Genomic DNA, 112,365 nt, shown 5'->3' with positions numbered 1-112,365 from the left:
CAAGACTATTTGAAATCCAAGGGCCTTTTTAAGAAAGCCGACAATCCTTGGCATGCGTCAGTGGACCCCACTCAGAAAACGTCCGAGCCGTTCATTTCAGGCAGAGCGTGATCCACTCCCCAGAAATTGAGAATCCACCCATGTCTGCTTCAAAACGGCAAATGTTCCACGTGTCGCTTTTCTATTTCGCCAAATCTTCATACGCGAAATCATCTCCCCTCAATAACTTCCTCGTACGAAAGATATTTGTGGTCCCCGATATTCTCTCGCTCTACAAATCCGAATAATGATTATGGATCCCACAGGCCACAGCCTCGTCCAGCTGGGATCGGACCGACATTCCGATATACTGGCTCATGCCGTACCGCTGTGGAGAAAAATCGGAATATCGGTCCGGTAAAACGGCACGCGCGTGAGGAGTAGGGTTTTCATTTTCAGATTTGACCAGTGACCGGATTATATTTTAGCGGATTCTCATGGATTTAAAGTGAGGATAAGCATGAAAAAAACAATCACATTTAGTTTCCTTGCCATGTTTGGCAACCATGGAGCATTATACCATGGCATATTCGTGCTCCCATGAATGAGAAGGACCGAGAAGGAGGTAGAGGTGGAGAAATCGAGACTGCATAAAAAAAAATCCCTCGTAAAAACAAAATTCGTGTTTAAAATTAATTTTTTGTTTTCTGTGTTTCAGGGGTGTTCATTATTCGGTTATGACCGAAGTAACAATTGAACCGAATTTATTTGGTCATTTCGGTTCTGTTATGAGGTGATTCGGTTAGGTTTTGATTATGTATTCTTCCATTTTTCGGTCTTCGTAGAAAAAAAAGTTGGTAAAACCGAAGGGGTTTGTTTTGAACTTTTTTTAAAGGGAAATGATATATTCACCCCTTTTTTACTTGGGACGGCCCCAGTAGAGTAAAAGAGTAGTGATAAATACTAGAGGGCGCTGTCCCGAGTCAAAAAGAAAAGGTGAATTTATCACTTCCCTTTTTAAAATATATTAAACAATAGTGGTGTTCATTATTCGGTTTTAACCGAAATCATTATTCGATTTTGGTTATTTCGGTTTTTAGAAATTTCCGTTTTGGTTTCGGTTGCTTAATATAGCTAGGTAACATAATCGGGCCGTTTAGTTCGGTTCAGTTAGTTCAATTCGGTTATAACCAAATGAACACCCCCACCTTGTTTTACAAGCTTTTGATGCTCCCCTCTCATTTCCACTCTCTCAATTATTATTTTTCTGTTAGGTAAGCCTTGACCACCCTCTCAAGTCTCTCAAAAAGGCCATATCTTTCAACTGGCCCCACAGATATTTCATAGAATATTTTTTCACGATGGCCAAACATGAGTATAGGTCAGCAAATCCCTAAATATACTTTCAATTTCATTTTCTAAATAATGTCATTATCATCTTTGATATCTATCATTTAATTTTTGAGTCCAATAATAAATTTTGGACTCAAAATCAATTTTCAAAATCCAAAATGAAGTGGGCCCAAGTGATATATCTAAACAATCGGTTTAAAGGTGTGGGTCCCACTCTCTCTCCTTTTATAGGTTAAGAGCTGATGAGAGTAAGTATATAAAGAACAAAGTGACTGATCCCTAGGGTTATCCTTCATAAGAAACAATCAATCTGTTATTAAGAAGAGTAAAAACCCTAAAAGGAAGTCCCTTTCTTCCATTCTCAGAGAATTTAGAGTTCACCAATACCCCGAAAAAAAATGTTTGAGCAAATGATAACAAGGAACATTTCATATTCTTTAGCAGTTGGCAGCTTGATGTGCACGTACGCATTTAAATATCAATTTTGCCACAAGCATTTTGGATCTTTTGAACATAATCCTAGATAGGATCATTACGTGAACAAATAAGGTAATGCATTATTTACAGAGAACTAAAGATTTCATGCTTATGGCTGTAAGGATACCATGCGCGCGCGATTTCCCTTAACATATGTATTAACAGTCCCATTCACAATGCAAGCATAATACATGGCAAGTTATAAATGACGATCCAAGAAATGAGGGTGAAGGATCTTTTTGTAGGGCTCACTTGATAACATGAATAGGCAGCTAGATCGAATATAATGTTATAATTCGCGTGATAATCTTAGGCCCTGTTTGCTTTGAATTTTGAGAACTGATTGTGAGTCTAAAACGGATTACTAGATTCAAATCTATGTTTAAGTTTTAATCCACCAATCAGTTTTGGACTTAAAATCATATCGTAGCAAACACATTCCCTTCCAAACACATTCCCTTCCAGGGATTTGCTAGGGACCATCGCAGAAGCGCATTTCATGGAGTGTCTGTTGCTTGAGAGACAGCCACATAGGCTCAGATTTTGTCTCAATCATTTAATTCATCTGAGGTGGCTGCTCTCATGCAACAGCTGCTCTGCGAAATGCCTTCTGTGGTGGTCCGAAGCAAATCCCTTCTCATAAGGTAGTACTATGTGGGAGAGAAAGTTCAAGAGCAAGAGTTATCAATCGTCCACCTTGGCACAAGCTTGATGATAGTCGATTCTCTGACCAAAGGGTATAAATCCAAAATTTTAATAGCATATGTTGCGCGAATAATGGGTATTGTAGATAGTTTTGATGAAATAATTTTTTAGTAGTCATATTTTGTTCTTTCATTAACTTTTTCTCTTAATTGATACAATCTTATTGTTTGATTCACGATATGCATATAATCAATAGTAGAAAATATTGTTAAATCTACATAGAGATATGAATCCAATAGTTGTAATGAAGCATCTTAATTGATGGCTACTGATATTTGCACTGCCATGCTTTGATAATTTCACTAACTCATCTTGCCTTTTACTATTTAACCAAACATGTAGCGCCAATATCAGTAGCTTAATTTATTTAGGGAAGTGATATTTACGCCCCTTTTGATCACTAGGAACACCGATCGCCTGTGTAAACGGAAATCAAACCCATTGGATTTTTCTGACGTCAAGTACATTAGCACCCCTTTAGTCATTGATACACTGGCGCCGGTGGGTGTCCCTAGTAATCAAAGGCCGGGGCGTAAATATCACTTCCCTTTATTTATCTTGCGAATTCCACGAACACGAATTTGGCATGGGTAAAAGGGCGGCCTAGAGCACGTGGCTTCCGCCATTGCGAGGTCTGGGGAGGGCTAGATGTACGCAGCCTTATCCTTGTTTGCAGAGAGGCTGTTTCCGTGACTCGAACCCGGGACCATCAGGTCACAAAGGAGCATCTTTACCGTTGCGCAAAGGTTCGCCCTCTACATAAGAAATTAAATAGCTACACTAATGGAAAATTATGTAATTTGTTTGGGGAAAATGTTATTTCCATCTTGTTTCCAAGCATTTCCACCACTTTCATTTGTCTTTTCCTTACAGTGAAGAAAACGACAAACAATAGACATCCATTTTTAGTAATAAAATAGAAAGAGGAGTTGGAAATCATAGGAAAGGGGGTGGAAATTTCATTTTCCTATGTTGGGCCACTAAAAGGTCACATTTTTCACGTGTTTAAAAGCAAAATTTCCATGGTGGCTAGACCCGATTTTGCTCCGAAAAATCCCTGATAATACAAGCTCCCGTTATATCAGGAGAAATATTGGGCGATAGTTCCGGTTTTTCGTATCGGTCATATATAGACGATACGGAGAGAGAGAGAGAGAGAGAGAGAGAGAGAGAGAGAGAGAGACGTCTGGCAACATAGGAAGCTGTACGTTAAGAGCTGCCAGGTGTTGACGCGTGTGAAGGCTGCGCATGGGCCCCACCATAATACAGTTATATCTGGCGAATATTTGATGCTGATTACACTTTAGATAGCTTCCCCCCGCATGTATAAACGAACCCCGAACATGTATATTTTGCATTTTCAGAGAGAGAGAGAGAGAGAGAGAGAGACGCGATTGTTGCTGGTTCTCTGAAAATCTCTTTCCGTACAAACCCCAAAAGCGTGCCTTTAGACCAGAATACCAGATGCAATCTTCTTCCATAGAAACAAAACCCTAATCTCTGCTCTCTTCTTTATAAAATCCCTCACAAGCAACTACTCCTTCCTCCACCACTCTCTCTCTCTCTCTCTCTCTCTCTCTCTCTCTCTCTCTCTCTCTCTCTCATTTGTTTGAGATTTTTCATGGCGACTGCTCTCATGCTTTGGTCTTCCACTAAGGAAATCGGAGTCGAAGATAAAGAGAAGAAACCTGAGAATGAACTGAGTCCGCCTGAAATGAATCGGGAAATAGTGAGAACGAAAGGGAAAAGGAACGGGAAATCGAATGCTACGGCTCAAAAGAGACAACCGCAGAGAGGATTAGGAGTAGCTCAGCTGGAGAGGTTAAGGTTACAGGAAAGATGGAGGAAAATCACAGAGATCCAGCCACCTCAACCTCAAAATCTCCATTTACAGTACGCTTTCCCGTTCGTCGATCCGAGAATCGACAACTCTTACACCAGATTCGCCATTGGAGCTCTCAACGAATCTCAGTCCAGTACCTCACAAAATAGCATTCTTCCACGGTACTGGATTGGAAATGGCGGTGGAGATTCCAGCCTCCGATGCATTTATTCCGATCAGATCTCGTTGGATCGGTTCCAGATCGGTCCTCACGAGGCTAGGTTTCAGAGAAGAAATCAGATCGCTGTGGCGGAGATGGCGAGAGAGCTCTCTTCAACAGAAAATACAAACTGCATATCTGATCAGTGCGAGTTTTGTATTAAGGTGAGAACTATAAGCTTTTTAAGGTTTCAGATCTATCTATGATGTTTTCCTGCGAGATCTTTTTGGATTTTTATTTTTGTGCCTTGTTTGTTTACAGAAGAAGCGCCTCCACGGCCAGAATTCAAGGTTTAAGAGCGGCAGATTTGGCGAAATAGCGACAGAGGGATGCGATTTCCTGGACTTAAATCTCGGTCCGAGGAGCATTGATGGAAAGAGCAATGATTCTAGTGGGAGAGGAGAACGGCGTGCAGATTCTTCTAGATTGCATGCTGCTCAGGCAAATACTAATAGAAACTTTCTCTTTCATTGCCTTTCTCATTCCTGTCAAAAACTAGTAAAAAAATGAAAGTGGAAAGAAACAAATAAAATTTTCCATCCTCTCATGATTTCTTAAATTTCGAGCATTCTAATTTTCATATTTTAGAAAATTAGTACTCTGTTTTATCACCCTTTTCTTTTTTGAATAATTAATACGAATTTATCTCCCTTATTTGGAGCATATAAGCTAATTTCTTCAAACAAGTGGTGAAATATGAAAATTAATTTTCCGCCATGGCGTTTTAAAAATGTTTTAATGAGAAAATAATTATATGTTTTTGGGCTGACAGGCAGTTGAAGCTGTTGCAGTTCAGAGAAAAGGAAAGTTGCAGGCGGAATGCGAGAGGGGAATCATGGAGTACGAATTTTTCCCACCAAAAAGCAATAGCAGCAGCTCCATCAGTGGATTCCCAGTATCTGCACATCCGAAAGTTGGTGAAGCTTCTTCTTCTTCTTCCTCTAATTTTCTTGACTTATCTCTCAAGCTTTCTGGCTAGAAACAAAAGGGCACACGCAACTTGCTTTTCCCACCCTTCTGTTTTTATTTCTTGTTGCATGCAAATGAAGCCCAAGCCAAGACAGTTGTTGCATTTTCCCTTCTTTTGAAACCATAGTTACTAATTCTACTAAAGGCAGGGCTCATACACTTAGCTCTGGTGCATAGCTTATTCCTGGTTGAGTGGATGGGATGACATGGTAGAAACTCTAGTCATATATGATGGCGGTGATCATTTTTTTTTTCTTTTTTTTTTCACTGATTGGAAGAGTTAAATGAATCAATGCCATATTCACCAATTCAATTCCAGAGAAGTCCAGCTAGCACTCCTGGCCCGTGCTGTGCATGTGTAAAATGGTGGGCCCCACTTAATCAAAGCTTGAGATGTAAAATGCTGGCCCCATCTATGTATATATGGTTTTTGAGTGGATATGGTGGGCCCAGCCCATGGGTTTAAAATAGTGAGCCCCACCTTTCAAAACTCAAAACATTAGGTGTAGAATGGGGGGCCCCACCCTATGCATGGTTTGGGTGGATAAGGTGGGTCCCACACCCATATAAAACTACCTTATATTGGACATAATTTGTTTGAGTGTCCAAAGTGGCCCTCAGTATTTCTGTATTGCTGATATTTATAAGATAACTAAACAATTTTATGAGATGTGATGGTTAAAAGAAAAGAATGTGCAAATTTCTCCTACACAGAGAAGTGCATATTGAATTTTGAATCCCATCTGCCCAACCAAAGACACAAACTGCAGAAAACAAAGAAAATAGAAAGAGGTTGATTAGTTATAGAAAAGCCACAAGGACAGAGAAGCTTTATTTAATAAAATAACTCTGAAAGTCCAGTCGCTTTCTTAGTTTTTCAGGCTTTTGGGCAAAATCTTGGGTATTACATTATTTCCCTTTGCTCTACTATTTGCATCTTTATTGTCCTGAAAGCCAAGTGATACAATCTGCATTTCCTTGCTGAAGAAAGTCCCAGTTCTTTAAGGTGGAGAGAGAGAGAGAGAGAGGGTGGCATTGTACCAAAAGCAAATGGATCTTCTGCTTGGATAGAAGTGGAATCAGGCTCTGGAAACAGTATCTGATTTCAAATCTGCCCTCTTCTTCTGTTTGGCTCAAAAAAAGATCGGAACCAAGGGAGCAGAATTGACACCAGAGCATAATTACTAATTAGAGGGATCAAATCCTGTAATCTGTTTCCCTCCCTAAGAGATGGTATTCGGACTCCACTCCGTTGGAATGGAATTTTTATTATATTTTTTTTCAAGTAAAACTTTAAAAAAAAAATTAAAAAAATCTCATTCTGTTTAAGGGAGAATTGGTATAGAATCAAAATGTGTGTATTCCGATTCATGATTCCGGCAACCCAAAAGCAACATTTTTTTTCATTTCTATCTTACACCGGATAGAGAGTCAGTCGTTACAGTTGCATAGAGCAGGCAATGCTTTTCCCATAAATGCAGCATTTCCTCAAATTTTTTTATGAAAAGATCCCCGATCGAATAAGACAAGGAAGACGGTGTATTCTATTAAATATGGGATTTGCTAGTGTCGCAAAAGGCATTTCGCAAATGGTCGAGCAGCCACCTCATGAATGAATACAAAAGCTGCTGAAAAGTGAGCCAAGTGGCTGCCCTGCCCTGCAACAATTCCTCCAATTCACCTTTAGGTTATACATGATTTCTCATGCTAGTTATCTTCTCTCTATGCTTCATATTTGTCCTCACCTTATTCATACTCAAATTCAAATTAACTCCTAATTACAATCACTTTACCATTCAACAATTCTTAGGTCCTGTTCGTTTGAGATTATACCAACTGATTGTTAGTCCAAAATCAATTATTGAACTCAAAATTAATGTAAATTGAGTCCGATAATTGGTTTTGGACTAACAATTGGATGTCATAATCTTAAACAAACAGGGCCTTACTCATTATTCGAATTAACTAATAGAGAAATTTTCTCCTGTACTACCTCTCAATTAGAAGTCATTATTCATATTCAAATTAACTAATATAGAGATTTTCTCTTAATCTCTCCTAATCTTATCAGCCTACTATTCTTAGCTACTATTCAAATTCAAAAGATTTACGGTTCGATTGTGGCTGTATGGATGGCTAAGATTAATCATGCCTATGTTTGTATCATTTTATAAATCTCCTTCTCAAGTAATCAATAAATACAAACTTATTTGTACCAGCGCCCATTATACCTGGCTAAAATAGTGAATTAAGTATCTGCTCAAATGATAGCTCGTCTGATACCTAATTTTGTTATTTCAGCATCTATTTTTTAAACTCCATTTGTACACTTTTCTCCTTCTACTTGAACTATTTATTCCTCACCTCTCTAGAATTTAGGCAGACATGAATATGGGCAGAGAAGTCCTAATATTTTATAAGTGTTGGATGTGAAATAATAATAAATAGAGTAATGCTAGGGAGACCGAGAGTAAAACCAAGCAGGGGACCAACAAATCGGCCCTTAAGTTTAGGAAAATCAACAAAAAGTAGACTTTTTGGACGCATGGGACATTCTCATTGTCGCTCCTCCCATTTACTCTCGGTCTATATATGTATCATTTTCTTAGAAAATAATGTTAAAACATTGATCATTTATCAATGGTTTAATCACAATCTTAACCATTAAAATTCAAAAAAGAATCATATCAAGCTTACCTTGTGCCATGGATTCAGGTGAACGATATCTTGCTCTGGTGTATCGTTTCTTTCTGTTTTCCAGCTTTGATGTCGAAGAAATACTTCCCAACGTTGCTCCTCTCTCCCCTTACTCTCGCTGTAGATGGTAGTGACGATGTTCAAGAACGAGAATGAGAGTGGGGGGCTTTTGAGGGTGATCAATAAGAGAGCTTGGATACGTCCATCGTGTCTCTAGGATCATTTCCAAGCAATTTCCTTTGCAGTTGCAAATTCTTTTTTTTCTTTCTTTTGATCGGTAAGCTGGGGTTAGGTGGACCCCTACCAGCATATTGATTTAAGAAAGATGATACAATAAAAGGGAGAAGACGATGCCCCAAACCTTAGAACAATGGCTAAAGAAGGGGGCCGAACAAACAAGGACATGATACCCTTGAAATCAAAACTTAAAACAAACACAACAAGAGATAATACACGTGAACTCTAGAGCCAGATCCTACTTTAGCCCCTAGTGATCAAAGACTTCTTTCATCTTTTGGCTAAATTTTCTTGCTCTCATGCTCTTCCTCAACTTCTCAACCATTGGGGTTTAGAAGTCCTATGATGGGGGGTTTCAATTTTCTTCTGTTGAGGGTGTTCTTCTTCACCATCTTCGCAGTTGCAAATTCTTGCCTTAGTGGGAACTGCGGTTATAGCAAGAAAACACAATTTTGAGTCCAATAGTCAGTTTCAGACTCAAAATCCAAAAAAAACTGAATGCCTTACAAAGACGTGTTAACGCCCATTTTAAAAATAAGATTAGATTCAAATAATTTTATCTGCAAGGGATTTGCTAGACAATTTTGCAGAATTTTGTCTTATTCATTTAATTCATCTGAGGTGGCTGTTCTCACATGCAAAAGTTAGCTGTGAAATGGCTTTCCGTGAAATTGTCTAGTAAATCCTGTTTGCAATTTAAGAACCCATAATCCAAAATCCACCCTAAACTCGGCAGTGCCATTATTGGTGGCTCGCACTATCTGCCATGCAAGTTTTAGTGGTCCTCTTCATCCATCTGACTTCAGAGTGCAATTATTCGTGGCCCACCTCATCCATCTTGATTTAGGCTGCAATTACTGGTGGCCCTCACCACTACCAAAGAACCTCAAGCATGTGCATACTAACATGGGGAATGTCTATAACCCACATGCAGTATAAGGAAACATAGGCACAGCCTTCGCTGTTTAGTCAATACATTTCATATAGTTCTGCCCAAAAGCTTAACTATACAATTGTTTGCACTGAAATTGATTTGCCATATATTTTTCTGAACGCACTAACAATCTGAAAAAAGGTAACAGGTTATGCGAAATCAATGGCTAATTGTTCTTTTAAGAGAAAAAATGTCGGCATCCCTTACAAATAAATGAAGAGATGAATCTTTGAAACTTAAGCCATGAAATAATCATTAAAAGAGCCGAATGGGCAGGATAAAATCAGGCCCACAACTAATATATTTTCTGAAACTCATAAGAGGCAATTGTTTCACTCACTAATATCAGAAAATACCACTTAATGGATTACAGATATGACCCAGTTGAAGCCCTTAGTATAATTACACTTCTTACTCCCCGATGTACCACCGGATCATCTTATTGATGACGACTGTTGAGCCAGGTTATGCCATAGTCCAAGTTTCAAGTTTTCTCAGTCTATGGATTTGGGGGCTTGGAGGAATTGAAACGCGGTTAACTCAAAAGTCAAAACCAAGGTTTCAGATTTCATTTGGGGACGCTGGGAATTCGAAAACAAGCGCCTTCATCTGCCCAACATCATAGGTTCTGATTTCCTTTATCTACAAGGCTGGCGGGGTTAGGTCCAGTTCCCACAGTGAATGAATGAAAACACTTAACTTTGAACAAATGCCACCCCTACGGCGCTACTGGAGGAACCAAGGGCTCTGAATGACTCACATCTACACTCCATGAGTGATTACTACTGTTTGCAGCTCTTTCCATGTTAAAGAGCTCAGGAGATTTGGTAGGAATCAAGGGTGGCTGGCGGAGCTCAACAAAAGCTTTGCTTCCTTCACCATAACTTCCTATACATATTGTGTCACTGCGGCCACGCCAGACACCATCTTGCACATTGTTAATCTCCAAAGTTCTGGATTCCTGCTCCCCAAAAGTAATCTCAGTTAACTAGTATAAATCCAGGGCAATGAAGGGGTTACAAGAATAAGGAAGCCCAATGTTCGAGGTAAGTCAAATTGGGAAACTGCTCAATCGAACAGTGAACATTTTATTCCAATACTCTGAAGTCTGAAACAATGGATGAATATGTCTTGTTCCAGAAATGAAGTTTAATTAAAAACTAATTGGAGGTTTCAGCAATGAACCTGGCATAGCGTGCACCATGGGCAGACAAGATGATTCACACAATCATCCAATGAACTGTCACTAACCTGCAAACAAATATTTTAATAGATGTCATCAGAAATATAAAGAAGATTGTTTGGTGGGCAAATCCTTCACTCTTAACCAGCCATTTTTCTTGATTGATACAATTCAAAAGCTATCACAAAGAAAACCAGTGATGCACTGGCCAGTAGGCAAGAAACTAGACTCAACCAAATATTTTTCTGAGGGGAACCTGAGGCCATAGAAGAAGAGTCAAACCCTGAGAAACAGTATCAACTAGCATGAAATATTCTCCGGATAAAGAAAAAAAAACTTCTTTAACTGAAGCCTAAGTTATTATTCAATAGTCGGAAATGTTTTTCTTTGGAAATTTTTTTCTTTCCACAATTATGCGAGAAATGATATGATTATGGTTAATTTATAGGGACATCCTCTTTAACTTTTCTATAGTCTTTAGTCTTCCGGCTATAAGAACTTAGGCTTAAATAACACTCTCCGGCGAATTTCTGATCTTGGCCGGCGGGGCTAGTCCGTAGAAGAGTCCAAGAAGAAAAGTGGACTAGGGCTTCGGGAAGATGGATTTCTGCTGTTGTGCGGTGGCGAGGGTAGATAGGCAGACCGGAAAGCTTCCGAGTTGGTAGCTTCAGGTGAAGGTTGCCTTTGTCGGTGTCCGTCTGGGGAGGTGTTGGTATCGCTACCTGTGATTGGCCTTCTCTCTCTGTTTCCTTCCCATCTCTCATCTTCTTCATCTTCCTCTGTTTCTGTTTCTGTACTCGCTGAATCTGATACCTCAGCTTCGTAGACATAAGGTTCATCATCCTCCTCGATTGTTTCTGATTCAGTTTCTGATTCTTCTTCTGAGTCGGAGTCGGAGTCGGAGTCGGAGTCTGGTGCTTTTATCCAAAAATCTGCTCTGCACATGATGGCTGATTTGGGGATTATGTCTGATGGCGTCTGGGAAGAAGGATGTTGTTCTAGGAGGGGTGATGGGGCTAAAATGGCTATTCTGGGGAAGGGGTCGAGTATTGTTGGGGCGGTTAGATCGGAGGCGACGGGAGCAAACTTAGTTCCGTTGGGAGAAGGCCTGCGAAACGCTGGCGTGGTTAGTTCTGTGGCGACGGAAGCAAACCTGGTTCTGTTGGGTTCTTTTGGTGGTGCTGGTGTGGGTTTCCTCGGTGGGTGGGAGCCAGTTGATGCAGGAACCTGGACCTCTGTGAAAAGTAGGGATATGAGGAGATTTGAGAGTGTATCCCGGAGAAGAAGGATAGGGTCTTTGGGAGATTGGAGATGTTGTAGATGTGGGTTTCGGAACTTTCGTAAAAGGGTGAGATGCTGGGAATGTAATAAGTTCTGGTCCACCTTGGATTTTAACTTCCCCTCTCAATTTGCTGGGAAATCAGTGGGTGCTGGAAGGCAGGAAAATAAGGGGAAACAATCAGTGGTAGTTAGGAAGGAGAAGGTTATCCCTCTAACTTCTGAAGGAGTGGCTTTTAACATTGAGGCGGTTCCTAAGTCTATAAGCAATGCTGATATGGGTATTTGGGGGAAGATAGGAGAAGGGTGGTCGGGTGATCTGGAGGCATTGGAGAAGTGGCTGAATCGTAAGAACAGAGTCCTTGCTGAAGTGGTGGTGTATAAAATTTCTGAGTCGGAGGTGTTGATCACCCCTCTTTCGGGGATTAATAGATCTGAGCTTATAACGGATTGGAAAAATGCCGTTAATTCTCCGTTTGTTGAAATTCTATTGTGGGGGGGTTAAATTTTCAAAAGTGAGTAGCCCTATATGGTGGCGTATTTCAGGGGTTCCACCTGAAGCTTCGTGTGAAGATAACTTTTGGAGAATTGGGGAGAAAGTTGGTAAGGTTGTCAAGTGAGATCCTTCATGTTTTGCTGGTAACGGTTATGGGGTGGCTCGAGTCTTGGTAAAATCTGAAGGCGAAGTAGGAAACGAGCTATCAATCCAAGTCTCTCTTGATGGTGCTACTAGGTGGGTTCTAGTTCAAAAGGAGTTTAGGGAGGAGGAGGTCAGTGCTGTTGGAGTGTCTGCGGAATCTAAAAATCATAGATTGAGGAGGGTTTTAACGATGGGTGAAGGGAAAGAAGTTGGGTCGTCTGGTTCCTCTCTGGAGGGATCTTTTGTAGAAGAGCAAGATCCTTCTAGGTTGGGTCTGGTTGAGACGCTGGTTTTAGCTGTCTTTTCCGGGATGGGTGAGGAATTGGCTGAGCCGGCGGTGCCAGTGTATGATAGTCCTCCTTCTTAACATACGCTACTTGGGGCGCATGTTATCTTGAATCCAGGTGGCGGATTTTTTGAAATTCAAAATTTGGGTTCCCCAGAAGAGTACAGGTGGCGGAGTGTGTGTGAAGTGGTCAGGTCTGACGAGAAGGGGGTAGATCCGTCAGAATATTTGAATAGTCCTGTGAATATCTGCTCAACGCCTTTTTCGAGGTCCAGTAGACAGCTGGAGGGCCCGAGTTTTTTAAGAGACGAATCTGTGGAGTTGGGCCCGCTTCATTCCCTTTCCCGAGAGTTTGATGGGTGCGAATGGGCTGGGGACTATGAGTCTTGCGAGGCTTTTTTTGGGCTTGGGCCTTTGGTGGATCTGGAGTTTAGTGATGGGCCTGAAATTTTTTGTGACAATTTCTTAGGGCTAGAAGCTAAGCAATCTTCTTCTTCGTCTATATCGAGAGTCAGTTCAGACCAAGGCTCTAGGTCTGTAGTGAGTAGAAGAAAGAGACTCCAAGAGTGGTTTATCTCGAGTGGTATTGCGTCTCGATTAGATTACAATGAAGTCTGGGCGGGTGAGGAAAGTGGGGAGGAAGGATCGCCGAGGTTTTATGGTATTTTGTCTTGGGGCTTCACTGTGAAGCTGTGGACGCGATTGATCCTGCAGTGTGAGTCGTTTCCAAGATTAGCTGATTTGGTACCTGTGTTATTATGTCTAGAGCAGCAAAGATGGTGATGATTGATCTTTGTGGAGCTTTAGGTAAGGTAGGGGCCAAGTTTGGGTCCCAGGGAGAGCCTTATTTCGTCAATTTAGTAAAAATTACTATGGGATGTTCATTTCCAGCCAAACAATCATGTTTTCGCGGGAAGTTGGGGACGATTCTTTCAGGAGAGGATCTGGCATCCGGATCTTTAAAAGTGATTAAGTTTACCAAAGAAGATTATCAGGGGGGCTCGGCAAGGCAAGGTTCTCAGGAAAATGTCCTAATAAATAACTGTATGGAGGATTAGGTCGACGGGGGTGCAATTGCTGAAGGATCTTCGGAGGAGATTCATGGTAAGAGTCAGTGGGAGGGATCCAGAGAGGAGATTGCTAAATTTATGGTGGACCACACTTTGAAAATTAGTAAGGAGTTGGGTCTATTTTATGCAGGGCCTGAGGATGAGTTTAGATTAGGGATTAAATCTGCTGAATTAAGAGACGCTGCATATGGGGCTTCATCTAATCCTTCAGAGGTTAACTTGAGGAGGAAAGAGAGGGAATTGTTAAGGTTAAAATCGAATATTAATTCCGATTCTGGTTTTTCTGGGAAGGGCTCTTCCGTTAAGGGGGAGGGGAGGCTTTCTAGTAGTAGGAAGTGGAAGAGTGACATCACCAAGGTGGTTTAATGAAGATAATTTCTTGGAATATAAACGGGCTAGGGTCTCTGGAAAAGAGAATTCAGGTGAAGGAATTGGTCAAATCATCGAATCCAGATCTCTTATGTATTCAAGAAACGAAGATGGAATCTATCAGCAGATTTGATGTGAGAAGTTTAGGTGTACAAGCGGATTGGGATTTCTCTTTTCTTCCATCCAGGGGGGCCTCAGGAGGTATTTTGAATGCCTGGGATAGTGTAAAATGGATAAAACAGGAGGTGTGGCAGGGAGAATTTTCCTTATCAATTTCTTTTCAAAAAGTGGATGCAATTCTTTTTGGCTTTTCTCAGGAGTTTAAGGTCATGTAATTCGAGTGGAGAAAGTTTTGTTGTGGGTGGAATTGGGCAAGGTGAGAGATCTTTGTTCTCATCCTTGGTGTATTGGGGGAGATTTCAATGAAATTAAGGAGGTGGGAGAAAGATTGGGCTGTCAGAGAGTAAGTAAGAATATGTTAGCTTTCTCTGATTTCATCTCTGATTATGAGCTAGTGAACTTACCACTGACTGGTGCAGCATTTTCGTGGTCGAGAGGTCAGAGCAGAAGCAGAATCGATCGTTTTCTAATTTCCAGAGAGTGGTTGGACTTTCATCAGGATGTGTTTCAGAAGGCTTTAGCTAAACGAAATCTGATTTCAAAAGGGGGAAGGCTGGTTCTAATCAAGGCAGTGCTTTCTAACATCCCAATTTATTTCCTTTCTATGTTTAAGTGTACGGCGAGTGTGGTTCGGCGGATTGAGCAGATTCAGAGGAGATTTCTGTGGGGAGGATCGGGTAGCAAGGGCGGGATTCCCCTGGTTAAATGGGAATCAGTCTGCATGCCAATAAAGAGTGGAGGTATGGGTATCAAGAGAGTCAAAGGTTTCAATCAAGCTCTTCTAGGAAAGTGGTTGTGGCGATTTGGGGTGGAGCAATCTTCTCTGTGGGTAAAGGTTATTGGTAGCAAGTACGGGGTTAGAGAAGGAAAATGGTGTTCGGCAGATAATTATGGTCCAAAAGGGTTGACTGTTTGGCGAGATATCTTGAAGGTGGATCATGACTTTAGTAAAGGAGTTAGATTTAAAGTGTATGTGGGTGATAGGATTCGATTATGGTCAGACGCTGTTAACAGGTCTTTAGGTCTTTATTGTAATGCCCAAGGGCATACTTGTCTTTGTACTTCACTCTTTATTATTTGTATTACATGAGTGAGGGGGAGAACCTTAACTCAATCTTTTCTCTCTTTTCTCTACCTCTCTCAACATGGTATCAGAGCTCTAGGGCATGGATGCCTAGGGCCATTTTATTTTCTTTTCTTTTCTTTTCTTTCCTTCTTTTTTCCCTAACCCTAACCTTAACATCCACCTCCATCTTCTCCATCCCTAACCCTAACCATAACCCCTCCATTCTTTGCTATAATACCCGCTACAGTAAATCACTACAGTACTGCTACAGTGAATAGCTACAATACCCTCTTTTCCCAACTCTTCCTTGCCCTAATCTGATCCATCATAATTTCTTCTTCTTCTTTTGGGTCATAGCTATGCCCTAGATTTTCTTGTTCGGCTTGATCACTATCTTCATGGTGTTATTCTGGATTTGTACTTACATCATTGCGATGCTTGTGGCTCGGAGTTGTCTCGACTTTGTCTTTATGTCGTAAGGCTATCCCATGCCTCCCTTATGCATATGTTGTCCTCACGAAGCCGCGGTCTATTAGCTTGCTTATAGTCTTCATCCTTGTCTCTACTTGCTCGTTGTTGGTCCTCTTCAGTCTTCTTTCCGGTCTCTTATGGAAGATACCCCTCCTATTGAAGACCCCTACTATTCGTACTCCAGCTATGGTTACTAGTTCCCAGCCGCATCAGGCTGCGTCGTCGTCTTTGTCTTCGGTGGATGCGTCATTCCCACCGATTACCACTTCCCGTCTTGATGGATCCAACTATTTGACTTGGAAGATTGCTGTGGAGACATATCTAAAAGCCCGACGAAAGATTTCTATTATTCGTCTTGATCCCCCTCCTGAGACTGACCCTACCTTTGATGATTGGGATGTAGATGATGCCCTTGTTCGTACACTTCTATGGCAGAGTATGACCCCTGCCATTGCTAGCACCATGATGGATCTCCCTACTGCCAAAAAGGTATGGGAGCACACTGCGGCATTATATTCTGGTGAGGAGAATGTCACCCGTCTCTGCGACACTTATTCGCGCTGGATGGGTCACATGCGCGGTGATTCTACAGTCCATGATTACTACAGACAGTTTATCTCCTATTGCCAGCAGTTGGATGCTCTTATGCCTCTCACCACTGATCTTACCACGGCAGCCAGACAACGGGATCAGCTCCGTGTTGTTCATTTCCTTGAGGGTCTTGGACCAGAGTTCACTCATCTTCGACAGCACATCCTTTGGTCTGGTACTGTACCCACTCTTCAGGAGGTATTTTTACGAGCTCGGCCCTATTGTACTCATTGTAAGCGTGAGGGTCACTATCATGAGACATGCTTTGATCTCCATCTTGAGCCGCGTCACACTCCATATCCTCGTCAGGGCCGTACTGCACACCTTGCCCTTCCAGATTCGCTTGCTCCTATTGACAGCCCCTCATAGACACCACTGGCTACTCCGACCGATCAGATGGTCATCTCTCGTGCCGACTATGATGAGCTACAGCGTTTCAGGTCTGCCAGCTGCCCTCCTACTGCTGGTCTTGTTCAGCCAGGTAGTTCTCCTGCTTCGTTCCTCTCTAGTTCTAGCTCCTGGATTATTGATTCGGGAGCATCTCATCACATGACAGGTACCCAGTCATCTTTACATGATTTTCATCATGCTGTTTCACGTTCTATTACTCTTGCTGATGGGAGTACCTCTCCTATCACTGGTGTTGGCAGTTGTTCCCCTTCACCAGGTATTACATTATCATATGTGCTCTGTATCCCCAAGTCACCTTTCAGTTTACTTTCTGTTAGTTAATTAACAAAGCATCTTCATTGTTCTATCTCATTTTTTCCTTCATATTGTCTTTTTCAGGATCTCTCGACTGGGAGGACGATTGGCTCGGGCCGTGAGGTGGATGGCCTTTATCGTCTCGACTACACTCTGTCCCATCCGATTCTACATGGCTCGGTCGATGCATACCAGTGGCACTGCCGTCTAGGTCACCCGTCTAAGGAGCGTTTACGCAGGATTCCCTTCGTTCCTTCTTCATCTGTTAGGTCTTTTCAGTGTGAGGCCTGTGAACTTGGGAAGCATCATCGTGTGCCATTTCCCTCTAGGACTGTTAGTCGGACTTCACACCCTTTTGCTCTTGTTCATTCTGATGTATGGGGTCCTGCGAGGACTACCTCTTTATTTGGATTTCGCTATTTTGTAGTCTTTATTGATGACTATTCATGTATGACATGGACTTATTTAATAAAAGATCGTTCTAAAGTTTTTTCTGTGTTTCGTGATTTCTATGCTGAAGTTAGTAATCAATTCTCATGTGTTATCCAATGTCTTCGCACTGACAATGCAAAGGAATATTTCTCTTACTCAAATGGTTTTCAGGAATTCCTCTCTTCGCGAGGCATTCTTCATCAGTCCTCATGTGCTCACACCTCTCAGCAGAATTGAGTGGCTGAGAGGAAGCTTCGCCCCTTGTTAGATGGGGCCCGGACACTACTCTTTCAGATGCAGGTCCTTAAGACCTATTGGGCTGATGCTGTACTCACAGCATGCTACCTGGCGAATAGGCTTCCCTCTTCGGTCCTTGGTGGCACCTCTCCGTTCTCGATTCTCCGTCCTACCACTGACCATTTCCCTCTTACACCTCGAGTTTTTGGCTGTCTCTGTTTTGTCCACGTTCTTGGGTCAGGATTAGATAAGTTGGATCCTCGGGCCGAATGGTGTATCTTTCTAAGTTACTCTCGGACCCAAAAGGGTTATCGTTGCTACAGCCCTCACCTGCGACGATCCTTTGTCTCGGCCGATGTTACATTCTTTGAGACTCAGTCATTTTTTAGTCCGTCTATCTCGTTGGATCCCTCCCCCTCTACACTTCAGGAGGATTCCTCGCATACTCCTGTTCTTCCTCTTCCGGTTCTTCCTGATCCCATCCCTGTTTCTATACCTTCGGTGTCCAGTTCCTCCCCTACAGTTGATTCTACTGTTATGCCGACGTCAGCGCCTTGTGCAACCCATCTACCTCCACCATTGAAGCAGTATCAGCGTCGGACCGAATCTGTTGCTCATTCAGCCCTGCCCGAGCCATCATCATCTCAGCCGGATATCCCCACTTCTGAGGTACATTCTGACTCTCCCATTGCCTTTCGCACTCGGTCTCGCAGTACTGCTCATCCCATTTCCTCTTTTGTGTCTTATGACTTTCTCACCCCTGTATTTCGTAGTTTTGTTTTGTCTTTGTCCTCTATTTCTCTACCTAAGACTCTACATGAGGCACTTGATCATCAAGGCTGGCGGGCGGCTATGGATCTTGAGATTCAGGCCAATCAGACATGGGATTTGGTCCCTCTTCCATCTGGTGCTCGCCCCGTTGGTTGTCGCTGAGTTTATGCAGTCAAGCACCTTCCTGATGGCACAGTTGAGCGTCTTAAGGCTCGACTTGTTGCCAAAGGGTACACGCAGACATATGGGATTGATTATGGCGAGACTTTTTCACCAGTTGCGAAAATTCCTTCTGTCTGTGTCCTGCTATCCCTTGCTGTGAATCATGGCTGGCATCTTCATCAGTTGGATGTAAAGAATGCCTTTCTTCATGGTGATTTGGAGGAGGAGGTCTATATGGAGCAACCTCCTGGATATGTTGCTCAGGGGGAGAGATCTTCTCTTGTTTGCAGTTTGAGAAAATCCATTTATGGTCTCAAACAATCTCCGAGAGCCTGGTTTGGGAAGTTCAGTGCTACACTTATTCGCTTTGGCATGAAGCAGTGCGCAGTTAATCACTCCGTCTTCAGTTTTCAGTCTCAGGCTGGTTGTGTTCTGTTGATAGTATATGTCGATAATATCATTATCACTGGTAGCGATACAGGTGGCATTCAGAGGCTCAAATCCTTCCTTCAGACAGAGTTCTCTACTAACGATTTGGGTCGTCTTCGGTATTTCCTGGGCATTGAGGTTGCCTATTCGACTAGGGGTATTTACCTCTCACAGAGGAAGTATGTTCTGGATCTTCTTGATGAGACAGGTTGTTTGGGAGTCAAGCCTGCCTCAACTCCTATGGACCAGAATATGAAATTACTCCCTGAGGAAGGAGTCCTGTTAGAAGATCCAGGGCGATACAGACAGTTAGTTGGTAAGCTCATTTATCTTACTGTTACACGTCCAGATATTACCTTTGCAGTTAGCGTGTAAGCCAGCATATGAGCTCACCTCGCACTTCACACTGGGCTGCTGTACTTCAGATATTGAGATATCTGAAGAGTTTGCCAGGTAAAGGGTTGTTATTTCAGAGGCATGGGCACTAGAAAATTGAAGGATACACTGATGCAGACTGGGCAAGATCTTCTGCTGATAGGTGGTCTACTACAGGATATTGCACCTTTATTGGAGGTAATCTTGTTTCATGGAGAAGTAAGAAACAAGATGTCGTGTCTAAAACCAGTGCCGAGGCAGAATATAGAGCTATGTCTCATACGAGCGGGGAACTCATGTGGCTACGTTCCTTACTTTCAGAGATTGGATTTCCTCCTTCTTCTTCTTCTCCAGTTCAGTTATACTGTGACAACAAATCGCCATTTACATTGCCACGAATCCAGTCTTCCATGAGATGACCAAACATATTGAAGTGGATTGTCATTTTATTAGAGATTTGTCTCCCGTGTTTACCAGATCTACAGATCAATTAGCAGACATGTTCACGAAGCCTCTAAGTAGAGCTAAGTTAGTTGATAATTGTAACAAGCTAGGAATGTTAGATATCTACATTCCAGCTTGAGGTGGAGTGTTAACAGGTCTTTAGGTCTTTATTGTAATGCCCAAGGGCATACTTATCTTTGTACTTCACTCTTTATTATTTATATTACATGAGTAAGGGGGAGAACCCTAACTCAATCTTTTCTCTCACTCTTTACTTTCTCTCTTTTCTCTACCTCTCTCAACAGACGCATGGTGCTCGGTTGCTCCTCTCAAGGAGGTTTTTTCGAATCTATTCTTAGTCTCATCCCAAAAGGAGGCGTATATGTCGGAATGCTTCAATAGGATAAACTTGCAAGTGGTATGGAGTTTAAAGTTCAGAAGAGGTTTCTTTGATAGGGAAATGGAATCTGTACAACAGCTATATGAGATGATTGAAGGATGCTATATCAAAAGAAGCGGCTCTGACAGAAGAGTGTGGGTGTGGTGCTCTTCCGGTTTCTTCTCAGTGAAATCTTTTTATTTTCACTTGGTGCCTAATGTTGAAGTTTCTGTTCCATCCATGCTATGCAAATCTCTGTGCCCTCCTAAGATGGCCTTCTTTGGTTGGTGTGTTTGGAGTGGCCGAATTCAAACCATTGAATTTCTAAGAAAGCGAGGAATGTGCTTGATGGATCACTACCCCTTGTGTCTCTCCGCGGGTGAGTCCATTGACCATTTGTTTATTCACTGTAAAGTTGCAAGAGAGGTTTGAGGCCTCATTTTATCGCGTTTCGGTGTGTGTTGGGTTTTTCCCAATTCCATCTCTGATTTGATTATCAGCTGGGAGTTGTGCCCATGGAAGAAGAAAGGGAAAGTGCTTTGGAAGATTTGTCTTCTAGCCATCTGGTGGGTTATTTGGAAAGAAAGAAACTCTAAGGTGTTTGAAGGGTCGTCTAAAACCCCCTATTGGTTGTATGTAAAGATTATAGCTGCTTGTATTCTTTGGGCTAGAAGTTTGCCCCTCTTTAGGTTCATTTCGGCCTTTGATCATTGGGAAGGGTGGCAGACTATTTGTAATGAAGGAGGGAGAAAAGTTCAAAAATTACAACAGTGGGAAGCACCTTCGGCTGATATGGTAAAACTGAATTTTGATAGATCGAGCTTGGGCAACCCCGGTCCAGCTGGTATTGGGGGCTTGTGCAGAGACTCAAAGAGTGCAGTTCTGTGGGCCTTTTCGGGGCCTATCGGTTTCTCGGATTCAAATGCGGCGGAAGTAAGAGCTGCATATTGCGGGATAAAGCATCTGGAAAGAGGGTCTTACGATAAGGTCATATAGTGGAGGGCCACTCTTCAAATGTTATATCATGGCTTTCGGGTTTTGCCGCTCCTCCCTAGAGGTTCCTTTCTTTAGTCGAGGAAATATCTGATTTAGTGTTAGGCTCCTCGATTATTTTTAAGCATGTAAGAAGGTCTGCTAATTCTGAAGCAGATTCTCTAGCGAGATCGGGTGTGAATAGGCTAGGTTTGGAGTTATTTGACTTCCTTCCCCCATGAATTTGCTGTAGTTCTTGTGCTCCTAATGTAATCTCTATGGACCATCTCGGTTCTGTTTATTAATATAGTTCATGTTGCCATTTCAAAAAAAAATAAAATTATAGGAACATTATCATAACTTGAAGGTCCCTCTGCATAAATGTTGAATAGGGTTGGTTCAAGTTATCTTTTTTGGTGGGTTAAAAAGTACTAACTTTTAGAAATATTTTTCCTCTCCAAAATTTTCCAAAAAATTCCTGCAATTCTAACAGGTCCTATGTGGGCAGATACTTATCTGTGAAAACATAGTATGAATGTTACATGTAGAAAGCCTCTTCTAAGTTCTAACCAATATTATAAGTATTGCTGGAAGGAAAAGGTCAACCATTGCGCGCGCGATCGCACATATATAAATAAAGTTATGGAAGACACGATTCAGGATTATATATTTAGAAAAAGAAACTATAATGACAGTATGAAGGGAATAGTGACAGTGTATATGGTGTGAATAAATGGCAGTGTTTTTTTTTTTTTTAATTTAGGTCCACCTATTCCAAAATATAATGTGAAGTTTTAATATGCCCCAAATCTTTTCTGTTCTAGAGCAATCTGCTTGCAGGCAAGTATTAATTTATGGAAGAATTCCAGACTTCAACTTGGTGAGGGCAAATTAATCAATTCTTACATTCCAGAACATTCACAAATATGCCATATGAAGTCCATATTTATTTAATTTTTGAATGGCATGAAGTCCATATTTATAAAAAAGAAAATAACAAGAAAGTGCAATAAGGGAGAAAATATATATGCAAGCTCAGCTAGTGCAAAAATATGTAGAAACACAAAGAATCAAATGGCTTGTATAAAGATGCCTACCCTTATGTTGAACTGCTTTCTGATCTGTGTGCGGAAAAGGCCCAAATATGTTCCAAGTGAAATGGTGAAAGCAAATGCAAAATACAGATAGCTATGTCGCTTGGTAATTCCAAAAGCAGCATAATTGAGAAGAGCAGTTAATGCTAGAATAAGATAAATAGTCCCCTGCACAAGTAAAATAATTGCTTTAAAGTTAGAGTGTGGGAAACCATGGAGAGAGTCCAGGGTCAATATACTGAATGCTGACTTCTGAATTCATCCAGAAAAGTATCTTGGTGTACCCAAGAAACAATTTGAATAAGATTAACTTTAAATGACAATACTTTAAAAAGGAACAAAATTACTAGAGCTATGCATTTTTGCATATTTTGCCTGTTTTATTAATGATCTGCCCCTACTCGTCTAGCTTAATTTTGTCAGTTTAAATCATTGGCAGTACTTTTGATAATACGATTGTAGCTAAGTCTTTACTTCCCTAGTTAAGCATTGATGCCTGTAATTGTAACCGTGCATTGTTGATAGGGAAATATCAATGTTAATGACACCTACACTTGTAGCTTATTTTTGTAAGAATAAATAATTGGTAGTACTCTTGAGAATACGATTGTATCTAAATCTCTATTTTTCTAGTTCAGCTATAACTGTAACCATGCATTTGTCGATTGGGATATAGCAATACTCGTGTATTACTAGAGCTATGCATTTTTTTCAAGTTTTCCCAGCCTTATTAATGATTTTCCCTTACTCATGTAGCTTAATTTTCTAAGATTAAATCATTGGTGGTACTCTTGATAATATGATTGTATCTAAATCTCTATTTCTCTAGTTCAGCATTGATGCCTGTAATTGTGACCATGCATTGTTGATGGGGGATATAGCAATGTTTATGACCGCACTCCAAAGAGCAGAATGCAAGGATAATTTAAGATAAAGAATATAACACTCCTAAGAAAGGGCAACTGAGACGGCGGATAAGTTGGCAAAGGATGGAGCGGGAAGAGTGTTTGCATGTAGGGCTGCTCTTGCCCAGTAAGGTAACTTTGTAATTTTCTTGTTCTTGTTAAGAAAAAAAATCTAGTGATGTTCTCTATACTCATTGTTGAAACCAACTTTCTGGTATTAATTCGGAAGTTTGGTCAACTGGTTTCCTAGCTAATGCTGTAGTCATGCACACTAGCCTAATGAGATACCGTCAAGCTAAGCTGATACAAATAAATTTCATCACTACAAACAAAAAGAAAAAAAAATCAATGATAGAAAGAAAGAAACATATTGGATATAATCACAAGCCCGACAATCTCCATCATAGAAACCTATGTTCTCATATCACTCAAGCCACATCAAAATCTGTAGTACATAAACAATAAAGAGGAGTATTCCAACCTTCTCGTTTATCTTAGATGCTTATGATTCCAACAGAAGTACAAATGAATCAGTCAGGACAAATAAGGAGATCAATTCTACTTTAAGTACAATGCTTAGAGAGATCATGGAGAGATAGGAATGAATAAGATGATCAATAGTTACAGCTAGAGCACCACACGTTATATCTTTTTCTTTGGTAGTTAAGCTGAGATAGTAAAGATATACTTGATCTACACTTCTGTAATTTGAAAGCTATTATAATATATTAGATGTTTATCGATTAAAAAGCCAAAAAAAAGCTATATATAAAAATGAAAATCATGATTCTTTTAGCACATAGTCAACAAATACTGACCACCAGGGGAAACATTTACCTGAAGAAAACAAGACCCAAATCCAACTTTCTCCATATTCTTTCCGAATCTATAGCATGGACAACTGCAACATCAAAACCACTGTCAATTTTTTTTCCAATTGCTAGATATATTAAACAGGAAAGACTATGAACTAAACCATGGAATCCTAAACAATTAAAAATAAAACACTAAAATTAATTTTTTTTTAAAAGGAAAAAAAAAAAGGTTTACATTATTACTAGTTGATTCCTTTAATCAAGCAAAGGTTTCTATAAAAGAAATGGAATGATGTTTCAGATTAAAGCCCTAAATTTCTTATGCAAATATCATCAAACGAAACATACTAAGAAGACCACCACTATTGATGAAAAGGAATGGAGATGATCCCATAACAGAGAAAACATTCACCCAAAAGAAATGACAAGAGAAGCAGTAAAATTAAAGGATAAAATCATCTTAAAATAATAAAGGAACCAAATCGACTACCAAATTCCTAATACATACCAAAAACCCCAAAAATCCTTAAAAGGCCTTTTTTTTCTTCACGAAAAATCGCGACTCTCCTATGAAATCATCAAAAATAAAACAAAAAACAAAAAAAAAAATAGGCAAAAATTGTTAGGTTAGGTACCTAACAAAAATCTTCTTCTCGCCTAATATTCTAAAGTAATAAACTTAAAAGATAATCTGCAAAACTTTGAAAGAAAAAGAAAAAGAAAAAGAAAAAGGGGGAAAACCATGCGGTTTCGAGAGCGATTCGACGATCTTCGAAGCAATCAAGAACCTCTCCTTCCCACATCCTCTGCACTCCACCCATCTCTCCTCCGTCTTCTTCTTCTTCTTCCTCCAAAACCCTAATCTTTCCTCCTTTTGCCACTGAAATCCCTTGCGTCTGCAAAGCCACCGTTGCGCAAAGCATGTCAAAATCCAACACCGTCATTCCTTCCATAAACGTATCCTCTCCATCGCCATTAACAACCTCTTCGTGCTTCTCTGAACCCGCCATAGAACAGAAAATCTTCTGCAAAATGATGCGTTTTGTTAGGGTTTTGTGAAGGATTTATAATATCTTCTGATTTCACGAACCTCCTTTTATCTTTCTCGGTTTCCCTTTTCCACAGACATTCGTTGCGGAAATGATGGTTTTATCTTCGCAACTGCTTTTTTAGGAATACATTGAATATAATTAATCCCAGTTTTGTTTTTTTTTTAGGGTTTTAAGGAGGTAGTTAGTGGTTATTTTCCATTTTTCCTCTCTGGAAATGGGGTGGGCGAAGCTGTTAAATGGACGGTGGGGGCACATGGGAGTATGGTGTGGGACCTACTTTCCGCATTGGACGGTTCTCGTTTTAGCACGAGTGGTAGGATTCTAGGGTTCTATTTTTTTTTCTTTTTTTTCTTTTTTGGCGGCTTGGAAAATTCCAACTGTTTCTGTTTTGCTTGCTGCCAGTTGAAATAAAAGAAAGGAGCGTTCGTTTGTTTTGGTTTTCCAACGTGTATTTCATCTGGAACGTTCATCTAGATGTAGCCGATAGATTACAACTATTGGGTAATCGTAGCCATCCGATTCTGGAAGGCTTTTAATGATTGGTCTAAAGAGTGAAAATATTAATTTAATCACAATAATGTTTTTGAAGTATGGGTGATTGACTGAATGATCCAAACATATGCACGTGTCATGTCTTGGATTTGAATGCCTAAAAGGGAAAGGAGAACAAGATAATGACTGTAAAACTCTACAATTTTTGAATAATTACTAAAGTTGCCACTTGGTTGGGTCCATGAACCCATGACAGAGCCAATCATGAATGGTAAATTGGTAATACAATTTGATGTTAGGAGGAAAGAAGTGAAGAAGGGATAAGTGGATAAGAGGAGTTGCGTGGCAGGCATTGTGTCTGCTGGCCATGAGCTGGACGGCGTCGGGTGCCTGTCAACAGAAAACAATCATTCATGACAAAATCGCTTTCTCTTCTTGTGAGAGAGCTTTTTTGGGAACTGTAATGATCTTTGACGCTGTTTAAATAATAAAAGACAAGGTGAGTTAGTGCAATTATCTTAGCCTAATTAAAAAATTATGAGCGTTTTTCTGAGCCATCCATTTAATAATAAATATTCTTTGATCCAAATGACCAAATGGATAAGATCACCTTGATCGGAAGATTCTAGGCTTTTCATCCATCAAGCATAGAATACACATCATATCCATCAATGGGTATTCATTCTCTATGTTTATTCAGGCTGAGCATGCCTCCTTTTCTTCCCAGGGCCACCTGCTGTAGTGTAAAATGAGTACTCATAAGTACTCCACTGGAGAGCAAGAACGAATATATATCACTTCTCATAGTCATGTAACACCTACACTTATCTATTATATATATAATATGACCCGCCTTTGGTTGATCTAGATTATGCACATTGGTAGGTCTTCAATGGATCCTCAGTAGCAAAGATATTGGAGATCCAATGGATGGTTTGGATCATCCTATGATGTGGGATGTACGGTACTTTCTGAAAAATAATGGACTATAAGGCCTCGCACATGTGGCCTCTGGCCATTGCATGTGGATTTTTGCTATCAAGGAGGTTTGATCCAAAGCATTTGCTCTAATACCATGTGAAAGAACCACTTACTCAAAAAGCTTAAGCTATTGGAGAAAGGCGTTATTTAATCTTTTATACTTTAACTTTTGCGAGGCCTTCTACTTCTCAAGAGTGGAACTTTGTGATGTGGGGTTGGGATCCAGCCCCAGCCCCATGTGTAGGCCCCACACCCACACACGCATCACTACCTATTGGTATCAGGAAAGTGGGTTTCCGGTTTGGGGAAAATAGGTAGAGAGTAGTGTGTGGGTGTGAGTTCACGGTGAAAATAGGGAAACACGTGAAAACGGGGGGAGGGTGTGCAAGTAAGGAGGAAGAAAGAGGGAGGAGTAGAAGAAGAAAAATATGAAAACTAAGGTTTTTCTTTTTAGGCTCTTTTGGGGGTTTTGAATCGAGTCAAACCAAAGGATTTGGAGCGTTCTTCTTGGAGATTTGCACTATGCTTTTGAATCCTCTTGCTATATGGAGACTTCGTGAGGATTTAGGTTTCGCCGACTTCAAGATCGGAGTGGGTATTTGGGGTGAGAAAGTGAGACTTGTCTTTTCCAAAGAAGTAACCCTTGTTTCTCTCTAATTTCTTGTACTGTCTCAAGTTTTGGGTAAAAAACTTGAGAGAGACATTGTATTACTTATTTTGATTAGTGGATATTTCGTTGGCTTTGCCCCGTAGTTTTGTCCTCTTCACTAGAGGGTTTTCCACATAAATCTTGTGTTATTGCTCTATTTATTGTTTGATATTTTTATCCACATATTTATTTGATTCGTAATTATGTGAGTTTTCTTCGGCAAAACACTCTCCACTTTGGAGTCCATATCTCTGTGCTAGAGACCAAGATATGTATTCATGTTCCTTTTCATTGGGCATTCCCTAGTACTTAGGCATCTCAAACTTGAGCTAGTTGCCCCTTCTAATTTTCCTATCAATGATGGTAAACAAGGGAGTAAGAAGCTTACCAACTACATGAGGTACATGAGGTGTGCTGGAGGGCAATATGGAAATCTATGGGCGTTAACCGATTCAGATGGTCTATTGGACTGAAACTGTCCGAATTTAATTGGATCCAAAGTGTCCGAAATCTATGGATGATCAGAATAGAAAAATATCGTGGCCCATATACTAAAAGTATGATCAAGAGAATACTCTGAATAGGATTCGACTGAAAAGAAATCAGAACAAATCACGATCCACACACAAGTGGATCTACTCTAAATTGGATCCATCGACCTAGGGAAATATTGATAATGATACTCAAAGAGGAAAGAATTAGAGAGGCTGATGTAACTTCACATTTGAAGGAATTATGATTGCCACGTACACTGCAGTTGGGTGTCCCAAGTGATGAAAGCGGGCGCATTAGGATCCGAGGAATTATTCCATTAGGCCCGAAACGATTCGTGATCCAGACATCGGTGGATCCAATCCGTTGACAGCCCTAGTAGGCATGCTGTAGTTGGTTAATCATAGTGAGTGGGTCCCAACTTATAGCATACACACGTACGTGTTCCAACAAGAGTGCCCTACCGAAGTAAAGTTCGGACTGTCTGGCTATCTTCCATTTCCAGTCACGTGTAGGCACGTGCAATCGCAGGCGCAAAGCGCACGCTCCCCGTTTTCTAAATCTTCAACGAGTGTGCAAGAAAACCGTTAACCAAAAGGTTTAATTTCTTTTTAACCTGCCCTCTCATTTTCAAACTCCAAAACCATCCTCTCTCTCTCCAATTCTCGACGACGTATCTCCTCTCAGGTTTCTCTCTCTCTTCGTCTTCTTTAATCTGTTTGTAATTTAGGAATTTGAGAATGCATACGGTACTCATTTGTTCGATTTTCTTTTGAACTTTTGTGTTTAATGCTTTAGTTTCTGCATCTTTGAAGAAAGATCATTGTTTCTTTGAGAATGTTTCTTCAGACATTCCTGATTCTTTAATTAGGATCTTTGATTACTGTCATTTATACGACAGAATTACGGCCAGTAATTTTCGTAGCAGGTCGATTCTTAGGTTATAAATTCTCAAGGTTATTTCAGTGAGGCAATGACATTTTTTTATGATAAACTAGAGATTGATTTCTGTTTCTATTTCTTGAATAATTTATGGAAATTCATAAGGGTTTACGTCAAATCAGCACGGAAAAGTTTGTTTTCTTTTGCTTTTTTTTTTTTTTTTAAGGTTTTTAGTTGAAACTGGGTTAGAAAATGCGACCGCAGTGATACTTCTCCCATTCTGTTTGTATTTTTGAATAATTTATGAAAATTCATAAGGTTTTAGATCAAATCAGCATGGAAAAGTTAGTTTTCTTTTGCTATTTTTTAAATTTATCATTATCTAGGTTTTTAGTTGAAATTAGGTTAGAAAATGTGACTGCAGTGATACGTTCCCTCGTTTCTTTACATGGAATCAGAATAGCCGTTTTAAATACATTGTGCAGAAATAATCATTCTTTCTTTCCATTTGAATTGAAGAGACCTGGGTTGACTATTGTATTATTATTATTATTATTATTATTATATAATATATACACACACATTAAATTTTTAAATACCCTCAGGGGACTTAAACTACTGATAATTGTCAGTGTTTTAACTGGTGCTGTTTAGGAATATGATTAGGCATGGGGAGGTTAGCCTGTTTGTGAGTTGATGTTATGTGTGGAAGCTGAAGTTCAATACTAGAATCTGGACCATGGTGGTTCTTAAGATGGCGAGAGATTGAGAGAGATAATGTTCAATACTATATAAACTCATTCATGGAAATGCCATTTTTGTAACTTCAGTGCTCCCTCTCCAGCTCCAATGTACATGTCTATGGTTCAAATATTTCTTATGAAAATAATTACCCCCCTCTACTATTTGGTTAAAATGTCTGGAAGATGATCTATGTTTAGTTAAAGGAGTCGTGCTCCTGATCATCCTATCATTGGCTTCTTGGCAACGGAGCAACAATTTGACTCATATGTGATTGATTCGATCATGTAGATCTAGTTGAGGAAAATGCAAATTGCACATTGGTCATCATTAATGCATGCTTGTATCTCTTCATATCAATGCTTCATAAAATCTGTGCCTTAGATAGAGATGTCATGGAACAATTTTCTGTTGTTTCACTCACACGAGCTATGCTCTCTTGTTTCTTAGTTTCCTAGTCAACTCAACTCAACTCAACTCAACCAAGCCTTTGTCCCAAACTAGTTGGGGTCGGCTAAGAATCCTTTAGAAAAATTTCATGAAAAAATTGAAAGAATTTACTTGGCTCAAATTGACTAAGTCAAATCCTGACATTAGTTGGGTTCGTCTACATGGATCATTTTCTTAGTTTCCTAGACGATCAAAATTTTCTTATGGTCATATTTACTTCCATTTATATGGAATTTCCGTGGCTGTTTGTTTTCTTTGTTTGAGTAGCGTGTCCAATAGCTGGTTGTTATTTTTTGCTATGTAACTTATACAATACATTTGAGCACCAAGCAATTTCAGTCCTAGGAATTGAAGTTCTGACACTTTTTTATCTTGGCGTATGTCAAAACCAAGGTTTCAAATGTCGATTTTGGTTTGCATGTCGGTCGCCACAGAAATGGAAACATATCGATTTCATTTATAGATTGTAAGCACAAAGGTTTAACCCTTGGCAATCCTCTATCTTGTTTTGATGATTCCAAACACAAGTGATTCTTTGATACTAATTGTTTTTGTGTTTAAGTTGAACAATGATACCATGAATTTCATTCCTCATTTAAAAGGATGTTTTATGTTGTAAATGTCCCACAAAGTGTTACCTGATGGACTTTGGGGCTTTGTATTTTATTTTTTAATATGAAGTTCTTCTTTATTCTAATTAATATTTTTTCTTGCTGATTTCTTCTCTTTAGCATCACTGATACCATAGCCCTCCCTTGGAATACTTACCTAAATTTACTAGTAAAAAAGTAATTACAATTTTTATATGGAGATTTTAAGTAGTTTCTTTGTGCAGTTCTTGAATCCAGAGATAAATCAGGTGTTTAAAGGTTTGAACTGCGTGTATTACAATTTTTATATGGAGATTTTAAGTAGTTTCTCTGTGCAGTTCTTGAATCCAGAGATAAATCAGGTGTTTAAAGGTTTGAACTGAGTGTATTACAATTTTTATACGGAGATTTTAAGTAGTTTATTTGTGCAGTTCTTGAATCCAGAGATAAATCAGGTGTTTAAAGGTTTGAACTGCGTGTATTTCTTCATGCTCATACTATTACTAGAAAAATTATGATAAGATTCCTGGAAAATGAATCTGTCTGTTTTCACTTGAATCATTTGTTAATTGAAGCTCATGCAGAAAGAACATTTACTTTATAACTAGTACATATTTGGGCGCACTGCCTGCTTTTTAGTTTGCGAATTGGATGGGCTCCTTATAGGACTTTGATGATTTTTACTTTTCAATTTAAATTAGCTATGGCTTTATTTAATTTCTCACATCCTTGTTTGTTTCAGGCTTATCATTGTCGCATTGGTATCTCCATAGTTGGTATAAATTGTTGCCCTGCAGCATCTCTTCTTTCTAAATAGGACTTAATAGTTTAACTGTACATACATTTTGGACCCTGATTTCATTAAAAGATGAATATTCTAGAGCCTGTCCTCCCTGCTACAATGTTACAACAGATTGACCTGCAAAGCAATGTTTTGGGGTATAGATGTTCTTCAAAGTTTTCCACAGTTGGTGATCTGTCTAGGTCCAAAGTTTTTGGACAATCAAGAAATAAAGCTTCAGCAGATATCAAGTCCAATGGGAGCTTAGGATATGACAGATCCCACCAGCAGGCTTATGTTGGTCCGAATGAGTTTTCTCCGTCTCCTGGTTTTGTAGATTCTGGTGCAAACAGTTCAGCTGGATTGGTAACAGATTCTACAGTTGTAGATAAACTCGAAAAACATATTGCAAAGAAGAAGTACAAAAAAAAGAAGGGAAAGTCGAAGAAAAAATGCTTGGATGTTGTTTCTGATGAATATGCGAAAGCTATTGTAACCACATCTCACCAGTCATTTAAAGACGATATGGAGGATGGTGATGATTATAAGGTAACTCTTATCTGTAATGGAGGATGCTCCCTAACTGCCTGTAGTTCACACTTATATTCAAGCGTGTCTGATACTCAATGCTCCTCTGGTAATGGAGTTAGCTGCAAAAGTGTTGCAGAAAGGGGGGTCTCGTCTTCTCAGGATTCGGTTTCTGAAGATCTTAAAGTTGGTGATTCCAGTGAAATCATCCGGAAAGCTGAACAATCAAACTCTTCTATTGGGAAAGAAATCATGTCAGACTGTAAAAATAGTAGCAATGAAGACCTCTTTGAGACAGGCTATTTAAGAAACTTATCACAAGATAAATCATGTGGAACTGACGGTGTAAATAATTGCAGCAGTAATTTGGTAAAGGCGATGTGTCCTAAAGAGTCTGGAAGTTTTGGGTCTGGCAATGGCGGTGGTCAGTGTTCTGATGTCACAGATGTTCAAGCAGTAGCACCAAACAAAAGGGTTGAACATGATAGGCAGCTTTCACGAAATTCCCGTCACTCGCCCAATCATGAGAATAACCATAACCAAATTGGGAAGGAAAACACTCAGTCTATCTGGCAGAAGACCCGAAAGAATACCAGGGATGTACGCAGTAATGGGGTAAAGAGATCAACTCACATCCACGTGCAGATAGATGTTGGCACAAAAGAAACAAATTTGCTACTGAACCATAACCTATTTTCGGGTGATCGTCTGCTACCATCTCCAACACTGCCCTCTGCCGAGCAGAGTAGTTTTACGCAAAAAGTCAAGGAGGTGATGAAGATGAACAATGAGCAACAAAATTTTGGAACTTATGGCCCTGTACTGGTCGAATCTCGTAAATGGGTTGGTCAACAACAGGATGAATCTCAAGGAAATATGACCTTGGGAAAGTCAAAAGAAAAGCTGAACCTGTCATTTAAACATGAGAACATCAACCATGGGAAAAGGGGATTTTGGGCTAATAAAGCAAACTTCTATAGGCTAAAAAATAAGACAAATCTTTCCCAGAAGGAAGTGTTAGAGGTTTCAACCAAAGCCCATCTTTGCAAAAGCAGTACGGCTGAGCAAACATGTACACTTAATGGGCATTATTGTAAATCTGACCTTTCTGAGACTGATGAGTTTGGCTATTTACCTTCTGAACATCTGTTGGTTGGGTCTTTGCATGCTTCTTTAGACAATGAGGAGAAAACGTCTGTTCCCTTAGAAATTGAACTTTCTTGTGAACAGAATATCAGGCAAGAGTTTCCTTCTAGAGTGACTATACAGAAGTGGATTCCCATTGGTAGAGAACATCCTTGGATACTGAAAAGGAATGGAGTTGTTGGTGCTTGTAATGATGAACCAATTTTGCATTTTGGGAAAGCAGATTCCCATCAAGAAGAGTATGATATTTCTATTAGTGGGGTGGTTCCTTCACTTGACCATGGTATCACATGCTTCAGCTCCAATCAGGGAAGTATGGATTCTTCATCAATTGAAATCAAAAGTGAAATGCGGCAATGTGATAAACTCAGCAATGGTGAGGAAAATTACGAACAGGAAAGTAGAAAAGAAAGTGTTGCATCTGATATTAAAACAAAGGATATATCATCTTCATCAATTGAAATCAAAAGTGAAATGCGGCAATGTGATAAACTCAGCAATGGTGAAGAAAATTACAAACAGGAAAGTAGAAAAGAAAGTGTTGCATCTGATATTAAAGCAAAGGATGTATCATTTTTATACATTGGTTCACAGGTGGCAATACAAGCTCTGAATGAAGCTTACAGATTGCAAATAGCATCTGAAAGGGTTCAGCTGGCAACAGGGAGTCCCCTTGCTGAGTTTGAAAGACTTCTCCATTCTGCTTCTCCAGTTATTATTCCTTCGTCTGTTCAAAAACATTGTCAGGAGTGCTTGGGGAGTCAACTCATTCTTAATCCCCTTTGCAAGCACCAGATCCCTAATATTCCATTAAGTGAAGTTTGGCACTGGTATGAAAAACCTGGGAGCTATGGTTTAGAAGTAAAGGCAGAAGATTCTCAAAACTTGAAGGGAATGGATACTGATGTTGTTTCATTTCATGCTCATTTTGTTCCATTCCTCTCAGCAGTGCAGTTATTTGGTCAATCACATCATTCTAAATGCAGTGGCACAGGAAACCTCAGACCTGAAGTGCCAGATAAGCTAGAGCCTACAAATTTTCCATCTCCTCCTAAGGATTTTACAAGTGTATCATACCCAGAAACTATTGAGCCTCATCCTTCTGAAGGAGTGAAAATATGTCTTTCAGAACTTTTCAACTCCGTAGAGAACTCATTGAGCTCATTAAAAATTTCGGCAAATGATGGCTCATTTGATTTAACTTCTGCACTTTCCAGTGCTGACGATATAGAACTTATCTTTGAGTATTTTGAGTATGAGCAGCCACAACAACGGAAGCCATTGTATGACAAGTAAGTAATTGGTCCTTTGCAATTTTTGTATCTATAATATATGGCGAAGCCTTTGACTTGCTGGGGGTGGTCAGTTAGGAAGTAGGGAAGAGAAATAAATGACAGGATTTGAGAACTGCATTTAAGTAATTTTAATAAAATAAAATATAAGGACGAGCGATTGGCATGCATAAATCAAAACCAGGTAGGGCAGATATGAACTCCATAATATATACCGGCCTCATCATGGTGATCAGAGGACATCACTGATCGTTCACCTCTAATGTAACACATTCCCTCCCAGTTATATGATCAATGTGAGCTATATATATTATACACACACATACAAATACATATCTATGGGAAGTTCTACCTCTCTAAAATTCCTTATTTGGGTGAGGGGTAATACCCAATTAACAAGAATTAGTGGGAACTGATGAGTGTGTTCTAGTACCAATTAATGAGGGTGTCTTGTCAAATGGTGAGATGTGCTCACCCTTGAGGGTGTGTGTGTGTTATTTATTACAGTTGTAAGATAAATGTGGAAGTATGTTTTGTACATTTCTGTATTAAAAAAATACATTTGATTTGGATGCACTGCAACTTGCGTACTGTATTTACTGACCACCGCTCTTTTCTGTCCTTGAACATGGTTCTTACACCTAGGGGTGGACATGGTTCGGTTCTGTGGTATACCCAGAACCGAACCATTTGCAATCGGTTCCCAAGAATTGGAACCGGAACCGAACCATTTATCCTTGGAACCGAACCGAACCAGAACCGAACTTGATCGGTTCGATTCGGTTCTGGGTTTACCCACCCTTACTTAAGAAGGTTCCAGGTACTAGTCTTGTTCTGTTCCAGAACCGAACCAAACCGTTCCAGCTACTAGTCTGGACTCCAAAGAATTTCTGGACATATCAAATTATCAATAGTCTGGACATATTTCTGATGTTCATGTTGGCAAATGGCAATGCATTAAAGGGGGTGAATTTATCCTCAAGCAGTAAATGTAAAGTACTAAAGAGTAAATCATTTTTTCTCATGGAAACCATTATTGGGGGGGGGGGGGGGGGGGGGGTTCTTTTATCCGATTGGGGGGATATGATCCCACTCGGTTCTCAGTTCGGTTCTCGGTTCTTGGTTCCAGGATCCCAAACCCAGAACCGAACCGGAATTCCCACAGTTCCAGGATCCCAAACCGGAACCGAACCACCAAATCCTAGAACCAAACCGAACCGAACCAAATAGGCCGGTTCGGTTCGGTTCTTCGGGTTGAACCGGAACCATGTTGTCTGCTTCCTGCTTGAGGCAGCCATTTAGGTTGGGCCTATTGAGAAGAGACAACGCGTCTGCTTCCTACTTGAGGCAGCCATTTAGTGAAAAACTTTATTTTAACTGTATTAGAAAACATTACTGATTACTTTTGTAAAATAAAATTAGAGAAAGGAAATGGAAACTTTCAGTAAAATATATTTACTATTGAGGACCTTGATACAGAATTCAGCTTATGTCCTCTGAAAAGTCTTTTAACCTCAAAAAAGTCTTAACCTCAGTACCTATTTTTATCCATCCAACGTCAAATTGCCTTTGAGTGAATTGTGTAAAGAAGAAAGAAGAGGGAATAATGAAGAAGTCAGGAAAACCCTCATGCAAATCACAAACTATATTTGAGGAATGAGGAGTTTAATTATTTCTGCTGAAGTTGCAATACAAAGAACATATGTCTATTGAAGTGTTTTTCTTGGTGTACAAGTACCCTAACCATAGCTGGTCCACCCAAAAAAAAAGTAAACAAGAAACCAGTCAAACCACATTCCTATGACTTAATGCGGATGGTGTTTTTTGTTTGCGACATACGGCTTCGTATGTTAAATATCTTTTGCCTGATTTGGGATTTCACACTGAACTGCAGAATAATGGACCTCATTAAGGTTGGTGCCTCCAATCATCGTGTATTTGGTGATCCATCCAAGCTAGGATGCATGAATATGCATGATCTACACCCTGCATCTTGGTAAGTAACGTGCACACTATTCTACTAGGCTAATTATTCTCCAATAGACATGTTTTCATAACTATTAAAAGAGCAATGATAGTTAGAAGGGACCCCTTGCATAAAGAGCCGCAAAAGGGCTATTCATTGGATCCACGTCATTTTCAGTTACATTTTAAAATCGGTTGAAAAAGTAAAATCAGTTACATTTGATGACGTGGATCCAATGAAGAGCCCTTTTGTGGCTCTTTATGCAAGGGCTCCCTTGCATTTATCATTCCTCCTATTAAAAATATGTCTGATTTGCTTTTAACATTGTTATCTTTTGGAAAAAGAAAATGTCTACAAGTTGGGAGATACAATTTGCGTTTAAGCTAAGTTGATGGATATGCAGGTATTCAGTAGCTTGGTATCCTATATATCGAATACCAGAAGGCAATTTCCGTGCATCATTCTTGACCTACCATTCCCTAGGCCATTTGGTTCAAAGATGCGTTGCAACAGATTCTCTAGATGAGAATGCTTTTTGTATTGTCTCTCCTGTTCTGGGATTGCAGAGCTACAATGCTCAGGTAACTGTGGTGCTCCCAAAATCAATGCTGGAATTATTATACTGGAATTATGCATTGCAATTTGAAACTTCGGTGACATGATAAATTGGAAATCAGAATGAAAGAAAGCACGAACCTTCATGTCACTATTGCATATTACACATTATTTTTTTGTTTACGTAAGTTAGGAAGCATTGGCATTTTGTCAAATAGACGACGTTTGTCCTATTTTATATATTATGTGTTATGGTTATTTAGCAATTAGAAATGCAAAAAAGAATTACCAGTTTAATTATCCAATATTTCATCTGAGCTGAGCCTTATGCTGCACAACTATCCTCATAGACAGCTTTCAGGCACTATTTTATATTAGCTCGTCTTCCTCTTGTGACCGTGTGGAGAGGCCACAGATGTGGTTGAGGCAAAGGCTTGGGTTGCTCCATATTAACAGCCACGGGGATTTCACACTCTTGATCTGGCCATTATCATCCTCGTTTTGTCTTTTTTTTTATTTGAAATGATTTTTTTACCATTATCGTCTTTGTCCTAGACAAGGTGGACCTCATCGTGGTTTGCTACCCACTCCACCCCTCCCAGGTCATGCTACATAGCCTCCTCACTATCCTTGGTGTCACAGGTTTGCAAATTTGAACCTCACACCCATGTGACACTTGTGCAATGCCCCATCGTTACTCTGTCAGCATAAACCAATTGGCCTAGCCTTGTCCAGCTAATGCAAGAAGGAGACACACACACACACACACACACACACACACGCACGCGCACACACACACACAAGTGATCTCCAAATGGGTGGTCCCACCTACTTATAGACCTCCTCTCACACCAATGGTTTGGATCATACTAGAAGGTTCGAGTCTCTCTAGAATTCTCTAAATTACTCTCTACAAAGAATCCTCAACAATACTCAAAAACCTCCTACACATTTCTATAAATTCCCACACATTTCTAGATCTAGCACGAGTCTAGATTTCTATAATGTTCTCAACTCATCCATTCTTGTTTTGAGGCTTTGAGCCTCCTTTAGGTCTGTAAGAGGGGATTAAGTTGGGGCAACTCTCACCTCGAGGCATTGAGGACTTGGTTCAATTGTCTCATATTGTGCTGGACCGCCATCACTTGTGAGTTGTTAAATCTTTAGATGATGTAACTACAATGTAATTGACTCCTACCATTGCTCGAGCTCTATGCATTAGTAGTTCCCTCGGACGGCTCTTGCACATCAGATGGGAGAGTCTCACTTCCATCTACTTCAGAATCTTCAGGTTTGTAGATATGAGTGACACCCTTCATTCATCCAACAATTCATGTAACATTCTCTCCTTAGTTCCCTACTCTTTATCTCGTATTGGTATGGGTGATGGCTCATCCTCTCTGACCATCAATCATGTTGGTGCTACTTCTATTACACCCTCCTTTGGGTCCTTTCATGTTTTGAATATGTATATTGTTCTCAGTATTCATCGTTACTTGTAATTTGGTTTCCAATTTACTTGTCAATTATCATGTTAATTTATTTTTACACTTCCTTGCTGACGTAGGACTAGGAAGAGAAATAGAAGAAAGGGGAGAAAAAGAGAAAATGAAGAGAAGAGAGAGAAGAATAGAAGAAGTGAAGAATTAGAATTAGAAGTAGAAGAGGATATAGGGGAGAAGTAGAAGAGGAAGAATAGAGGAGAAAGAGGAGAAGAGGAAACCTGTAGATATGTTTAAGGGCTGAAAATCTGGGTGCAAGTTGCTTGTTGTTTACTTGGATTCTGATGGCAAAACAATGCACCACGAAGAGTCTCTTTGATCGACAACAACTTCGATTGATCTTCGGTCACCTGGATCCTTCGCTCTGATACCAAATTTGATGTAGGACAGGGAAGCAAAGTAGAATAAAGGGAAGAGAAATAGAAGAAAGAAGAGAAGAAGAGTAGAAGAAGAGAAGAAGAATATTAGAATAGAAGAAGAGGAAGAAGAGAATAGAAGGAGAAGAATATAAGAGAAGAAGAATAAGAGGAAGAGTAGAAGACGAAGAATTTAGGGGGAAGTAGAGAAGAGAAGAAGAAGAATAGACGAAAGGAAAGGAAACCTGTAGAGGGGAGAAACCAATCAATCTTTATTGATCCAAAAGTTAAAATCTTTGATACACGAGGCCTATATATAGGCATAATAAAATCCCTAAAAATAACATGGAAAATAAAATCCTAGAAAGTAAATAACATGGAAATAAATACTAATGGGAAAATATGCCACTTATTTGGCCTACTATCTGCATCACATGCCTTCTTGCGAAGGGCCTAGGATCGAGAAAGATCCTCAATACAAGTGTTTTACATGGCAACTTATGCCTACTGACTATCTCTGATTCTAGATCAGTGTTGTTGGATTTTAATGTCGAGTCTTTCTCTGCCTCCAAGCCATCTTTGTCTTTGTCCATATGGTATCATCGACTTTCTCATGCAAACAATTGTACTTACAATTTTTAATGTCAGTATTCTATTCTTGTTTCATGTAATAATGCTTTTGAATATCGATTAATTTATAGTTCTGAACTCAGGAAGCATTTAGAATTTCTTCATTTTCTTATTATAGTAATATGTATACTACTTTCAACTTTGGACTGTCTAATATGATGTATGGGGTCCTGCCCGGATTTCTTCTCCTTTTAAATCAAACCCATATGTTCTTTTTACTTTATCCTTGTTTAGTATGTAAGTTATTGAGAATCACGATACACTTATCAAAATCACCTATGGACTTATGGGGAGGTGAATACATTCCTGACCATATGAAGTTGTCTCCCAAAGGTGTGGTGTGACTTGCATCTTTATTGGGTATAGTGATACTAGAGAGGTATAGAGGCTATTCCTTATCCTCTTTGTAGATTTTAATGTCACTCAAGATTTCTTTTGACAAGCCTCATTATTCCACGTATTGGGCATGAGATTAAGGGAGATCAAGGATTCTACATCCGTATTAAAAGTTGGTTGCCAAAATACATAAGCAAGCCTCATATGCTCAAATGATGGGTATTGAGTTGAAGAGGGCTATATGGTCTTTAACAAGCCCCTCGAGCATGGTTTGACAAGCATCACTAGGCACTTAAAACCAGAGAGTATACATGAACTAAATCTTACAACTCTCCCATTTTTTGGGAGGTAATGAATTTATTTGTAGCTGCAGTTTTTTTTTTTTTTTTTTTTTTTTTTGAATGGTATCTGCTGCAGTTGAACTACAATGGAGACAAAACGTCCCATTAGTGCACCAATATACATCAAAACCCAAAACCATTAAGACACCCATCCTAAACATCCCAGTGAAGCTAGATTCATTACAATACTCAATCAATATCCCACATACCCTTAATTTTCTGAGAGTCTAACAACCCTTGGTCGCAACAACGTCTACATCATACCTACCCAGTTGCAATACACGTCAAGTCGGCAAACCTGTGAATGATCTGTGAGGCAGAGATCAAGTGCAAAAGTCTATGGACGGAGGTGCTGCGAAAATAGCAGGAGGATGAAGGGTTATGATTTGGGAGCGGATTGGAAGTAATTTTTGGCTTTGAGGGAAGGATAAACTGCCGTTTTTCAATGAGGTCTTGGATAGCGTGTTTCAGAGCGAAACACTTATCCATTATATGACCTTTTCCCTCATGGAAATCAAGGGTTATGATTTGGGAGCGGATTGGAAGTAGTTTTTGGCTTTGAGGGAAGGATAAACTGCCGTTTTTCAATGAGGTCTTGGATAGCGTGTTTCAGAGCGAAACACTTATCCGTTATATGACCTTTTCCCTCATGGAAATCGCAGTGTTCACTTTCATCATAGTTCCTAGGGAGTGGATCCGGAGGAGGGCGATGTGTAAGCAAGTTGAGTTTCTTTGCTTTCAAGAGAATTCTCATGATGGTGGAAAGTCTCCCACCCACCCCTCTCCTGCCCAAAAAACTCTTTTGTCCGCAGACACTCTGTCAGGTATAGTAGCAGGTATGGTACTTATCTTGGTTTATGTTGATGACATCATAAAAACTGGATTTCACTACTATCAGGTAAAAAATCCAAAAGATTTAAGTTTAAAGCCATACTGTGATACAAAGGACCTTGGGGAGTGTTATTTCCTTGGTGTTGAAATTGAGAGAACCAAGGAAGGAGTGACACTGACTCCGAGAAAGTACACCATTATCTTCTAAATTAAATTGGTTCTTGATGATTAACAACTACGCAGTTAGTAACTCTGCAATGTTTAATAAAAGATTAGTAGAAAGGAATGAGAAAGAGTCCCCTGGCTTATCGGAGCATGGTAGGAGCTCTGCAATAATTGACATTTACTAGGCCTCGTATTACGTATGCAGCAAAACAGCTCCATCAATATCTTCATGATCCCTGAGAAGAAAATTTTCCATCAGATTAAAGAGTCATGAGAAAGTCAGGGGCACAGTCGATACCAAACGATCAGTCACAAGATTTTGCATTATGGTGAATGGTTGCTAGTGTAGTGGGGAAATTAAGAAGCAACATAGGCTTGAGGTGGCTGTTCTCTCCTGAAAAAATGATCCGCAAAATGGCTTTCTGCGAAATTGCCTCGTTAGTCCCTGTTATGTATGTATTTATGTCATCTGTAACATTTAGTATACAACATTGTGAAACCTCATTTATGAATTAATGAAATCATAGCTGCACTGCTCTCCTCTGATTTTCCTCTATTCCTCTATTTTTAATTATTCACGTTATATTCTGTTATTCAAGATTTTACATTAGGTTCTTATGAGGCAGAATATTTACGTATTTTCTCACACTTGTACAAAATTGGGAGAGTTAACATTTTTCACTTTAATAAATGCACACACCTTCCAGCTAGCATAGGAGTTAAATGGGTGTAGAGGAACTCCAACATCAGATCAAAAGTCTAGGCTATTTGCTTCTGGGTCAAGCACACGAGTCGGGTTGGGATATAATTGTGAAGCCACCCATTTGATTTTCCTGGCGGGATATAATCTTACATGAAATGTTTTCTTATTTGCATTCTGCACATGAACTAGGGCCTCTTTGGATGCCACCAAAATTGGTCTCTTTATGCAAATAACAATTTTTTTTGAATGGCAAATATGCAAATAAGGTTATATTACTATATCAATTCTAAAACTATTGTGACTAATATTTGCAAATAAACATATTTTAACTTCCAAAACATTTTCATATAAGATTATGTGGAAACGTTCCAAAGACGTCCTTAATTTCTCATGAATAGATTTTATGTGGCCAGTGTGGTTTGTTTCTCACACTAACAAAGCATTTGCAGGGCGAGTGCTGGTTTTCTCCTAAAATGCCAGCTGGTTGTTCTAGTAACGGATTCATGTCCTTTTGTAATTCCGAAATCCTCAAGGAAAGATTGAGAAGCCTAGAAGAAACTGCATTACTACTTGCCAGAGGGTTTGTTTTCAAAGATCATGTCAAAGTTGCTAACCGCCAACCTGATTACGAGTTTTTTCTATCTCGGAAACACTGACGTTGCAATCGCTTGTTGCCGTTGATCCATCTCGGTCCCATTTTACTAACACTGTAAAGTAGACAGAAGGCAATTTGTAGCTGTAAATGCATCAGTAACCATTTTTTGTATTTGTATGATCAGAGAAAGGATTGGGTTTTGTGAATAGAGGAAGACGAACCTCAGATTCAGTTACAGATCAGAAGGACATGTAATACAGCGACAGGGAAGTTAATAATGTAGAGAATAGAGCAGAGATCGATTCTTTTTTGATAATACCACATGTAAAACTCATATGTAATACATACAAACTCTTGTTCTAGTTTCTTCACCGTGTAAGCTTTTATCTTCCATACTGCTTGTATGGGTTAATACCTTTGTATGTTATATACCTTTCAGATTCTATCAATAACAGCTCTTTCTTGTGACTACCCGTGAAACTTCTATTCACGACGAATAATGTCCGTGAATAGTAGTGCCATTTTTCTTTTAAGGCTCCATTTCTTTATATGTAAAATAGGCGTAAAACAATTTTTACGTTCATTTATAAGTGAAAAATGGACATAAATGTTATTTACACTTCTTGCCCATTTTATCTCGAAAGAAAAAATTAAAAGTTTTTTAAGTGAGTTCTCCATTTAAATTTAAATTAAACGTAGCTGGAGCCTATAAGTCTATAACCGGCTCCATACCCAACAACTAAAGTGTGCCGTATGTACCCAAAAAAAGAAGAAGAAAAAACTCAGCTTTTTAGGCCCTGCTTAGTTGCCCAAAGTTTTTATACGGTGGCCGACTGTCAAGTACCGTGCTAGCTGTACCGCCCTTGATATTTGATCCAGCAGCAGTGACCAGCCAACCACCTACAAGGGACTTTGACGGTCAGGCACCATATAATTTCTCAGTTTCTCAAACGCTCAGCATTCATCGGAAAACATTTCTTATTTGGATGCCAATATTGCAATAAAATCCCTCTCTACTCCTCTGGCATGTTTTTAACATCATTATTGCTTGTTTTTCCCATATGACACTGATTTCTAGACTTAAGCTTGAAACACCAAATTTAGTTCAATAATCAGTTTTGGATTCGTAATATGTTTTTAAGATCCAAAACAAATATTGCGTTAGCACAACTCATCTTAATAATTATAGTTTTATTAGTGAACTTATAAATTTAAGATCTAGATTTTTATGAGGGACCTCTATCTATTTACGACCAAATTTTTTTTTTTTTTTTTTTTTGGTTTTGGCCTGCCAATTTTTTTCTTATAAGAAGAAATACGAGTCACATTCTTACATACTTCCTCCCTACGTTATTTACAATGTTTAGAAGAATGCGAGGGGATATAAAGGAATATCCAACCTAGGGGAGTTCCACTTCGCACCTGTGGAGAGAAAGGTTACTTTCGTCATTTGACACACCCACAGTCTTTCCTCTACCCTACGCTTACGACGCGCTTCTCAACTCATTTCTCTTTCATAAAATCTCCCAAACCCTCTCTCTCAATAACACCACCGAGAAACCAAAAAACAAAACAAAAAAACCGAGTCAATTTTCCGGCATGCTTCCCCAACAAAAACCATCGGAATCCGGCCGTCCGGCGACGGCCACGACAATCCAACCTTCATCCCCACGCTTCCACTCCTCCTCCACCCCAACCGCAGGGGCCCAACGCAAGATCGCGATCGCCGTCGATCTGAGCGACGAGTCCGCCTTCGCCGTTAAATGGGCGGTCCAAAACTACCTCCGTCCCGGTGACGCCGTCATCCTCCTCCACGTCAGACCCACAAGCGTCCTCTACGGCGCCGATTGGGGTTCCATCGATCTGTCGGTAGACACCGATGAAGAATCTCAGCAAAAACTCGAAGACGATTTCGATGCTTTTACCACAACCAAAGCCACAGATCTGGCTCAGCCTTTGGTTGATTCTAACATCCCTTTCAAGATCCATATAGTTAAAGATCATGATATGAAGGAGAGGCTTTGTTTGGAGGTTGAGAGGCTAGGATTGAGTGCTGTTATTATGGGGAGTCGAGGCTTTGGGGCTTCGAGAAGGCCTAATAAGGGGAGGCTTGGGAGTGTTAGTGATTATTGTGTGCATCACTGTATTTGCCCTGTTGTTGTGGTTAGATATCCTGATGAGAAGGAATCGGATTTCAGGGCTGCGGATGTGGTCAAAAGTGTTGATAAGGTTGCGGAGTTGCATCCGGTGCCGGAGGAGGATCAGGAGTATCACGATGCCTCCGACGAACAGAAAGGTCTGGGATTTTTGGTTCTAAGTAGTAATTTTGTTTTTTCTCTTTTTTTTTGTGTGATTTGGTATTTTTATTTCAATTTGCGAAAGGGAAACAAAATTAAGGGGTGAGGAAATCAAACATCTCCAACCCCTGCTTCTCTACGCCCTCCTTAGCTAGTCTATCTGCCACACTATTAACAGACCTTCTAGTATGCTTAAAAATAATTGAGGATCCTTCTATCCGGTCTTAAATCTCACCAAAGAACTCGGCGAACCTCCAAGGAGAGACTACCATCCCTTTAAGCCACCGAAATGACATTCACGGAGTCTCCTTCCACAATCGTCCTGTTCATGCAATCTTTGCTTAGACACTTTAATACTTGATGAGCGGCTCTAACCTCCACCTCACTACCGTCTGATCTCCCAATTGGACTTGACAAGGCCCAAATAACTTCACCACCGGAGCTTCTTAAGACCCCTCTAATGCATGTAGGGCCAGGATTACCCATGCTAGAACCATCAAAGTTCAGCTTCAACAACCCAACCGCTGGAGCCTCCCATTCTTGGACAATTGATTGCCGCCTTTCTACACTAAAGCACATCTCCTTCCAACCCTCCCAAAGGTCAAAAGCTGAAACGAACCGAAAAAGGAGAGGGCCAATGCTATGACTTTGATAAATAAGAAATGAGAGGACTTAGCAACACCCTAAAATTCTAGCATTTCTTTCTTTCCATAGGACTCACATCTTAGCTAATAGGAAAACATTCCATATCACTGATTTTTGTACCTCTGATTTTTTAGTTATGATTTTTTATCCTAGATGTGGGGAATGCCCACATCAACATATGACCCACTTTTCTTACTTTTATCCCAACGCCTATTATCAATAAAGCTCAAGCCCACACATCACTAATGCAAAGTGCAAATTTATTATTTTTAGTAACCATAGACTTACTATTTTTATTAAGTACGAACCTGCTCTCACCTTCCTTATAAAAGAGCAAAGGAGGAAACCTAGGATTGTTTTATAAATAGAAAACATCTTCCCCTCCCCCTCCTTGCAATTTCTCACTCCTCTCTTTCTCGTTCTCTCTCTCTCTCTCTCTCTCTCTCTCACACACACACACACACACACACACACACACACACACACACACACACACCTTTTTCCTAGGGGCGCAACTCGGGTCGGGTCGGGTCGAGTTCGGGTTGAGTTTCCCAACCCGGGTTTAGTCCGAGTCGGGTTCAGGTTGAGGGCTTGGGCAACTCGACCCAAGTGAAACCCGACATTTTTTTTCATTTTTTTTGTAAGCTTAAAAACTCGGCTTGGGTCGAGTTGAAGTCGGGTCAGGTTTGGGTTGGAAAAAGGGTTCCTCGGGTTGAACCACGTCAAGTAGGAAATCGGGTCGGGTTCGGGTTGGCCTCAATCCAACCCAACCCGACCCGAGTTGCGCGCATGCTTTTCCCCCTCAAGGCTTGTGTAACCACCCCCTTTATCTTTCTTCACTCTCTTTCCCCCTTCACCTCTTCTTCTCATCTTCTTATCCTCACACTCACGATTGGGTTCATAAGCCGTCCCTCTATCCCCTTTCTTTACCTTCTCTTATACTTGATTCCCTTTCTTTCTCCCCCTCTCTTTATCTTGGTTGTGAACAACCCCTTTTCCCCTCTCTAGCTTGCTCTCTTTCCTTTCTTGGACACATCCCGCAACAGATGATTAAGGCTAGAAATTAAGCACGCCATTCTCAGTTACGGAACACCTCCACTTTCATTTAAGTAGCCTATACATATTTTCCTACCCCTTGGACTACATCCTTATTTTACTCGGATTGACCCTGTCCTTATCACACACAACTGTACCTTTCTTTTACCATTCATCCATCAGATCCTCACCCCTTGGGATATTTTGTAGGCCATACTAGTTGGATTTCATAGATCTGGTTATTGGGACATATTTACAGTTGATGAATGATTTCATTTCATATTGCTTAGTTACTTCTTGTTGGGACTTATTGTATGAAAGATGGTATCGACAATTTAATTTTTATGGATGATTGAAATTTTCACTTTAGAATTTCTTTAAAATCCTTTCCTGATTTTGATTATTCATGTTGTGTTTATGCTGATTTGTGAATGCATATTTCTGATTTTACTGAATTAGAGCTCATTTAATTGCTCCTAAATTCCCGAAAAGTCACTTGCCAACCCCAGGCTTGCACCAAATTGGCATAAAAACTCAGAGCTCAGATCATTGATAGAGTTTCTTCATATTCAGCCTCCTAAGTGTTCGGTAAAAATCCAGTTAGTATTCCCTAGTTATGTGCTTTAGGTATAGCTCATTTGACCAAGGTTTTAAAGTTCAGTTTTGGTCATCAGTGAAACCGAAACATTTTGGTTTTGATACAATTTCTGCCAAAATCTTGTAAAACCACGGAAACATTTCGGTACGAAATCATGTCCGAAATCCAAGCAAGATTCTTAACCATTGGTTTTTCTTTTTTCTTTTTTTGTCCTTTTTAGAAATATGTTAAAGGAATCTCGTGGTTCTTCACTTTTCTGCGAGCGGAGTTGATTTTTGTTAGGGTTTCTGTCGAAATATCTCTGTTTTTATCTGAAGCATTGCTTGTTTTGTATATTTCGACTGAAACATTAATGAAATCCCGAAATTTGGGGTGAAATCTTGTATTTTTCCAAATCCAAGTGCATTTCGTTTCGGTACCAGCCGAAATTGAAATATTTCGGCTGAAATTTAATACCATGCATTTGGCGTCCCCCCAGGTGTTGCTAAAATTCCTGATAGAGTCTAGGTTAGTGATGGGTTGAAGAGTGGGCTCCTCCGGAGTCGAGTTTGGGGAACCTGGGCCCGGTTGGTATTGGCCGAGTCTTAAGGAATGAATATGTTGAGGTCATTTGGGCCTTCTCAGGACCACTTGGGGTGGCGGATTCATCGGAGGCCGAAGTGAGAGCTGTTTTCCAGGGTATCAAGTTTCTAGTCAGAGATTGTTTGAATAATGCGGTGATTGATGCTCGAGGTTTAAGATGGACATATTGTTTTTTTTTTCTTAAAGATAAGATGGACAGATTGTTAAACTCCTTACTAAGATGTTCTATGGTTGATTGAATTGGTCATGCTCCATGCTATTTGTTTTCCCCTTTGAAGATCTTCAACAGGTTTGGGATTCTGATTTGATGTTGATATTTTTTAGTGTTAGGGGATTGGTAATTCGATTTTCAAATATGCTTTACCCTTTTATGTACTTTGGTATGCTTTTTTTGTTACATATTTTTATGAGTTTCTAGTTGTGATAAGCGAACAAGTAAGTTGACTTTATTGCAATTGAACCAAATAAAAAATTCTTGGTTATTAGTTATTATTCTACTACCTGTATTAGAATGTTGCTTGTACACATGTTGGTTGATATAGATGCTTAGGGCACGTTTGGCTGCTAGGATTTTTTTTTTCGTGATAAATCGGGATCTCCAAGTGGAGATGAGGGTGAAGTCGCTAAAAATCAGGAAACAAAATCCCCAAACCTAGTGTCTCCGGTGATGAGAAGTTGCTAAAAATCCGGAAACAAAAACTCTACCCAAAACCGGATCAACCTTTTCCGGATTTTTAGCAACTTCTCATCACTGGAAACACTAGGTTTGGGGATTTTGTTTCCTGATTTTTAGCGACTTCACAATCATCTTCACCTGAAGACACCGATTTATCATTGAAAAAAAAAAATCCTAGCAGCCAAATGTGCCCTTAAGGTTGATGGTTGGGAGAGAGGAAGTTATTCCAGTTGCCTATTATTATTGGACACCGCAGATTAGCAGCTTAGCATGATTGTAATTGTTGTTTCTTATTTTTGTTGGATTAGGATGACAATACCATTCGGGAAATTATTAGGATGACAACTGCAATCATACTAAAACCGCAGATTAGCAGCTTAGCATGATTGCCATTGTTGTTTCTTATTTTTGTTGGATTAGGATGACAATACCATTCGGGAAATTATTAGGATGACAACTGCAATCATATTAAGTCACTAATCTAAAATAGCCATTGTGATTCATCATCCCTGGGTGCCTATGTTGTCATCAAACGACTAAAACAAGAAATATTTAGGTTAAACACACACAGACACACGAACTCACACACACATATACATGTAATGAGTATAAGAAATTCTAAAAAGTTGGTGGCTACTTGGTTCATTGCTTGTGCCACGTCTCTATAATTGGATACGTTGGTCTGACCAGTGACCACAAGTCTGAGCAAGTACCGTTGAGAACACCCTGATTGAATGATCATAGTTCCTCTCTTGGGTTCCACCAACAAAAGATAAATTGTCGATTTTTGTACCTCTTTATCTTATGCATGGGATGTCTGTTCGGCATGGGACCATTTGGATCGCCTCATGATGTTCTACAATATCAACGGTCTCAAATGCACACACGTGTCCCCATGTTAGGACCCTAGAATTGATTGTCAATATCGATCCCGACTGTACTGTATTTGCAGTTGTTCTCTATGAATATATGTAATTTTATATCTTACCATAGTTCGAAATTCTTGGCCTGGATAGGAGCTCGATTGATCATTGGGTTGGGTCGAACTTGAGACTCAATGGGTAGACCCAATTATCAAGGTTTCTTGATTATATATTATTTCTTTGAAATGGTAATTATAACTAAAACGGGAAAAAATTATGGGGGTAGATGATGCCCTTCTTACAAAGCTCTGCTGAACGCCACACTTAAAAATACATCGGCTAAATCATTGGCCAAACAGGGAATTCAAGAGAAAGAAACTTCCAAATTTCTGCTGCTGTCGATAATATCCTCGATAAAAAACACAAACCTCCATGGGCTTGAGCTCCTACCTTTAGCCCAAGAGATTGTATTGGACGAATCTCTCTCAATGATGTTGAGGGTGGCGGAAAACCTTCTTTTATAAATCCTAATCCTGGTAAGAAGGGATCTGATTCTGCCTTGTTCGAATCACATCTTCCGATCGGCCCTGAATAGGAAACCAACACCGTGCTGTTCGCCAGTCTAAAAGTGCCACCCACAGTGGCTGGCCCTAGGTTGTCGAGGGAACAACCATCAAAGTTAAGTTTGACCCTGGCAGCTTCCTCCAAGCAGCCACACGATTTATCTTAGAGATACAGCTAAGAAAAATGTCTCCCTATTTCCTCGTGAAATCCCAAAAAGAATAACCTATGAATTAGGGCTTACTAAATCCTAATCTGATGATAGACGCCTTGATATTCCAGATGCACCACTGAAGATGAGAACTGCCACTGAACACTCTCCTATATCTCTCTTCCCATATGGTTCCAGAAATTGCAAAAATGGACATTTGCCATAAGAATCTACGCAACCACCCAAGTTAACAACTTCTCCACATGTTGAACATCCATTGTGACAGTACTAGGCATCATCCATTGCTGGCTAAACTATTTAAGAACAGTGTGTTAATGATTTGTTGGTTGACTTGCAGTGAGTGAATAAATGTTTGAATTGCAGTGAATGAATAAATGGTTGATTACCATTAAAATAAAAATAAAAATGAATCAATGGTTGACGGATTCTTCTTCGCATAACACACATGACACACCTACTAGCAGGGTGAATCCCTCTCCTTTGAATATGGTCTGTAGTATTGATCTTTGTCAAGATGAAGGTCCACGTGAACACTTGATAACTTGGAGAGGGACAGAGCATACGGCACCTTCTAATTAAAATCAGAATGATCCTCTATGCCCAGCATCTTCAAGATGGATTTGATGGAAAAGATTGCTTTTGTACAAGCGACCACATCGTTTTATTATTCTCAAACATGTGATAATATGATTCAACTAAACAAGGAATGTTAAGAAAATCCAGTTCAAAAAAAAAAAAAAAAAAAAAAAAAAACAATGTTAAGAAGCTATAAAGCTCACCATACTACCCTCCCCCGACTCTCATAATAACAATCAGAAACTAATCACCAACCTATTGAGATCCGGAAATGCTTTCTTAAGAGGACTACACCTAACCAACTATCTACTCAAGACCTGACCTCATTTCCTATCCCATTGAGACTGCTAGATATGGTAAGCGAGAAAAAAAATTTCATCTACCCATATGAAGAGACAAAAGTAACAGAGTACAACCTTAAATCGAGCAGAACCTCCTTGAAAATGACAAAAATAATTGAAAAAATGGAGTTCAAAGTATTCCCATGAATGTGGCACGATATGGACCTTGTATCAACCCCATATCAGTAATATCGGCTGCTACACCATGCGTATAATCAGATACACTTGCATTTTTTTGTGAACCTTATCCAATGGTAGGTAAATATAACTTCTAGTTGAGCTTGAACTTCATCTAGCCACGGAAGTGCTGATCTATTACTTTTCTATCTGTTCGGGTTTCAAATTCATCGAGCTAATCTTTACAGCTGGGCTAGCTAGTATCTCTCTCCAATAATTCCTCTACCTGGCTCCTTCCGTCATCCCTAGGGCTGGTCTATCCGTTCATCTTTTCTTGTTTATGATGAGCAGTTCCTCGTCTTTCCGGATCAATAGCCCCAATCCTCAAGAGGCATGACCCTTTGATTCGATTAGAATGCCTCATATCTCGTGACACACGGAGTGCCTTTGAGAAAGTTTGTATAACTTCTAACCAACAGATTTATTCTTTATGAATCAAGTACCATTCAAAGGGTGCACTGCCTTTTCAAGTGAAGAAGAGAAGGGCTTTGTATAGACATTATGGAGCCGTGTTCGTCACCCCTTACTGATAGGGCTCAGCACTGATAAATGTATTCACAGAACCTTCATTCTTTGACCCCTACAAGTAATAGAATGTTTGCTTTATCTGTCATGTTAGGGGTCGTTATTCTCGGTGTCACATGGAATGAATCCATTACAAGAGCAGAAATCATACTCTGATAAAAGGATTAGAAAGCATTATGACTTGACTGTACTTCTGGAAGGAATTTACCTTCTCAATAAACTCGGCTTTGGCCTTTTAAGCAGAAAACCTTGAATGAGCAATGTGCTGAATTTTGGACTGGATGGACTACCCAATCGATCACTAATAGAATGAGGAGGGAGGGCTGGCACATCTATGAACGAAAGAGGCGGGCCTTACTAATAGAGGGAACGGTCGGAAGGAGGATTCCTGGGTTTGCATTTCCGTCCTCTCAATAAGAGGATTTTCTGTTTCTATGGAAGCATATGCAACACAGCGCTTTAGACATCAATCAGGTCACAATCAGGCTTGTTCGAACGAATTTTGATCTAGTGACGAGTGGATGTCATCTCCTACCACTGATTGAAAGCTTTTCTACCCCTCCTGAACTGGCGACACCTGCTGAGCGAGTATAGGCTTTTCTTAACATGATTAGATGGGCGAATGGTAATGATCAAGAACCTTTTGCGCCTATGCTTTATCTTGAGGAAACATTTCTCATCATTGTGGGGGATTTGGGAGGAGGTGAGGGGTTCTCTATATCAGATCCCATCAATATGGATAGATAAGGATACATATTGTCTGATATGTATTCCAAATTGGTTGATATTTCTAACTAGTACACAATCCTTGACATATCAGGTTATTGTTTTACATTTTTATGTCTTTCTAGATTTTATCCAAGTTCTTTTATACAGCTCACAGTTGCTTTTTTGGCAGGACATTTATTGTCCTCTGTTATAAAAAACCTCTCAACAGTGATCTGCGATTTCAATGACAAAGCAAACAAAAACAAGTAAACACAAACAACGCACAAAGACACAAAGATTTACGTGGTTCGGCAAAGCCTACGTCCACGGCAAAGGCAATGAGAAAATCCACTATATCAACTGAAGATTACTAGAGAAGATCAGAATCTCTCACCAAACGCAAGCATTCCCCTTTTACACCCTTTTTTGCTCTCAACCTTCTTTCAAAAGACAAGACTATGAAATAAGCCCTAAAAGCCCCTTTATATAAAGCGGGCCGTAACTTATTCTTATTGGGCCAGGCCCAAAAAACAGGCCTTATCCGGGTCGCACACAATATTTCGAACCCAACCAGGTTTAATTCAAGACACCCAAATCAACATCCTCGCTGATGAACATATATACTATGATTCTTGGAATATGATATACTTGGAATTTCTTCTTTCTAAAAAATGATATAGTTGGAATTTCTTAATTCATTTGACTGAATTTTTGTTTCACACTTGAGTTGGTGAATTTTCAGCAACTTACCAATTATGTAATAGTTAAAAACACAGAATTATCCACCCTACAATTCATTTGGTGAAAAGTACCACATTGAACATTTACTTCCACACAGAGTTCATTGTTTGGTGAGCATATATTGAGGTTTGTGAAGGTCAGTTACAATGAGTATGCCATCATAATTGTCGTACCCTGAAAACCTTAGCATCAAATATGAAATCCACTTATCATTTCCTTTAGCAGAATCAAATATGGCATCGAATTTATGATGTGCTAATTTTTTGTGAATGACTTTAGAACTTGTCTGTGTCTTAATCATATTTATTCATCTTTTATTGCAGATGCTTGAGAAGTATCGGGGTCATGGCGTGATCCACTTTTGAATCCAGGTGAAGGGACATGCTTTTTCGTGTCAAGAATCTTCGATGTCGCATTTTCTCTTAATATGCTAGTTTGCCCACTGAGTTTTTCGGATCTCACAACTAATATGTTTATGTTTCCATGTTACTCAAGTTTTTCTTAATATGTTTAAAGGCCGTAATTAACTAATTAACAAGAGCTTTCATAGATCTTCGGTAGAGATTGTATCGTCTTCTTGCATGGTTGTGGTTCACTCAGAACCACATCAGGTGTTAAACTGGCTTTTCGGTCTCAGGGTTGGTTGTCTCTGTACTCCCTAGATAGATGCATGTTCCTATGTTGGCATCCTTCATTTGATCATTTATATGCCTTCTTATGTCATCCATTAGTGGGGGTTCTATCTACCTTAAGAACAATTTTTCTGCGATGATCATCTGGGGTGGAGTGTGGTGAAGGTTAAATCTGATCTGATCTGTTGGGGTTCCATCGTACTGTGCAGAAAGTGAAGATGACAAACTCTTTGAGATAAGGGAGCCGACTCAGTTGAGGCTGCATTTGTGAGGTGGATTCTTGCCATGATCTGGAATGGTAATCTTATTGCTACTATCTACTTGTCAACTTCACTTATAAACTGGATGATTTATGGTATTGTGTCTTTTGGGTTCTTGTAAGGTCTTCAAGTGGTTCTACTGCTTTTCTTGTGAGATATCAGTACTAAAACCGTTTATGGTTACCTTTTCAAATATTCAGATGGATTGTTCTTAGCTGCCGAAAATAACCCAAATTTAAACTTGTCATTTATTTAGAGCATGTGTTATGGCCTTCCTTTCCTTCATTGCTTAGACTTGGTTTTTGCGATCTCGTTGTATGGTGCTGACAATGGAAACGATGCAGATAAAACTCTCTGACATGGGTAACCCTTTCCTTTGAAAGGCTGCAGATAAAACTGTGTGACATGGGTACACCTTTCCTTTGAGAGGCCCCTTATGATATAGAACTATTTCGTTTTTATTTTTTGTGGATGGCGAAGAAGTTTAGAAAAAATGGGAAAACCCCATGACCTAGATGGTCAAATACATGAAAACATATTTGAAGCAATTACAGTACCAAATAAAAGCAAAGATTAAGAGTGGTCAAGGAGAAACAAAGAGCGTCCAACAACTCCAACTGGTTAGCTGGAATCGGGCTCAAATTTGCATTTAATTGTGTGTCAAGGTCACAATCGGCTGTCAAACAGGGCCTAGATGCAGAGTCGTATGATCACATTCTGGGATTCTCCTTGCACAATCAAACGGTCTGCATCTCCACCTTCTGTGAGCCTAATACCCTGTAAGATATTTCCAAGGAAGCAGATGTATAGGATAGACTTTTCTCTTGATGCCCCATTGTTGTCTATGTACGAGGTCTCCAGGTATTACTGATAGAGGCCCAACTACACCGGGTGCTGATTATTTGCCATGTTTGTGGACAGGGTGTTTCTATCGTTTTGCTTATGCTGGGGTTGGGCTGGACAGTTGGTGATTACCCGATCAACGGCTGTGAATGTCATAAATGTCTGTTATGTGAATTGTGGACCATCTTCCTAGTGAAAGACAACATCAGGTCCCACGTCATTTCTTTTCATAAGGAGATTATTGTTGTTGGTAATAGTAAAACCCAATTTACAAATCAGTTTTATCCGTAAGATAACCAATTAAAATGCCCAAAGCAGCTCAAATTATTGGGCTCCTGCCATGCATAATGATTTGAGTGCGCTTAGGCCCTGTTTGTTATGGAACTTGAGAACCGATTGTGAGTCCAAAACTGATAATTTTAAGTCCAACGGCCAGTTTTGGACTCACATCCAAAACAAAGATCGTTAGGCACTGTTCGGTTGTTGACTTGTTGTAATTTTGGGGCCAATAATCGGTTTGGGGCCAACAATCGGTTCACAATCTAAAACGAAAACCAATTTTGACAGCTAAACCGATTCTTGGACTCAAATTTAAACGTAATTTTGAGTCCAATAGTCGTTTTGGCACTCACAATATGTTGACATAATTTTAAACGAAGTGCTCTGCATTCCTTGAATCCGCTCTGGAGGCAGGTGTTGCTACTGGCCGTCTGAAAATGAAGATTAGCACAGGTGAAAGCTAAGGGTATGTTTGGCTAAAATGAAGATTAGCACTGGTGAAAGCTAGGGTATGTTTGGCTAAGGCTTCTCATTCTTAGCCGAATAATCAAGCGAGAAACGGATTGATGAGATCTGGGAAGTGACTCAGAGTCGCTCCGCAAAATAAACGGATTGATGAGATCCCATCATTTTACGGTGTCAAATGCACAAAAGTGAAATTTTTTAGAAACAGGCTTGTGGTGGGTTGGGTGAGCCGAACAAGATTTTTGGGATTTCCCTATTTTCTCTCATTCCTGCGCCTACAAAATAGGCAGAAACAAATTTTATAATGGTTGCCGAAATGCGCCCTAAGGCTGCGTTTTGAAATTCTGAATTTTCTGTTTCTAGAACTCTGGAATCACTTTTATGGATTTATCCATTCTAGCAGAGTGGTTTTGGAAAGAGAATCGCATTGGGCAACTTGGGTCAGATTCTTTAACCTTTTTCTTTGGCAGAGCTTAGAGGAGAACTAAAATGAAAAAAAAAAAAAAAAAACACCTGAGAATGGTGTTATTCAGTGCTGACCCATTTTTTGGTCAGAATTTTGTGGCGATTTGGGATGAATACTCAAAGCAATCCTAGCGATTCTCTTGTCCCTGTTTTGCCCAGTCTAAAAACTCAATAATGATAAACAAAGCCTCGACCTCCATTTCACCAAAGCTCTTTTCATTTTAAAAAAATCATTCCAAATAAACAATGATGCCATTCTATTTTGCTCCAAAAAAGTTCGGGGTTAGTTGTGGCTGATAGACTACACAGTAATGCAGTAAAGTATAGTATCTAGTGATTCTTTTATAGTGTGAAAATTGAAAAGCAAAGTCATTTCATCACGAATAAATTTCACAATGATAATAAATTAAGATAACACCAAGTCCCCAGCTAAAAGCACAAACTTATCTCAAAGTAGCTCGCAGTGCTCCTTCACTTCGACCCCGGCGCATAGTCTGAGTTGATTGCAAGCTTAGCAGTCTGTTTCCATTGTTCAGCTGATGATGAGTTGCTTTTGATCCATCACTTGGTGGCAGGCTGCCATGCCAACCCTTGGACCGCTTTGAAGATCCAATGGCTCGACTTAAACGGCCATGCTTAGATGAAGATCCTGGCTTTTGAGCAGCTAAACTATGGCTTCCTCAACGGCTGAGCTTATGTTCGAATCCCGCCCCATGATCAAATTGATATGCAGTAATGGATCGAGCAGGTCGGTCAGTGACTTTTTTCGAGGACTTTTTTCGGATTGCCTGCTTGTTGAAGTGAACTAGATTGGGAAGAAGACACAGTAAATATTTCTTCAGTCGCTCATCTCCAACATTTCTCTGAGCTGGGTTGCCTTCCAAGTTGATGGCTTGTAAGGAACTGTAATTTGCTGCAAGTTGGCCAAGACATTTGGCTGTAGAAATTCTGTTGAATCCCAAGTCTAGGACATTCAGTTTGAGGAGACGGTGAAGACCTTCCACCTCGCTAATTTTGTTGCCAGTTAAATACAGCTCCTTTAGAGAGGTACACGAGCCTAACCCTTCAAAACCAAAGGAAAGATAAGTGAATCTCAATAACAGAAACAAGAATAAATACAGTGATAAGAAACCGAGAGGGTTGAACATGCACACATCCTAAATATAGAAATGGTTCATATAGTTACATACCTACAATGTGCAAATTTATAAACCTACTCTGATCATGTGAATATGGGTCCATATGAGTAGATTGATGTAATATGGGCCCATATAGCCCATACTGAATTAATGGTTAGTCTACTCAACGTGGAATTTGGAAATCGATCTAATCAAGAACTAAGCAGCAGAATGTATAGCACAAGAGCCCTACAGTTTGTACCTTAAGAGATAAAACATAGTAAATTTAATACAGCGTAACAATGGTAGATCGAGTATTTAACTACTGTCAAAATGTGAGAGCTAGGGTAGCATATGCAATACGATGTCCGATTCTAAATATCCGGTTGTAGCTCAGGTCCAGCACACGGAGATGTGACAGTTCACGAAGACCTTCAATGGTAGAGACATTGTTTTTTGACAGATTTAGCACATGAAGACCTCTTGGAAGGGCTCCACCAGTTATCCGCACTGGACAAAAAGTTGTATAAGGTAACCGAATAAGAGACCTCAAGAAAGTAGTTGTCATAGCATAATAGAATAGATGTAAGAAGAATATAGTAGGAGTTGAGGACCCATATGATAAAAAGACCAAGGGTGACACTCCTTCAGTGGAAGTGATATTCGTACCTATAGCATTGCCTGATAAATTTAGCACCCGCAAACTAACAAAAGCACTGAGAAGTGGGGTCACAACCAAACCAAGATTTGCCATCTGTGCTGATGAAGGCATGGCATTTAATGAAGAAATATAATTGTTAGCCACTTCCAAGCCAGGAATAATCCTAGCATCATACTTGGCAATAGTCACTGTTTACAACATTGGAATCTTTCTTTATATTCGAAGTGGAACCGGCAAATTCCCTTAGTTCTTGCAAAGGGCTGCTACTCTCAATATTAATATTGCTAATCCACTCCTCAATGCGCCCGATGTTGAATTCTGTGGAAGGCAATTCATCTCCGGATAACTGTGTATCAGAATCTTCATGCATTTCTCTTTCTAACAACTTAGGGTCTTCAAGGGAGAAGATGGGTTCACCAAGAGCCATGTCAGCATTTATACAAAAAGGTTCACCCCATCACTGTTTCTTGGTACTGGTGGTTAACCAAATTAATTCCAGGATCTGTGCCGTCAAATGGTTCCACCAACCCATTGTGGTCAAAAGCATCAAACATTCTGTTAAAGTTCTTCTCATAGGAATCTTTAAATGACAAGACTTGGTCTGTCTCATCCTCCATGCCAAGATCATAACAAACAGTTCTCTCCCTATTTATCTCACCTCCTAGAGACTGACTTTTTTTAAGACTCATTGTCTGAACAACCTCTATATCAGGACTGAAATTCCTATTCATTTCCACTGATTTCCAGGAACATTCAAAAGGAGGAGAACTTGTAATTTGCTCCATGCTGGTATTTGAAGGATTATTGTTGTGCACCTTAGAATCTAAATGGTTTGAACTTGAACTGCTACTGGAAACATTTGGTGCTAGATCGTGAAAAGAATCTTGACAATTTTTATGCATCACTTTGACAGATCGTTGGACAGATTTCTGAAGTGCAAAAACTTGTTTACTGTCAAAATATGCATATGTCCTCTTCACCTTAATTAAAATATAAACAAAATTAAGCAATCACTCACAATTAAAACTTTACATACCTTTGATTTATAGCAATGGGTGGGGGCGGTGAAGCATGAAAACCTAACCATCGTGATTATATAGAGAAGACCACAGCTTCGTTCACATAGTAATACTACTTCCCAATTGAAAAGCTATTAAGGGAGAACTATTCAGCCCGTGAAAGTATACTGAATCTAAGTCACTGCTTTTTTTCCCTTATTCTTCTTTTTTTTCGAATGAATCTAAAGTCACTGCTTCTTAGCCATAGTCAAGTGATAGACCCTCCGAAATGCGGCACAATCTCCAAATTTGGGATGATTTCGACTCCCACACCAAGCACGAATTAGTAACCTGGGCATAATTTCCACCCACCCACCTAGAGGTGCGAGAAGGGTGTAATTCTTTTGGAGCGGCCAGAGTGAAAAAAAGATTATTCAACTAGGAAGATCCAACCCCAAATATATAGAAGAGTTGCCCACCTGTGAGAAAGAAAGTTATGAAGATGTAGATGCAGAATAACTAAAAAGCACCAAAGACTTCAATAAAAAAAACCACCAAAAAGTTCATACTTCCAGAATTTCATTAGTTCAAAAAATGACCACCTGAGACAATTATAAACAAAGAATGTCTATATCAAAATCAAGTAATAAAATCTTCAAACCAAAAAGACGGCAAGTCTTAAGTAGCAAAAATGCATATATAGATGCCACATCTCAAATCACAAGACCAAGGGAAGAGAACAACACAAGATAGTGTAAACTTGGCTTGCCCATAATTATTCAGAGCAGAGACCCAAAGAGTGCAGATCAGATACGATTTGCATATTTGGTTCCTATAAAGGAATGTTCAACTGGAAAGCCCTAAATTTGGTACTTCATTGATAGTACTAACAGAAAAGCACTGAAGATTTCAATAAAAATAAATATAACACGAAAAATTGACATGCGACATGACATGCACAAAGAATGGCTGCAGAACCAGCAAAAGATACATATTATAAAAATTCTCATCGTTCAAAAAAAAAAAAAAAAAAACACCAGCAAAAACAATTATAAAGAATGTCTAGATCAAAATCAAATTACATCTTCAACCGAGAAGGTCAGAAAGTCTTAATTAACACAAGGCACACCTATATGCCACATCTCAAATCAACAGAGATAGTGCAGACTTAGATTACCACTAACTTTTTTTATGGTGAAAATCAGTCAATACAAGGGATAGTGCAGACTTAATCACTTTCATTGCTTTGGTAATTTTGGCATAAGGAATGAAGTCCCATGTTTGCTTGCTTGTTTTCTGTAGAAGTAGTCCGAGGTTTCTTAACAGTTTTGACAATGAACATAGGCTTTGGCTTATGAGCCTCTGCGCCATTCGGAGCTTGAGCTTTTGTCAAAGAGTCTGTTACACTCACCTCACATGTTTTTTTTTCTTTTAGCCTGTAGCTGATATATGTCTTCATAAGAATCATCTTCATCATCTTTAATGCGCCGAACAAACTCTTTCAATTTTATAAGTGCTTCATCCTCTTCTTCTAAGTTCTTTTCCTTTTCTTCAATCGTGCGTTGCAAGGCCTCAAGCATTTCATCTGTGCTCACAGTTGCATGTCTTGACCTCATAGACTTCATTTCATCTAGTGCAGCAATTATGTCCATCTCTCTTTTTGAATCTAAACTTCGATTCTCCAAGGATTTCATGGCATCACTCATCTCTTCCGCATCCCTCTTCCTCTGTTGCTTCTCTGCTTCCTCATCCTCTGCACGCCAAGGCTCAAAATTGCGAGTAGCACCCGATTCAACCACGTAGTCTGAATTTTGTGGGTCAGTCTTCATCGTTAGTTCAGCCGAGCATTTGGTGCATTTGAAGTAGAACCTGAATATCTGTATTCCCAGATATGTCTCCCCAATTACGTCTTCTTTACGAGAATTGAACTTCGTTCCTTTATATATATATATATATATAGTTCCCACAAGTATTGCAACGGATACTCATGGGCAACATCATCCGAACCTTAATCTGCTTGTTCTTGGGCTGTCTAAGCCGAGGAATTTTCAAAGGATCAAAGTCTGGAGGGAAATATTTGTTTAACACTTTCCTCTCTCCCATCTTTCCTCTACGCTAGTGTTTTCTTGGCTGAGAAGAAGGTTTTTTTTTTCAAATGTACGGCAAGAAATAGAAAGGGAGAGGGATGAGAAACGAAATTGGGGTAAATTCTTATTTATAGTGGGGAGAGAAGACAACGGCTTAGGAAAGGCCAAACATAACGATACGCGTGTTTGAGTTACATAAGGTTTAGGTCTCCTAATATAAGGTTATTTGTTTCCAAGTAGGAGTCTAGGACTAGGAGTATGTATTTAAACCAGATTTTATACGGGCGTCCAGTATTTTTCTAAAAGTACTGAACGGCTTACAGTATATTATTGACGACGGGCCACGTAAATAGGTTCTGCACAAAAAATCATTTCATAAGATGATCATAGCCTTCCGATTATTTCATTAGATGATCACCACCATCGGAGGGTCCTGATCATCCTATGAAATGACTCTTGTGGCACAATAATTTTACGTTGTTGCCCATCAAATGGACGGTTTGGATCATCCTATGGTGAAAGCCGTAAGTACTTTTTGAAAAATAATTGACTATACAGGCTTACACCATCCAAGGGCTCAGCATTGATCCAAACCGGCCATGCCCCCTATGACTTGCAAAACTCCTTTTATATTACACCATATAACCGTCCATAAAATCTTCCCTATAGTATGATCCTAGCCCTTGGATCCGTTATGGTCCCTACACTGTGACGTCCATTTTAAACCTCCACAAATCAGAGGGTTAGGATCATTCTATGGAGAAGAATTTTGAGTCACACCCTATCTACGCCAGAGCCAACAATGAACGGTTTGGATTACCCAAATAACGTAGGCCCCACAGTTTTTTTTTGGGCTGCACGTGAATGCACGGCCTTGCACTATATAATTTACCATCTTTTTTCTATTAATGGAGGTCGGGGTCTGCCTAACCCCAACTTAACTACCAAATAATAAGCAGTCTAAGCTGAAACCATGTCAGGGTATTTCCGTCCAACGAAAAAACTATGGGGTACTTTCGTCATTTCAGTTGCACTCGGGGTCAGCTTAAATACCAAATAAAAAGCACCCAACGCAAATAAAACCCTAGCAACTTAGGGTTTGTGTTTTTTAGGCCTCTTACATCTCCTTCCACATCGATTACTCTCGGCGCAGAGAAAAACAATGGTAAACCCTCTCTCTCTCTCTCTCTCTCTCTCTCTCTCTCTCTCTCTCTCCATGTTCTTCTTCGTTCTGATTTTTCTCGATTTGGAAACAGGCCTCAGAGAAGAAGCTTTCGAACCCGATGAGGGAGATTAAGGTTCAGAAACTCGTCCTCAACATCTCAGTCGGAGAAAGTGGAGATCGTCTTACCAGAGCTGCTAAGGTATTAGACCTAGAAAAATTATCAGATCTGTTATTCTACATCAATGCCCAATCCGAAGTTGTTTGTTTTTTCTTTCGATCTGGTTTTCTAGACCTGCGAACGCTACATATTCATTTATTATGTTTTTCTTGATTATAAGAGCTGATAAAAGTTCCTCGTTTCGCTTCCTAGGGTTTAATCTTTGTAAGTTTTTATCCTCTATTAAACATTTTCTTCTCTTGAAATGGAAATGAAACGATGAATACCTGGAGAGGATCTCGTTTCTTTAGCCTTAACCGAGTTTCGTATGCACACGAAACGATACTTTTCTTTATCTCTTTTCTCGTCTTCTTCATATATTTATCAATATGGATATGTTTTTCTGCTGAATTCTGCTATAAAGTTTGTAGGCGTTTTTGGAACTGGCCTCTAATTTTGATATCTGTTTAGCAAGTACGACTGCTCAATAAAACGTTTTTGAAATTAAACGTATTTCAGTAAAAACCATCACTTTGAAATACACTTAATATTGTGTGTGCAGTTCAAAACCATCACATCGAAACATTTTACTGTACGAGCCATTAGATATGAGTGATAGAGTTGTGTTAGTGCTGAGAAATGATAAAATATGTATCAAATTTAATGTGGTTGTTCTTGATTCTAATTATTGAGTTTCTCACTAGTTTGGTTCTTAAAGGCTAGATCCAATTATTTCTAGATCATTTTGTACGCATATGTCTGAATGGATGCATGCAATTTTTTACAAGCTTTCATATGCATTAAGCTGCGCATGTTTGTGTGCATTTGTGAACAAGATATTATTCATGCATGTGAGGTTTTAGCTCTCACAATTTCATGACGGGTCACATATTTATTACTATTTGGTATCAGCTTCTTTAGGTGTGCAATTTGCTGTGCTTAAAGCTATTAAGAGAATGAGATGTCTTCTTTTGGAACCTTATTATATATATTTTTTAATTTTAGGAAGCATTCTATGATTTGTTTGGGCAATTTTAGTTTAACGAAACTGATTTACGAATCAAGGATGATATAATCTTATAGTAATTTTGCGAGAAACCCAGGCTCCTTACTGTCTTCTAAATTTTATTGTCCTGGACATTTTTAAATATTTATGTAGAAGTTATATACTCTTATATCAAAATTTGCTATGATTTATAGGTCTTGGAACAGTTGAGTGGACAGACTCCGGTATTCTCTAAGGGTATGTCTTTTTTTGTTAAACTATGTGCATTGTTGAGTTTATTTGGGTGAAGGACCTTTACATTTTCTCCTGGTTAACATTTTGTTACAGCAAGGTACACTGTTCGATCGTTTGGTATCAGGCGTAATGAAAAGATTGCTTGCTATGTCACTGTGAGGGGTGACAAGGCAATGCAGCTTTTAGAGAGCGGATTGAAGGTTAAAGAATACGAGCTATTGAGAAAGAACTTTAGCGATACTGGGTGTTTTGGCTTTGGTATTCAGGAACATATTGATCTGGGAATCAAGTATGTCAGCTTTACTTTGTACATGTACTATCATTAAATATATTTTGTTTATCTGCATTGCAAGAAATAATGCCCGTCAGTCATTGTTTGTAACATGGTCATTCCAGTATTCTTGTGGATGTTTTGTTGTTTGGTGAGACTAGATGCATACTGATAAGGGTTCTGTGTGCGGATTCTGAAAGATAACCTTTATGCATATGTTGCCTGATATCTTGATACTCAACTCAACAAAGCCTTTGTCCCAAACTAGTTGGTCCCAAACATATGTTGTCATAATATGTTGCCTGATATCTTGATATATCTATTATTTTCTGAAAGTTTGTTTATATTGCCAAACCCTTCACTGGTACATTGCCACTTTATTACGACAGCTGCCATGGCATGCACTGCTCCTATACTTGAGGCTTCTGGCCATGATATATGTTAAAGTCTGATCTTTTTTATCCTGCACATAACCGTTTGTAAAAGGAACAAGGAACATCTATATACTGTGTTTGCAAATGGTTCCAGTGCCTCCAATCTAACTTGGGTCATTCTGTTTATGCCGTGGGAAAAATGAGTTTCGGTAGCCTGTAAAATGTTAATTAAGAATCTTCTTCACTTGTAATTTTCTCCTTCAATTATTTTCATGAAAAACCTTCATCATCCTCCAATATTTAGGATCTTTTCATTTATGCAATCATGCTTCCAGAGCCTCCAATCTAAGCAAGGCACTCTGTTTATGACCTGGGAAAAGTGGGTTTTGGTAGCATGAAAAGTAAAATTAAGAATCTTCTTCACCAGTAATTTTCTTCTTCAACTATTATGTCATGAAAAATCTTCATCCTTCAATATCTGGCATCTTTTCATTTATGCAACTGAAGTCTCAAAAGGCATGCTACATGATCTTGTAAATGACAATATGTTCTGATGAATTAAATAGTTATCTTGTTTTTGTAGCAGTGTCCACGACAACTTTTTGCTTGCCTTTCAGTCTCGTCCACTAATATCTAGTCGACAAGGCATGCCATGTTTTCTTGTTGAGTCCAGAAAGGTTGCTGATGAAAATGGAAAAGTCAGTAATTGAGATCATGTAGTACTGCAGTATGCTTATAGCATCCAATAGGTTAAAATAAGTAAACACGGTTAATGTGTTAAGTTGTTAGTATTGGTTACATATGACAGTATTTTGTACTTAAATCCATTGCTGTCAGACTCAAAATGTTGATCATTGACAGGATAGAACTTCTAGGTTTTTTTTTATGAATGGCAACTGCCAGATAAGTTACCAGCAGATGACCAATTGCTGTTACCCATTATTGGAACAACATTTTATATTTATGAAATAAGGTTATGATTAGCTCACCCACCCCACCCCTGAGTCAAGTTGCTTTTTCCTTGGGTGTCTGAGTCTGAGTTTGGGCCTAACCATTCAATCAAAAACTTCTTTTTCTCACCCAAGTTAATGAGTGGTTGACCAGGCCAGTCATTGATGCGCCTGGAGTGGCTCAGTTGTACTTTTGCCGAGTTCTCTTCCTTGTCTGAGTTCTTAAATGTTGGGGTTCCAAGTATTGTTTTAGCATCAAGCCATTTACTATTAAGTTTAATACATGCACGGCTTTTGCTCCAATGTCTAGGCTTTAAATCAAGAATTGCCGAGGTGTTTCATCATATTCATTTTGACACAATTTCACTTGTAATGAAAAGTGCTCGAAATGGATTTTGATGATTAACTCTGATAGAGCGAAGGGCTAATTCTAGCTCAGCAGATAATGGTGATTGGTTTTTGATGTTTACCTGCAAGACTTAAAGTGAGGATGCATGGATTGGTCTGCTTGGGCTATTTTAGTGCAGAGAAGCATGCTATGCTGAGAGTATACCATATTAGAAAGAAGCTGGGTTAAGAGGGTATCAAGAAGTTGTAGATGGTAGTGCAGGATTAATCTAGGATTAGATGATGCTTAATGTGACGTGGATAGATGGGAGTGCAGGATGATTTGGGGTTGGATGATGCATAATGTGGTGGCAGTGGATTTGCTCCCAAATTCTTTTATGCATGTTTACTGTTTAAGCATGTGTATTTTGGGGAGTGAAACGATACATCTGTGTTTTGAGGGTTGCTTAAAACTACTGATCGACCCAAGACATATCAGGAAAGGTAACTGGACTGGAAGTCTATTCAGTTTACTACAATAAAAAATGAGGTCTTGATCTCGAAATTGGATGGAATTGTGCTAATCTTTCTATGGTTTGAGCCTTTTGAGGCTTGGGCTTTACTATCCTTCGTTATCTTTATTTTATTTTTCATGACAGTGGAAGTCAGATTTTTTCTTTTTTTTGGGTTGTCGGGCCAGTTTGGTTTGAATATCATGGCAATTGTTTAGACAAATTCCATAGCGGCTATTCATGGATATTTTGCCAAGTTTGATCCTAGAAAGCTATTCTTTTTTGAACTTCAAAGTACACAATTTCTATGTCTGGCCTCATACTCTTGTTTTGTATAATAGAATGTTGTGCATGTACTATGCATTGAATGATTGCTCCCTTTTCTTTCTGCAGGTATGATCCTTCAACTGGTATCTACGGTATGGATTTCTACGTAGTTTTGGAACGTCCAGGGTACCGTGTAGGCCGCCGCCGCCGATGCAAGTCTCGTGTTGGGATTCAGCACAGGGTGACGAAGGATGATGCTATGAAGTGGTTCCAGGTCAAATACGAGGGAGTCATCCTTAACAAGTCCCAAAATATTAGTTAGAGTTTCAGTTTTACATTTTGTTGTTTCTACTGACAGTAATTGTCACTTTTTTTTTCTAGAGAATTCTGTTGCAAAATAACTATTTAATGGTTTCTATGTTCTAAATATGTTATTTCAATTTTCTACTTGATTCTGACACTGGTCCCTATTTGCAATTTTGTTTTTAAGAAGAAATCTCTCTGCTGCCTGAAATAGAAATATATAGTATAGATGTCTCTGCCATGACCGTTCAAAAATAAAAAAAAATCAATAAATAAATAAATGTCTCTGCCCTCATTTCATAGCTCAAAGATGGGAATACCTTCCCAGAAACAATTATTTCACTACAACATTTTGAGAGACCTAAATTTCACTACAACGTTTCTCCCCTCTCCTTATAGGGATTGAGTTTGGAATTCCCAAGCTTTTTTCCATGTGTACTGGGATTCTTATCATATGAGATTTGATAGCATTATTTAATTATTTTTATGAGGGGCTTAGTGAAAACACCGTCGAGAACTTGTTCCCTTAAATAAAGGAACTACTTTCAAATTAATCCCTCGACCACATTATTAAATCTTATAAACACTCCCCACCATGCTGATAGAGCAAAAGTTACACAAGCTAGTCGCCACATCCCGTTTAAGGATGAGGGAAATAGAAGTGGGAGGGGGTTAATTTGCAAGGTGTATATATAGAAATTTATGTTAAAATAGAATGGGTTTGCATGGATAATATTAGTGGCAAATTAGGGTTTGGTTATAGTTGGCATTCTTGGATGGGTAAATGTGTTTAGTCTTGCTTGGTGTTCAGTTTTGGTTAATGATCACCTCATGGTTCCTTTTAAGACGTCTAGAGGGCTTTGCTAGGTCGATCTGTTGTCCCCGTTAGAACAATAATATGGTTGAATCTCTTAGTTGCTCGATTGATTAGGCTATGGTGAATGTCCTTATTGAGGAATTAAGGCTGGGTTCTTCGGGATCAAGATCACTCATTTGCAGCATGCAGATGATACCCTCTTGATTATCAAATAGTTAAAAATCTTAAGGCTGCCAGCTGTTATAAGGCTATTTCACGATAGCGAGTTATTTTTTCTAAATCAATGACGGTGGGTATACACTGGAGGGAGGAGGAAGGTCATATATTCACCCGAGAGCTTGATTTTATGTTTGGTCCTATTACAAACTCATATTTAGGGCTCTCATTATGCATTAGTAGGCCTCTCAGAAGCCTCTGGGATTCTGTCGTTGAAAAAGTAATGGAATTTACCCTTTAGAAGAAGAGTAATGGAACTTACCCTTTAGAAGAAGAGTAATTTATCCTTGGGTAGAAAGATGACTGATTAAATCAGTTCTCGCCAAAAAGTGGCTGAGGAGATGAAGGATAGTTCTCATCTTTGTAGATCAGTGAATATGCTTCTAATTTTAGTTTTGGACTTTGCTGGATGGATACAGATATTATAGGGTGGTACTGCATGGAGAAATGTCGAGTGTTCCTTGCTGAAGATTCGAAAGGGAATTTATGATCCTTAGCGTGGGGATATGCTCCTTAGGGACAACTACCCTGTATCATTCGCTTTTCCATTCTTAAACACTTAGTGCTTATGTCTCATGTTTTAAGATGAGATGAGTGTACTTCAACACTTTCTTTTTAATTCTTCTCTCAGCTTCAACAATAAGCTTGATTAGAAGGTTCTTCATTCTTATTTCTTAACCAGAAAAGTTTATTGCCACAACTAGAGTTTTCCATGAAGATGGAAAGACTTTGAATGACATTGGAAAACTGATGTTTGTCAGGAATTGAATTCCCTACAATAGCTTTTTTTTTCAAGTAAGTAGTTGAATGTCCACCGTAAGACTATCATAGTATATTGAGCCTGTTTATAAACCAGAATGCAACAAATACTTGAATTATTTCTGGTACATTTATTTTACTATATATATATACTGCCGAGATAAAATAACATCGGAATTATTTTACTATATATATACTGCGGAGATAAAATGTTCCTCTTCTATCATATCTCACCATCCCAAAATTCCTCGGGGGATTTGAAGGGCCCATCAAGTGAGACAAATTCCAACGCAGGAAACCCTTTACACTGCTGAATCAAACTGATACGGTATGATTCTTCTTCGCTTAGACTCCAATCAAGGAAATGGAGGTTTTCCTTTATCCTCTCGTTGTTAAAGCTCTTCACCAACAGACTCACCCCTTGCTCGTACACCCATCTCAAAGAAACCTGTGCATTATCATAAGAACTAGTTAAATGATACTACAAGAAGCTCTTAATATGAGAAGCTTCTTGCGAACTCCACTTTAAACGTAATTGTTTTCAAAATACATTTTGAAAGGCATGTGTTTGGTTCTCCATTTACAACTTTTTGGTTGGGAAAAAAATCACACTTTTAGGGGCCGTTTGGATATGCAGATTTTAGAATCCGGGATTTCTTCAAAATTGCAGATGAGAGACGAGAAGAAGAAGAAGCGGACCAGCTGTTGTTTTCTGACTTCTCGCCCTTCTTTCCGGGCTGTGAGGACAGCATACAACAACTTAAATCATGAACTCTATTTTACATGGTTTTCAAACTAAAAACATGGATTCTAAAATCAGCATATCCAAACTGCCCCTTAAGGAAAGACAACTTCTTTGTAGCGAAAAAATTGCACTTTTATGATCTCCTAACGGATGTTTGATTTTCTCATCGTGTCATGTACAAGACGGGCTATCAAATGAAGGATCGAGATCATTCTACTGTCATTTGGGTAGTCTGGATCAAGATTTCACACTATTCTCGTAATAAAGGTGCCACTTGAATCAAATATCAAGAGCGACACTTTTGATGTAACGCATGCACACTTTCCTAATTTGTTGTCAAAGGCTATTACAATCTCCTAAACCCATCAGAAAAGTGTTTAATAAAGCGAGAAGTCCCATTATCAGAAAAAGAGAGTCCTGATATCATTTCGAATAAAGAAAAGCTAGAAGATGGAATGCAAAGAGCATGAAAATAGCACCTGAGCCACAGTCTTTCCTCTTGCATTGGCAATCTCTTTTAGAACCTCACAATCCATAACTTGGCTACTCCCCCACGGAGTTCCATTCCCTCCTAGCGGAGAATAGGCACTCACATGGATACCCTTCGCCACACAAAACTCCCTCAACTTCTTCTGCTGCCAAAGTGGGTGCATTTCCACCTTCCAAAAAAGAAAATCTCAGTCATTATCCAGACAAGAAAATTTTGATATGCATGCAGGAAACTGACTCACTTGGTTAACGGCGGGAGGGATCTTTGCCGTGGAGAGTAAATCCGTTATCTTCTTGCAAGAGAAGTTGCTGACTCCAATTGACTTTGTGAGCCCAAGTCTTTGACACTCTTCCATGGCTTCCCAAACAGACTTTAAATCCATGGGAAGAAGATCCTCCTTGTTAAAGGGCACTTTAGGTTCCCCTGGGTTCAAGCTCACTGGAAAATGAATGAGATAGAGATCAAGGTACTCCAACTGAAGTTTCCTGCACCATTGATGAGTATTTTTTTATAAGCTACTTTTTAAAATGTATGTCTTTTAAAAAATTATAACACTATTAGGATGCACTCATTTTCAAAAACTCACAATCTTGGATTTTCAAAAATGCTCCCAATATGCAAAGTTTACCTATTGGTTACTCGACATCTCTACCTTCTTTCTTTTTACAAAAGGAGAAAGCAAACTACGGGTGGAACTTGGGTTGGGTTTTACCGGATCCGCATCAACCTGACCCGAAAATGACATGGGTCGGGTCGGGTTCTAGATTGAAAAACCGCACCGAGTCGACAAGGATTTTTCTTGGCGGCATTCCGCGTCGCATCCACGTTTTTAAACACTTATCATAATACTTCATTATTTTTATCTCTTATAACGTTAGTATCTATATCCATCCATTATTTTCATTATTTTATTTCATAATTTAACTATTATTAATTTATTTAAATCTTATAATTATATTTTTGTTCTCTCTCTCTCTCTCTCTCTCTCTCTCTCTATATATATATATATATATATATATATATATATATATATATATATATATATATATATATATATATATATATATAAGTAAACAGTTCCTGAGGTGGCGCTAGCGCTACCTTATATGAGGTGGCGCTCACAAAACATAGGGGGCCCACTTTGTTTGGATGATCCAAAGGATTCATTTGATAGGCCCTCACATAGATAGGGTGCCCACAAAAAATCACGTCCATAAGATCATCCTAACCCTTCCATTTGTGGAGGTTTAGATTTATGGAGGTTTATACCCATCCATTTAAACATCCATAAATGGAAGGGTTAGGATGATCCTATGAAGTTGATTTTTTGTGGGCACCCTATCTATGTGAGGGCCTATCAAATGAATGCTTTGGATCATCCAAACAAAGTGGGTCCCTACGTTTTGTGAGCACCACCTCATATAAGGTAGCGCTAGCGCCACCTCATATAAGGTAGAGCTAGCGCCACCTCAGGAACCCTTTTCTCTCTCTCTCTCTCTCTCTCTCTCTCTCACACACACACACACACACACACACACTAGTAAAAAACATACCACATTATAGGTTGATCCAAACTGTCCATGTGATGGAACACAACATCAATATGTTGTGCCCGTAAAATCATTTCCATAGGTTGACCCTAGCCCTCCAATCTTTAGAGGTTTCCATAATATGTTGCTCCTCTTAAGGTGCCCGGAATTCGTAAATTTTTTAAAGGTGTGCGGAATTTGTAATATCCTCAAAAAGTTATGAGGAAAGTATTTTTTTCGCAATTATCATATTTTGATACATCTTCTTTGTAGTTTTTTCCGTAATTGTCATATACAGGTACCTGTTGTCTGTAATTTCCCTCCAAAACTATACTTAATGATTATTATTGCTAGCTTCTTCCAGTACTTATTATTACTAGCCGCCTTTCAAAAAATAGTATTTCAGTAAAGTTTTTCACCTCGTCTAATAAGACAAATCTTTGAACACATACAATTGCAAAGGATGGGCGAGATGTAGCCTTTGGAGAAGGTGGGGTAGCAAATCATGATTTGCTTTTCAAATAATTCCAAAAATGGGTAGGATTGAAATTATGTGGCTTTAATGGGTGCCTTTGTTAAAAAGCATAAAGGAGGGGGTAGGATTGAAAATATGTGGGTTGAATGAGTGCCTTTTTTAAAAAAGGTGAAAAAAGTGACATGTAATTCTCATATAATTTTGGGAGAAATTCAAATAATTCTCTCATTTTCTCTTCTGATATATAGTATATAATATAGATATATGAGAAAAGGGTTCCTGATGTTAACCTCATATAACTTATATGAGGTGGCGCTCACAAAACATAAGGAGCTCACATCGTTACGATGATCCAAAGCATTCATTTGAAAGGCCCCATCATAGATAGGGTGTGTACAAAAAATCAGCTCCATTGGATCATCCTAACCCATCCAAAAGTGGAGGGCAAAATGGATAGACACTTTTTATCCACAAATCTGCCCAATTTTGCCTCCACTTTTGGAAGGGTTAGGATGATCCAATGGAGCTGATTTTTGGTACACACCCTATCTATGATAAGGCCTTGCAAATGAATGGTTTGGATCATCCAAACAAAGTGGGCGCCTTATATTTTGTGAGCGCCACCTCATATAAGCTTATATGAGGTTACCCACCGGAACTCTATTTTTTTCCCTCTCTCTCTCTCTCTCTCTCTCTCTCTATATATATATATATATATATATATATATATATATATATATATATATATATATATACACACACACACACACACACGCGCGCACACACATATGGGGGCATGATTCGTGAGCTAGAGCTCAGCCCTGCGCTAGAGCTTACAATACCCCATCTCCTATAGTTGTTTGACTCATCCAATCCATTCATTTTATATGACCTCACATAGATAGGAGGTTCCTAAGAAACCATTTAATCTATATGACCATAATTTCTAGCCATCCATTTTAAACCTACACAAATCATAACCATAACCATGACCCATAATCCTAACCATAACCATAATCCTAACTGTAACATATAAAACTAATGGGTTGGATGAGTCAACCAACTATGGGAGATGGTGTTTGTGAGCTTTAGCTCACAAACAAAACTATATATATATATATATATATATATATATTTGAGCTCGAGCTCAGCCTGAGCTATAGAGCTCACAAATAGACCTAGCAAAAAGTACCCGGACTCGCGGGTCCACCCTGCCCGCCCGTAAATTACGGGTTCGGGTCACCAATCATTGACCCGTTTGAAATTGCCCTCGGGTCCACCCGGCTCGTCAAAACTGAGTTGGGCCGGGCCGGGTGGACCCGCGGGTGCCCGTAGAGAAGTGCAAAAGGTTTTATTTTGGCACCTTTTGACTTCTTTTTTTTCCATAATTGTCATAAGTTTTGGTTTTTATTTGTAGTTTTTTCAATAATTGTCATATCTTAGTACATTCTTTCGGTTCTTTTTTATTAATTTTTCTACTTTGCTACCATTTTTCTGTAATTTCTCATTTAAAACTTAGTACCGCATGATTATTATTTATAGCTAGCCACCTTTTCACAAATCGTACTTTTGCCAATCTTTGCAGTTTGCACCACGTCGACAATAAGACAAATCTCTCAAACAGCGAACATAAATGGTTGGTGAAGGTGGCTAGCAAATACAAACAAAAAAAATCTTAAAAAATATGTCAAAAATCCGGGTGACCTGCGGGTCCAAGCATAGTGACTCGTAAAATTTTTCGAGTCATTTTTGACCCGGCCCGTTTGACCCGGACCCGTGCGGGCCGGGTCAAACCCAACCTGGCCCGCCCGTTTGCCTGGTCTACTCACAAACACCACCTCCCATAGTTGGTTGAGTCATCCAACCCATTTATTTTATAGGTTATGCTTAGGGTTAGGGTTAGGGTTAGGATTAGGGTTATGGGTTATGATTTGTGGAGGTTAAGAATGAATGGCTAGAAATTATGGTCCTATAGATCGGATGGTTAGGATTATGGTATGAATCTGGTTTATTAGGAACACCCTATCTATGTGAGGTAGCATAAAATTAATGAGTTGGATGAGTAAAACTACTATGGGAGATGGTGTATTCTAAGCTCCAGCTCAACTTGAGCTAGAGCTCAGAAACCATGCCCTCATCATCATCATCATATATAAACACGTGCACACACATATACATAAAGAAGAATCAAAGTAATAAGTAGTGAAATTGATTTGGGTTGTTAATTACTTGAGAGTGTTTTGGAGTGCATGGAGGACAAGATGGTGGTCGGCGTCGGTGCACCATAGCTTGGAGGTGATGAATAGCTCTTCTCGCAATTTTATGTACCCAAGTCGCAGGGCTTCAACTATGACTTCGCCCAAGGGCTGCTCCGATTGATAGACGGAAGCTGCGTCGAAATGCCTGTATCCAAGCTCGATGGCATAGAGTATGGCCGATTTCTTGGCTTCTGATGCAACAAAGGGATAAGTTGCAGTGCCCATGCCTAAGAGAGGCATGGTTCGTTTGCCTGAGCTCAATTCCACCTCTGGAATGCTACTTCCCATATCCTATCAAGTATTAGCCACTATAGCTTCCAAATGTTACTCACCAAAATCCCACCAGGTTTCTATAATATATATATGAATTGGGTTGGTACAACAACTACCGTTTGCAGTAGTCATTCCCACACTATTTAGTTTGTCAAAAAAATACCAAAGATCTCCGCGTGTATGATTCTTCTTATTGTTTTTATAAATTGTTATATGATTCTTCTTGTTGTTTTAATAAATTGTTATCTTTATAAAAAGGGATTTGCTAGAGTCCACTGCAGAAGGCATTTCGCGGATGGTCTGTTGCAAATGAGAGCAGCAACAGATTCTGTCTTCATTCATGATGTGGCTGCTCTCACGTGCAACTGACCATCCGTAAAATGCTTTGGGATGGACGCTAGCAAATCAAACTTATAAAAATTGCTTTTTAAAAAATTTAGATGTTAGGCAGGTTATGTTCTATAGTAAACGACACTTATTGGGCGCCGCAGTTCTGCCTTTGGATTATCCCAAAAAAAGTCAGATTATTGACATTTGCTATCCCTTTTTCTTACGCAGGAGATATTCAGTTTGGATTGGGCCGAGACCATGATGTGATGGCATCGTGATCTTTAGGGTTTCGTGTACGCAAGAGAGAACGAGTAAACAAACAATTATTGTTAGCTAAAAGCCAATTTTAGCTTCCACTACGGGACATTTAGTCATTTACGTACGATCGAGACAATTTAGACTGTTGATCTTGTAGAACATGCATCTCGAGGTAGCCCAAATGGTCACAGTCTCCTTTAAAAATAAAACACTAGACTGAAAATCTATGATATATAAAATTTTCTTGGCAGAATCTTAAATAATTCTTGATGAATCATGGCTCAGGGCCATCCGGTAATGGTGTTCTCAATAGCATTTGGACAACTTGTAGATACAAATTTGATAATAAGTGTATTTTAGGAGGGAATTGCTAGCGTCCATCGCGAAAGGCTTTTTCGCGGCCGGTCTATCGCACGTCAGACCAGCCACCTCGTGAATGAAGACAACAGGCTGGTCTGACAGACTAGCCGCGAAAAGCCTTCTGCGATGGACGCTAGCAAATCCCATTTTAGGAAGGAGTGTAACAACCCATCATTTTAGCATTAATTTTCCTAGTTAAAAAAGTATATTAGAATTTAGAAGAGCTTTAATGTGGTGCCTACACTTAGGTAGGCTTATCTAAATCATGGGAGGTCGTTTCACCAACGTTGTGATGCAAGTTAAATTAGTTAGTCGCCCAACAACTACCACACGATTAAACATGTCGTTCAGATTAGAAGGGTTTAAAACTCAGCGTCAACACGTAACCCCATTACCCCTAATCACGGTGCCGTCCTTTATATTTCATCCAATAACAGTTGACTTAATTTGTAAGAGGCTGTCGTTGGATCAAACATCAAGGACAGCGCCACCTAGCTCGCAGACACCTTATTATTTCGTCTATTCGAATATGGCAAAGAATTATTTCACTACAACATTTTGGGACGGATCGGGACATGGTGAACTCAATGTCGGGCTTCAGCTATCCAAGGAAGTGAGTGGACTTGTGGCACAACCTTGCTAATGTACGGTTTTTAGAGGGATCTGGCCAAAAGACTGGCCGGCGCCCACCTGACTAGAGGGACGGAGAAATTAATAGAGTACAAAATTAACTTATCTTCAAGCTTTACATTATCCGAAGGGAGCTGCTGGCAAAAGGGGAACAGCCCGATCGGACAGCCACTATGGGCAGTCGTCCATTCCTACCACAATACGTCACTGTTTTCTCTGCTTTGTTGTTGTACAGGTTAATCAGTTTCAGTAAATTTCGAAGTAGCTCTCTAATTCGGATCCGCTTACCCAAATTTCGCTACAACATTTCTAGCCTCTCCTTATAGGGATTGAGATTGGTTGGATTGATACGGGGACTAAAGACATTAGAATCCCAGTTTGGTTATGAAGAGGTTTGGATTGCCAAGCATTTTCCCATGTGTATTGGAATTCTACCATATGATATTTGATAGTATTATTTAATAATTTTTGAGGGGTTTATTGTAGCCAGAAGTATGGGAACAACCTTTATTTCCCTTCACGCTGTCATATGTTGTTATAACTTATAAGGCTATTTCCCGATGGAGGATTATTTTTTCTGAATTAATGATGGTGGGTATACACTTGAGGGAGGAGAAAGGTCATATATTCACCAAGTTGATGATAAAAATCCATGGACGCTGCCCAGTAGTGCCTTTTGCTAATGTGATGAGAGGCCGGTCCTTGATGGCGTAAGCTGACAAATTCCGAATGACTGATTCTCTAATGAATCCAATAACATACGTAAGGACCTCTTACGCATGGAAAGGATATATTGCGGGAAATATTTTGGTTTCAGTGAAAATTTTGGTAGAAATCTTGTAAAATCACGGAAATGAATAGAAACTCATGCAAATGATGAAATTTTAAGATGAAACTTTGAAATGCTAGAATAAGCACAAATACATGCTAAGAAACCATCACATAAGCAAGAAAGACAAACAAAATGGCTTAATAACATCGAACACCATGTGAAATGTGTTGTCACACATGTCTACTAACAGTAAAGTCAATAAAGAAGTATAATATAATCAACTATAAGAAAGTACAATAACCGGTCTCTCCTCATCACCTCAACCCTATATGAATGCCACATAGTGTTACAATAAACAAATGTGTTTCATTTATTAGAAATGCTTTTTCAACTATTGGGCAGGATTTTCTTATAGTTTTGAGAAGAAAATAGTTTTATACGATGTAAATCATAACATCTTTCCAGTTTTTTGTCGTTGCAATTTCGGTCGAATTTCAGAAAGTCAACCGAAATCTCGAAGAAAATAATGATATGGAAAGAATTTATTAAAATTTCATTTTGGCTGGGATGGAAACGGAAACATTTCAGTCTTTTCGGAGAAATTTAAAACCATTCTCATATTTTGTACTCTCATTGTGCATCATTAGGCCTCTCAAAAGCCACTGAGATTTGATCAGTGAAGAGTGGAGAGAGGATTTAACCCTTACAAGAAGGGCAATTTATCCTTAGGTGGAAAGATAACTCTGATTAAATCATTCCTTGCCAATCTTGATAGGAAAGTGTCGGAGGAGCAGATGATCATTGTAGATCAGTGATTGACTGGAACTATGCTTCTAATTTTAGTAGTGGGCTTTGATGGATGGATACAGATATCGGGGGTGGTACTGCATTGAGAGATGTCAAAGTGTTCCTTGGTGAAGATTCAAGAGGGGATTTATTTAGAGCTGACAGTACTGGGGAAGAATTCGCGCAATTCTCACTCGATCCTTAGTGTGGGGCTATGCCCCTTATGGACAACTATCCCTTATCTTTCGCTTGTCCCTTCTTAAACAATTTGTTCTTATGTTTTAAGCTGAAATGAGTCCATCAAAGAGGCCTTCAATGTATTTCTTTATAATTCTTCTCTCATCTTCAGAACGATTAGAAGGTTCTTCATTGTTATTTCTTAGCCAGAAAAGTTTATTTCTATGGAAAACTGATGTTCGTCGGGAACTGGATTCCCTGCAATTGATAATTCTTTAGGTCATGTTTGGTAACAATGAATTTTTTCATGATAAATTAGTTTCTCCAGTTGTGAGAGAGGATTAGGAGGAGAGCCTTTAGAGGACACGAATGGGTAGAGGGTGAGAAGTGGCTAAAATAACAAAGGAAAAAAAATCAATCATATTTTGCTGGAGTTTTTTGTTCAAGGAAAAATGGAAAGCCGAGGAAAATCAAGCTAATACTCAGGGGAAAAAAAACTCATGGTAGCCAAACATGCCCTTAACTTTGACCACCATCTTGTTTACATTTTCAACTACTACGATTCACCTTCGTTCATTAATGCAACAAATACTTGAATTTTTTTTCTCTGGTACATTTAAATAGGTATTTCTGGTATTTCCAATGGCAAGAAAGGCATATATCATTTTTTTCCTAGATTGCTTAGAATTTTTTAAAAGAAGAAAAAGAGGGAGACCAAGTTGGTCCTAATACAAACAGATCAAGGATAAACGAAAATAGGAAAGAGAAATACAACCACATAAGAGGAATACAGAAAACAGGAAAGAGAAATACACCCACATAAGAGGAATACAGAACAGGAAAGAGAAATACACCGACCTAAATATGATTGGTTTGTGATGGTGTAATATAATAATATCTGGATTATATTACTATATACATACTGCGGAGATACAATGTTCCTCTTCTATCATATCTCACCATCCCAAAATTCCTCAGGGGATTTGAAGGGCCCATCAAGTGAGACAAAGTCCAACGCAGGAAACCCTTTACGCTGTTGAATCAAACTGATACGGTATGATTCTTCTTCGCTTAGACTCCAATCAAGGAAATGGAGGTTTTCCTTTATCCTCTCCTTGTTAAAGCTCTTCACCAACAGACTCACCCCTTGCTCGTACACCCATCTCAAAGAAACCTGTGCATTATCCTAAGAATTAGTTAAATGATACTACAAGAAGCTATTAATATGAGAAGATTCTTGCGAACTCGACTTTAAATGTCATTTTTATACATTTTGAAAGGATAATCCATTTACTACTTTTTCGTAGCAAAAAAAAAAAAAACAATAATAGAGCTTAATGTCAAACATTTCTCATGTATTTCCTATTCACCCATTTTGTAAACCATGGATAGATAGGACAGTAATGATTCCTAACATATGTTTGATTTTCTGGTCATGTCATCAACTATAGGGACTATCAAATGAAGGGTCCAGATCATTCTAGTGTCATTTGGGTGGTCTGGATCAAGCTTTCACACTTTCTCGTAACCAAGGTGACACTTGAATAAAAAATCAAATGATGATATTTTCACCCCCCTGCTGTACTTGCACACCCCCCTTATAACGTGATTTGACATAAAGTTGCACTTTTCACGTCAAATCAGGTTATAAGGGGGGTGTGCACGTAATGCGGGGGGTGAAAATATCATCTCCCTATCAAAAGCGACAAAAGGTACCCTCATTACTTGCATGCTTGTGCGCACCCCATATAATTTCACTTAATACTTTACTAATTAGTTGCGAAATGCTATTACAATCTCCTAAACATATAAGAAAAGTGTTCAACAAAGTGAGAAGAAGTCCCATTATCAGAAAAAGAGAGTGCTGATACTATTTCAAATAAAGAAAAAGTAGAAGGCTATTACAATCTCCTAAACATATAAGAAAAGTGTTCAACAAAGTGAGAAGTCCCATTATCAGAAAAAGAGAGTGCTGATACCATTTCAAATAAAGAAAAAGTAGAAGATAGAATGCAAAGAGCATGGAAAGAGTACCTGAGCCACAGTTTTTCCTCTAGCCTTGGCAATCTCTTTTAGAACCTCACAATCCATAACTTGGCTATTCCCCCACATAGTTCCATTTGCTCCTAGCGGAGAATATGCACTCACATGGATACCCTTCGCCCAGCAAAACTCTCTCAACTTCTTCTGTTGCCAAAGTGGGTGCATTTCCACCTCCCAAAAAAAAATAAAAAAATTCAGAGTCATTATCTGTACAAAAAAATTTTGATTGCTTCGATGCTGAGTAGGGCTCCTTAGCTGAAACACATTGGTCTCAAAATAATAATAATAATAATAATAAAGAAATAAGAAAAAAGAAAATGAATCACTTGGTTGACGGCAGGAGGGATCTTTGTCGTAGAGAGTAAATCTGCTATCTTCTTGCAAGAGAAGTTGCTGACTCCAATTGACTTTGTGAGCCCAAGTCTTTGACACTCTTCCATGGCTTCCCAAACACACTTGAAATCCATGGGAAGAAGATCCTCCCTGTTAAAGGGCTGTTTAGGTTCCCCTGGCTTCAAGCTCACTGGAAAATGAATGAGATAGAGATCAAGGTACTCCAACTGAAGTTTCCTGCACCATTGATGAGTATTTGTTTAGAAGCTAGTTTTTAAAATGTCTCTCTTTTAAAAATTATAAAACTACTAGTATGCACTCATTTTCAAAAACTCAAATTCTTGGATTTTTAAAGGGAAGTGATATTTACGCCCCTTTTGATCACCAGGGACACCCAGCGCCTGTGTAAGTGGCAATCAAATCCACTGGATTTTCTCATGTCAAGTACATTAGCCCAAGGTTACCAGAGAGGGAATCGAAACGGGAATCGAAAGCGGGAATCGAAGGCTCCGAGGGAAGAATCCTGCTCAAGGTTACCAGAGCGGGAATCGAAGGCTCCCAGGGAAGAATCCTGCTTCCTTGCATTAGCCTCCCTTGAGTCATTGATACACTAGCTCTGGGTGTCCCTAGTGACCGAAAGGGGCGTAAATATCACTCACCTTTTTAAAAATGCTCCCAATATGCAAAGTTTAGCTAAGTGAAAGCAAACCCCCCCCCCCCCCCCCCCCCCCCCAAAAAAAAAAAAGAAAGAATTCCCAGTTTTGGCTCAGGAAAGAAATCCCAGTTTTCCTCTGATTGTGGCAATCTCCAACCTATCATTCTCTTCCCCTCATCTTTTACAAATAAAAAACTATTTGTCTCTAGTTTTGTATTGGTCCTCCTCTTATACAAAATGAGACGAAAAAACAAAGCAAAAGAGTTCTCTTCCCCAAACTTTTCTCTCTTCTCTTTCTTTCTTGCTACAAAATACACACAAAGACAACACTCATGTCTTCTCTCTTGGTTGCATATATAAAAGAATCATAATACTTCATTATTTTTATCTATTATTATGTTAACATCGACATCCATCCACGATCTTCATTATTTTTCTTCATAATTTAACTATTATTAATTTAAATCTTATAATTCTCTCACTCTCTCTCTCTCTCTCTCTCTCTCTCTCTCTCTCTCATGATAATCCCCCCTCCCCCCCTAAACGGATAAAATCCCCCCCTTTATATGTTTCTGTGAGAATGGTTCACTGCTTGACGATAAATTCAGCCCCCTTCACATTTTTCTTTGCCTTTAAGACTTAATGAATGACATTAAAGGGCGGCCGCGGGGGGGGGGGGGGGGGGGGGGGGGGGTTATTCAGAGTGGAAAATATCATTCCCCTAGAGAAATGTTGATGGCGGAGATAATTGAAGATGAAAACTGAGATGCATCAAGGCGCGTTGTCGCTTTCCTTAAGACTATATTTGCCCCCATCAATTGTGTGTAAGGGGAGCCATGAATTCACACAGCCCCAAGATACAATGAAGCCTGGTGAATTCTTTACCAAATGTTTGTAGACATTTTGCACCACACAGAAACAAACCCCAAATCACTCTTTGGATTTGACAAGTATGTAATGTAGTAGTGTCTTTGTTTCTGGGATGACAGAACACTAGAGAGAAAGCTTCAAAACGGGTAAAAACGAGAACACTACAGAGAAAACTTCAAAATGGGTACAAACGAATTCAGAAAAGCTTTAAGAGAGTAACAGATGCTTTGGAATTTCTCAAATCCAAAGTCCCAAACTTTATTTTCGGATTGTACATGAAATGGTGATTTTCTTGTCCATTTATAGACATCTTGGTGGTTTTTCACATTGAATTGCACCCTTTGGTGGCACTTGATCATGATGTGCTACTTATTTAACTGTTAGATCGCACCAATTCACGTTTCTACGGCCTAGATTGATCCTAGAGTGACTGTTAGTTTGTGTAAAACCTATGTCCTCCCTTGTAACTGCCAGATCGTCAATCCACAGTGCGAATTGCACCGGATCGACTTCTGATCGTTGGGACGCAACGAGACGCGATCCTACGATCCACATCGCACCCGATCATCTACTAATCGTTACCCGCGTTCCGACGCTTGAGATCACGCCCTTTCCAACACTAGCTGTTGGAACACATCTGGCTGACCGATCGACCACATGGCTGATCCTACGGCCCGACTGACCAACCATTGATCATCCCACAGATCACCCTTGGTTCGGACCGATCTTGATCCAACGGTCTAGATCCAATTTGGAAAAATTTTAAGCGCTCCTCGCGACTTGCGCCACTAGTGCCCTACCGCCGACGTGTGCGTTGCACCGTCCCGTAGGTCCACCTATAGCTGAAACCCAGGCCCACCCATGGCTGAAACCCATTATGCAACAAACCAAGAAAGAGGGAGGGAGGTAAAGCTTTATATACCCGTCCCCAACTTCTTTGGTTTCCAATGTGGGACTATTCTCCCAAATATCTTTTTACTGCAACCCACTTTACAAACCAAATACACTTTTCTTTTAAAACCTTTTCAAAAACACTTTTATTTTGAAAAAACTCTTGTAAGAAGAATCAAAGTGATAAATTGTCAAAATTGATTTAGGTTGTTACTTGAGAGTGTTGTGGAGTGCATGGAGGACAAGATTGGGGTGGGCGTCGGTGCACCATAGCTTGGAGGTGATGAATAGCTCTTCTCGTGATTTTATGAACCCAAGTCGCAAGGCTTCAACTATGGTTTCGCCCAATGTCTGCTCTGATTGATAGATGGCCGCTGTGTCGAAGTGCCTGTTGCCAAGCTCGATGGCATAGAGTATGGCCGATTTCATGGCTTCCGAAGCAGCAAAGGGAAAAGCTGCAGTGCCCATGCCTAAGAGAGGCATGGTTCGGCTGCCTGAGCTCAATTCTACCTCTGGAATGCTACTACCCATCTCCTATCAAGTTTTAGCCGCTATAGCTTCCAAATATTACTGGGCAAAATCCTACTTTGTGTTTCTAATATATAAAGGGGATTGTTATAAGTTATGGAAATGATTTTGGGGCACAACCTATCAAATGGACGGTTTGGATCATCCTAGCCCGTACGGTTCATTTAGAAAAACATGAGTGGGGCCTACCTTGCTAAAAAATATAAACAAAGCCCACTAACCGTTCATGTTTGAGGGAGAGAGGGGAGGTAGTAGGTAGGGAGAACTGAGGGCGTTCATTTCTTATCTTATCTTATCTTAAGCATGTGACATTCACGCGAGAAGGCAAACAATTATTGTCAGCTATAAGCCAATTTTAGGTCCGACAATTGGACATTTACGTGAGAAGGCAAACAATTGTTGTCAGCTATAAGCCAATTTTAGGTCCCACAATGTGACATTTAAGTGAGATTGAGGCTATAATTTATGCACTTAATCAGGGGCGATGCCACTTGTAAGGAAAGGGGGACAATTGCCCCCCTTATTTTTTGGAAAAAATATATATATACCTTTATTTTTTAATATTTTTTTTATACTTACCCCTTTTTAAAAAAATATGCCCCCCTTTCCAATCATCCCTAAGATAGGAAATAAGTTTAAAATTTTAATGTTACCATATTTATCTCCCTTCTTTGTGCAAAATTTACTATAATTTTTGCCCTCTTGTGCAAACTTTTAGATAGAAATTTTTTCCATCTTAATTTTAAGATAGATAAAAAATTACTATAATTTTTGCCCCCTTTGTGCAAAATTTTTGGCATCGCCCTGCACTTAATCTTGTAGAAAATCATGAGATAACACAAATGCGACGTGTAAAAAGAAGGGAAATGCTATCAGCACTATTGTATTTTGATGATCACACTTCTCACTTTATTAAAAGTAAGGTATGGCCCGAACCATAGGATGATCAAAACTTTCCATTAGATGGGCCACACCCTAGATAGATAGGTTTTGCCCAAAAATTATTTCCATATGTTGATTCTAACCCTCCAATCTATATAGAGGGTTAGGATCATTCAGTCCCTTTACAGAATAAATGATTTTTTTGCAAGAGAAGTCTCTACTTTGCCCTCTCTGTTGCTTCTGGTTGTTGATTTGCTATGAATGACTGCTTTGGAAGCCAAATCAAGCTTAAATTCATGGACAAAAAATCTTTTCAAAATAGCAAGAATACAGAAGTAATAGTTGTTCTCCTCCATAGTTACCTTTTCTCTGTGCTACCCTTTTGTGGCTATTTCCAAATCCGTCACTCTGATCCTTTGGCTGGATTTTCCTAGCAAAGCTCAAATTTTTAATCAATGCTCAAAGTAAGTTGCATGAGGAAACGATGGAGGGGAATTATCTAATACCGGTGCTTTGATATTTTGTTGTCATTAACTGCTACTGATTTAAAAATCTTTGTGATCTTCAATTTATTGTTATAGAATGAAAATCTTTGTAATATATACAAAATTTTCTAGTTTTGGAGGCAAATTCATGGCTCCGTCCCTGCCCCTGGACAAAATCCTGGCTCTACCCCTGACTGAGCGATCTGGTTTTTTTGCAATTCTTAAAGCACCTTAAAGCTGAAACGCTTAAACCCTAGCTTCTTCGGTTGGATCTACATACTACAAATCTCTCCCTCTCTCATTTGTAATCCATGTTTTTACTTTGATAAAGTAAATGGGTTACACATTGCAGAACCCATTTGTTGTCGTTCGACACGAAAGTCTAAAATCAAGTTTCCTATTCCCACAAAACCTTGAGGTGAATACTATTATCAGAAAGCAGAGACTGCGTAGGCCCAAATTCTCTATGTGCAATGCAATAACGGAAAAGCTCGAAAGATCATCAATTTTGCCATTCCCTATCATGGTAAATGGATGTATGGGAAAAATGGGGAGGGCGGTTGCAGAAGCCGTAGTTTCGATGGGAATAAAGTTAGTCCCCAAATCATTCAGCAGTTCAGAAAAATCTGGTGAAATTGCACAATTAGGTGGCATGGACATTCACTATGTTAGAGTATCTGTGAATCATTTGTTCATACACTGTTCTTTTGCCAGGATCAAATGAAGATGTATCTTTCTGAGGTTTGGAATTACTTGGGTCTTCCCTATAACTATTCAGAATATTTTGAGTATGTGGGGGTTTATGCCATGGAAAAATAGAGGGAAATTATTGTGGAATGTGTGTTTGCTAGCTACGTGGTGGGTGGTTTGGAAGGAAAGAAACTCTAGAGTGTTTGAGGGTTTGGCCAAATCACCTTATTATTTGTACATGCGGATTATAGCATTGGTCATATCATGGGTTAGATGTCTTCCATCCTTTCTTTTGGTATCGGCCTTTGATCTTTGGTAACATTGGAGGGAAGTGTGCTTTAGTATTGAGAGGAAAATTAACATAGTTCAAAGATGGGAGCCTCCGATGCTAGGAATGTTGAAAATCAACTTTGATGGTGTTTGTTTTGGAAACCCGGGTCCAGCGGGGGTGGGCGGTCTTTGCCGTGATGAGTTTGGTGAGATTCTTTGGGCTTTTTCTGGTCCTATTGGTGTGTGTGATTCTTCTGAGGCGGAAGTTAAAGCTGCCTATTTTGGGATCAAGAAGTTGAGTAGAGAAGTATTAGACCATATTATTGTTGAAGGGGATTCATTGAATGTCATTCGGTGGTTGAAGGGTGGTGTAGCTCCTCCATGGAGATTTTTGGCGTTATTTGATGAAATTGAGGATTTTGTTACAGGTTCGGCTATTGTCTTTAATCACGTTTGGAGGTCGGCAAACGAAAAGGCGGATGAGTTAGCCAAGCAGGGAGTTGGGAGGGAGAGTATTCTCTGGTTCGATCATCTTCCCCCGTAATATAATTTTGTTATTTTTATTGTATCTTTTCTTCTTCTTCTCTGTTTCTTCTTTCTTGTTTTTGTTCTCTGGGTTCCCCCTTCTCGGTTGCTCCCTTGTCATTTTTTCTTATTAATGCAAATCGCTATTTCGAAAAAAAAAAAACGAAAATAGGAAAGAGAAATACAACCACATAAGAGAAATACAGAAAACAGGAAAGAGAAATACACCCACATAAGAGGAATACAGAACAGGAAAGAGAAATACACCGACCTAAATATGATTGGTTTGTGATGGTGTAATATAATAATATCTGGATTATATTACTATATACATACTGCGGAGATAAAATGTTCCTCTTCTATCATATCTCACCATCCCAAAATTCCTCAGGGGATTTGAAGGGCCCATCAAGTGAGACAAATTCCAACGCAGGAAACCCTTTACGCTGCTGAATCAAACTGATACGGTATGATTCTTCTTCGCTTAGACTCCAATCAAGGAAATGAAGGTTTTCCTTTATCCTATCCTTGTTAAAGCTCTTCACCAACAGACTCACCCCTTGCTCGTACACCCATCTCAAAGAAACCTGTGCATTATCCTAAGAATTAGTTAAATGATACTACAAGAAGCTATTAATATGAGAAGCTTCTTGCGAACTTGACTTTAAATGTCATTTTTATATATTTTGAAAGGCCAAGTGTTTGGTAATCCATTTACTACTTTTTCGTAGCAAAAAATAAAATAAAATCATAATAGAGCTTAATGTTAAACATTTCTCATGTTTTTCCTATTCACCCATTTTGTAAACCATGGATAGATAGGACAGTTATGATTCCTAACATATGTTTGATTTTCTGGTCGTGTCATCAACTATAGGGACTATCTAATGAAGGGTCCAGATCATTCTAGTGTCATTTGGGTGGTCTGGATCAAGCTTTCACACTTTCTCGTAACCAAGGTGACACTTGAATAAAAAATCAAATGATGATATTTTCACCCCCCTGCAGTACTTGCACACCCCCCTTATAACGTGATTTGACATAAAGTTGCACTTTTCTCGTCAAATCAGGTTATAAGGGGGGTGTGCACGTAATGCGGGGGGGGGGGTGAAAATATCATCTCCCTATCAAAAGCGACAAAAGGTACCCCCATTACTTGCATGCTTGTGCGCACCCATATAATTTCACTTTATACTTTACTAATTAGTTGCGAAATGCTATTACAATCTCCTAAACATATAAGAAAAGTGTTCAACAAAGTGAGAAGAAGTCCCATTATCAGAAAAAGAGAGTGCTGATACCATTTCAAATAAAGAAAAAAGTAGAAGGCTATTACAATCTCCTAAACATATAAGAAAAGTGTTCAACAAAGTGAGAAGTCCCATTATCAGAAAAAGAGAGTGCTGATACCATTTCAAATAAAGAAAAAGTAGAAGATAGAACGCAAAGAGCATGGAAATAGTACCTGAGCCACAGTTTTTCCTCTAGCCTTGGCAATCTCTTTTAGAACCTCACAATCTATAACTTGGCTATTCCCCCACAGAGTTCCATTTGCTCCTAGCGGAGAATATGCACTCACATGGATACCCTTCGCCCAGCAAAACTCCCTCAACTTCTTCTGCTGCCAAAGTGGGTGCATTTCCACCTCCCAAAAAAATAAAAAAAATAAAAAATCAGAGTCATTATCTGTACAAGAAAATTTTGATTGCTTCGATGCTGAGTAGGGCTCCTTAGCTGAAACACATTGGTCTCATAATAATAATAATAAAAAAAAAAAGGAAAAAGAAAAAAAAAATGAATCACTTGGTTGACGGCAGGAGGGATCTTTGCCGTAGAGAGTAAATCTGCTATCTTCTTGCAAGAGAAGTTGCTGACTCCAATTGACTTTGTGAGCCCAAGTCTCTGACACTCTTCCATGGCTTCCCAAACACACTTGAAATCCATGGGAAGAAGTTCCTCCTTGTTGAAGGGAAATTTAGGTTCCCCTGGCTTCAAGCTCCCTGGAAAATGAATGAGATAGAGATCAAGGTACTCCAACTGAAGTTTCCTGCACCATTGATGATGAGTATTTGTTTAGAAGCTAGTTTTTAAGATGTCTCTCTTTTAAAAATTATAAAACTACTAGTATGCACTCATTTTCAAAAACTCAAATTCTTGGATTTTTAAAGGGAAGTGATATTTACGCCCCTTTTGATCACCAGGGACACCCAGCGTCTGTGTAAGTGGCAATCAAATCCACTGGATTTTTCTCATGTCAAGTACATTAGCCCAAGGTTACCAGAGAGGGAATCGAAACGGGAATCGAAAGCGAGAATCATAGGCTCCCAAGGAAGAATCCTGCTCAAGGTTGCCAGAGCGGGAATCGAAAGAGGGAATCAAAAGCGGGAATCGAAGGCTCCCAAGGAAGAATCCTGCTTCCTTGCATTAGCCTCCCTTGAGTCATTGATACACTAGCTCTGGGTGTCCCTAGTGACCGAAAGGGGCGTAAATATCACTCACCTTTTTAAAAATGCTCCCAATATGCAAAGTTTAGCTAAGTGAAAGCAAACACCCCCCCCCCCCCCCCCCCCCCCCAAAAAAAAAAATAAAAATAAAAATAGAATTCCCAGTTTTGGCTCAGGAAAGAAATCCCAGTTTTCCTCTGATTGTGGCAATCTCCAACCTATCATTCTCTTCCCCTCATCTTTTACAAATAAAAAACTCTTCGTCTCTAGTTTTGTATTGGTCCTCCTCTTATACAAAATGAGACGAAAAAACAAAGCAAAGAGTTCTCTTCCCCAAACTTTTCTCTCTTCTCTTTCTTTCTTGCTACAAAATACACACAAAGACAACACTCATGTCTTCTCTCTTGGTTGCATATATAAAAGAATCATAATACTTCATTATTTTTTATCTATTATTATGTTAACATCGACATCCATCCACGATCTTCATTATTTTTCTTCATAATTTAACTATTATTATTAATTTAAATCTTATAATTCTCTCTGTGTGTGTGTGTGTGTGTGTGTGTGTGTGTTAGAGAAAGGGTAATGATAATCCCCCCCCCCCCTCCCCTAAACGGATAAAATCCCCCCCCTTTAAATGTTTCTGTGAGAATGGTTCACTGCTTGACGATAAATTCAGCCCCCTTCACATTTTTCTTTGCCTTTAAAACTTAACGAATAACATTAAAGGGCGCCCGGAGATAATTGAAGATGAAAACTGAGATGCTTCAAGGCGCGTTGTCGCTTTCCTTGAGACGATATTTGCCCCCATCAATTGTGTGTAAGGGGAGCCATGAATTCACACAACCCCAAGATACAATGAAGCCTGGTGAATTCTTTACCAAATGTTTGTAGACATTTTGCACCACACAGAAACAAACCCCAAATCACTCTTTGGATTTGACAAGTATGTAATGTATTAGTGTCTTTGTTTCTGGGATGACAGAACACTAGAGAGAAAACTTCAAAATGGGTAAAAACGAGAACACTACAGAGAAAACTTCAAAATGGGTACAAACAAATTTAGAAAAGCTTTAAGAGAGTAACAGATGCTTTGGAATTTCTCAAATCCAAAGTCCCAAACTTTATTTTCGGATTGTACATGAAATGGTGATTTTCTTGTCCATTTATAGACATCTTGGTGGTTTTTCACATTGTATTGCACCCTTTGGTGGCACTTGATCATGATGTGCTACTTATTTAACTGTTAGATCGCACCAATTCACGTTTCTACGGCCTAGATTGATCCTAGAGTGACTGTTAGTTTGTGTAAAACCTATGTCCTCCCTTGTAACTGCCAGATCGTCAATCCACAGTGCGAATTGCACCCGATCGACTTCTGATCGTTGGGACACAACGAGACGCGATCCTACGATCCACATCGCACCCGATCATCTACTAATTGTTACCCGCGTTCCGACGCTTGAGATCACGCCCTTTCCAACACTAGCTGTTGGAACACATCTGGCTGACCGATCGACCACATGGCTGATCCTACGGCCCGACTAACCAACCATTGATCATCCGAGAGATCACCCTTGGTTCGGACCGATCTTGATCCAACGGTCTAGATCAAATTTGGAAAAATAAGCGCTCCTCGCGAATTGCGCCACTAGTGCCCTACCGCCGACATGTGCGTTGCACCGTCCCGTAGGTCCACCTATAGCTGAAACCCAGGCCCACCCATGGCTGAAACCCATTATGCAACAAACCAAGAAAGAGGGAAGTAGGTAAAGCTTTATATACCCCTCCCCAACTTCTTTGGTTTCCAATGTGGGACTATTCTCCCACATAACTTTTTACTGCAACCCACTTTACAAACCAAATACACTTTTCTTTTAAAACCTTTTCAAAAACACTTTTATTTTGAAAAAAATCCTGTAAGAAGAATCAAAGTGATAAATTGTCAAAATTGATTTAGGTTGTTACTTGATAGTGTTGTGGAGTGCATGGAGGACAAGATTGGGGTGGGCGTCGGTGCACCATAGCTTGGAGGTGATGAATAGGTCTTCTCGTGATTTTATGAACCCAAGTCGCAAGGCTTCAACTATGGTTTCGCCCAATGTCTGCTCTGATTGATAGAGGGCCGCTGTGTCGAAGTGCCTGTTGCCAAGCTCGATGGCATAGAGTATGGCCGATTTCATGGCTTCCGAAGCAGCAAAGGGAAAAGTTGCAGTGCCCATGCCTAAGAGAGGCATGGTTCGGCTGCCTGAGCTCAATTCTACCTCTGGAATGCTACTACCCATCTCCTATCAAGTATTAGCCGCTATAGCTTCCAAATATTAATGGGCAAAATCCTACCTTGGGTTTCTAATATATAAAGGGGATTGTTATAAGTTATAACCGCTTTAAATTAGATATTTTTACCCAAGTTAGTTTCTTGAAAATGCAAAGATTCGTGTCTGGTTCTTTTTCTCTTGTATCTAGAAGTGCCAAAAATTTAACTGACCGCCTTGTCATATCAAAAGCTTTTTGCAGGTGGGAATCTTTACGTTCTAGCCTCATCCGGTGCATGTAATCCGTTAGGAAAGTGTACATGTAATCCGTTCTTATTGTTTTAATAAATTGTTAGGGCAGTGTTACACCCCTTCTAGCCTCATCCGGTGCAAACCTCTCTGCAACATGAACTTGGCCCCACCCATGTGTTTTAAAATGAACTCACACCATAGGATGATTCAAACCGTCCATTTGAGTTGTGCCCCAAAAACATAGTATATAGGTTGTGTGCCAAAAAATCATCCTATGGAAATGATTTTGGGGCACAACCTATCAAATGGACGGTTTGGATCATCCTAGCCCGTACGGTTCATTTAGAAAAACATGAGTGGGGCCTACTTGCTAAAAAATATAAACAAAGCCCACTAACCGTTCATGTTTGAGGGAGAGAAGGGAGGTAGTAGGTAGGGAGAACTGAGGCCGTTCATTTTTCTTATCTTATCTTATCGTAAGCATGTCATGATCTTCAGAGTTACGTACAGAGAGTGACTAGGCAAACAATTATTGTCAGCTATAAGCCAAGTTTTGGTCCCACAATGGGATATTTACGTGAGAAGGCAAACAATTATTGTCAGCTACAAGCCAATTTTAGGTCCGACAATTGGACATTTACGTGAGAAGGCAAACAATTATTGTCAGCTATAAGCCAATTTTAGGTCCGACAATGGGACATTTACGTGAGAAGGCAAACAATTATTGTCAGCTATAAGCCAATTTTAGGTCCGACAATTGGGCATTTACGTGAGAAGGCAAACAATTATTGTCAGCTATAAGCCAAGTTTTGGTCCCACAATGGGATATTTACGTGAGAAGGCAAACGATTATTGTCAGAAGTAATAGTTGTTCTCCTCCATAGTTACCTTTTCTCTGTGCTACCCTTTTGTGGCTATTTCCAAATCCGTCACTCTGATCCTTTGGCTGGATTTTCCTAGCAAAGCTCAAATTTTTAATCAATGCTCAAAGTAAGTTGAATGAGGAAACGATGGAGGGGAAATTATCTAATACCTGAGCTTTGATATCTTGTTGTCATTAACTGCTACTGATTTAAAAATCTTTGTGATCTTCAATTTATTGTTATAGAATGAAAATCTTTGTAATATATACAAAATTTTCTAGTTTTGGAGGCAAATTCATGGCTCCGTCCCTGCCCCTGGACAAAATCCTGGCTCTACCCCTGACTGAGCGATCTGGTTTTTTTGCAATTCTTAAAGCACCTTAAAGCTGAAACGCTTAAACCCTAGCTTCTTCGGTTGGATCTACATACTACAAATCTCTCCCTCTCTCATTTGTAATCCATGTTTTTACTTTGATAAAGTAAATGGGTTTCACATTGCAGAACCCAGTTGTTGTCGTTCGACACGAAAGTCTAAAATCAAGTCTCCTATTCCCACAAAACCTTGAGGTGAATACTATTATCAGAAAGCAGAGACTGCGTAGGCCCAAATTCTCTATGTGCAATGCAATAACGGAAAAGCTCGAAAAATCATCAATTTTACCATTCCCTATCATGGTAAATGGATGTACGGGAAAAATGGGGAGGCGGTTGCAGAAGCCGCAGTTTCGATGGGACTAAAGTTAGTCCCCAAATCATTCAGCAGTTCAGAAAAATCTGGTGAAATTGCACAATTAGGTGGCATGGACATTCACTACCAAAAACACAGTGGGCCCACATTGTTTGGATGATCCAAAGCGTTCATTTGATGGGCGCTGACATAGGTAGGGTGTGCCCAAATAGGATCATCTTAACCCTTCAATCTGTGGACGAACCATCAACTGAGGGGGTCTACCTTACACAAATTGAAACCACAGGGGGTCTAAGTGTATTTTTCTCATAGGAGCAAGAAACAGCTAGTCTGGCTAATCTCCTTTCTCTCTTATAGATGCTCTTCTTTTAATGCGAACCATAGAGTGTGGTCGGCTAACTCCTCGGGCCTCTTTTCAGTCTGTTCCTTCTTTCGGTGTTTGGTCAGAGGAGATGGAAATGAATCAAAGTTCTCAAGCATTTGGAGGATGTTGGTTCCCCTAGAGTGGCAGCTTTTGCATGGACCGTGGCAATTAGACAGATCAACATGCGTAAAACCGCCACATATCATTGGTGAGTCGTTGTATATTATGTAAGGCAGTAGAGGAGTCCATCAATAATCTCCTTCTATTGCATTGTCCTTTTTTGTTTAAGCTATGGATGGGAATTATCGTAAGTTTTGGTTTGGTATGGGTCTTCCATAGATCAATCGAGCAGACGGTATTAACAATATTAGACTGGAGTAGTGGTCTTTTTGGAAAATTGGGGCAGGCACTTTTGAAATTGGTCTCTTTTGCAATCATATGGCATATTTGGCAATAAAGAATCAAAGAATTTTTTAGGACAAGGAAAAAGGTTTTGGAAGGATATTGACAGAGATCAAGGTATGGACAGAGATCAAGGTGGATTTGATTCTTTGGGCAAAAGCCAAGCATGTGTTAGCCCCTTACTACACGATGAAAATCATTAGGCATTGGCGGTCAATCATTTGTAAAAATAAAAAATAAAAATAAAATTAAGGATTGTCCGTCCCCTAGGTTGGATCTCCCACCTTTAGGCTACTTTAAACTCAACCTCAACGTAGTGCCAAAGGGAATCCCGGACCTGTAGGGATCAGAGGACTAAACTGTGACTCGGAATGGGGGAGATGGATGTCTTTCTCAGGCCCCATTGGAGTTTGCGACTCAAATGAGGCAGAGGCAAAAGCATTATTATGGGGGCTAAGGTGGTTCATCGCAAACTTATCATTCCCTTTAATTGTAGTGGGAGACTCTTCAAATGTCATAGCTTGGGCGAAAGAGGAGGCTCGTGGTCCATGGAGATTCGAGATTGTGCGTGGCTATTCGCCCTAAAATGTCTCACAATCGCAGGTCAGCAAACGAGGAAGCGGATATACTCGCTAAGGGGGGAGTGGAGAAGTTGGAGATGGAAGTAATTACCTTCAATATTGATTAGGACTGATTTCGGTATAAGATAAGGGAATGGGGTGGTACATGTATTGTAAAAATGTTGGGTGACAACTTGTCGCCATACAACCGATTCACTTGCACTGTATTTTGGATTTTAATAAAGTTACTTTTTTCTCCAAAAAAATAAAACGAATTAGAAATGACCAAACAAAATTCTCATTTTCATGTTCTTGTAATCCGAGGTCAAAAAACAGGGGAGCTTCCATTTTCGTAGACCATTGACTTTTATGCACTCATTTCATAGATTACCAGGTACTAGCAGCTTGTAGCTTATTTGAGAAATGCAGATGATCTCTGTTTCCCATTAACTACAGCGGTTTCAATAAATTGTTCTAAATATGATAGTTGAAGTCATCCCTTCATTGTTAAGTCTTAGAGGGTTCCAAGCGCAACTTGGTGAGTGCTGGCTTTCATGTAGAGGAATGATTATTATCTTCTTCACCTTTCCAGAAAATAAAGAGGAATCGCACAGAAAACTTCATTGGAATTGTATTCCTACACAACCGGATGCATTAATAGATGACCCTTTTTTTTTTCTCAGGTCAGAAGAGAAACGGAAATCGCCAATTACAATCCTAGTGACCGTAATAGGAGCGCTGGCATTGTTTGTCTATTCCTTCTTTCTGTGGAAGTGGATTAGAAGTAAAAGAGGTAATAAACATGATCACTATAAGGTAATAATCCATCTTCCATGAATTAAACCATAGCAATTTAGACTACACAGCTAAAACTAAGTTTTTGTCCCATTAACTGCTATTAGCGATGTGGATGATTGTTTCAGGGTATGTTGCGAAGAGGACAAGTAATAGCAGTGAGAAGGCTTTCAAAAGGATCAGGACAAGGATTAATGTAGTCCGAGAATTAAGTTTTTAGGCTTTTGGGCTGCTGTATAGAAGGAGAAGAAAAGATGTTGATCTATGAAATCATGCCCCACAGAAGCTTGAATTCCTTTATTTTTGGTTAGAAGTTCAAAGTCTTCAAACTCCTCATGTGCATTTATATATGATTTTTTAAACCTTTTTGGACCGAATTTTAAGTAAATTCCTTAGTCTGTAACATGGATAAATTGGTTTACCAGTATGTTTGGAAATTATGTACAGATCCAATTCAAGGAGTATTACCCTCTTGGAAAAAATTCTTCAACATCATTGAAGGGATTGCATGTGGACTTCTTTTTCTTCATCGAGATTGTGGGTTGAAAATTGTCCACTTTGATTTGAAAGCTAGTAACATTCTGTTGGATGAAGAATAGTGGAAGGAACTCTAGTTTTTACCAACCAGATCAACCCACAACTTTCTTGGATATGTAAGTACGAAAATTTTGAAAAAAAAAAGGTATAGCAACCATGATTTTGTTAGGTAATAATGGATCCACTGCTGTTTGGGGGGTTCCACGTGAAAGCAAAATAGTGCCACACCGGAAAAGTGTAACGATGTGGATGGGCTTATAAGGGAATGGGTTCCCTCCCCTTAACAGCTAGCTTTTAGGGGCGAGTTCTACCCGGGTCCCAACAAGTGGTATCAAAGCCGGGCAAGTGGTAACCCCGGTTTGGCCTCCAAGGATGGAAATATCCCTCAGAGAAGATCTCGGTAACCCCGGTATACCTCCGAGGACGGAAAAAATCCCTCGGGGAAGATCTCGGTAACCCCACGTTCTTGCCGCGTGGAGGGGCGAGATTGTCCACGGTGCTTCCATGTGGAGGGGGAGATTGTTGGGGGTTCCACGTGAAAGCAAAATAGTCCCACACCGGAAAAGTGTAACGATGTGGATGGGCTTATAAGGGAATGGGTTCCCTCCCCTTAACAGCTAGCTTTTAGGGGCGAGTTCTACCCAGATCCCAACAACTCCCTCCGTGCCAAAACATCCTGCCTTTTCTATAGGGAGAGCTCCAGGGGCAGACTTATATCCACTTTGCTCTGAATTTTGTTACATAAATGATCTAACTGTTTCTATAGTCGAGGGACGATAAAGATGTCGGCCTCGCAGAGAACTTATTCAGATAACCCGTCATGCTGTGTTCTACATTAAATTTAGACATACACACTCAATGTTGACTACATGTAGCCATCATTTTCAGGTCTATTTAGTTCATGCACCCCATTGGAAGTTACATTTATCTAATAGAATAGCACAACAAATTGGAGGAAATAATAGTGGTTGTTTTTATCCTAATGGAAAGGAGAGAGGCCATATACCCTGGAACACTATCTGCAAACTCTTGTATGGTTGGGCATTAGAAGACTCAGTGATGCAGGAGGTTTAATGAAACAGGGTTGGAACTCTGTTTGCAAACTCTCTACTGCTGAATTTATGGCCGCTTTTTACGGTGTTTAGATTGCTAGGTCTTACAGTACTCCAATCTGAATTGAATGTGACTCTTCCTTTGTTGTCAATGCTATTCATGGATCTTTACATATTTCTTTCATATTTTCTTTAGAGAATTAACCTCCCAATCTGTTTGACAATTGGGCTCAATTGTCAGTCAAGTCGAGTTGGCTTGGCTAAGTTTCGAGTAGAATTGTCTGATTTCAGTACTAAGGTTTTCTAAGAGCAGACATTGATAGGTAGTTTCATAATTTCAAGCAAATAGACTTCAAATCATACAAAGGTGTGAGAGCATAGAAGATTTTCCTCCAACCAAAAAAGAGCGTAGTCCTCTCTTTGCCGCATATGAGGCCCTTAAAAAATATGTAAGCCCCCTTCAAATGAGGTTTGGTTGAAGCTTGAAGACTCGTTTCAACCCATCCGTTAGCCTATTTCATATTAAAGTCCTTTAAAATGGAGAAAGTTAGGTGCCTTGAGACAAAGTTATTTTCTTTGACTTCAACCTAATCTGCAAAAACCTAACTGTATACAACAAAGACAGTTAATATTTTATTGAGGGTTTTATAAGCCAAGAAGCAAAAGGTCCTAACGAATCTAACACAAATTGTTGGATACTAATGCTTATTAATTGGACCAAATCATCTATTAATATTGACATTTTCATCTTCCGACAAACAAGTCTTGAACTGATGGAGTTATGATGCACATTATAAGGCATAGAAGCATAAGAGATTAGAAATGCCCCAGGTCCCTTCTCGTAGCTTCTCTATGCAGCCGCCCTGGCAATTTAGGTCGTTGGATGGAGAGGCTTTAAAGCTGGGTTTTTTAAAACCTAAAAAAGAAAAAACAAATCTTTCTCGATTAGGCTTCCAGCCACAACCTACAACTATTTGGAAATAACAACTGGGAAACAAGCCAATTTTCCCGACAATCAGTTTTTGGAATTACAATCGGTTTTCAAAATCCAATACGTAATGTGGGTGCTTAAGAGAGAAGAAGAAATTAACACTAGAACACAACAAGGGGAAGAATAAGGGAACCAGAGCGGAACCGGAGCAATGCTCAATATTAACTACTTCACTTCTCAACGTCAGAACTTACTAGACGAATTTAAAGAAGCATGACTTACTAGACACAACTTATTAGACTTAATTGATGCAAGTCAACTTACTAGACACCAGTTAATGAAAATTAACTTACTAGACCACTTAAGGGGCTGTTTGGATACGCGGATTTTAGAATCTAGGTTTTAGTTTGAAATTAGTATAAAAGAGGGTTCATGATCAAGTTGTTGTATGATGTTCTGACAGCATTTCTTTGATTTTAAGTAAGAAATCCAGGTTTTAGAAATCTCTCCCCCATTCTGAGATTTCTGAAACCTTGAAACATGGGACGATCTCCTGCTCTCTTGCTGTCAGGAAGAAGGGTGAGAAATCAGAAAATGACGACCGGTCTCTTTCTTCTCTCGTCTTTTAATTACAATTTTGAGGAAATCCAAGATTCTAAAATCCGTGTATCCAAACGGCCCCTTAAAGAAAAAGAACTTACGACTAGTACTCATAAATGAGGTAGTTGCAAAAAAAGTCTTCCAAGCAAACATCACAATAACACTTAGTACACTCCATCCAAGCCACCTACACGTGATATGACTGCCATGTTGGCATTGTATCACAAGGCCTTAAGGTTAAAATTGTCCTACGTAATATGGTCAATCCAATCTAGGAATGAGAAGATGAACTGACAACCAAAATGTAATTTGTATAGATGGTCAATCCGCTCTAGGATGAGAAGATGAACTGACAACCAAAACGAGACGTCATATAATTTCCTCTTTTCCTTAACCATCCTCGCTAGACAATTAAAACGAGACGTCATATAATTTCCTTTTTTCCTTAACCATCCTCTCTGGACCCAGGTAGAACTCATCCTTAAAAGCCAACCTTTGCGGAGAGGGTGCCCAAGCCCTTATAAGCCCATCTACATCTCTTCACTTTTCTGATGTGGGATCTTTGCTTTTGCGTGGAACCCCAACACATCAAACGGCTACAATTGTTTGATTTAATTCCATGTTTTTTTGCCATGATCAATCAATGTGATATCAACAATCTCAATCATAAAAGTGCCACATGTAGAGTAGAGCCAGTGGAGATCACGATTTACAAATGCACTACCATTGATGCAGGCCATAGTAACATAGTTCATGTCCTAACCTTTTTTTTTTTTTTTTTTTGACTTGATTGGTGGAGCCATAGGGATGTGATCGGACTTGGACGTCTTTCCAGGCTCGTACCTTTACGTTTTCTAACTACTATGCCTATTAGTTTGCAAAAGCAGGTGAGATTTTTCTTAAATTGTGATAGTATGTTAGCTAGAGCAGTTGAATTCTAGAAAAGCTGAACTGGTATTGACTCTTATTGGCTGGGATGAGAGTTTAGGTAATCTTATTCTTTCTTAAATTGATCAGACGTCACAAAAATTTCATTTGTACTCTAATAACCAAACATTCTTAGTTCACATTATTTACAGAATGTATGGGAGTTTAATTGATCTTTATCTTTGATATCCTCTGCCTTGATATGTACGGCAAGTTACTTAATCGGCTTAGTTTTTGACAATATTTTATAATACAACTTTGATAAAAAGAAGAAGAAGAAGAAGATGCCTAAAAGTTCGCAGCTGTTAAGCTCTTTGTTAACACTTTCTTCTTGGGGTTGTGTGTGCCACATGGATGTGATCGGATCCGTTGATCAGATTGGTGAGCACAAGTCTGGCCTACTACAGTTTAAAATGCCTTGATCGAATGATGTTAGGCCCTTGATTGTTCTTACACAACATACATGTCTTCATGTGGGGTCGAAAAATTGATCATTAGCATTGTTCTCCCAAAAAAGTTCAAACATATAGATTCATTGCAATAATAACAGGCGACAATGTTAATTGCTGGCAATGATGGTCATTGGCCAATATAATCACACAAAACTAAAAATAAAGTTTTTTTTCTCTGATTATAAAACCCGATATATCAGTTTTATCGCTCATCCATCGGCCGACTTTACCGAGGAATTGGTCCATTAAACCCTACTTTTGTCTAAGTAGGCTTACAACTTTACAAGGGGGCCTTTTATTTCTTATCCCATTTGAGCAAAGGCGGACAACCATAGGGAGTTGTAAATTTGCTCAATTAATGACAGATACGTTTGGGAAAAGTGTTGGATGTCACTCCTTGATGAAACTCTAGTTGCATTTCATCGATATAAGCTTTGGGGAGAAAGCCATCTTTGCTTGGGGCCTGAAGGAGGTAGAAACTTTGAGTATGGTTTTCTTCTTTCAATAGAAATGATGACTAAAGAGAAAGGAATAGGACAGAGTAGGTCCAACCTCTCTCGTCTCTATCTTATTATTATGAAACCAACAACAATTCTTACATAATTCTTGGGGTCAATGTTTTTTATAGACTTTGAGAAAATTTAAAAAGGGAAAAGATATATTCTCCCTGTTTTCTTCCCATGACCACCCCCTCCTAGTGTAAAAAGAGTAGTCATAAATACACTAGAGGGGGCGGGTTGGGGAAGAAAAGGGGGCGAATATATTACTTCCCATAAAGAATTGCAACCCATATTAGAATTCTACACTTATGATGCAGTATAGATGTCACACGAGACAATCGGCAACCTAGAACTACTTCAAGAAATCACAACCACGTGTCAAAATCTGGTGAGATCATTTGTCTGACATCTACAGTGCAAGTTGCAATGAGGATTTTATATATCATTTAAGAAGAAATTTTAGAGAAATTGAAGAAATATAAGTAGGAGAAATAATAAAGAAAGAATTTGTGGAACCATAAGAAGAGAAGGAGTGACATATGTTTCAATCCATGTCCTCAAAGATTGTAAGATTTTAGAGGGGATAAAATGAGTGAGGCCCTTCTCATGACTTGAAGGAATGTTGCATCAACATGGGTCAATTATCCATGTCAAACCCACTCAAGGAGAGCAAGTTTGATGACGTGGGGAAGTCTACAAAAACAATGATTTTAGGTTTGTCTTTCTAATAAATGGGCAAAGGCTTCTTTATGGTGGAAAATGTGATACAGGTTTCAACTCCAATGAGTCGATCTAAAAAGGAGGAACACAGAGAAAACAAACACTAATAAATCTGAAGGATTGGCACTTATAGCAAGATGAGATAGAGTGTTGGTTGGTGCGTTAAAGTTTAACATTTTCCCCCAAATGTATCCATATCTGTTTTAAACGTTTGGTAAAATCAATTCTTATTTTTTGGTAGATGCTTGACCTAGTAGAATCTCAGTCTCAAGGAGGGTCTTCTCTACCTAATCTAAACTACCTTTAGTTTACCTGACCACCCAAGGTCATGGTTGTAGACCGTATAATGTACTTTATACTTTTCATATATGGGATTTGCTAGGGAGACTTTATCTACGGTGTCCACCCATGGCCTCTCGCTTGTGTCTTGCCTTTTTTGTGGCTCTCGTCCCTTCCCACGTGAACCTCTCTGCTTCTTTTCTTTTGGGCTCTCTCAATGTAGTACGCCTCCTCTATTTTGGCCTTTTCTCCCATCTCAACCTTACATCACACTGAGGTCAGCCATATGTAATGTATACAAGCGTGTAAATATATATTTTTTACTAATGTTCCGGGCCCATGATACGCATGGTGCAAAAATGGTGGGCCCCACCCATTCAAAACATGAGGTTCAAAATGGTGGGCCCTACCCCTAATGCATAGGTTTGGGTAGGGGTGTCAACTACCTCTCATCTAATATTCGATGATAGATCTCAATGGATTTAAGCTATCCTAACATGGCCACAGATGTATGTGGATTGGAAATTGACACACGCTTGGTTACAAGAAAATATCCCTAATAAGAAATGTAATTAAAATCGTTGTTGCCAAATGTCCATTGAGTATGTTGACTAATGCATGAAACATTGAAACCTACCTTTATCTAACTACCTCCCATCTACCTCTCATCTAATCCTTGATGGTCCAACGGTTGAGATATTTCATACTCTAACATAGAAACCTATGGCATTCAAGAAATAACATTCCCACTGTTAAACAAGTATGGCATCTTTATCTTCCTTAATTTGCACTTGATAAATGACTATATCCAACCCTCCTTTAATAGCTTATGGTGCCGGATGATAGGTTGAGAGAGAGAGAGAGAGAGAGATTCCATAAACACATGAAGACAGGGAGAAGATCCAAGGAGTGGATGGGTGGGACCTATATAATATTCAAGCGTAGCCAAAAGAGACCAAGTTGTCTTATCCTAACAAGGTCAATCTTTGAGTCTTCAGCGTATTAATATTATACATTATCTCCTAACTCATACCTCTCGCGTGCATTACTTCCTAAAATGTGGAAAACTAGCGAGCTAAATAGTTAGGGGTGTCAACGGATCCACTTCGGTCGGTTCCACCTATGTCACAGTCACGATCCATTCAAATTCCTTATCAGTTGGGTCGGAGTCAAATTGTTCTCCGGATCCTACTTACATGTCATGATCACGATCTATTTTAATTTGGGCCGTCCATCGGAGTGTCCTATTATGTCTCACTAAGCTAAGTAAACAATTAATATTTTTTTTTAAAAGAGTTAGAATGGCAGTCCACTATTAGTTTGTCTTTATGCATTTTCTTCAACTGAATTAAAAATTTACCTATGTTTAATCTGTGTATAATAATGCTTGTAAACAATAAAACTAATCAAAATTACATACATAAATATAATGTATAACTATTATCAAAGAAAATGATACATAAAGAACAAAACCCCTCTCTTTTCCTTCGTAAAAGTATCAAATGAAATGACTGAAATGAGTGATATTGCATTCGCATCTGATACCAAAATACCCTTCATAGAATCGCGTTAGCATTAACAAAATTTGGAGGGTATTTTTGCAAACCATTTCGGATCATTACTATGCAATGGGCATCTGTGGTGTGCCCATACCAATCTGAAATTTTTTGGATCTCAGATTTCATGATCCGAAATATGCCCATGGATCCTATTCATATGTTTAGATCCCGTTCATTAACTTTCGGATTCGGACGATCCATCGGACCGTCTGGATCCATTGACACTCCTATAAATAGTCTTTAGAGAAACGAGCTGCGAGCCAACAACTCATTTGGCATGAAAAAGTGAAAATCATCACCTTGTTTTACACTGCTTTCACCAGCTGCCAAAAGCGATTACAATTCCCCAAAAGCTCTCAGTAGCCAATTAGAGAAGTGCACATTAAACAAGGATATTCCTCCTCCCATTCTCAAACTTGTTCGTGTAGATATCAGTCTTGTGCTCTTATTTTTATTGACTTAGCAGGCACTTTGGGTCGACTCTACTCGACTGACTTTTGAGGTGAGTTGAGTTTCCGAGTTTCTGAACTACATGTTGCACTACCAATAGAAATTCTAGCTACTCAGTTTCAGTAACAGCTTTGGCTAAAAATAAGTGGATGGAATCTGGGTCTGTTCTACATGGTTGGGCCTGTCCGTTGAACCCAAGGGGTGTTCATTGCGCACCATTGTAGAGAGAGAGAGAGAGAGAGAGAGAGAGAGAGAGAGAGAGAGAGAGAGAGAGAGAGAGAGTTCAAAGGTGTGAGTGATGGAGGGATTGACGAGAGAGCAACGGAGGAAGAAGAGTACGTGTGTCCTACGACAAATGATGAAGTAGGAGAAAGAGAGGGTCGCTTTTGGGGTTTGACTAATACGAGGGTGGACCCCAGACCTCGTGGCACGCGTGTGAACCTGTGGGCCCTACTCGGACCCATGGCAACATGGTCATAAGCAAGACAGTCAGCAGGTCTCATGCTCTAGGCGCCGCCTCGCAACGGATAAACTAACAAATACATGCTACAGATGTGTGCACTACCATGGTTTTGGTAACTGCACTAATTCATATCGTCTTTTATTATTTAAACATATGTCAATATTTATTATGGTCCCAAAAAGCTCTCAGAAGACAATTGAAGAAGAAAATATAAGCTGATTTTGTGTAATTGTTAAAGCATGGTAGTGCCAATATCAACAGCCTGTTATAGACTTATAGTCACTCTAAAAAAATGTGGCAATTCAAAAAAAGGGAAATGTTATCAGCACAGCCATATGTTGATATTTGCACAAATTCAGCTGTCCTTTCTGCTTTAATTGGCTCGCGAGAGTGTTTTTGGGAAATGTAATAACCTTTTGAAAGCTCTTTAAACACTAAAAGACAAGATGGGTCAGTGAAAATACCAAATTATGGTTGTGCTGGTATCATGTTGCTCTGTTGGTGGAATATGACATCACAAATTCCTGGAAAAGATTATTTTCCGGGAATTTGACGTGGCACCCGAATGAAACCGCTTACTCATGTTGCTTTGATTACAAACCAAAGAAAGAAAAGAAAAAGATGATTTCAAAGCGGGTTTGGCTAGTATAATCAAAATCAAGACTTAAACGTCAACTGGGATTCTGGGTGGTCCTCCTGTCCCTACACCACAACGGTTTTATTATATAAACAAACCATTGGAAGAATAATTTTCCATCAACCCAACGGAGAGAAAGAGAGAGAGAGAGAGAGAGCAAGATAAGAACTCTTTTCCAGGAATTTGCGTTTGGAGTTTCCATGCCATGGCAGACGAATTTCAGACCGGAATTTGCAGTGAAAACTGGTGGAATGGATTTAATTCGTCGTCGCCCACAATGGATTGGAGCCATGCTTTATTGTGGGTGAAGATTTATTAAAAGCTCTTTTATTTTCTCTCTTCTTTTTTGTGCTGTTTGAAAATGGAATTCAAACAAAACAACATAATTTGTTGTTTTGGACTTGAATTTGATCTAGTCCTTTCTAGCGAGAAGTTTCTGAATGGACAAAATTACATTGACTAAAGAAAATCAACCCAATAAGCTTGCAAAAGACCATAATTTTCAGCTTTATTAGCTCCTTTCTCTGCATACAACATGTACTTCGGGTTCTATAAACATCAATTGTGCTATATTTTTTTATGGGCTTCTTTTCTGGTAGTTGCTATTTCTTCAGGGCGGTCACCTTTATTCAGGCTCCTCTTCAAGTTCTCCTATGATTTTGAATATCTCATCTCCAATCATTCAGGAGTACCAGTGCGAGAGATTGTAAAATTCAATTCAGTGACTACATTTTTCTAACGTTTTACCAAGTTTTATATGCTTTGTTTTACGCCTTGTTTGTTTTGGATTTTGAGAATCTATTGTGAGTCCGAAACTGATTATTCAACCGATCTTCGTAATTAACAAAGTCAAGGGAATGTTTCCAACATTTTTCATCAGATGTTCTATCGGGCACTACTTAGATTTTTCACCTCTTCTAACAGATCAAACATTGTATTTCACTCCATAACATCTTCAAAACCCTGACGGGTTCTGAACCTTTTACGTTTTCGCCCCATTTTATACCATGTTTTTAGATTTCTGCTTAAATTCCACCTCTTGACGGAGTAACAGCAAACATTATCTCCTGTCAATTTTTGTTTCCAATTGACTGCCCTGTTATTGTTTTGGTACTATCTTGAAGAGACAAATATACCCTCTGTTAAACTTATCCATTCCATGAACCCACTGGTCTCACATTCCATTTATGCCCTTCCTGAAGCATTAGATTATTTTCACACCAAATATGTGAGTCTAAGGCAAACATATCAAAATTCCTCTTTTATGTGTTATTTTGTTTTAGTTTGCTGCTGCCATGTTTTGTGTCCAATGGTCATGCAATGCGAAAACAGCCCTTAACTCGCAAGATAGCAGGTTGGTCAATGAACATTTGATTCACAGACAACAGCATAGTCATGCTTGGGTAGACAAGATAGAAAAAACAGAGTTCCCTTGCCACATTGCCTAAAAAAATATGTTACTCTTGTATAGGGTTGGGGCATCATGCCTTACTAATTGGCTACTCGTGTTGGGAAAACCTAATATGAAGTTATGAACTTTCTAATATCTGCAACATGTGTCTTTTCATGAATTATTTCCTTTGACGAGTCTTCTTGTTTATGCATTTAGCTAGAACTTTCATATATCAGTGCCCTAACTAATTAGCACAGGGTTTGGCCTGGGAAATAGAATGGAAATAAGAAACATTTGTCTATAAAAGGTGAAGTAGTACCACACTTTGTGGCATCTCTGAATTTCAATTATACTAGTGTCGGAAGTGGATGCTAAGAACAAAAGCCTATTGGTTGCCCATTTGGATTTCCATTTCAGAGCTTTTCTGTTGCAAATCTGTTTTGGTTTTTTGGGTTCATTTTATTATGTTATTCAGTCATTCAATCATAGTGTCTTGTATTTACAGCAGTTAAAGTACAGCATTTCCCTGTTTCTGTGTTCGATTTCCGGTGCTACACAATATTAGAAGCCAAGATTTTTCCACAATTGGCACTGGAGCCAAGTTCTTCAGCAAAAAAAAAAAAAAAAACTTGCAAATTTGATGATATAAATTTAGTATTTTACAAGTTGCTTACTTTTATTTTAATTTCTTACAGTCGAAGTAGTGGAAGAGCCGAAAGCAGTTTCCATGAAATGTTTCAAGAAGAATCTGCTCAAGTCCAAATGGACAGGAATTCGAAAAAAATTTCAGTTGGTGACGAAGATTCTCCAATAAATGCATTCAAGCAAATAAATCAAGTATTCAGTTCAGATCAACAGCGTTTGAATTCTGGCAATAGTTCTGGAGCTGCAAACAATTTATCGATGAGTTTCGGTTCTTATGGATTCTCTTCAACATTATTACAAGATGTATTTGAACCTGATCTTCAGCCCCAGCAAACTCCTTATGAGAACCAATCAATGAACTATGTATCCCCAATAACTTATTGCTCGAATTCAAATGAATTCTCTCCTGCATGGCCTAAAATCCCTCAGTTACAAAAAGATTCACCTCTAAAACAGCAACCCAGTAACCAGTTGCACTTCTCAAACAACGCAGCATTCTGGAATCCCTCTGCATCTGGCATGAACGATGTTCGGAATTCCCAATTTCTTACACCGACTTTTGAAGAAAAACCTGATTGCAGTAGCCTCACTGCAAAGGTAAATATCTAGATACGACCAAAATAATTCATGGTTTCCACCTAAGTTAGGATTTTGAGACTGAATTCTTTTTTTGTGTTTTGGGTATCAGCTGAATACAGAAGAAGTTTTGGACTCATGCTCCAGAGTTAAGAAAAGTGGTGAACCTGCATTCAAAAGGCCTCGGTTTGAAACACCCTCCCCTTTACCAACTTTTAAGGTATGACCCATTTGAACAATCTTTTCATCACAGTGACTTTTGAATTACTTTTGTAAATATGGGTGAGAATTTCCAGCATCCTTTCTAGGTTCGGAAAGAGAAATTAGGGGACAGAGTCACTGCCCTCCAGCAATTGGTTTCGCCTTTTGGAAAGGTGATATATCTTCAGGATTTTCCCACACTTTCACAAAGAGTACAGTTAGAAGTTCTTAGTTTTGAATACATAAAAGATTTCTTTGATTGAACTGAAATCTATTTTTCCTTTCAGACAGATACTGCGTCAGTTCTCTTTGAAGCAATCCAGTGCATCAAATTTCTCCATGATCAAGTCAGTGTAAGTTCCATCATCTCAGAGAGAGAGAGAGAGAGAGAGAGAAATTAAAAGGGAAAAAGACTAATTTTATCTACGGTTATAACATTTCAGGTTTTAAGCACCCCGTATATGAAAGATGGAGCTCCCATACAACACCAGCAGGTAATACTAAGCTAATCCAAGTGCGGTTATTTGTTTTAATTTTGGCTAAATGATTCATTTTTTCTCCACAACTTAAGTATTTACAATGTCATGCAGAGCTCCAATCAACCAAAGGATGCTGAAGGATCAAAACAAGATCTCCGAAGCCGCGGATTGTGTTTGGTTCCAATTTCAAGCACCTTTCCAGTTACTAATGAGACTACAGCTGATTTTTGGACCCCAACATTTAGAGGAACTTTCAGGTAGGATTTTCAGGAGGAACTTATCCCATCAAGTCCCTTGTTATCAAATCCAAGGCAATCTGGGGAAGAGTTTCAAAAAGAAAGAAGAAAACCCCAGAAAGCCATATGAATGATATTAGCCTGGGAGGAAAATTAAAACCCAGGAAAAAAAAAAGAACCAGGAAAGAAAAAGGAAGTGACCCAAGAGAAACAGGTAATGTTGGGGCAGCTAGACGCAAAATGATGAAGGCTGGCCAAAGATAGAGGGTGTAATAACTAATAATCAAATCAAAGTATTATATGTAGAGAATGGAAACGGAGCTAAATTCGGCATAGATTTTGATCGGTTTAGAAGGGATCTGTTCAAAGGAAGCTGATGTTTATACCATCTAGTTTTGATACATACCCCTCATCCCTTAATTTTAAACAACTTTCATAGCTGTTTGTGCTGGTGTATTTCACAAGAAAAAAGACCCATGTGTCACGTTTAGGCAGGTTCTTTGATTGAAAAATATATATGGTGCTCGTCCCATGTTGCAGATAATGGGGCACAACTTAGGTGTCTCTGTTGATATTTGATCTAACGATCACCATTGATATTTGGTCTTCCCTCTCATCAGTCAAAATCTGAGACTGCAGATAGCTGTTAATGTGAACGAAATCAACGAAGGAGAGCTCGAGATTACTTGTTAAGAACTCAGATGAGGAAGAAGGGGGAGCGTTCTGCCAAACCCATTCTTTTCATTTGCTAAAATGTTGCCACCCTACAATCTCGATCCACCATCCCAGATTAATCGGTTTAAGAACCGTACATTTTGCTAGAATAAGGCCATGTTCATGTAAGATTATGGCTACCGATAGTGAGTGCCAAACCGATTATTGGACTCAAATTTAAACGTAATTTTGAGTCCAATTAATAATCGGTTTGGCACTCACAATCGGTTGTCATAATCTTAAACGTTGTGGAGTCCCCAACCAATTATTGGACCGAAATTGCACTGAATTTGAGTCCAATAATCGGTGGGGGACTTGACAATCAGTTGTCATAATCTAAAACAAACAGGTGCTACGCATCTCCCTTATAATTCCTCTGTTTTTAATGGTTCTCATAATTGAGAGAGAGAGAGAGAGAGAGAGAGAGAGAGAAGCTATTCATTGGCACCAGTACATTAAATTTGCTTCAATCCCCTCTTTGTGTATACCATAAATAAAAACCAACCAATAGTACTGAAGAAGCACATGAAGCAAATTGCCTAACAGAACATAATAAGGGCAACATATTTTATGACAAAAGAAGAGGAAATTGAAATGAATGCTAAAGCAAAACAGCAGGTAAGAAAAAAAAATGTTCATGCATAGAATCGCAAAATGTGCTGTATAGTAGGGTGCAAATCAAGCAGCTCCCTTGAGCTTCTTAGCAATTCCAGCAACGTATTATTTTCCCAGGTGAAATGCTTGCTCCAGTTGAAGCTCAGATGGCTGTCTTGAACATTCACTCGCAGAAGTGCCAGCACCGTAAGGGCTGCCAGCTTTCACCTTCTCCAACTCCAAGTCTCCAACATGCCAGCTCCGGCACAATCCCAAAAAGTACTTAATAGCTATTCAAAGTTGTAAAATAAAGGGCGAAGGCATTATGTGAATAAATGGATATAGGGGTATTAAATAAGAGAGAAATGAAGCGCACAAGTAAGAAACTCCCAACTGGTCTATGAGATCCGTCCAACGAATCTTAAACGACTGTAGCCCGAGATCCTTGACTTGTGTATCGGGTGTGGAGCTTAGTTGAATTCATGCTTACCTTAAATATCACTACCAAAAGGCACGCAGAGAGAGGATCCTAACTAGCAGAATAGCCTTATTCGTATTCATGTCCAGGTTCGTGTCAACCATGCATTTATCGCACCCATCCTACTTGCTTAGGGTCCACTATCCAAGTGGCCGAGATAAGACACCCTAATGTGTGTATGGAAGCAGGTCTGATGCTTCTAGTTATGCAAAGAGCCAAAATGTCATATCTCCCCGCCCTTTAAGACTCCATGGGCATGACCATTCCTATGATGCTGCCTAAGGACAAACGCGTGTCAAAAGAAAACAAGCATATCACGCACGTGTAATACCCAATAAAGGGCTTTCAACCAAGGGGTGTGAATGGATTCACTTTCGAAGGGATCCACCCATGTCTTGGTCACCATCCATTCATATACCTTACGTGTTGGATTTTTCAGAGTGCTTTTTGGATCCTAATTTCTAAGTTTGGATCCTGATCCATTTCAAACAGGGATGTCAATGGATCCACTTCGGAACGGATCCACCCATGTCTCAATCACAATACATTCAAATCCCTTAACGGTTGAATTGGATTCGGAGAGTCCTTCGGATCCTACTTCCCATGTCTCAGTCACGATCCATTTCAAATTGGACCATCCATCTGAGTGTCCTAGTAGGTCCTACTTATGTTGTACTTAGTTGAATTATCAAAAGAGGGCGAGGGTGAATTGCAGCGGTGACGATGCAGCAGATTAGGGACCTAAAACCAATGGTTAGAGAAGAAAGAGAAGAGGGTGACTCGACTTGAGAGAAATGAATGACAAAATACTCAAAATAGAAATAGCTTGAAAAATGGATATAGCTTATGTTTACTGAAATACCCTTGAAACAATACTCAATTTTATAAAAATTGGAGGGTATTTTTATAAAATAACACAACAATATCGAATTTCGGACTGTTATTAGTTGTCCGGATCCGATCGGTAATTTCTTTCGGATACTATGACAGGATCTGAAATATGTCCATGGATCCTAGTAGTCTAAGGATTCGAAATATGTCTAGGTCCTAACCATTTAACTTCAGATTCAGATAGTCCATCGGATGATGGACTGTCTGGGTCCATTGACAACCCTAATTTCGAACCAGATCTTCCTTTAGAGTGCCCTTGGTCCTAAGTGCGTTGTACAATAGGGTATGGGGAGGGAAGACGGGAGAAACCCCAGAGAAGAGTCATCAGAATAAGAAGTGCGAAAATGGCATGTTACTTTTCCTTTCGACTAAGATTTTAATGTTACTAAAATACCCCTCTTTAATAGACATAAATAAACAAAAATATGGAAGGTATTGTGTACATTAGCATCTCCATTTGGATCTTGGATGCTCCATCGGATTTTGTGGCAACGTCTGGGTCATGATCTAAAATAATTTTGGACCTTAGGATATGGATCCAACGGACATGGTCAGATCAAACTACTGTCCACAAATCGTGACCGTTAATGTTCTGATCCTTTGGATCCATTGAACCATTGGAGTCCATTGCCACACCTACTTTCAACAGGAAAATTCAAAGCTAGAGTTTGCCTCTCTCATTGGTGAACATGTTGGGAATCAGTGCTATCATGGTAGGAGAACCTTGTAAATTTGTAATGTCATGGGGACATTAGCTACAACGAATGAAAACACAATTGATCAATACTGCAATTATTTTTGTTGATGAAAATACCATTTGACAACTTTTGCATTAAAAATGAGCACGATTTGAAAGAAGATTTTGAAAGAGTTAAGTGTACTTTTGGAGAACCTTTATAAGGTAGCCTATAATGTTCTCAATAGGAGAGATGGGTGAACTTATAACTAGGAATGAAATGAATATATTTGGAACATGCCATCTCAAAAACTTTCCTCATATATATATATATATATATATATATATATATATATATATATATATATATATATATATATAGAAAGAGAGAGAGAGAGCTATTGGTGCGCTTGTTGGTGCGCTTAAGTTGTTATAACGTCTCCCATTTGTTTAAATGTTTGGGTCCCGCTAAAGCGCACTAATGGGGGATGTTATAACAACTTAAGCGCACCAAATGGGCAGATTTATGGAGGTTTATACCCATCCATTTCAACCTCCACAAATGGAAGGGTTATGATGATCCTATGAAGTTGATTTTTTGGGCGCACCCTATCTATGTGAGGGCCTATTAAATGAATGCTTTGGATCATCCAAACAAAGTGGACCCCTTATATTTTTAAGCGTCACCTCATATAAGCTATATGAGGTAACACCTTAGGAACTCTATTATATATATATATATATATATATATATATATATATATATGAGAGAACGGATCCTACACATATGTGTAGAGAGTTCTCTACACACTAGCTTAAAATACAGTGGGGGCCCACAATGTTTGGGTGATCCAAGCCATCCATTTTAAAGGCCCTCATATAGATAGGGTGTCTACAAAAAATCAGATCCATAGGATCATCCCAACCCTACGATTTGTGGAGGTAAAATGGATGTCTTTAAACCTTCACAAATTAGTCCATTTTTTGCCTCCACAGTATGAGAGAGAGAAAACGGTTCCTACACATATGTGTAGAAAAGTTATCTACACACTAGCTTAAAATACAGTGGGGGCCACATTATTTGGGTGATCCAAACCATTCATTTTTAAGGCCCTCACATAGATAGGGTGTCCACAAAAAATCAGATCCATAGGATCATCCTAACCATTCGAACTGTGAATATTTGTACTTGTAAAGAGAGTTTGTGAATTAGAGGTGGTGATAACTATCATCTAGTTGGCCTCGTACTTAATGGGCGATATATTAAGGCTCCTGCTATTTGCACGACTATGTTTTGATAGTGACACAAACTCAACTTGTTTTTTCAAATGGTGTAAATTTATTTAAAAACCAAAACCACCACTGAGACAGTCATGAAAAAAAAGTAGCAGTTAAAATGATATAAAACAACAGAGACAACCGGGCTCAATGAGGGTAAGAAATCGAAAATATTTTAACACCATTCTATTCACTCCGGCCAGAGCAAGTCGATCCGCCTCCCCATTCCCCGATCTCCTGACACAAACTCACTTTGTTTTTTTCTTTTTAATTGGCTGCTAAGAGCTCTTGGGGAATTGTAATAGCTTTTGACAGCTGTTAAATAATAAAAGACAAGTCTGTCATTATCAAATGATGCAAATATCAGTGGCGTATATTAATTGGACATCCAGGAAGCCAAAAGAGAAAAAGTTCAACCAGCATATGAGGAAGCTACTGATGGCGATTTTGTGTAGGGTCTTTCGACTAAGATAAGAAGAGAGTTGTGCAAGGGGTGGATAGAGGTGGCTGAAGGGGACCAGATATATATATATTATTAACGTCTGTTTGTATACGGATCTTCATTTCAGTTCAGTAGATATGGACAAACAATCTATTGAATTAAGATGGCACAACCAGACAAAACAAAAGGAGCTCCATGTACAGATGGAAGCTATAGACATTTACAACATTTAATAAGGTCAGGTAAGGGTTAGCTTCTCAGGAAGTTAAATTCAGTCGACAGATATAGTGAAGTGCTAAGGTCCTGTCTGTTTTGGATTTTGACAACCGATTTTGCCCAAAATTGATTATTGGACTCAAAATTACCAGATGATTAGCATTACAAACATTCGATTGCGCATCAAATGGTCAGGATATCTTCAAATAATGCAGATGATCATGGAAACTACTGCAAATACCTTCACAGTTTTTTGGGTGGGGACCAAATTTCCCACCCCTGATCCTTCAATTGGTAGACTGGTCCAGCAATCAAACAGTAGCTAATAGTTATCCAAATGAACGCAATGCTCTCCCTGTGAAAAACATAAGTTCTAGGTACTCAGAACCAGAAATGGATTACTCTTTCTATTTCTGACTGTAAGTGCTAGTTCTAGTAGTTCAAATCTCCCACCCCTGATAATTTTAATAGGTAGACTGGTCCAGCAATCTAACAGTAGCTCATAGTTATTCAAATGAAAACAGTGCTCTCCCTGTGAATACCATAAGTTCTAGGCAGTCAGGACCACTTTTTTGATAAATAAAAGGGTAACTGCTAGTTCTAGTAGTTCAAATGCAACCCATGTGGCTTCCTGGAACTTTTCTGTTCAATG

At 39.3% G+C, this 112,365-nt stretch overlaps 9 protein-coding genes, 1 long non-coding RNA gene and 2 pseudogenes across 15 annotated transcripts; 6 read left to right on the top strand and 6 right to left on the bottom strand.

The window, feature by feature from the left end:
* Window positions 1-3,857: 3,857 nt before the first annotated feature.
* On the top strand, window positions 3,858-5,701 carry LOC143846525 (uncharacterized). The gene is made up of 3 exons (XM_077354977.1): window positions 3,858-4,720; window positions 4,818-4,997; window positions 5,329-5,701. The coding sequence occupies exons 1-3, from the start codon at window positions 4,136-4,138 to the stop codon at window positions 5,533-5,535; spliced, it is 972 nt and encodes a 323-aa protein (XP_077211092.1). The 5' UTR covers window positions 3,858-4,135; the 3' UTR covers window positions 5,536-5,701.
* Window positions 5,702-9,642: 3,941 nt separating this feature from the next.
* On the bottom strand, window positions 9,643-25,452 carry LOC143892990 (PLAC8 family protein). The gene is made up of 5 exons (XM_077397912.1): window positions 24,929-25,452; window positions 24,210-24,273; window positions 22,471-22,635; window positions 10,579-10,644; window positions 9,643-10,354 (listed from the first exon to the last, which is right to left on the bottom strand). Exons 1-5 carry the CDS (start codon window positions 25,195-25,197, stop codon window positions 10,112-10,114), a joined length of 807 nt encoding a protein of 268 aa, XP_077254027.1. The 5' UTR covers window positions 25,198-25,452; the 3' UTR covers window positions 9,643-10,111.
* Window positions 25,453-28,361: 2,909 nt separating this feature from the next.
* Window positions 28,362-42,714, top strand: LOC143892989 (uncharacterized). The gene is made up of 5 exons (XM_077397911.1): window positions 28,362-28,540; window positions 31,259-34,263; window positions 36,158-36,259; window positions 36,633-36,810; window positions 42,098-42,714. Exons 2-5 carry the CDS (start codon window positions 31,385-31,387, stop codon window positions 42,302-42,304), a joined length of 3,366 nt encoding a protein of 1,121 aa, XP_077254026.1. The 5' UTR covers window positions 28,362-28,540; window positions 31,259-31,384; the 3' UTR covers window positions 42,305-42,714.
* Window positions 42,715-43,648: 934 nt separating this feature from the next.
* LOC143892988 (universal stress protein PHOS32-like) lies at window positions 43,649-53,887 on the top strand. The gene is made up of 3 exons (XM_077397910.1): window positions 43,649-44,539; window positions 53,064-53,111; window positions 53,582-53,887. The coding sequence occupies exons 1-2, from the start codon at window positions 43,843-43,845 to the stop codon at window positions 53,069-53,071; spliced, it is 705 nt and encodes a 234-aa protein (XP_077254025.1). The 5' UTR covers window positions 43,649-43,842; the 3' UTR covers window positions 53,072-53,111; window positions 53,582-53,887.
* A 2,119-nt stretch (window positions 53,888-56,006) lies between these two features.
* Window positions 56,007-57,913, bottom strand: LOC143892380 (uncharacterized; annotated as a pseudogene).
* Window positions 57,914-59,639: 1,726 nt separating this feature from the next.
* On the bottom strand, window positions 59,640-60,564 carry LOC143847366 (uncharacterized; annotated as a pseudogene).
* A 999-nt stretch (window positions 60,565-61,563) lies between these two features.
* LOC143892987 (large ribosomal subunit protein uL5-like) lies at window positions 61,564-66,271 on the top strand. Its single transcript, XM_077397909.1, has 5 exons — window positions 61,564-61,713; window positions 61,805-61,912; window positions 63,071-63,113; window positions 63,204-63,399; window positions 65,938-66,271. The coding sequence occupies exons 1-5, from the start codon at window positions 61,711-61,713 to the stop codon at window positions 66,131-66,133; spliced, it is 546 nt and encodes a 181-aa protein (XP_077254024.1). The 5' UTR covers window positions 61,564-61,710; the 3' UTR covers window positions 66,134-66,271.
* Window positions 66,272-67,957: 1,686 nt separating this feature from the next.
* On the bottom strand, window positions 67,958-73,764 carry LOC143892986 ((1S)-1,7-diacetoxy-luvungin A aldo-keto reductase-like). Its single transcript, XM_077397908.1, has 4 exons — window positions 73,375-73,764; window positions 69,383-69,626; window positions 69,131-69,310; window positions 67,958-68,354 (listed from the first exon to the last, which is right to left on the bottom strand). The coding sequence occupies exons 1-4, from the start codon at window positions 73,689-73,691 to the stop codon at window positions 68,130-68,132; spliced, it is 966 nt and encodes a 321-aa protein (XP_077254023.1). The 5' UTR covers window positions 73,692-73,764; the 3' UTR covers window positions 67,958-68,129.
* A 4,013-nt stretch (window positions 73,765-77,777) lies between these two features.
* On the bottom strand, window positions 77,778-82,383 carry LOC143892985 (non-functional NADPH-dependent codeinone reductase 2-like). Its single transcript, XM_077397907.1, has 4 exons — window positions 81,996-82,383; window positions 79,359-79,602; window positions 79,024-79,203; window positions 77,778-78,163 (listed from the first exon to the last, which is right to left on the bottom strand). The coding sequence occupies exons 1-4, from the start codon at window positions 82,310-82,312 to the stop codon at window positions 77,939-77,941; spliced, it is 966 nt and encodes a 321-aa protein (XP_077254022.1). The 5' UTR covers window positions 82,313-82,383; the 3' UTR covers window positions 77,778-77,938.
* A 2,979-nt stretch (window positions 82,384-85,362) lies between these two features.
* LOC143892984 (non-functional NADPH-dependent codeinone reductase 2-like) lies at window positions 85,363-89,983 on the bottom strand. The gene is made up of 4 exons (XM_077397906.1): window positions 89,577-89,983; window positions 86,965-87,208; window positions 86,627-86,806; window positions 85,363-85,748 (listed from the first exon to the last, which is right to left on the bottom strand). The coding sequence occupies exons 1-4, from the start codon at window positions 89,891-89,893 to the stop codon at window positions 85,524-85,526; spliced, it is 966 nt and encodes a 321-aa protein (XP_077254021.1). The 5' UTR covers window positions 89,894-89,983; the 3' UTR covers window positions 85,363-85,523.
* Window positions 89,984-90,946: 963 nt separating this feature from the next.
* LOC143846522 (uncharacterized) lies at window positions 90,947-94,253 on the top strand. Of its 3 annotated transcripts, none has more exons than XR_013234776.1 (3): window positions 90,947-93,386; window positions 93,676-93,808; window positions 93,916-94,253. It is a non-coding gene; the product is annotated as an uncharacterized LOC143846522 (long non-coding RNA). The 3 variants fall into 3 exon arrangements; XR_013234775.1 differs by having other exon boundaries at window positions 90,947-93,530; window positions 93,676-93,785; XR_013234774.1 differs by having other exon boundaries at window positions 90,947-93,530.
* An 8,776-nt stretch (window positions 94,254-103,029) lies between these two features.
* LOC143846521 (transcription factor bHLH123-like) lies at window positions 103,030-106,968 on the top strand. Of its 4 annotated transcripts, none has more exons than XM_077354973.1 (7): window positions 103,030-103,194; window positions 104,983-105,529; window positions 105,621-105,728; window positions 105,817-105,882; window positions 105,997-106,056; window positions 106,153-106,203; window positions 106,300-106,968. In XM_077354973.1, exons 1-7 carry the CDS (start codon window positions 103,100-103,102, stop codon window positions 106,447-106,449), a joined length of 1,077 nt encoding a protein of 358 aa, XP_077211088.1. In that variant the 5' UTR covers window positions 103,030-103,099; the 3' UTR covers window positions 106,450-106,968. The 4 variants fall into 4 exon arrangements, with proteins under 4 accessions (XP_077211088.1, XP_077211087.1, XP_077211089.1 ...); XM_077354972.1 differs by having other exon boundaries at window positions 105,997-106,062; XM_077354974.1 differs by having other exon boundaries at window positions 106,001-106,062; window positions 106,300-106,395.
* The last annotated feature ends 5,397 nt before the right edge of the window (window positions 106,969-112,365 follow it).

Source organism: Tasmannia lanceolata, unplaced genomic scaffold (assembly GCF_043159265.1).
Source record: "Tasmannia lanceolata isolate RefF3 unplaced genomic scaffold, GAP_Taslan_0.1 ptg000015l, whole genome shotgun sequence".
Lineage (NCBI taxonomy): Eukaryota > Viridiplantae > Streptophyta > Magnoliopsida > Canellales > Winteraceae > Tasmannia > Tasmannia lanceolata.
This window is presented reverse-complemented; position numbering and strand designations above follow the sequence as displayed.

What these genes read in the sequence shown, in the direction of transcription:
- LOC143846521 (XM_077354972.1), top strand. Translation starts at nt 103,100, where the DNA reads ATGGCAGACGAATTTCAGACCGGAATTTGCAGTGAAAACTGGTGGAAT. An exon ending in GCAGTAGCCTCACTGCAAAG is followed by an intron (nt 105,530 to 105,620) that starts GTAAATATCTAG and finishes TTTGGGTATCAG; the next exon opens with CTGAATACAGAAGAAGTTTT. An exon ending in TGGTTTCGCCTTTTGGAAAG is followed by an intron (nt 105,883 to 105,996) that starts GTGATATATCTT and finishes TTTTCCTTTCAG; the next exon opens with ACAGATACTGCGTCAGTTCT.
- LOC143892986 (XM_077397908.1), bottom strand. Translation starts at nt 73,691, where the DNA reads ATGGGAAGTAGCATTCCAGAGGTGGAATTGAGCTCAGGCAAACGAACC. An exon ending in TCCCTCCCGCCGTTAACCAA is followed by an intron (nt 69,311 to 69,382) that starts GTGAGTCAGTTT and finishes CTTTTTTGGAAG; the next exon opens with GTGGAAATGCACCCACTTTG. An exon ending in GAGGAAAGACTGTGGCTCAG is followed by an intron (nt 68,355 to 69,130) that starts GTGCTATTTTCA and finishes GATAATGCACAG; the next exon opens with GTTTCTTTGAGATGGGTGTA.
- LOC143892990 (XM_077397912.1), bottom strand. Translation starts at nt 25,197, where the DNA reads ATGGCGGGTTCAGAGAAGCACGAAGAGGTTGTTAATGGCGATGGAGAG. An exon ending in ATCGCTCTCGAAACCGCATG is followed by an intron (nt 24,274 to 24,928) that starts GTTTTCCCCCTT and finishes TTGATGTTGCAG; the next exon opens with TTGTCCATGCTATAGATTCG. An exon ending in GAAAGCAGTTCAACATAAGG is followed by an intron (nt 10,645 to 22,470) that starts GTAGGCATCTTT and finishes ATTTGTTTGCAG; the next exon opens with GTTAGTGACAGTTCATTGGA.
- LOC143892988 (XM_077397910.1), top strand. Translation starts at nt 43,843, where the DNA reads ATGCTTCCCCAACAAAAACCATCGGAATCCGGCCGTCCGGCGACGGCC.
- LOC143892985 (XM_077397907.1), bottom strand. Translation starts at nt 82,312, where the DNA reads ATGGGTAGTAGCATTCCAGAGGTAGAATTGAGCTCAGGCAGCCGAACC. An exon ending in GCACTCCACAACACTCTCAA is followed by an intron (nt 79,603 to 81,995) that starts GTAACAACCTAA and finishes TCAATGGTGCAG; the next exon opens with GAAACTTCAGTTGGAGTACC. An exon ending in TCCCTCCTGCCGTCAACCAA is followed by an intron (nt 79,204 to 79,358) that starts GTGATTCATTTT and finishes TTTTTTTGGGAG; the next exon opens with GTGGAAATGCACCCACTTTG.
- LOC143846525 (XM_077354977.1), top strand. Translation starts at nt 4,136, where the DNA reads ATGGCGACTGCTCTCATGCTTTGGTCTTCCACTAAGGAAATCGGAGTC. An exon ending in AGTGCGAGTTTTGTATTAAG is followed by an intron (nt 4,721 to 4,817) that starts GTGAGAACTATA and finishes GTTTGTTTACAG; the next exon opens with AAGAAGCGCCTCCACGGCCA. An exon ending in CTAGATTGCATGCTGCTCAG is followed by an intron (nt 4,998 to 5,328) that starts GCAAATACTAAT and finishes TTGGGCTGACAG; the next exon opens with GCAGTTGAAGCTGTTGCAGT.
- LOC143892989 (XM_077397911.1), top strand. Translation starts at nt 31,385, where the DNA reads ATGAATATTCTAGAGCCTGTCCTCCCTGCTACAATGTTACAACAGATT. An exon ending in CGGAAGCCATTGTATGACAA is followed by an intron (nt 34,264 to 36,157) that starts GTAAGTAATTGG and finishes ACTGAACTGCAG; the next exon opens with AATAATGGACCTCATTAAGG. An exon ending in TGCAGAGCTACAATGCTCAG is followed by an intron (nt 36,811 to 42,097) that starts GTAACTGTGGTG and finishes AAGCATTTGCAG; the next exon opens with GGCGAGTGCTGGTTTTCTCC.
- LOC143892987 (XM_077397909.1), top strand. An exon ending in GTCTTACCAGAGCTGCTAAG is followed by an intron (nt 61,913 to 63,070) that starts GTATTAGACCTA and finishes TATGATTTATAG; the next exon opens with GTCTTGGAACAGTTGAGTGG. An exon ending in CATATTGATCTGGGAATCAA is followed by an intron (nt 63,400 to 65,937) that starts GTATGTCAGCTT and finishes TTCTTTCTGCAG; the next exon opens with GTATGATCCTTCAACTGGTA.
- LOC143892984 (XM_077397906.1), bottom strand. Translation starts at nt 89,893, where the DNA reads ATGGGTAGTAGCATTCCAGAGGTAGAATTGAGCTCAGGCAGCCGAACC. An exon ending in TCCCTCCTGCCGTCAACCAA is followed by an intron (nt 86,807 to 86,964) that starts GTGATTCATTTT and finishes TTTTTTTGGGAG; the next exon opens with GTGGAAATGCACCCACTTTG. An exon ending in GAGGAAAAACTGTGGCTCAG is followed by an intron (nt 85,749 to 86,626) that starts GTACTATTTCCA and finishes GATAATGCACAG; the next exon opens with GTTTCTTTGAGATGGGTGTA.